The sequence below is a fragment of the Oreochromis aureus genome, linkage group 19, assembly GCF_013358895.1.
Source record: "Oreochromis aureus strain Israel breed Guangdong linkage group 19, ZZ_aureus, whole genome shotgun sequence".
Classification (NCBI taxonomy): domain Eukaryota; kingdom Metazoa; phylum Chordata; class Actinopteri; order Cichliformes; family Cichlidae; genus Oreochromis; species Oreochromis aureus.
The window spans coordinates 3,896,143-4,040,321 of record NC_052960.1 but is presented as its reverse complement, the minus strand read 5'-3'; the positions used below and the strand labels follow the sequence as shown (position 1 = coordinate 4,040,321).

General features: G+C 41.0%; 4 protein-coding genes across 21 annotated transcripts; 1 reads left to right on the top strand and 3 right to left on the bottom strand.

The window, feature by feature from the left end:
* Positions 1-17,618: 17,618 nt before the first annotated feature.
* LOC116311056 (plasma membrane calcium-transporting ATPase 1-like) lies at positions 17,619-32,288 on the bottom strand. Of its 8 annotated transcripts, none has more exons than XM_039602987.1 (20): positions 32,200-32,288; positions 31,080-31,322; positions 29,591-29,788; positions 29,100-29,357; positions 28,294-28,419; positions 27,745-27,900; positions 26,702-26,845; positions 25,202-25,416; positions 24,605-24,847; positions 23,124-23,365; positions 22,489-22,726; positions 21,991-22,170; positions 21,343-21,430; positions 20,950-21,071; positions 20,633-20,824; positions 19,521-19,734; positions 19,180-19,391; positions 18,988-19,095; positions 18,572-18,668; positions 17,619-17,987 (listed from the first exon to the last, which is right to left on the bottom strand). In XM_039602987.1, exons 2-20 carry the CDS (start codon positions 31,261-31,263, stop codon positions 17,944-17,946), a joined length of 3,261 nt encoding a protein of 1,086 aa, XP_039458921.1. In that variant the 5' UTR covers positions 31,264-31,322; positions 32,200-32,288; the 3' UTR covers positions 17,619-17,943. The 8 variants fall into 8 exon arrangements, 6 of the variants coding, with proteins under 6 accessions (XP_039458921.1, XP_031583925.1, XP_039458922.1 ...); XM_031728065.2 differs by having other exon boundaries at positions 20,965-21,071; XM_039602988.1 differs by having other exon boundaries at positions 20,633-20,695; positions 20,965-21,071.
* Positions 32,289-73,480: 41,192 nt separating this feature from the next.
* Positions 73,481-114,608, top strand: fndc5a (fibronectin type III domain containing 5a). 3 transcript variants are annotated; one of them, XM_039603806.1, is made up of 6 exons: positions 73,481-73,568; positions 94,503-94,618; positions 99,365-99,563; positions 108,175-108,264; positions 108,431-108,564; positions 109,019-114,608. In XM_039603806.1, the coding sequence occupies exons 1-6, from the start codon at positions 73,511-73,513 to the stop codon at positions 109,076-109,078; spliced, it is 657 nt and encodes a 218-aa protein (XP_039459740.1). In that variant the 5' UTR covers positions 73,481-73,510; the 3' UTR covers positions 109,079-114,608. The 3 variants fall into 3 exon arrangements, with proteins under 3 accessions (XP_039459740.1, XP_039459742.1, XP_039459741.1); XM_039603807.1 differs by lacking the exon at positions 73,481-73,568 and adding an exon at positions 78,814-78,882; XM_039603808.1 differs by lacking the exon at positions 109,019-114,608 and having other exon boundaries at positions 73,488-73,568; positions 108,431-108,570.
* A 2,801-nt stretch (positions 114,609-117,409) lies between these two features.
* LOC116311054 lies at positions 117,410-124,530 on the bottom strand. 4 transcript variants are annotated; one of them, XM_039603804.1, is made up of 7 exons: positions 124,335-124,530; positions 123,924-123,948; positions 122,426-123,557; positions 120,136-120,227; positions 119,884-119,984; positions 117,810-117,909; positions 117,410-117,566 (listed from the first exon to the last, which is right to left on the bottom strand). In XM_039603804.1, the coding sequence occupies exons 3-7, from the start codon at positions 123,461-123,463 to the stop codon at positions 117,434-117,436; spliced, it is 1,464 nt and encodes a 487-aa protein (XP_039459738.1). In that variant the 5' UTR covers positions 123,464-123,557; positions 123,924-123,948; positions 124,335-124,530; the 3' UTR covers positions 117,410-117,433. The 4 variants fall into 4 exon arrangements, with proteins under 4 accessions (XP_039459738.1, XP_031583922.1, XP_031583920.1 ...); XM_031728062.2 differs by lacking the exon at positions 123,924-123,948 and having other exon boundaries at positions 122,426-122,991; positions 123,112-123,557; XM_031728060.2 differs by lacking the exon at positions 123,924-123,948.
* A 3,986-nt stretch (positions 124,531-128,516) lies between these two features.
* LOC116311091 (S100P-binding protein-like) lies at positions 128,517-135,342 on the bottom strand. Of its 6 annotated transcripts, none has more exons than XM_031728111.2 (7): positions 135,230-135,342; positions 133,329-133,425; positions 131,956-133,142; positions 131,696-131,817; positions 131,343-131,443; positions 130,934-131,024; positions 128,517-129,591 (listed from the first exon to the last, which is right to left on the bottom strand). In XM_031728111.2, the coding sequence occupies exons 2-7, from the start codon at positions 133,345-133,347 to the stop codon at positions 129,462-129,464; spliced, it is 1,650 nt and encodes a 549-aa protein (XP_031583971.1). In that variant the 5' UTR covers positions 133,348-133,425; positions 135,230-135,342; the 3' UTR covers positions 128,517-129,461. The 6 variants fall into 6 exon arrangements, with proteins under 6 accessions (XP_031583971.1, XP_031583975.1, XP_031583977.1 ...); XM_031728115.2 differs by having other exon boundaries at positions 133,329-133,391; XM_031728117.2 differs by having other exon boundaries at positions 131,956-133,055; positions 133,329-133,391; positions 135,230-135,337.
* Positions 135,343-144,179: the final 8,837 nt, after the last annotated feature.

The window sequence follows — 144,179 nt, the reverse complement described above, 5'->3', positions numbered from 1 at the left end:
AAACACACTGCTCCTTTGAAATATCTCCCCTGTATTATCCACAGTTACTGCCAGGGGGAGCTGTGGCTCTCCAATCCAACACAGTATGAGCAGTATGTTGTACTGTGAGCAGATCAAGCATCAGCATCAACCCTACAGAGTTACATCATTTTCTGTGTACTTTACATTCAAGCAACAATCAAGTATTTGATTACAGCATGGATAATTCTCATTTCTTACTGCGTTAATTGGTAGGATGACAGAGAAGTGCATGGAGAGCAAGAGAGAGGAAGCTTCCAAATCAAGTATGTCTCTGTGGGAGAGTTTAATGCCTGAAAAACACCCAATGGTGCAGGAAAGCCACGGGGCGTCCCTAGAGACCGTTTAACCTGCAATGTGTGTAGAAGGAAGTTGTCAACATACCTATGAGAACAAAATAAAGTGTTTCACAAATTCATCACATCACCTGTCATAAAGGTGTTTAAAACTAATATATATTTATATGTTTGTTTATTTGTAAGGCAAATAACAAGCCAGCGATTCGTGTTTTTATACCCATATTTGGGCCGACACGCTAGACTTCTCTGAGTAGTCAGAAATTAATCAGGCATAACATTCAACCACGTCTTTATCAAGAAAAAAACACGATGTGCTTAAATTTTTTCTGTTTTTCTATAAAGCAGTACATTTGAAAATTTATGGACAACAAAATGGTATTTTAGCATTAAAAATATAATTTTAATTTTAAAAAAACATGCACATGCAACAATTACAGAAATAGAAAAAATCATCTTGGAAATTGATTTAGAGCAGCTGTGGCATAAACCTTACACGAGATCGCATGGGTCGCACTGTAAAACCTTTGTAGTTTTACAAAATGATTATGAAAGAAAAAAGAAATGGGAAAATGTTACAAGGTATAATTAATTCCTTGGGGAAATTAAATTTGGGGAAAATTACCAAATAAAAGAGACAACAGATTTTGCTTTTTTTTTATTTATTTTTCTCTTTTTTCTTTCTTTTCTTTCTTTTTTTTTTTTACTACAGTATTTTCTGCACACTAACACAGGGTTGGATATGTTACCATAAAGAGTCTTTCCAAAGCATCTACATCACTCACTCACTCACTAATTAACATATGTTTTTTAGACATCTGAATGTGTAAAGGAGATAAGTCCAGCTTTGATTGACAGTGATGTCATCTGCATGGTGGAGGCTCTTATAGCCAGATGTCTTCTGTATGGACAGCTTGTGCACAGCAAAAGACGCCAGGGCCGGCTAAAGAAATGCTCCAAAGACTCGGTCAACGCCGGCTTCGACTGGTGCATTATCCATCCAAAGCAGCTAGAGAAGTATCCCAGGGATAGACCATGCTGGGGAGCTGCAGTTCAACAAGCTACCACCCACTGTGAGGAGAATCTGTGCCAAACACGCCACAGTGTAGCACAGGCAGCAACACGATCACAACCACTGACTTCCAATGGTCTTACTCTTTCAGACTACGTGCTGCGAGACTGGTGCTGCAGAGCCACGTCACAGCTCACAGACAAACCATAGCAATGACCGAAAGGAGAACTGCATCTATATGAATGAATAATATTGCATGGTTTTATAGGAGTCAGCAGTTTTTCTACACACCAAGTGGATTTCATCAATAATGAATGATGATATATTTTGCTCCCTTTCTATAATTTCTTCTACTTCCTGGTTGTTATTTCAGATCCTCCAATTCCTGCCCTTTTTGTTTCCTATCACTGTGGTTTCTTGCCTAAGGTGCCTCACCATGAAAAGATTTATACTGGATCCAACAGCTTAGCAAGTCATCAAAGATGGCCAGTACCAGAGCTAGCCATGAGTGTCCCTTTGCCCCTGGGGAATGAGTTTGCCACTTGTAATAAGTTTGCCGGAGTTACTGTAATCTAAGGTCGGTCTCAGAGAGATCATGTGTAAGATGAAGCTGCCTTAATTCTTTTTCTTCTTCTTTTATACCAGCAGACCAAAAATGCATAAAAACACAATGAACCAGAAACACGTGATCCTGTGCAGCTAAGAAATCGTCCTGCTACTGTGTGTATTTAGTGCCAGAGCATCTTTGTACCACAAATCGAATGCTCCAGCATTTTTCCCTTCCTGTGCACATGACCCTGGCCTTTGACTCTGCTGCCTGATGAGCAGTTCACTGAAACCTTTTGATGCAAACACACTTTGGATTTCTGAATTTGTACCTTGGCTCTGAAATCGTGCATTTGAGTTCTCTGGTTTCTGGGTGCAGGTTGATGCCCCTCTGCCGTATGGTTTACCAGACATCAGCACATGTAGTCCGTGACCACAGGTGGTTGTTACAAAGGGCAGCTGTTCATACAGTTTTTTTCAGGACTAAGAACATCCAACATGTTGAAATATGAGTCTGGGAGTACTGTTTGGGATATTAGCTCAGTTACCCATTTACCCCAGATTCCTGTCTTTGTGTAATGAGTCTGTTTTCGACAGTTTGGGGTTACAGGCTTAAAAAGATTTGCAGTCACCAAAGTAGAAACAATTCATATGAATGAGCGTAGATAAAATTATTTATAACTGTATGACACTAAAAGAAGAGTCTTATAGTTATGGGAAGAAGATAAATAAGGCCCCCTGTACACAACTTTTCCACTTTTATACAAGTCTAATGTGTCACATGGTGAGCTTTACAGGAGCTGGCAGGCAGATCAGATCTGTGGGTTTATATTTAGACAGCAACAGAGTGAATAAGCTTATTTCCCAAAATGTAAAATGAGTTTAAAACTGTACTCTCATACAGCAGAAGGTCAGATGTATTGCACAGCTGTTGTGTTAGATCACATTACTTGTAGGCAGTAGTAGATTTTCTAGCCCGCACAGCTCTTGGTCAAAGCAGTGTATACGTTTATTAAAGTTTCTGTGGCTCTGAAGCGCAGCACAGATATCTCTTTGAGGATTAAACAGATTCAGCTCCCTTGGCGTGAGCTGCTTTCAGTGCCTGCAGTGGCTCTTGGCATTGTTCTGTATGTTCCCCAGCTTTACACGGGGCCGCTCACGCCTCATAAAAATCCTCCTCACGCTCTCGTAATGTAACGAGCCCAGTACGCTGTAGCTCTGTTTTTATGAGCCTGTTAAAGAGAGGGTTTTTACGCCTTCCCTGCACCAGCACTTCACATTCACAGAAAGACAACACAGAGCACATTTTGGAGGGTAAATTGAATCACAGTTTAATGAAAATATTTTTATTTAAGGTTGAAAACAGCGGGGCAGGAGCTGAGGGACTCAAGAGAGGGTTTGTAGATTGTCCAAAGATTAATGTATTCAAAGCCTGTTTAACATTTCATGTATCACATTTGTAAAAGCATTCTTCCGACAACAAGCATGATTACAGATGTCCACAGTTCAGTTGGAGATATCGGCAATGTGAGTTGTGCTTTGTTTCAATTCCACTTCCAGATATCTACAATTATTTCCTCACTGCTCCAAATTCCAATTCACAGTGTCTTTATTCACCCCAGTTCAAGATTGCATTGCCTATCTGAGACATGAACTTTAAATAGTCTGAATGTTTTAGATAGCAGCTTATGGCAATTTGTTTTTGCATTTTCACCCGTTGGAACATTTCTGTTACATCTGTGTGTTAATATTCAACGTTACATCATATTCACAAAGCAAAGCAAACTCAGTTGTAACATCTTCGCAGGTTCTCAAACCCATGCGGAGAAGACGTCAAAATCTAAGCTCTCCTTCACCCCAAGTTCCTTGATGATGAGCTTTTTTTCAATATTTTGAGGTGAAATTGGGCTATGGAGCCATCTGCACACAGAGCAGGTGATCCTGTCAATAACTGGATTACTCATATGTGTTCCTCTTGGTATCAGCTCTATAGTGCAGTGTGAGCAGTGGTTTTAGCAAAGACAGAAGTATACTGGACGTCTGATCTTACCAGAATCCTTTCTTTTTGGCACCCCTTCAGGAGGCGGTGATCTACAGCTCCAAAAACTTACCAACGATGCCAGAACTTCTACCAGATGTCAGGGTGACTGCGGCTCAGGATGTAGAGCAGGTCAACTATTAATCCTCGGCATGCAGAATGGGTTTCAATTCAATTCATTTTTATTTATATAGCGCCAAATCACAACAAAAGTCGCCTCAAGGCGCTTTATATTGTACAGTATACTCTATAATAACAGATACAGAGAAAAACCCAACAATCATATGACCCCTATGAGCAAGCACTTTGGCGACAGTGGGAAGGAAAAACTCCCTTTAACAGGAAGAAACCTCCGGCAGAACCAGGCTCAGGGAGGGGCGGGGCCATCTGCTGCGACCGGTTGGGGTGAGAGAAGGAAGACAGGATAAAGACATGCTGTGGAAGAGAGACAGAGATTAATAACAGATATGATTCGATGCAGAGAGGTCTATTAACACATAGTGAGTGAGAAAGGTGACTGGAAAGGAAAAACTCAATGCATCATGGGAATCCCCGGCAGCCTACGTCTATTGCAGCATAACTAAGGGAGGATTCAGGGTCACCTGGTCCAGCCTTAACTATATGCTTTAGCAAAAAGGAAAGTTTTAAGCCTAATCTTAAAAGTAGAGATAGTGTCTGTCTCCCGAATCCAAACTGGAAGCTGGTTCCACAGAAGAGGGGCCTGAAAACTGAAGGCTCTGCCTCCCATTCTACTTTTAAATACTCTAGGAACAACAAGTAAGCCTGCAGTGCGAGAGCGAAGTGCTCTAATGGGGTGATATGGTACTACAAGGTCATTAAGATATGATGGGGCCTGATTATTTAAGACCTTGTATTTGAGGAGCAGGATTTTGAATCCTGGATTTAACAGGAAGCCAATGAAGGGAAGCCAAAACAGGAGAAATCTGCTCTCTCTTTCTAGTCCCTGTCAGGACTCTTGCTGCAGCATTTTGGATTAGCTGAAGGCTTTTCAGTGAGTTTTTAGGACATCCTGATAATAAAGAATTACAGTAGTCCAGCCTGGAAGTAATAAATGCATGAACTAGTTTTTCAGCATCACTCTGAGACAGGATATTTCTAATTTTAGAGATGTTGCGCAAATGGAAGAAAGCAGTCTTACATATTTGTTTAATATGTGCATTGAAGGACATGTCCTGGTCAAAAATGACTCCAAGGTTCCTCACAGCATTACTGGAGGCCAAGGTAATGCCATCCAGAGTAAGAATCTGGTTAGATACCATATTTCTAAGATTTTCAGGGCCGAGTACAATAACCTCAGTTTTATCTGAATTAAGAAGCAGAAAGTTAGCGGCCATCCAGGTCTTTATGTCTTTAAGACATTGCTGCAGTTTAACTAATTGGTCTGTGATACCTGGCTTCATGGATAGATAGAGCTGCGTGTCATCAGCATAGCAGTGAAAATTTATGCTATGTCTTCTAATGATGCTGCCTAAGGGAAGCATGTATAATGTAAACAGAACTGGTCCTAGCACTGAACCCTGTGGAACTCCATAATTTGGGTTTGAGCGTGATACTGACATTTGAGTTGCTCCTGATGCGTTCAGTGGAGTGTGAATGTGTGAAATACAAAGCACTTTGACATAAAAAAGTGCTTCTATGAATGTGTGTATGAATGGGTGAATGATGTATAAAGCATGAGTGCTCAAGCAGAAAAGCACTATATAAGGACCAGTCCATTTACGTTATTACTGTGCTCAGTTGGCCAACCAACTCCTCCAACCTGAACCCCGCAGAGAATAAACATCCGCCCCAAAATACAGATGAGCTGAAGGCCTCTATCAGTAACACCTCTGTGCCGCATTGATGCTGTGATTCATGTCAAACGAGCCCCAACAAACTACTGAGTATATAAATAATCTGTTTTTAGAAGTGCATCTTTTTTTGACTGATCTTAAGAAATACTCTAATAATTTAATATACTGAATTTCTGGTTTTCATGAACTATCATAATCAAAATTAAAGCAAAACAAAGGCTTGAAAATTTTCACTTCACATACACTAAAAAACAAACCAACTGTTTGCCCTTAAAAAACAGGAAGCAATCATTTTGAAATTCAACTGAAATACATAAAATTAAAGGTTTATTTATTCAAATAATGAATTATTCAAGAAAATCCTGGAAAGAAACTGACAAAAGTTTTACATTGTACTTGTGTAATAAAATTACATGGAAAATTTACATGTTTTCAAATTACTTGAAATCATCATATTAGATATAAATGAATGTTTCCCTTTTGAATTGCATTAAAAAAAAATTACAAAAAGAATTTCTTCATCATATTTTATGTTTTTGAGATGCACTAACAGATGCACCAGAACTTTATGGATTTTAGGACTCATTCCTTCAGCTGTCACATGCCGTGCTAAGCTAGTATCAATTATGATATGCATGAGAAATAATTGAAAACGAATCAAGATGTTGTTTATCTGATTTTATCTGATCATACATACAGTTTTGACTGGTCACAACTAGATTACAGATATATATAGATATTTAAACAGTCAGTTTAAATAGTCAAAATGATGTTATTATAAATATCGTGAATACAATCTGTGACTGGGCAGAACGTAATTACAGCTGGTGAAAAGGACATTGTTGATATCTGTAATGTAAATTACAGATTGACTCATAAACGACTTGCATAAGACAGAGGAGCTGAGCCATTGTAATATTGGGTGGCGAGTTAGTGCAGCCGTGTGTGTCTTACAGTGGCCTCGTGCCAGCCGGCCAGAAAAAGAAACAGTGTGTTCTGCTCTCATCTTCTGTTGTTATGGTTCAGTAATTCTCTGTCATGCTCCATATGTGCTCGCAGAAGCCTTAAACTATAAATCATGGATGTCTGCACTGCAACCGTTAAAAGGAAAGTGTCTTATGCAATGCATTACATTACAGAAAAACATTTCTCTGCATTAATGTTTTCATGATAAACAGGCATGTGCTCAGATCAGACACCAGCAAATGGGCAGGCTTTGAAACACTTCAGCTGCTGCGGCTCATATCACAGTCACACTTTGGGCACCTGGGTGGAGTGTAATGTATGAGCTCAAGTGTCATTTATATCAGAGTGCATGGAAAGCAGACATTAACAGCAAGATTTCTGACTTTGTTTGTCCAAAGTAGATACAGAGGGATTACTTGTGTGTCATTATTAGGAAATTAGTGATTTGATGAAGTGGGAAATATGATATTCCCTTTGCCACCCCAAAGATAGGATAAAATGATTTCCGGCATATTTTTGTCCTCAACATGGTTACATCTATAGAAAAATACAATATGTAGATGGGATGCAGTGTAACTGTTTCAATGTGAACTGAATGAACGGTACCCAAACTGGTGTGAAATCATCAAATGAAAAATGCAGTCCTCCCCCAAGGTTAATGCCGAGTCTTTGAATTTTTAAGCTAGTGACCCATGACAATTTCAAGGGGTTCTGCCTTTTCCCATGCTTCATCTCTCCACCATGTTTCATGAAATTCATGAAACTAGGCATGGCAGACTGACTGCACTGAACACAAACTTGAAGGGAAGGATTTTTCCTCTGCGATTATTAATTGGAGCTATAAAACATCAGAATCCACTTTAAAACCATTTCATTTATATAGCATAGTAGCGATCTCTGATGTTTAAGGGGACCTAATCCACACGAGCCACAAGCTCAGGCTTCAAAGTATTTCTCTTGGATATTTGTACAGTTATAGAGAATATAGCCTTAATGTGGTCATTGAAGCCCCACCCACATGCTGTTCAAACAGTCTGTTTATAAGAGACAGCCAATCAGAAAAAAGCTAAAACATTTAAAAGTAGAATCCACGATTAAAAACTTGCAGCAGGAACTTCACAGCTTCCCTTTAATATGACATTATATGATTTTGTATTTGCTGCAAGTACAAAGATTAAGGTAAAAAGTGAATTAACTGTGAAAGGTGAGTGGTAACAAGTATTGGCAAATAAAGTAATTTTATTGGACAGTTCCTCAATTACATGGATAGATTTACATGTTATTATTGTTTAAAGCAAAAACAAAAGGAAAAAACACTCCAGGCTCAACCGTGCTGTGTAAGAGTACCAAGTGCACAAAATATGTAGACACTGCACACATACTGCAATATGAAACATGTTATTCAATGGGCCACAATGTGGTGAAATAAAACCATTCACAGAACCAGTTAAGTGCGCAGGATTTAATTTCATAGTAACCCCATCATTTACCTCATGCCATATTGAATTGTGATTAATTCAGAATTTTTCTGTTATGGTTTAGCAATCAGTACCCAGACACCAGACTACCAAGGGATGTGCCTTGGACCACCACCCAATCCACTGGACTCCTACAGCTGTAGGAGCCACTTACCTGAGACCAGTTTTCCTTTAGAGACCCTATTAGGGGCATTTACCCCAGACAACATACCTCCTGGGGTCACGAGAGCACACAAACACCCACAACAATAAGGTGGCGATTCATGGCAATTCTAAAGTGAGGGGCTTCATGCATGACCAACTGGGAGCAGACCTCAGGGCAGACATGCTGGTGAGATTATGTCTCTCTACTTGCTTGGGAACACCTCAGTGTCCCACCAGAAGAGCTTGAGGACGTGGACAGGGAGAGCAAGGTCTGGACACTTCAGCATACACTGTTGCTCTCACAACCCAGACGCCGGGATGGATGGATGAAAGCCATTCATTTCCTCAATACCACACAAAATAAGCAAAATCAAGCTCTCCCAAAGTGGCAATAAAACACTAGGAATGCTGAACATGCAATGCTCAATAAAAAGTAATGCTAACATCAATCATCAGCCCTCAAATGCTTCAAAATCATTCATGTCAGGCACATTAAAGAATTACAGAAACTAAAAAGTTGTACACACAGGCAGCTCCAGTGCAGAGAACTGTGGCATCTTCAGCTCTGTTTGTGTTAGAGTGAGAGAATCGTATAGTAGTATAAGTTTAAGAAGGACAGCAGCACTTGGGGGAAGAGCTCTCGAGCTTATGAGCAAAGTGTCCCAGGAGAAAATTGCTTGTATGTGCTGGCATGAGTAGCCCATACAAAATGTTGAAGTTTTGCGGGGTTAAATATTCCTCAGTTGAAGATTACTCAGGCTTACGGAGAAATACAAGGATTTTGTAGTACAACCGTGACCTTGTGTCTTTGCTAAATGAACTGTTAAAACAGGACTTAATCATTTCAGGGTTTATTTAGAGCAGCTAACATGCAGGAAAACCCACTTTTTATTTGTGCATTACATATGTTTCCTATAAATATGAAGCCCACGGTGATGCTACAGATTTATAAGGCTGTAGTGGGTGGAAGTGAGAAAACCAATGGAGAATCACACACAACAGAATGTCCCACAGGTGAGTAGGTTAATTGAATAAATCTTTTTCACGCAGCACTGCCTACCAGGATAAGAAAGAAACCTTGAAGTTCTGTTTCAGCAAAGGAGGCAACAAATCCCAGCAAGCCTCAGAGAAAGGTGGAAATATCCCCTTTTGGTTTTCTTCCTTTTTCTTGTAACATTGAACAGTTTGGTTGCTGCGAATATAACAGAAACAAGTGTCAAAGCTGAATATATGATCAAACAATACAACCTGCCTCTTTTAAGTTACCAGTAATAGTGGGGAGATTTCAAATGGGATGCTAATTAGGAGGTCGGTAACACTGCAAATCCATGCTCAATAATGATATAAGGCACTAATAAGGTGTGACTAAAAACACTGAACCTGGGAGCCATTCAAGGCTTTTGTCAGTGCAGGGACATATTAGGCGTTCAAAGGAATGTGAAGCAGCTAAATTACTCTATTAGGCAAAGTGATAACACAGTGTTGTTGGTGGATTCGCTCACTGGACCAATGCCTGCTGGGAGTGAACGCCTTGCTGGGTCTCCACGGTGATGAGAGGAAGAGTTGAGGTATCCATGGGAGACGGTGGGTGTGAAGGGATCCCCGGGGAGTGCGGAGGAGGAGGAGGTGAAGGAGACCTTAATATCTTTACTGCTACATTTTCAAAAACCCAAAGGAGAAAACAAAACCATGGGAAGAAAAAAAAACATCACACCATTTCTGTTTCACATTTTAATGGAAAGAATACAAATGAGAAATGAAAGCTTTGGAGTTCTTTGCAATCACTGAAAGTCATTAAAACTGCTGGACTTCGTTCTAATACATCGTGTAAGGTGGCCGTGTCGACGCCTCTGTTGCTTCCCTGAAGCTAAACTTACACATTTGTCTTTTCTGTCAAGCTGAGAGCAACAAATTCAGCGCAAACATTGGAATTTAATTTGATCCACCTGTAAGAGGTTCGATGAATTGTTAGATCACTCCAATAGTTTAGATCATATTATGAAGTTGATATGACTGGAGATGCTCAATTCCTTTTATTCCACGGGGTGCTCATGCTCATGCTTCTGCCACTAACCTCCTGTGATCAGTGAGATGACTTTGAATGTCCCTCGCAACCGATGTTTCTAAATATTTAATCTGGAAACAAAAAAGGGAAATGCCTTGCATGCTCAGAAGTTGGCAACTTGTCAGTCACCCTAAAGCTTAACACCATTTTAACTCTAATCAGGACCACAGTTTACAAAATGAACTTCATGTTCATGATGTATGTAATCCATTTTCTTCCGCTTATCCAATTCAGGATTACCGCAGGATCACAGAACTGTCACAGGTTGAGAGGTGAGGTACTTCCTGGGCAGGTCACCAGCCTGTTACAGGGCTAATGCTGAGAGACAGACAACCATTCAACACTCATTTCACCTATGGCTAATTTAGAATCACCAATTAACTTAACATGCATGGATTTGGACAGTTTTAACCCCATTTACCTGGAGATGACCCACAGAGCCACAGGGAGAAAATGCAAACTCCACAAGGCTCCAGCCAGCTGATGGACTCAAACCCAGGGCCTTCTTGATGTGAGGTGGCAGTGCTCGTCACCACATGTCTATGCTGCCCAACCTCATGCTGTACTCAATTAAAATTGAAACTACCAATTTAGACCATGAACTCATGGTCATAACTCAAAAGAGCCAAGGGCAATTTCCCCTTACATTATGGTTCTTTTACAAACAAAGCACTTCTATCAAACCTGCAGTTCCTTGAGTGGCCACCTGAGGCTAGTTCCACAAGCAGATCAGTTCCCATAGACTCCCATGTTAACTGGCCACATTTACAGCATTAAAAAGCATACAGGTTGGTACAAAAGTTGTTTTAGCGTCTGTGGATTGATTACATGTTCGTAAAAACTTTGAGGGGGGTGAATTTTTTAATAACTCATCTACATCCACAGTATCACCAATGATAAATGAGTTAGGGGTGTGGCTCAACGATCAACAGGCATCTGGACACAGGAAGCTGGAACTTGAAGGTGTGCTCATCCACACCTTCAAGTCATTAAGCAGTCTCAGCTGTCCCATGTCACGCTGGTTATGCCCATGTTCCCAGTCTATGTTTGAAAACAGGGGAATTGCCCCCTGCTGGCCATTAGAAAGAATCACTTCACTTTTCAGACCAGGATGTAACATCAGTGTTTTATACAGAATCTGTAGCATTATTAAATTGTTAAAGAATTGTCAACATTTTTTGTAATTTCTCAAATTGGATTTAATTATTTAACCTCATTTTTTCATATCTGCTGTTTAGCACAGGATATGCATTGTGCAGTTTAACAAAGAGTTAAAAATCGCTGTCTACAACCTCCTGATGGGAGCAAAGAGAGTAAACGGCAAGGTTTTAGTTAGCTTAATAGACTGAGAGCACTGCAGAGCTTTAAATACTGTCTGTGTTTATTTACATGTTCACATTGAGCTTTATTTATCCTCTGACTCATCACAATACCATCCCTTCTTATAGCACAGTCATCAGCGGTTTTCTCCCACTCTCCCTTGTAGTCTGGTGTGTGTGTCTTTCCCAGAGTTATTATAGCGTTGTGTTTTTCTTCCACTTTAGTTTTTATTTTGTTGCATTATTTTTATTTGTTTTTTTTTTATTTAGTAGTTTTGCTTTCAATTGAGTTTGGTTTCATTTAAATATGTTGCCAGAAGTGGGGCTTACTTCAGCTTAGAAGTAATTAACCTTTGAATTCAATCCAGCTCTGGATCCGGGAAGCTTTGTAAGGATTCTTTATCGCTGAAAGATACTATAGCACAAAATTCAATTTGAGTCATATCTTCACAAATACAATGCTGCGCAAAAAGCCTTGAGCCAACTCTCAATTCTGTATATTTTCTAGGAAAATGGGAAATAGGTGGAGCTATTTAGTAAAATGTGCATATACATGGAAAAACAGTAAATAAGGCAACAACGGAGGTTTTGCAATTGTAACAAGCTTGAAAGTCAATATTTGATATGACCTTTATTATTCAACAGAGCCTCAACTCTGATGGGTACTTTCTTGTAATTTCTTTAAGTTGTCTTTAGGAATAATTCTCCAGACTCCCTGAAAGATATTCAAAGATCTTCTTGGGATGTTTCTGTTTTTTGCTTTGTTCTCTGTCAAAATGATCCCACATGAGCAAATCCATGACTGATTGTGTTATATTGTGTGCTTTTCTATCCAGGTTTGCTTTTAATGTATTAACAGTGTGTTTGGATCATCAACATGCAATTTGCCAAATCACATTTCCCTTTCTTATTTCCTTTTTTATGACAGCTTATTGACAGTCATCCTTCCATTGAGAACATTTCAAATGAGTCTTCAGCGAACAGTAGATGGCTCAACTGAGTTTCCTCACACTGCACATCATGCTGAAGTATGCCAGGTTTCAGCTAATAGCTCTTTGGGAATCGTCTTGTTGGTACAAACATACAGTTTTAGGTCTGTCTAACCATGAAGTGGAACAAATGACATGTTTGGTCATGTTTTCTTTCCTTTGCTGATGGTATAAAACGATTAGGTTCAACTGACAATGAAGTGTCCAAAGAAGAGGTGTCCAAGAGGTGTGGATCGAGACTTGCTTACAGTACTGTAGATTACACACATTCACATCCAACTGTTTGTGTCCACATTACTTTGACTGGATTCTAAAAAACAGTTTCAGTTGGATGTGTGGATCCTGACCTTTTATTAAACCACTTCTGATCCGTTAAACACATCACATCTTGCTCCAGCAGGGCCAAATCAGGGCCATCGCAATTTTTTTTCCCCAGCCTACTAAAAGCAGTAAATACTGCTTTCTGTGGTAATGCCCACCTATGTCCTATTACTACTTCCTCATTTTCAGAGATGAGGATGAGATGGAGAGAGTCCCAGAGGCTCCGCTCTCTTCCCACCACCTCTCTGTGATGTGCTCCAGGTGATGGATGAAGTGAGCCCCATCCAAAAGTAGAGAAAATGAAGCTTTCATTAGACAACATAACCAAGCAGTTGTGAGCCATCTCCTGAGTCCTTCTCTCCCAGCCAGCACTCAGACACATTACCTGCACCCAGACAACACAGCCTTTTAGATGGAATCAATGTGTTGTTCTCTCGCAGCCACCTCTGCACTTTCACACACTGAACCTCGACTCAATTTCCAGGACTGTCTGCAAGTGGGAAGGAAGTGACTGTTAAAGTAGCTGCTCACTGGTTTCTCCTGTGAGAGGGGCTTTTATGTCCTTCCACTGCCTATTTTAGGAAAGAAAAAGATGTAGAGCAGAAAAGACACTAGAGAAATGAATCCTAACTGCATATATGGTCAATGATTATTGATTTATCTCTTGAGAACACTTCAATCAAGAGGAGAATGGGTTGGAGTTTACATAGAAAACAGACACAGCTGGCTGTAAATCTGAAGAGCATAAAAGGCTCAGCCTCTGTGGCTAGAATCTTCTGTCCATGCAGCAATTATGTAACCTGATTTGGAGCATTGACACAGAAATTTTGGGGAAATCCATCCCCCTGGCCATTTCTGTAACTCAGTTTTAGGCAAGGACCGTTCCTCCCTTTGTGTCTGAGCAGTTTGGGGTCATGTTGTATCGCCTCCTAACACATTATAAATGAAATTTTAATGTAATTTTCTTTTGACAGACAGCCCCATCGAGCCCTAGTCCCTACACGCCTGCAATCCGTAAGAGCACGGCGAGTTCAAGGTGAATGAAGGGTTGGACTGCATTCCCTAAGAAGTGGGAGGAAAGACCTACCTCTAAATATTGAGTTTACCTCTTTGATGAAGAGAAGAGAAGAGAAGAGCAGAAGAACATATCTGTTATTAATCTCTGTCTCTCTTCCACAGCATGTCTTTCATCCTGTTTTCCTTCTTTCACCCCAACCGGTCGCAGCAGATGGCCGCCCCTCCCTGAGCCTGGTTCTGCCGGAGGTTTCTTCCTGTTAAAAGGGAGTTTTTCCTTCCCACTGTCGCCAAAGTGCTTGCTCATAGGGGGTCATATGATTGTTGGGTTTTTCTCTGTATTTATTATTGTGCTATCTACTGTACAATATAAAGCGCCTTGAGGCGACTTTTGTTGTGATTTGGCGCTATATAAATAAAATTGAATTGAATTGAATTGAATAGAAGAGAAGAGAAGAGAAGAGAAGAGAAGAGAAGAGAAGAGAAGAGAAGAGAAGAGAAGAGAAGAGGACCCTGAATTGCAGCAGAAGGAAAATTATAGCAGTTTAATTGCTACAGCTGTGATAAAATATTCAACATATTATAAAAAGGTTGAAACTACATTTAGAGAATCTCGTTACTATTCTGTCTCGCTCGCTCCTCACTCTATCTTCTCACTGCCAGACAGCCAATAAGCCGTGCTTAAATATTGATGGAAATTTTCAGTGATTTTTACCAGTTTATAAACACCTTTGATCTTCATTCATCCGCCCTTTCTTGTGTTTTTCTCTAATTTATTTTTCCTCTAGAGCCCGGCATTTCCCAAGCACTCCATCGAAGATGAAGGGTATATCTCTCTCATGCATGAAAAGCAAAGCATCTGTAGGTCATGATGACATTTTTCACACTTTCCTGTGGGCTGTTCTTGTAAAATACTGCCTTGTGTACAGTAGATGTCTGCATGTGTGCGTGTGTGTGTGTGTGTGTGTTGTGTTACGTGTCAAATTACGGTGGCTGTTGCAGAAACAATGAGGCAGTGTGACCCTGCTGGTTCTTTATGGGTCAAGCCCATTTCAGTCAGCCATTTAATTAGTGCAAACTCGCAAGCAAAAACAAACGGAGGAAAGATATCTCACGGCACACTCACTCCACACACAACCGTGGTTTACAACAGCAGGCATGCACATCTGACTCCACAGCACAGTGATGGTGGAAGTGGTGTAAAACACACTCCTGGAGGAGCAATGCATGCTCCAGTGTAAGGCATCGCACTTAGCAGTAATGAAATTAAAAAAACAGCCGTGATCCGTGTTTCCGTAATAACGTGTATTTTATGTTGAATTTAGGTCACCTTGTACATGTGCATATAAATGCACCCATTTCCTTAATTGCCTGAGAGAAGATGAAAAACTGGAGGCTGTAAGAAAACAAGCATAAGGACACAGACACAGGTGCACTGTTCAAAAAGTGGGTTTGACTGTACCAACATTTATATCAAAAAAGGAATGAAAACAAGATATTTTAAGAGGTAAGTAGGACAATAAAACAGGCCAAGAAATATTAAGAAATACTGCTCAACAGATGGGAGATGGAAAACTTAATAAAATGAACCACACAACAAGGATAACGCAGAGCAAACCATTATAAACACAAAGGCAGGAAAACCACAATACAGAAAACATTCCCCCTCCTGCTGTCAGTAGATGGTTTGGTCCACCTGTTTAGTCAGGAGTATTTTACCCAGCTCCACCCTCTGCGTCCTCTTCAGTTCAACCAGGAAGGAGCGTAGCAGCAGACAGGTAAGGAAAAACGCCCTGCAGCATCACTTAGAATACAACACAAACAACAACAACAACAAAAAACACTTTCAAAATACATGAAAAGCACAGTAATTTAGTAATCATTAAAATGTGTTTAAAATGTGCAAATGAATGAGGAGTCATCTCAGAAATCATGACACACTGCTCTCCCTAAGATAAGCTGCGTTTATGAGATAGAAGTGTCGGTATCAGGGTGATAACGCTGCAATAACAATGCAGAAGTGTTGCACAGGCTAATTCTGGCCAGTCACCAAAGTCCATTTCACAATGATCAGTACCATTTTACATGTGAGCAAACGCATGGTTCAGAGGTTGCTCATGGGAAGATGAAGAAACTTTCCTTAACTTTATTTGCAACATACTGCTGTGGATGTCATATGTTGTGACACGGGGATGATGATGTCATTCAGTCCAAGTCTGAGGTTTTGATTATAGTGGACACGTGTGCCTTTCTCCTGCTGTTCATGAAATCTTTACACCATTAGTGTCAGTATAAGAAAAAAGAGGTAGACAACCTCATTTATCGTGAGAATTGTTAACAAATGGGTCCCCTGTAATTAACAGATGTTTTTTTCTTGCATTTCTATTTAGGCTTTTAACAGGTTAGTGTGAGGATGAAGTCACTTAATGCAGTGAACAGCATTTTCTGTTGAAAGCAGAAAAAAGCGAATAGATGGGAGTCAGAGCTGCCTGGTTTATTTTTCTCTTTGAAAGCACACAGTTTGTCCTGACATAATTTAATTAATCTAAAGCACCGTGCCTCTCGCTCTGCTGGTATGAGTCAGTGGAGCTCACCCCACAGTCTTTCTTTCTCTTTCTTTCTCTCATGTCTATAATAGTGTTTGAATAAAATGGTATTTATTTAATTAAACTTTGGATCTTTGTGTTAAATCAGATGGACAGCCTACACTGGTTTTCATAATCCACAGCAAAATAATACTGAGACACTGGGTTTATGTTTTATACAAAGCCTGTTTTTGTTAGTAACAAATAACAAATGATGGTATCAAAAACATGAATCCAAAAATAAACGTTCCACTGGTCCAGCCAAACTGGAAATGCTGGCTCTTCGCCTGCTAAGAAGCAGCAGGTAAGCCACTGCTTGCACTTGGGGTGAAGTGTAGCAAAACCTCACTGGTCATGTGATGTGGGTGTTTTAAAGCACACATAAATGCCTTCCTATAAGCGTAGACTTTAAAAGGTGGCGAAAGTTGCTATGAGATCACCCACTGGTTTCTAAAATCTCATCTTGAAGCCTTGAGATGACAATTTCTATTGTTAAATGAAGTTTTTCTATAGACTTCTCTCTTTCTTAGAAGTATTCGTAGAAGTCTTTTTATAACCACAGCTATGTCCATGATGTATACTGTCTCTTGGGGCTGTAGTTGGCTATTGTCTCTGGAGGCAGGATTGATTCTGCTTGACAACGGGCCTCTGGAAATGTGCATTGTTCTTGCTGACATGTCTGTGTCCAAAACCAACTGTGTTGTTTGGTTTTTGGTTTTTTATTAGTATTTCGAGTACCCCAGTAGATATTGGCAGTTTACCATGTCACACAGTGCTCAAGTCTTTTAAATCAGCTGTGAACTGAACTCCCATAAGATTTAAAAAAAAACTAAACCTGGCAAAAAAGTTTTTAATTAACAAATAAAGTTTTATTATTGATTTTGTTAAGAACCTCCAAGGATGAAAAATGATACCACAGAGGACCACAATAGGAACAACAGTTTCAGTAATGGTTACTTGAGGGTGACCATTAGAGGAGCTGAGTTTGAACACAGAATCCTGTGATATTAGTAAGAGAGCACTTTAATCACACTTCAGATCTGGATGAACAAAATGAAAATCTTTATTGACATGCATGTAACGTGTTCAGAGCAAAATGGCGCAACACTGTTCATCAACAAATTCAAAACTGGATTTTCTTAGGCTGATCCATTTTTGTATGGCTCAGTAGTATGTATGGCCACCTTATTGCCTGCATGCACACCCAACGAATTTCATTTTGTGGAGGGGCTGCTCCTGCGCCGGTTTTCATCGCTGACAGGGATCTGGTATATCAAGTTTTTGGGACAGTCCATCAAGTTTTGGATGGAGCTCTGAGTTTTGAATGTCTTCCTACCTTCATAGACTGACAGGCTGTCGCCGAAGGCCTTCATCACATGTATCTGAGTGAGAGAGAGAGAGGGAGAGAGAGAGAGAGAGAGAGACTGTTAACTCAGGTAGACCATCATGCCCCTAGGTCTTACTTTCAACGGTGTAGATTCAGACATTCAGTAGAGTCACTGCAGTCAATTGTACCATATCAAGTTTTTGTGTTGGTTTTTTTTTAATGAGTTTGAATATTTTCCATAATGATCAATGATAATCCTGTAGATCTTCAATGTAGGCATGCACGATCTTTGATATAAGAAAAGAAAATTGCCCCGTGAGGACATAAACGTCACCTTTTCAGTTCTGACTGTGGACCAAAAAAAGCCCAAACTTAAAGGCCCCCATCACTCACCTAAAATCTGAGGCTAAGGTTTGAACCATATATAATATTTAAGACATCATCATTCTGGATAATAACCCCTGACCAAAAGGCAACTTGCACCAGTGATGTAGAAACTTAAAGCTTTGTGAAGTATTCTTAACAAGGTTGTTGAGGAAATTATATTTGAAAAACACGATCGCACACAGATTCATCTTGAAGTCTGAAACTAAACCTGCACCCTGACATGTCTAATGCCGTGGTACCAGAGCACCTGACCTGTCTTTGGATCGAGGTCTCCGGGGTCGAGCACACTGTCACTGTCGTCACCCTTGTAAGCAAACTTCAGCCATTTCGTGGGGACAGTTGAAACCACCTGACAAAAGGACAAAATTACAGATATCAGACAACAGCAACACATCGTGTACCTCCACACATCCTCAACATGAAGGTGTGCTGCGACCACCTGAAGGTTTGTTGTCTTTTGATGATCAGCTGTAAAGAGACCCAGGTCATCATTCTTATTTTTCTCATTAATCAAGTATTTTGGTAGGAAGCATTTTCTGATCTGCTCTTGATGCATTTACTTGTCTGTTTACGGTGTTCTTTATGACTTGCCTGGTTGACTAATAAACCACCTTCTGGCGGAAAGTGCAACAAAAGCTATATTTTACTTTCATAATTTCATATCTGACCTGTGCCCACAGGAGGGTCCCGAAGCCCAAGAGGGTGCACCACAGCCACTGGTAGACATTTAGTGCCACACAGCTAAATGGTCTTCCTCCAAAATGTACAATTAGAATCTACAGGAGGACAAAGTGACAACAAATTATTATTTTTCAATAGCTTATTACACCTGATCACTCTATCTGGCCATCGAGTGCTACCTGTGCGACGTAGGTTCCTAAGATGATTGAGCAGAAGATGGGGTTCCTGAAGACACCCTCAAAAACGTTTCTCTCTCCGTTGATCTTGCGGGCATTGAATTCGTTAAAGATCTGCATGAGAACAAATGTATTGAACACCATTGTGTAGTGTTCAGACGGGGGAGCCTCAATGGGGGCGTTCCTGCCACTCTCAATGTTAAATAGCTTGTCACCTATAAGAAGGATGATTAAAATAATGACTAATTAGTGCACTTCAGTAAATGTAGATAATCATTTTCAGCACCTAGTGACAACCCAAACACAGCAGGCTAGAACTGGCCCTGTGTGATGCGTTCACTGACCAGCAAAGAGTAGGGTGAAGGTAACAGTGAGCTGGTAGATGGCCTGTCCCAGAATGTTTCTCATCATAGTGCGGGAGATGAGCGGCCGTGTGCGGCCGTATGGCTTCCTGAGCAGCAGCGCCTCAGTCGGTGGTTCTGTGGCGAGAGCCAGCGAAGCAAAGGTATCCATAATGAGGTTGACCCATAACATCTGGACAGCTTTTAGAGGCGCATCCTGGAAACATTTTGTTTGTTTATTTGTTTGTTTGTTTTTGCATGTTAGATCAATAAGTTCATCAATTTAAAAACGAGAACAAATATTTACAACCAGAATTTGCAATTCTGAGTTTGATGTTGCTGAGGAAGAATTTTGGTTGTGGTTTTCTCTTCAACATTTAAGAGGTTACACTGATCATAAGTCATCTGTCATCTTGCCTGTCTTGAAAAAGATAGACTGGAGTCATTTGGCCACTGTTTTGCACTTTACATTAATGATATTGCTTATATTGATATATTTTTTAACTCCATTAATGTATTTTAACATTAGATCAATATCAGTGTAAATTGAGAAATTGGGTAATTTATGATCATGTAATTTGCTTTGTTTGTTGGCAAATCCTTTGAATCTACTATCGAACTCATTGCCAGACAGCAGTAATGGCAGAAACAGTTTCAGTCTTGGAAAAAGCTACGGATCTTGCGTTCTACTGCTTGGAAACTGTTAACAATCCACACAGCCATAGCGCAGTACAAGACAGCCAATAGGCATAAAGTATTTGTATTAATTTGTCATGCAGAATAAAGCAATCCGTACAAAATTCAGAGTGAGTAATGACCTTTACTCTGTTAAAATCCACCGCCATCTTTTGTATTTTATTAAATCCACAAGGAGAGAACTTGACAAATACAAGCAGTAACACTTGTTTGTGTAATGCGTTACATATGGCAGTGTTTCCCAACCGGTGTGCTGTGGAAGATTATCTGGTTCCACCTAATTAGTACTCTTAGCCAGCGGTCTCCAAGCCTTTTTTGCGCCATTCTTTTTACATGAAAACTGCACTTTAGTATTTAGCTGGTTAAATGTACAGCAGCTGTGATTTAAATCTCATACAGACAGTAGAGGCAGCTTTCACCTGGGTGATGCAGGCTCCGGTGAAGGCCACAATGACAGCGACCACGTTGACGGTGAGCTGGAACTGCAAAAATTTAGAGATGCTATCGTAGACGTTTCTGCCCCACATAACAGCCTTGACTATGCTGCTGAAATTGTCATCTGTTAGGATGATGTCAGATGCCTCTTTGGCTACATCTGTGCCTGCGATGCCCTGTACACCATCACATGTAGGTTAGCTTATGAACCTGCCATTATTCTCAGTGTTTTGCAAAACAGAACTTCTGATGTGCTTAAAATGTTTTAACAAAGTATAAATAATTCCTAGAATGCATTTACATCTACTGCAGTTACCATAGCAAAGCCAACATCTGCTTTTTTGAGGGCAGGACCATCGTTTGTACCGTCGCCTGTTACCGCGACAACCTGCCTCCGCTCAAAAACTGTGCTGTCAATGATTCCTGGAAAGACACGCGATACGTGAGGACCACTAGAAGCTCTAAAATGTCTCCTAAAAGGTACAATTTTAACGCCTGAATTTCCCATTTATCTTACATTCCTTTTTTTTAAATTTCCCTTTGACGTTCATGTAATTTACAATGTAACTTCCTTTGTATAAACTGCCCTGTTTTTAAAAAAAAAATTAATTAATTAACCTTGTGTCAGTACTCCTGTGACCCTTCTGTCTGACACCCCACGCATTGTCTCTCACATAGTCCAGTTGTGTCTAACCTTTGACCAAAGTGTATTTGTCTGTTGGAGACGATCTGGCAAGGACTCTCAGCTTGGGCCAAATTTTATCAAGACGCTCCTGTTCAATCTGCAAAAATTACAGGACACCAGAAAATACATTTTAGTTGCTAAATATTCATTTAAACCACTTTGTCAGTCTGATAAATGAATGTACTTCCCCCTTTGTTTGTAGACTATGGCTACACCTCCCTAAGCCTGGGTCTGCAGGAGGATTCTTCCTGTTAAAAGAAAGTTCTTCTTCCCCACCTCTGTCAAGTACTTGTTGATATGGGATTCCAAGATCATTCAGTTTTGATCATACTATAAGGGCCTTTACATTATTATTCAGCTAACTGTTGCTGTGAACTTGCACAATATAAATAAAACTGAGCCACGCTGTGACCTGCGGCTGATTTGGGCAGTGTTCGTTTGCTTTTGATCCACAAAGATGTCACTTAGGACAATCACTGATCAGTAATTCTGGTCACATCAGTGATCACACTCCACCCAGCCTATTGCAACAAGTATAAATGCCCACATAAATATCACACAGCATTATCATATTTGTTTTTTCACTTTTTCACACTACTTGTTCTCACATTCACCTGCACATTCACATTCAAGTGTTGGTCTTTTTGTTTCTCCTACCTGTCCAAGTGGGTTGCAGATCAGTTGGTTGAACTCTTTGCCTTCCAAACACAAGAAGTTGTCTTCAGTATCCAGGATGCCACATTTACTGGCGACTGCCCGGGCAGTACTGATGTTGTCTCCGGTCACCATGCGAACAGTAATTCCAGCCTGCTGGCACTTTTTGATAGCTTCTGGTACCTACGGGGAAAACGAAAGGAAAAACTATGCATAGTGTAGCATATGGTGGTTCATGGGATACCGTGGACTGATGACAGACCACTGATTTGTAGCTGTTCAAAAAGAAATGCTGAAGACAAAATAGCTCCATGGTGTCTATAGCATTTGTAGAATAATGTTACCAGAGATGCAGTCCTTCATGCATCTGTACATGAGATTAATCATTCCACACAGTCACACCGAAATACATATTTTGCTCTAAATTGCTCATAATCAGTAGCTTATTGGTTATCTTATTCTGAAGGCTGTGATTGGTCCGCTGGCTCAGTGCTGGCGTACCTCAGGTCGAACTGGGTCCTCGATGCCAACCACAGCAATGCATGTCAGACCAGTTAGGATGAGGGCCTCATTCTCCCAGTCAGGCTCTCCATCAGACACAGGGAAGTCTTTGTAGGCGAGGCAGATGGTCCTCAGTCCTTTTGATGCCATTTGCTCAACCACAACCTTCAACACTTTAAGTCTGTTCTCATCTTTGAAGCCTCTCGCCCTACCACTGTTTACCAGGATCTTACTGCACCTGGAACCAGATAACATGACATGCATTTAATCATTAGTTATTATTAATCTCTGGCTCTTTCACTGCGTGTCTTTTGTCCCATCTTCCTCTCCTTAGCCCGACTGGTCACAGCAGATGACTGCCCTCCCTGAGGGAGGTTCTGCTGGAGGTTTCCTGTTAAAGGGGAGTTTTCCTTCCCATTGCCACCAAGTGGCTGCTCAAAGTGAGTCATTTGATTGTTGGGGTTTCTCATTATTGTTGTAAAGTCTTTCCCTTCAAATATAAAATGCATTGAGGGGACTGTGTGTGTGTGTCCGTGCATGTTTTCTTTTTCTAAATAATACTGAAGTGAACTGATAGGAATACAATCATCATCTGACAGTGCACAGACCTGTGTAAGCAGAACCAGGAAACTTACTTCTCTAGCAGGATCTCAGAGGCACCCTTGGTGAACATTCGGTAGCTGCCGTCAGGATTCTTTAGCACGGTGCTCATGGATTTTCTCATGGAGTTAAATGTGTAGACTTTAAATAGTTGCTCCTCTGGGAATTCATTGCGAATGGCCTGGTAATCTTGAAGCAGGTCAAGGGTGAATCCCAATAAGGCGCATTCAGTCTTGTTTCCCACCTGGCGAGGAAGCCCACCAACCCTCTCAGGAGGCTGGAAGAAGTAGCACCAGAAACATGTTTATGAATTTGCATTTATTTGTTACATAAAAGCAAATTGAAAAAATGAGAAAAAATTCAAAATAATTATTGTCAAGCATCCCAGTCGTGCTATGTGACCGAGGCAAAGGTTTAGAGCAGGGGTGTCAAATTCATTTTACTTCTTGGGCCACAACGAAATAAATCTGTGAGCATTTCTCTTTAGATCTAAATTTAAAGACATAAATGTGTAAAATTACAGAACAGTTCTGGGAGCTCATTGCTGAACAGTTTGGTTGTTTGTTTGTTTTTTAACAGTAGCTGTAAAAAATAAATTGGGGAAAAACAGAGGTATTGAAGTGTTATTAGAGACATAGCTAAGCTTTTTGCAATTTGGCATAATTTGTGAAAGTTGTTTTGTTTTGTTTTTCAGTACTGAATAGCAGAAATAAGACTTTCTTGTCAGAGGTCATTTTGGGGGGGGGAACGGTATCAGAGAAGACTGTACACAACTATACTTCCTGTCTTCGGAACATCTGCCCCCCCTCCCTTATTTCATATAATGGTATGATCCCAGTCTGTCATTTCGTGTGATTGGCCGCATGGTGTGCCCACCCCTGCCTGCATGGATTCTTAGCAGGGCTGAAGATACAGCTCCCACATAACAACAGGCCATTAATAACTGACATATGAAATTGTCTCACAGGCTGAATGTGGTCCACGGGCCATAGGTTTGACACCCCTGGCTTAGAGCTAAAGGTCTGTTTGTGAGCTCCACACAGTGGCCACCGGTGGACCTAATGTTTGGGATGCGTTCAATGGAGAGAGAACTTCCATACAAGAAGGAAGGATGAGTTCAACTTTTGATGAGTTCAAAGACCTTTTATAGAACACGTCTTACTCATCCAACGATACCTTGACATCAGACCAGAACAGCAAGAGATTAAAACACCAAACTACTGATTAGTAGATATCCTGCTAATCCTGTTTCCACTCATGTCAGACAAATTAGTCACCGATATATTTGATTTGCCTTGTTGCCTTACAGCAAGAAAGTCCTAAGCAGAGAGAAAAATGCCGAAAAGTATTTACTGGTGCTTTTTAGCTCTTATATCTGAACCTGTCTGTGCTCTACTTTACCAGTGGATCCAGGAGGCAGTGATCAGATAAGTTCTGATCTGCTCTGGCACTTCTCCAAACTAACCTACAAATGTTCACCGAGATCTTTGAATGAATGGCTATTTTTACAGCTCACCATAATCTTAGAGGTGTAGGCACAGTTGACCCCGATGCCCCGGACCAGCAGGTCCAGGATGTTGGCAGGGATACGGTCTGGCTCTGGCACCGCTTTGTAGTGTCTGTTTGCAATGAAGGCTTGCACCACTGTCATGCGGTTCATAGTTAGTGTGCCCGTCTTATCGGAGCAGATGGTGGTGGCGCTGCCCATCGTCTCACAGGCGTCCAGATGGCGGACCAAGTTGTTGTCCTTCATCATTTTCTGATCAAAGTGAGAGCGGTGTTACCCAAGTCTTAGGATTTTATTTCATTAACCAAAAACATCAGAGCAGAAATTACAGTTGATCTTATTTTGTTTAACAAGCATCAAAATAGTCTTAGTAGTACTGTTTTAGTGGGGGTCATAGCTCCAGCCTAGCAGGAAGACAATAAATAAAACAGTAAAATCCACACCCACACACACTCATGCAGTTTTAAAAATACTAAATAGTGAAAACATTAATCTGGGAGCTTTCAAACTTTACACTACCATGTAAGTTTCATGTGAAATAATACATTTCGTCTAACAGACTGAAGAGTTCCTGTTGTCAGACTGTAATGCCACATACAAATACACCTTAACTGAATACGCTAGGGAGATGGTGACTGCCAGAGGGAGACCTTCAGGTACAGCCACTACGAGCATCGTCACACCGATGATGAAGAAGTTGACCAGGAACTGCACGTAGATGGGCACACAAGCATAGGACCAGACAACACCCTGGATCCAGAAGGTATCAATCAGGAAGCGAATGATGAGGATGAAGACGGTGAGAGCCGACATGATCAGACCTGAAGGCAGAGACAGAGTAGGAAGGTCATCTGTGAACCTGACTGAGGGTACAACAGGGTGTCGTGGGTCTGCTGTGATCTGCACTGGACAAGGTTTAAAACAAACTTGTACAGAAGCAATAATAGCTTCAGAAGCTATAAATCCTTCTTACTCAGTCCTATGCAGTCATATCTTTTCTACTGCAGATACAGTAGGCAAGTCAAATCAGTGTGTTTGGTCAGTTGGTTGGTTAGTGGCTAGTCTTTTTGACCAGTGACTGTGTTTTCCCGCCGACAGTGAGGAGTTCACCTCCTAACTGTTGGGAAACTGTTTACCAGGTGAATTTTACTAATAAACTTTATATTTTTGCTTTTTTTCCATGTGACTTTTAAAGTGAAGGGCAAAACATTTTGTCATCTTAAATAACAGGTTTATGAAACAAAAAGGATGAGTTGTTTAGAGAGTCCTCATCCTGCTGTGGTTTGTATATCCCAACTGTGCATCCTTGATTACAGCTCCTCCTGGAGCCTCTTTACTCTCCTGTCCTCCACATGAATTCCAGGAATTAAGGCAGACTTCAGCATAGCGTATTAGTCTTGATGCATTCTCAGTCATCCAGGAAAGTAAATCTCCAAAAGTTGAATCTGTTCATCTGGACGTAGCGTTTTGTGGGAGAAACGTTTCGTCACTCATCCAAGTGACTTCTTCAGTCTCAGCTGACTGCAGGTTTCCCCAAACCTTATAAACGCTACGTCCAGATGAACAGATTCAACTTTTGGAGACATAGCGTATTAGGTTTGAGTTTTGTCATAGGTAGGAGACAAATCAGACAAAATTACTTGTCTTGTTGTCATCACAGTCATGGTTCGACAGTTCTCTTGTTAGTGTTGCTTATGACTCTCCTGTTCCTAATTTTCTTCTTGGCCATATTAGTCTTTTTTGTGTGCAACCTTTTTTTGTCTTACCTTGTTTGTCTGGTTGAATAATTATTTGGATTTATTCTGTCCACTGCGTCTGTGTTGTCTCCTGAGTTGTTAGAGTAAGAAGCAATGACAAGAACAAGGGAAGACTGGACCGCGCTCACTCTCCGAATTTGTCACTCGTGTGTATCAGATGTTGACTTTGTGGCTGTTTCAGTTCTATAAAATTTTTAGTTTTGGGTTATTTTGGGGTGTTTTAAATATTCACAAGCATGATGATGTATAGATGTGTGGTCTATTTCTTAGCAGAGAGGTGGGCCCACGCTCTCATATGCTGTTGACATGTCTGACTTTCAGTCTCCATCATTTATCAAACTGTTTGTACCTGCTTGGCCGATCTGCACAGCCAGCCTGGCGAGCTTCCCTTGCAGGATAGATTTCTCTTTTCTCTGTACGGGTTTTTTCTTCTCTGGTTCAGTCTCAGTTTCGAGTGGTTGCATCTCCACAGCGGGGCCGTCCTTGTTTTCTGCTACAGTCGACAAAAGAAATGTCAATAAAACATTCAGCTTGTTTGTTTTGTGTTTTGGTTTTTCTATGTTTCCTCTTATAAAGGCTCTACCTTAAGTTTTTTTTATCCTTCTGTGCCTAAATATACACTGGGGGATTGCTGACTTTAAAACCCTACCAGGAAGAGAGATAGGTTGTTACTCTGAGTTTAAGGCCCAGAAGTGTTCACTATGATGTGTGTTGACTGACTGCAATCTAAAGATTTTTTTAATCACTGTTAAAGTTTAAATAACTGGTGAGTGAGAACAGCTTGGATGTTAAAGTACTGCTCAGGCATTTTAAGCAAACGAGAATCAAATGACTCATGCTGTGCTTAAAAAAAAAAAAAAAAAAAAGTGTACATATATTTCATCATAAAAAACACTAAGCTGTTTGTTGGAGGGTGCTGAATTTTTTTGATGTTGTGTTTTTTCCTAAAGTTTCAAACATGCGTCTGTTTATCTGAACCAATCATGCTTACATGTGCAATCTGAGTTATGTTAAGCTGAGCGGCTACATAAATGTTATTAACTGCTGCATTTTCTGCATTTCCATGAAATGCCTTGTCAGCATTGCTCAAATGAGACCCACAAGTATGGACACACATGATTATTATTATTATTAAGTAAAAAACGAGCAAAAAGTCAAATATAAAATGAATGTCAGTCACTTTTTCACTGGATTGGTGGATTGTCATGAGTTGGAATGATTCTGCAGATATACCAGCTAATACAATTATTATGTACCAGTTTATTGCAAAAACAACACATGTGTGGGTTCTAAGTCAGAGAGGACTGGTATGAATAAAATGCACACGGTCAGTGCCGCTCTTGCACACTTCCTTTCTGGAGTGAAATTTGATCTCTCTGCTGTTGAACTTACCTTCTGGGAACCTTGAGTCTTCTTTCCCCCAGTTGTTCTGGTCCACATTGCCATCTTCTTCACCTGCACCAACCAGTGTGAAGATGATTCCACTCTGAGAGTTCACACCTACAGCAGTGACCACCATCTTGCCTGAGCCTTCCATTACATGGGTACCTGAGAGAGGAATTCCATTAAAAAAAATAAATAAAACAACACACCCTGCGCTCATCCTGTCATTCTGTATATGGTATACATGGTGTTTGTGCTCACTGTTTGTATGTGACCTCTGTCAAAGAACTTATTGGGTCACTAGTACCATAAAGTGTGGACCAGTGATCAAAAACTAGACCCTGTAATTGGCTACAGACTGCAACGTTTCAAATGTTAAGGTCCCCCAACCATTGGACGGTGGAGGCATGAAACGTCTGGTCCAACTGCTTTCTTCTAAATCTTATTTTATTGATCACAGATGTACTATTACTGTATCGACAGACCGAGATGATGATCAGTGCCAGGTCTCAGTGATCTTGGCTGTATTTTGGTGTGACCAAGAGCAGAGTGACTCACCTGACAGCAACATGACGTCTTTGTCAAGTTTCTTCTTGACATGATCCGACTCTCCAGTTATGGAACTCTCATCGACCTTAAGATCATTGCCCTGAATCAGGACACCGTCAGCAGGGAGGAGGTCACCTGGAATGCCAACACCTAGAGGTTATAACTGTTTGGCCACGTAATTAACTTGTTTTTTGGGGGTTTTTTTCATTGGCGTCTTTGGCTTGTTTTTTTGCCTAAAAGGTGAAAGGTCACCAGTTGGAAGCTGGAAGGAGATATAAATCCCTTCAGGGTTGCGTCAGGCATTCGCGGTAAATCAAACATGAGTTACCCAGGTGAAAACCTCTTGTGAATAAGAAAGCAGCCGAAAGTAGTTTTCTTTGCTGTCTGGGACTTTCTTACATGACATTCTGCACCAACCTAGTCTTTATGATAATATGTAACTTTGTGGCTGTTATTAATTCAGGCATGAGCAGAATCGCTCAGATTGGAAAAATTTAATATAAAGAGATAATTAAATTGCTAAACTAGCTAAAAATCAATCTTTGACTAGAGATGGATATTAAAACTATCTTGCTGGTACTGACTGACATGTGTTCATGTAAATAACTTGTAAAAGAGAATTTTGTTCTTTCGTGTCATATTTTCTGATTGGTTTTGGGGAAATCAAAGTTAATATATATTTTTTTTAAAGTTAAGCATTAAATAAATAACATCTCTGGTATCATTACTGATGGTCTGATAAGAGCGTGTTGGAGTGAGTGACTCATAGAAATCATGCTTTGACAGCATCAGCTGTGTAAAACCAAATTTCTTACCATATTTGACTTGTGCAATATCACCAACCACGATCTCGGACACTTTGATCTGGATCATCTCCCCCCCCCGGATCACTGTGAACTTCTGCTCCTGTTCAATGCGCTTCTGGAGGCCACGGAACTGTTTTTCCTTACTCCACTCATTGAAGGCCGTCACTAGTGCCACAACCACTACAGACAGGAGAATGGCAGCGCCTTCGATCCATTCAGCTTCTGCTTCACCTTCATTCTCCACAACTGTAGCTGCACTGCTGCAGTCTGCAGGGATATACACAGGCTGAAAGTTTACTTTGATGAACAGGCACTTCTGAACACTACACACACACACACACACACACACACACACACACACACACACACACCATGAGTGCAGTGTCACACGCCTCTTGCTAAGCCTGCTGGGAAAAACTGCTTTGTGCTTTTCTGTTCGAGACTCTGGCTTACAAAAATCTAAACTTCTTCTTTATTTTGAGTAAATTAAATATACTCACTGTGTCTTTCAGCACTGGGTGGATGGTAAAAAGAAAGGCCAAGAGAAATGATGGCTGCTACAACCAGGATAATGAGAGTGATGTCCTGCAGGGCTGCCCACACTAACTCCAAAAAGTTTTTTGGCTTCTTAGGGGGGATAACATTTGCTCCAAACTTCTCCATCCTCCTTTGTAAGTCTTCTGGCTTTCCATCCAAACCTACAGCAGGAGTTACAAAAACATTACAACTTCTATTCACTTCTATTCTATTTTCTATCCAGGTATGCTTTTACTGCATTGGCAGGGTGTTTGTGATCAAACATGCAGCCTGTTTTATTCTTATCGCCATGGGGTATGTTAGTATATCTGAATCAAACTTGTGCAATCTGCATACTATCTGCCCCCATTTCTCTATTGAAGGAAACCCATTTACTTCTTGGTGAAGCAGTGAAAGTGGTGTTGCAAGAGGGAAGCCTGAACCTTTAAGGCAAGAGAACAGAACAAAGTCTAAATGAAGAAACTGAAACGACTGTCTACAAAGAGGAAGCCTGCGAAAGAGCATGTGATCTGTCAGCTGGCTGCCAGTGTTACTCCTTAGCTTCCTAGTAGATGCACCTATGGTATAAATTTGAAAATCCTAGGTGATTTTTGGAAGAAAATCACCTTGAGGTCGGCGTCACTGACATTCATACTCGTCAGAGACTTGTAGATGCATCTATGGCATCAGTTTCACAATCCTAGATGACTGCCTTCTTCAGTTATCGCATTCACAAACCACACTGCCCACTCGCTCAGCACGGAATAACAATACTGGTGAGGGATTAAAAAGGTTAAAGCCTACTCCTTTCTATTCTCATTTAGTATTTTGTTTTAGAATTTTAGTATTCATCTATTTTTTGTTTTATTGTAATTCTAAGCATTCTGTTGTTCGTATTTATTGTTGTTGTTATACTACTCACATGCCCTGATGTGTAAGTTATTAACCCAATGCTCCTGCAAGGAGCAAAGTACCACATATTTCAGCAGCATTTAAAATATGATTGGACTGTTGAAGAATGTAACTCATGGTTTCAAACAGCCTTTCAACACACACAGTATTTGTAATGACCTAGTCTCTTAGACTGAGACTGTTTTAAGACAGTGGATTCACTTTTTTTTTTTTTTAATCCCCATTAAACAATGATTAAATTAGTCATCAGGAACATCCTGAGAAGTAGACTATTATTTGAAATAAAAATATTTTACTTTCACTAGATTTAAAGAAGTGATCAGACAGATCTGTTGCTTTGTGGTGCTGAGAAATACTTTCTGTTGGTACAAAATATCAGATTACAATATTAATTCAAATTCACCCAAATGCAGTAACTTCTGGTGTCATAAAAAGATAAAAATAAAAACTAGCAGCAACATGGCAGCAGCTAAAAACTATGGTTTCATCTGAAAACAAGTGAGTGATGGATCAGAGGCTATGCTCATCTTTTGTATACAGCCCATAGTGGAAGTAACATACCTCTGTTAGGTGACGTCTTCAGCCTGGCACACAGTCCGTTAACGTCTCCATAACATTCACAGATCTTTGCAACTGCCTCCTCCCCTCGAAGCTCCATGAGCAAGCACAGTTCCTCCTTTGAGCAGCCAAACTCTGATTCATGGCCACATAGCCCATGCCCGGACTCCAAAAAGTTGCTGGCCATGTCTCCCCCTTCAGGGTCACAGTAGAGACTTCGTGATACGACTGAGGTGTAGATTTAGTCTATGAGGGAAGCAAATCCAGTTATTAAAAGAAAAAACACACGTAGCGCTACGGCAAACTGGCTACTATACCCAAACTTAGTATTTTCTAGGAAAATGTAGATTGGAGCACCTTACCGGAACACTTTAAGATATTCTCCTATAATATATAGTCTCCATCTGACATTGTTAAAGACTCATGAACTTATCTTATTTACTGTATGGTACTGGGGGAAAAAATGACTACTTATACAGACTTGAGCGCTTTGTAGATTAATCTATGGCAAGTGTAAACCTTCACATAATATATTTTTTAAACTAAAATATCAGTATTTTACATATCTATCATTCAAGGAACTTTTCTCCATCTAGAAAGACAAATATTTTTCATGCAGTTGCACTCCTGTGTAGTAAAGTCAGCACTTATGTTGTGCTGACTTTACAATACAAAGACTCAGCTGAGTGAAAATACAGCCAATGCCAGAAAAAAAACTTTTAAAGCGCTTCAGAAAGTCTGGAGAACTGTGGCTCAAAACCACTTTAAAAGAGTTAGGGGGAAAAAAACAAGGTGGCTCCTTACCAAAATATTTTTTAATTAATGAGTGACTCATTTATTTTCAACCAAATCACGGTCTTTTTCCAAGCCTTTGCTAATATAGCCTTTATACTTATGTATTAAAGTACATCACCAAAGACGAAACTCAGAAATTAAATGTTATGAGTTCGTTTACATTTTATGACTAATTTGGTTAACAACAGTCGCCAGTGGTGGTTTGTTTAGCTAGCTAGACAGCCTTCAAAAGTCGCCATTGGGTTGTTTTAACTGCACATTTACACTGATTAATTAAGTCATTTATATTAAACCTATACTTCTATGTGACAGCTATGTTCTCACTCACCTTAAAATGAATATAACTACTGAAAACTGAAATAATATGATTATTCCTCTGCCTCTAAAAACAAAAAACAAAAAAAACGGTGCATTTACAAACTATGGCAGTAACTGATAAAAGTGAAATGAGAAGCCGTTAGGGTCAACAGATGTGTTTCGGACACAAATTGTCCTTTTTTCATTTGTTAAAGAAAGGCATTTTTATTTTTTTTAAAAGAAGTCTTAATAAAGTCAGCGAACGTGTAAACGTAAAATCCCTAATGACACCTTTTTACGCCTGGGAGCGTTAAGGGTCTCGAAAACCGCCATAAAACTTGAACGCCTCCCTACATGCTGTGAAAAATACTACACTCTCTGTGGTCATTGAACGCTGCTTTTCCCGCAATCATGGGTAAAAACTGTGATTTTATTAAATTTATTTGGTTTATATGATGTAATTTTTGTAAAATGCTCTTCAGAATCTTCCCTAATTTGACTGGATCGAGCTCCTCTGCAGTTATTGAGCAACTAAAGATCTCTAGACTAGAACTAATTTGTGTTGAATGACCCTTTTTTATTTAGTGATGTATACCCAGGTGATATAGGTGAGTGTTTCACTCTCCTATGGTGTGGACATCATTTAACTGCAACATAAAGTATTTATTTGCAGTTGTATAGTTTGCAGTTGCATAGTGCAATATGTTGCACAGCTCTTTCCTTCTTTCTCTCTGTGAACTTTTGTGTCTGTTAGACGTGCAGCAGCTGGTACAGTGTTAGACTGATGAAAGAAGGGTGACAGCAGGATGGAGGGATGGGAGATGTTACTGGAGTGGAGCGCAAGAGGGTGGGGGGGAGGTTGTATCAAACACTAGTCTAATGAGCCATCTGTAGTGGCAGCACTGTGGAGGTTACACCTGACCTGCTAACGTCAAACAATGTCGCACAAGAAGACACCCATAGGCAGTGTACCATGTTGGATGAGTACATTAAAAACAGCAGAATCAGTTAATGTGAACTCGAATACAGCTCACACATTTGTTTCTAAACGACTATTCCAAGCACTTTTACAGTACATTCATACAGCACACACCCCAATGGAAGCTTGAGGCAGTTTAAGATTCTTTATTGTTATCTTTGATATTCAGCAAAGCAATAGTCTGATAAAATGTCCGCGTGTACGCCAACTTTAGCCCTTTGGCAGCTGGGAGAAGCTTCAGCACCCCGCTGCAGAAGAGGATAAATGAATGATCAGGTGTACAGATGGGTGTATGTTACTTAAAATAATGAGGTTTATCTAAACTAACTGAGGACATTCCTCTCTTGATTATGTTTTTCCAAAAAGAAAATTATGTTCTGCATCTTTAAAACACAAGCAATTATAAATAAATAAATAAATACATAAGCTGGCAGTAATGCCTAAAACAAACCTGTCACCTGTAGATAAAATGACCTCCTATCACTGAGTAATCGTTGTCTGTTATCATTATCACTGAGTGCTCGTTTGGGGAGTGTAACCAATGTTATTTTTAGTACCTATAACTTACAAATGTCCCCTGAACACATCACATACAGGCAAAGTTACTGTTACATAACGCAGACAGCTGTACAGCACAGCAGGGATGACATTTTTTCTAAGCATCCCCTTGCCCCCAAGGAATGGAGAAGTAAAACGCCTCAGGCTAAAAACAAAATACACCACATACTACAGAAGTGTTTTTGAGGCATTTAATGGCTTTAAAATTCACAGGAGAGGTATTGCGTATTTAAAGCTGGAAAATAAAACTTTAACAACAAACTGAAATGAGCAAAACCAGCCAGGAAACTAATTGAAGCTTTGATTTGTTTTAAGTATTTTTTTTTAAATCTGCAAAACAACAAATATGACCATGACATTAAGCAGTTTGTGTTTGTGACCTATTAGGTGATCACTGTGTGCAAGTTTCACTAGATTGTTACCTTACTGCAGGAGCATTCTTCTGCAGCACTTTATAGGGAAGCACTCCTTGAATATCTGTGTTGCACACAGTCTTTGTGTCTGTTTAAAATGTAGCTGTGCAGATTGTGCAGAGATCTTCTCATCCAAACAACATGACTGAGCAACATTTGGCTCAGCAAACCAAAAACAACTAATAACTTGAAAATAAGACGATAAAGATTAGGCTAAAGGTTTGGTGATTAGTTGTGATAATAACATTTAGGGTTAAGCATGGGAATGCATTAGTGTGGATGAAGACTCCCAAGAAAACATGCTTGCATATATGTTTGATTTTCCCCACACACGCAGTGAAGCAGCCAGCAGTCCCTCTTGAGGAAATGGTGGTAATGGAGGCCAAAAACACAAGAACCGCTCATCCACATAACTCCAAATTTGGCACTGCACTTATTTGGGTCCTGAGGAATGCACGTGCCAAGTCTGAAATAGATTGAAGAGCTGGTTGTGGAGATGGGCAGAGAACAGACGGAGGGAAATTCAGAGATTTGTTGAACTGCTAGTTGGATTAATTAGGATAATGCACTGATTTCTGTGAGTGTGAACGCGACTGTTACATTTCTTTTGTTTCTTTGTCAAAAGCAAAGCGATACATTGCTCTTTTACATTGATCATCTCTTCTCCATCTTCTCACTTGGGTCTGCGTACATTATATCCATCAGTGTAAAGGAAGCTGGGCTGTAAATCACAGCCAAACAATCACCCCTCCATTAAGGTCCTGCTCATAATCACGCTCCAGAGCATAAACGAACAGAACATGATATAGACGAGTAAGCAATTGATTCCCAATACACTTCAGGGACTCTGAGAGGTTTCTGATCACCCATAGCAGCATGATCTGCATGATGTGCATCTACATCATTAGTCCATGTGGATGAGGAGAATGGGTTAACTCTAAATGGTCCATTTTGGGCATGAATGATAGAAATACTCTAATGAATGTCCAGAGAATTGGGGAAAGGGAGAAAACCACATAACTGCATTATTTTAGCACTTAACCTAGCATTTTTCCAACAAACTGATAAGAGGAATCACTGGTGCATCTCCTCAAGCATCCTCTCTGTCGGCTCCACTTTCATGGAAGCATGGTTATCATCCATCCCTGCTGTGCATGTCCACACAGGCAGAAATAAGCATCTTCTCACAGGGAGATGCAATGAATACTAGCAAACTGACGCTGAGGAAGCAAACACCAGCCTCTGTGCTGATGTGGAGCTGAACACTTAATGGAATTATTGTGCTCGATCTCCTCAAAGAGCAGCCAACTGCCACATTATCAATGCCTAGGTTGAACAATCCGGTGCTATTTTCTATCCAAAGGCTGAATGCCCCAAAGCCATGGAAATGGGGGCATAATGCGGCACCAAAGGCAGCAGAGTGTTTTCAGCTTTCATGTCGGGCCAGTAACAGAAAGAGAGGGAGGAATGGGTGAGCTACAGGCTAAGGAGTCGATTTGTGAACTGGAGCACTGAATGGACGCCTCATCGATTGAAGAATTGTGATGATTACAGGGTTCGCTGCTGTGTAGTAATGCAATAGGCAAAGCCATCACAGCCTGTACTGTTATCTGGCCAAATGATTTAGACCCTGCCTCGTTAATAGCGGCCATCCATTCTGGTCAAATGGCTGTGGATTTATCTAACGTGGCCCTGCGACGCATGAATAAACAGGAAGATGCGCACGTACGCACATCTGTAGGGAAAATACACATGACGGGGGGGGCTGTACTCTTTTCCTGAACATCCACTGCGAGCAGTCCAGCCTCTGGGAACATATGAGGGTGAGGACAGAGATAAACAAACCTCTCACACTGTAACTCCATGATTAAGCACACATCCATTTTTAACAGCCCGTCTACAAATGAATTACGCTGGTCGTCAAACACAGTAAGTGCTCCCTGAGGAAAGATGAAGGAGAGAAAAGAGTGGAGGGTGCTCAAAAAATGCCATATTTGCCACATTACTATTCATGTTCTTTTTTGTCCCCCACCCATTAATTATCCTCGAGAGCGGGCCTCAAAAAATGAGCTTGTGTGAAGAGCTTCTTCATGTTTGACAAAAAGAAAAAAAAAGTCCTTCTCAGGATAAAAGCATCGACTTACCATGGTCCACAAAGTAATTAAGAGTCAGACGGTAATAACTCTGGTGAGAGGGAGGAATTAATAGAAACACAGAGGATTTCTTTCCCAACTTTTAGAGTGATTATTTAAATTGTTTCATCCCAACTTCTACTTTCAATTCCTCTCCCTTTCTTTGTTACTCACTTCCTCCATCATTCTGTAGAACCTTTGAGGAAAGGCCCCAGAACATGCCTGATCAATAATGTGCCAGCAGAAAAAAATAATTTATTCTTTTTTTTTTTCTGTTTTTCGCTTTCAGTCGCGGTTCCTTTGCTCAGATCGATGGATTTCAATTCCAGCAGCAAGGCGTCCTCGTCTGGGCCTGTAACACTCTCGTGACGTGGGAAGCAACACAAGCACAGTAATATTCATCCGGATAAATGGGTGGAAACATGGTGCATGGCTTCAAACGCACTGTACTGTTCAGCATTACTGTAGAATAAAAGATTAGCTTATAGTTTTGACGTGAGGGTTGATGACCTAAACTCATCAACACAAATGCCCCCTCATCATTACTAAAGCACATTTATTGCTGCTGCTGTGATGAGTTTATATCTGCAATAATGCCGGTGGCAGCGCTCTGTTGTTGCTCCCAGAGAACGTGGGAGTCGGTTATTATTTTGGGGAGCAGTCAGCTCAGAGTCATCCCATAACAGGTGCCATTAGCATTCCTGTGCTGATGTTGGCAGTGATTAGAGGCAGGGCGAGAGGGTGGCCGGGGAAAGTGGAAGGGTGGTTCAAAGAGGTAATGGGTGCTGACTTACAGCCAGTGATGAAGGAACGACAACATTAGCTGACAGAAGGTCCGGGACAGAGGCCAGCTCGATCGGATCGGGTACACACATCCCGGTTTTTGCACCAAACACATTTCTGGTTCAGATGAATCAGGCTACGTTTTAAAGAGAGAACTAATTCAACATTATTCTCATTTTAGAATAATAAAATAATAAAACTACATCCCTCAGGAGTTGGAAATGCAAAACAGCCCTATGAGAAAGTCGATTATGATCATTTCACTCATTAGGTCACCAGAAACATATTTCATATTTAATGATAACATTGTTCTGTGTATGCGGTGCAAATAGCCTGCTTTAAAAAGGACATCATTTGTAAGATCATTGTTTGTTTCCCATGAGTGTGAGTCACTAAAAGAATCTGTTAGTGCATTAATCAGTACATTTTCAGCTCCCCTACTCTTTCGAATTGGATTCATCTTCCTGTTTCAAGATGATTTACAGTAAGTTCATCCCTGTGTTAAGAGCATAATTCAGTGAGTGGGATGACTTGCTAATAATCCCCAGCCTCTTTCCCAGGAAATCTTGCTGTGTGGGTAAACAGCAGTTCAGCTGGAAAATTGTTTTAAAATCCATCTTTTTGACTTGTGAGAAACGAGATTCCTGGTAGCAAAAACAGCAAACAAACAGCAAAAAATAGCATGAACGCTTGAGCTGAGCAACATTCATGGTTCAGTGTAAGAAAGCCTTCACAGTTCAGTCAGCCCACATGTGTTAAGCTGCTTTTATTCTAGACATTAAATTCTCTCAAACAAAATTAAAGCAAACATTATCTAAGAAGGTGGTGTTCAACTGTATGCCCTCAAAGAACGTCCTGAGTTTGAATCCACCAGCCAGCTGGGACCTTTCTGTGTAGAATTTGCATATTCTCCCCATGCATGTACGGATTCACTCCATGCAATGGATTTTCTAGAGCGTGGTATCTACAACTGTCTAAATGTAGTGAGACCGTAACACTTTAAACCTTTGATAAAACTGGCCAAGCAGTCCTAAAGTGCAGCCTCGTTTACATTCCAGCAACCGTCACACAGGCATGGAGATCGATTGACAACTGCCTGGCACCCACCAGTAATTAGTAAAAAAATGAGTATTCCCCACCTGGTTGTGAGTGGTTGTTCCAGTCATGCAGGCCTGGAAACCATGACCCCATGGTAATGACCAGCTGCTGAGGGGAAAAGTGTGTAACTGCGTGGTGGTGGGAGGTTGGTGAAATTAGTTGCAAAGCGGTGTATGGTGCTGCACTGAAAACCTTGTGATTGTTTTAGTTGCTAGACTATTGCTGTGTAGTTTGCAGAGAAAGCACCAACTCATCTACAAACACTCACCTACTAAGCAGCTGTGAAACTGTGAAGAGTGCAACACAAACCAGAAAAGTTTGACTTTGAAAGAGAGAAGTCGCCTGGTTTGGTTTACATTGCTCTTTTTCAACTTTCATTACCGCTTTGTGGTTAATTATCGAGTGTTTGCAGACAAATCTGCATCTTCCATGCAAGCTGCAGGACACCATAGTGAACAGTAATTAAGAGATTACAAGCAGGTTTTTGATGCAGCATCCTTTTTGCAACCAACTTTACCCAGCAAACCCACACAACCAGGTCAAAGAATACTCTTTTTTTTTGCAGGCTCAGCCCTTTTCCTCAGAGGTTGAAATAACGAGATACCAAAAAGACATGTCCGTGACCTAAAAGCTCAGGCTTTTCAATGCTCTAAACTCTGTTTTGACAGCTTTTTTTTGTCTTGGATCTGTATGATGTCAGCAAGAGCTAATTAAAAACAGTACCCCGCCCACCAGCTCTCCGAAACTTAAATTTGTGAAGGATAGCTGATCAATAAAAAGTGGCTTTAAGCCCTAATAGCTTAAAGCTTCACTAAGTCCCATTATAAGAATTACTTATAGCTTTGTGTGATACTGTAAATCAAACAAAGCTACTCTGGTAAAGTCTGAGAAAGAATATCTGGAGGTTGAAATGATCCATGGCTGAGTTCTAACAAAAAGGACATGCCTTTGCATTTTTTTAAACAGACATGGTTCATTACATCCAATTTGTCCGGTGCTTCACTGGTTCACAAAATTGCACCGATGATCAATTACTGTTGATTAAATCATGTAAAAATCCCCGGAGACACCAAGAATACAGAAGAGTTTAAAGAATAACAGAAACATTTTAGGCATATTAAACACTTTCCTTGAAAACAGAAGCAGTAGAGTGTTTGGTTACTGGTGAGTAAAGAGGCTTTTTTTCTTCCTGTTTCAACTGAAATCTCACATCAACCCATCACCTAAATGTGTACCGAGAATGACAGCATTGCTATTTTCCCTCAGTCCCCAAAATAACGTACCCTGCAGTATATTATGGACGTTAAAGTGCGAAAGGCTTCTGGTGACTCCATTATATATGAAAGTAGAGATTAGGTGGTATTGAGTACTAAAGGAGGAGGTTGGGTGGATGGCATAGTGTGTATTGTAGTTACTTTAGGAGGCAGCTCTTAAAATCATAACTTGATTAAACACACAGTGATGAAGATGGAAGGCTGTCAAAATAATAGAAATCATAAACAACCAAACTTCACATGTTGTATAAGATGACTCATACCAGGTTATACCAAGAACTCAGCCCACAAATAAACACCATCAAAACCCAAACTTTTTTTGAACACATTTACATATTGTAAAAGAAATTGGAAATTATAATATCTCATCGTTAAAAATGTGGCACCCACTGCAATCTTAATGCTAAGTCAAGTGAACTAGAGCACAGTAGCTGTGGTATAAATAATCTGACACAACGGAAATGATGCAAAATGTCAACTTTTTATTTTTGATTCAAAGTTTTCATTACTGTTGTTTCAAACTGTAAATATAAAAAGCTAAAAATTTCTCAAAACTGTCTGCTAAAACAGAACAATGTAAAAAGGGGAAAGCTATAAACGAATAGGCCAGTGGAAAAATTAAATTACTTAAAAAAAATATAGGCATAGTGCAAAATACAGCATTTTATATTAAAACGTTCTCTTGGGGAGCTAAAGCCACACTGAAAAGTCAGCTACACTCGGCTGCTCTGCTCGCTAATTTAACTAATGTTAAACGTCACAGTAAAAAAAAGAAATGGTGTGATAATAGCTGAAGTTATTCAAGTGTCTCTCTCACACACACACATAGTTAAGGCTACACTAACAGCATTTACCTCTTTAGCATTATATTTAATCATTATTTTCTGCCCGGTTCACCACAGTCTTGCTTTGTTTCCCTCCTCTTCCTCTTTTTTCTTCCTTCCTTTTTCACTCCTCATGTTCACTGACTTGCCTTCGTTGTTGTCATTTGGTTTGTTTAAACAGAGGCATGAACACCACGAGGAGGCGTGAGTGGAGTCAGACGGGAAGTCGGGTCTCTCACTGCAAACTTTGCTCATTACCGCTGCTGTAGATTCAGATTTGTCAGGCCCTGGGGGGGTCTCACACTGGCCTGGGGCCCAAAGCAGTTGCCTGTCTTTCCTATAATATGCCCAAATGTTGAACTTGTGCTTTAAAATGAGAAAAAACTATATCATTGTTTCGCATTCAAAAATTAACAGCGGCAGAGACGATACAATAGCTCCACGGACAAGTTTATTACAGTGCCATTGTTCACTGTAATTAATGTCAGTTTCAGACTTATTCCGAGTTTCTGAAGTAGAGGAGAAGGAGAAAATTTTACAGTCATTATCTCTTTACAACAGAAGCGAAATAAGGTGCACCTGGATTCAGAATAATGGGATTATAAAGTGCCAGCACTTGTTTGGTTACTCATCGATTGTCACTGAACAAATGCAGTTGAATTATTTCTCACAGTAACACCTTTGTTTATGACTTCCATCAGCAGCAGCATTGTTTTTCCTTCAGGCAGTGGCGTATTGGCATTGTGTCACCACACCACAGCTTTACTCTGGACTGCAATGAAGTAAAGCTGGGCATGCTGTAGGCCTGATGACATCATCGGACCTGCTCTTCTCTAATTGCTAATGCGTCATTAGCCTCTGCCAGTTAAATGCAGCGGGCACTTCAGCTGGGGCCGGAAAGACAGTAATGGTTAAAGCTTTGAGTACATGCAAAGTGCAAAGTTAGAATTTGCTCATTCATTCACTCATGGCAGCTGATATTTATTCAGATAATGTACATAATAGCCAGCCCTGTGGGTGCCATTTGATTTGTGAAGCCGTACTTTTTCCTCGGCATCGATCCATGAGCCTGATGTGTGGAACCCATCAATAAGAAACCACCCATCAGGACTCCATCTGGCCCAGTGGCCTTCTGACTGGATGAGGAGGAGGCTCGTCTATCAGTGACAAATGTCAGGGAAAAAATGGCACATGTCACTCTTGAGCTTGGGAAACAGGTGGGCTGATACCGCGGGATTAACAAAGCTTCTCTTCTTTTACCTTGCCTGTCCTCATGTGTCAAAGAGCACGAGCAGGGGGATGGGTTGCACCTCAGGTGGACAGCTCACTTGAGCAAACGCCACTGGAGGCAGCTTTCAGGAGGAATCTGAAGCCTTCATCTTGCTATAGTTTTATCCGTGCTCAAGCTGAATTTTCACCTACATCATTTTTATCTTATGATTAAAGCCTGACATCCTTTAAAGCAGAAAAGACGGAGATATCTTTAACCAGGGCGACACTGCAACAAAAAAATAAGACCTGGCGTTTTGGCCTGGACTCAGACACTACAATCAACTACACACCTTCCATCATCTCACTTCTATAAATATGTAGACCATCAACTAAAAACACCAAAGCTGTGAAATGAGGAAGAGAGAGACAGAGTCAGGGAGTAAATATGCAAAATTCCTTCAAAAGCATAAAACACAAATAGCTGCTTATTAAATACATAAATGTAAATTTAATTTCTGTGTATTGTCCATCAATAGGCACAAAAAAACTGAGTCACCAGCTTTTTGTTCAGGCCCCGAAAGAGCTGAACGAAACGGCAAACGCAGCCTGATGACTCACTGTTAATGGTGATGAATGGTGGTTAACAAAATAATGACGTTCTTCCAATAAGACAACAAATCAGAGCCATATTAAAAGATATTTTTAGCTCACCAGGGAAAGCTGCAACTTTGTTCATAAATTTTGCAAACGCCAGCTCGTTTGTTCACCAGTGCCTCTTTCTAAGGGGATATTACTGAGTTCCCCGACTTCAGAGTATAACCAAATGCTAATCATCATCATCTCTCATAACAAATTGTTGAGTCTGGCAGCAAAGCCCCTTGTTAACTTCTGCCTACGCCCAATCCTACTCTCCCTGCACACCCTCTCTGTCCTTCTCCTCATCATCCTCACTGCTGCCAGCTACTGTCACAGATGTGATGGCCCCAAAAGGCACATCAGCTCATTTGGAAAATACCCAAAATATGTCAGTATGGCCGCTCCAGCCAAGCCTAGAACAAAACTACTGCTCATTTCTTCTCCTTTACTTTAGCAGTCACCACTCTGGCACAGACTTTCAGTCAGTATTTCAGGATCTCAACTATCCAATGAAATATCATCACATTTCTTCTCCTTCCAACATATGTGGTGAAATGTAGTGAAATGTCTCACCCGGTTTAAATGTTCTCTTCCTCTCAGGATGATTTGTAATGGTGTTAGTGATCCCAAAGATCTTTTCCATTACTACGGCAGTAGGCAATCTTCACCATCGAAAAAAAAAAGAATTTTTGAGCAATTTTTCACCAAAAAACAGGAGAAAAATCCACAAAATACTCATCTGTAACTCCTGCAGCACCCCTCACCACTGTCTCGCTGTCCTCACACATGTCCTGCCCCTGAATTGGTATAAATTAGCTTTCAACATTAGTACGTATAAATGCTTAAATGCATAAGAACGAATGTCTTTTCGTCACAGGGCTAGTTACAGTATAATCATTTAGAGCTATACTTTACATTTCAACAGTTTTACTACTTAGCTTTTTACTTTTTTATGGAATAACTGTGAAGTGGAATAACAATATCTATTAGCATGAGTATTACTTTGAAACGGAGAAGCTATAAAGTTATACAGGCCGCTTTGAATAAGCAGAAATCAGCTTCCTCCATCAGGGCTCTGCCTTAGAGGCAGGGTGAGGAACTCCATCATTTGGGAGGGGCTCAGAACTTTTGTCTTAAAGGCTGGGCAACTATCAGAGGTCCATGAACATCTAGATGATTGAATATTATTAATTATTCTCTTTATGAGCTGAATTATATAGCTGACCTCTCATGCTTATACCTGCAGCTGAACCGTACGAGTTCATCCATTCTACGCTTTAGGAACTTCTCTCCATAGATCCTTCACCTACTCGTCACTCAGTCCAACCTCATTTCCAACTTCTTTCTCATTACCCAGACACTCTCCCACACACCTTCTCCTCTGACTCTCTCACTACATATTCCAGCCTTTTTCTTCCCATAAATCACTTTAAGAATGTGAGAAAGTCTCATCTGCACCACCGACTGATATAGTTCGTGCCGCCTCCTCCATGTAATCCCTCCGGTGAATAGGAACTCGCTAATCCGGCCATTGTGCCGCGAAATGCACGGAGAATCTTCCACATCGTCACATGGGCAGCCCTGTGCTTCTTGCCCTGCTTTTGCTTTCGGCGAAACTGCACCGTGCCTCTTATTTCCAAAAAGTGCTTTGAGATCTGACACTGCTCGTGGCTTCAGGGCAACTAAGCTGATGTACACTGATTAGCCACAACATTAAAACCACTGATAGGTGAAGTAATTAACATTATCTCATTACAGTGCAATGTTCTGCTAAAAAATCTTTGGTGCTGGAATTCATTTCACATTTAAGCAATGTTAGCATGAGTGTCTTCCGGCGTCTGTACAAGCTGGATCCATAAGACAATTCACAGGCCTAAAAGGACCCCTGCCAACCTCCCAGTGCCAGACATCCTACATGATGTTGGGCAAATGTTTTTAGTGATGTGGATTGATTCGACTGTATTTTGTATTTTGGAAAAAATGTGGCATTCACATGGATGAGTCAATTCTTCTGGAAATGCCACAGTTATTGGAGGAGAAGGATAGGACTGACAGATCCAAATAATTGTTTGTAGGATATCTGGTTTGTCCTTTTCATAGGCTTTTCATTTGAGGCAGGTTGCAGTGACGCTGTCACTGATCTGCACATCTCCTTCTCTTCAGCATTCCTGGCTACAGTGGATCATATTTCCCATATTCCCCCTAAAATGGTTCATTTGCAAGTGAAAAACACTTTAGGAAGCAACTTTTTGTCATTAGCTCTTTGGGGGTGGGTGGCTCACCTCTCACTGGGAGCAATTGTGCTGAAAATGCATGCTTTAAAGGTTGCGTGGTGCCATATTACAATCAAACTAAAACTCTCTCTTCTCTGGGAAAACAGAAGCTTGAACGGCAGCTACAAAAAAAATGGAAGTTGCTCACGTTGCATTTGCACTAATGTGTCGACACAGACACCCAAATGCAGCTGCTTTTGAGTGAAGAGTCTTGCATTAAAAAATAAGACTGTGGTTGTTGTTCATTTACAAGCGTTACCGTCTTCCTGACAAGATTTCACATTTTTTGACAGGCACGCCCTAAAAAGAAGAGTTGAAGTTTTGAAATAAGCAAAATTTTATGCACTAACAAGTGATTTTTAGAAAACACAAAATTAAGGCTTATTAGAGAGTGTGCACCGAAATCATGTGGTCACCTGGAGAACTGCATTTCCCAAATATGGTCAAGGCTTTTTAGCATTTCTAGCAGTAGTGAGATATTTAAAGATTTGCTTTGTAATGTCCAAGAACCTGAACAAGGCTGTTGCTGTTGTATGCATGTAAATGAGGGCAAATCAGCCAAAACAGTGATCAGCAAATAAGCTAAGGTTTGCCAACTTAGCTTGTGATGGCAAGTATCTTAAAATGATGTTGAACTACAAGCAACATTACCACTTAAACTAAGTCCATTATTTTTGTTTAAATTAACAATCCATTATTCAAAAGAGTGTAAGGAGTGGATGAAGTCTGAGTGTATAATAGATAAAGTGCTTAGGCTTAGATAAAAGCACTGTTTAAGTGTGTCTGTGTGTGAGGATTCAGGGTCACCTGGTCCATCCCTATCTAAAAAACCAGGAGCTAGTTCCATCGAAGAGAGTTCTGGAAGCTGAAGGCTCTACCTTCTGTTCTGCTTTCAGAATATCTGAGGAACCACCAGACGTAATCCAGCAGTCTGAGAGTGAAGCGCTCTACTGGGGGGGATACCTACCCACCCACTGTGCATGTTTGCCAGTCAGAGGCTGTGTGAGCTGCATATCCATATATAACTGAATATCCAGGTGTGGCTTATTTCCCATTAACATGGATACACTGCGTGCATATCAAGTTGCACGTTCTGCACAGTAGTGGTATTCAGCTTGAGCTTTGTGTTGTTCTGAATCTGGTACAGTGTGTGCTGCTTGGGACTACCAGATGGAGAAAGCCCTGCACCAGTCTGCCTGCTAATGAGAGCAGAGTAGCCAGAAGACCCTGGCAGATGCTAGATGAAGGGGGGCACTTCTAAAAAGGCAGTTTTGGGCTGGACAACATTTTAACCTCCTCTCACAGCAGAATAACACTCTGGAAGAAGGTATTTAAAGGGAAGAACAGTTACATAAAAATACAGCTGGTAAAATGATGAGACATTCACTGAGCTGGTGTAGATTCTGATCTGTAATGCATCACACTGTCATGGTAAAGTGTTAATATTCAGCAGACAAAGTCTGTATCTCTTTACATCAGATACTGTTCGCATCTCATTGCTCTATCTGCAATTTGCCAAACTGGCCTCTTACCTCCTGGAATGGAATTGGTGGGTTCCCCCTCCCCGTGCGGGATTAGATTTAGCCTGGCATGTCGCCCCCGCTCATAAATCATTTGCTTTATCATTTCTCCAGCCCAGTAAAACTCCTCTAAATGGAAATGCACCACCATTGTCGCTGGGGCTTACTTTACGAGAATAACCATATAAATCAAGTTTGTTTAAAAATGGAGCATCATAAAGTTCTGCAGCCCTCAGATGATCAGACGCACACTCACGGAGGGAGACAGCTAGTTATCCTGCTCTAACCTGACTGGCTTCCCTCTGGCATGTGTCCATACAAAAGTGAATTATCTTCTGGGAGCTCAATCAGAGACACAACATATGGCTTCAGGGAAAGTCTTACAAGTCTGAGAACATTACTGGATGTGGACAGTGTGTGTGTGTGTGTGTGTGTGTGTGTGTGTGTGTGTGTGTGTGTGTGTGTGTGTGTGTGTGTGTGTGTGTGTGTGTGTGTGTGTGTGTGTGTGTGTGTGTGTGTGTGTGTGTGTGTGTGTGTGTGTGTGTGGGCAGGAGAAAGGAAGAACAGGAGGGACTATATTTAGACCCACAGTCTGGCATGAGGTGGAGCAGGGTGTGTGTCGGATGGGGTTTATATAAATGATTAATGTAGTCGATTATAACATTGAAACTATGCTGTAAGTAATATTCTTCAAGGCCACGTCTCAGTGATTTTTTTTCCTCTTATTTAAAGGGAGATACATCCTGTCTGACCACAGCTTCAGAGTAACTTGTTAGTTAAGTGTCTCTTTGTTTTAGGAATCCATATTTATCTGAATCTATGTTTTAAATTGACCATTACTTCTGTCACTTCTCTTGTGCTAAATAAAAGTGACTTTCTCAGGTGACGCAGAGGAGAAAGAGCTGTGCCGGCAAAAATATATATATATATAATATACATACTGCATACATGAAATGAGAGATTGCAAGTGCACCACATGGGCCTCCGAGCACAAAGGAACCAATCAGTTAAAATGAGAGCTTAATACAGTTCTGGCATGTGAGAAGAAAGACCTCCCAAAAGGGAGAAATAATTTACCACTTGACCATTTATCACAGAACTGAATGTTAAAGTGGTCAGGTTGCCTTGACCGTTAAGTCTCGTCCTCTGAGTGTGCCCAATATGGAACAAAAGAGCCACTTTCATCAGGGAAAGACTTCTTTATTAGTACAAAGAGCCTATGCGCTTGTAGTTTTCTCTCATTTCCCTGTTCCCTCGCTGCCCTCCATCGTCTAGTTCATTAGGTGCTGGGTGTTGATGAAATGACCGATCTGGGCTGAGCCGAGGTTTGGCCTGAACCAGCTGCCGCCAGAGAGGCTGAGGCTTTCAGGGGTTGATTAGGCCAGTGTGGAGGTGGCATCTCCCAGGACCTCAGAGAAGGACATGCTTCATTAGGGCGATGGAAGCAGATGGCGGAACGGTGATGGGCAGGAAGGACTCAAACGAATCCAAAGCTCCACTTTGTTAGAGGACATCGCTGATTTGTCAAAATCAAGAGCAGCATTTTGTTTGCTGTTGCATTTTGCATTTTGTAATGTGTTGGTGAGTCTGTTGTCCTCACAGTGGCTTGATTTAAAAACACTAACTGATCACATTTGGAGCTTTTACGAGTGAACAACGGTATTCCGTGTTTTTATCATTCAAACACTGTGTCTAGATCTAAAAATACATTTGACCTGGAAAAGCAGGGAATTTTGAAACTGATGACTTCACTTCCCGTGGACCAAACTGGACGCCCTGGTGGGTTTGTTCTGTCCCCCGGGCCACATGTTTGACAGCCCTGCTTTAGATCAAATAAGACAATCAAACCTCTACATAACAGTCGCTTTGATGAGGTTGTAAGAAAACAATGTAACCAGACATCAAAAGAAATCCTTTGTTTTGACAGATATGCTCGTTAAACTCAGTGAGGCACTCAGCCACACGATGCCACAGATCTATTGAAGTTTGGCTTTCTGGTGCTTTAAAGACAACAAAGTCTTTAAAGTCGACACTGGCAAGACAACGCTCTGATGTCACAAAGGCGATCATTCCTTGTTTATGATCAGCAGTCCTCAAGAACTCCTTTCAAATGTGTCCTGCACTTGGTTCAATTACAGGAGTGGTCTTTACAGTCGCCAACAGCGCTCTCTTTCAGGTTCCAGAGCCAAAAAAAGGAGGTTACACGGGGCTAACCTCATTTGGCTGCCAAGTTCCACTTTGCAATTGGGTTCCTCATCATTCACACAGTAGTCAGAGTGCACCACAGTAAATTTTTACCAGTGACGTTGACAAGCTGACAGCCCGGCACAGTATTTCACCGACGTGCCTTTTAGTCCTCCTCAGTGGTTTGGAATGAATGAAAGATTGATCGCCTGCCTGATGGGTGTCATATCTGTGCTGTACGTTGTTTATGGCTCATAATGGACTAATGTGGTGAGGAACAGCCTTTGTTATCCATCACCAGCTAATGAGCACTTTATTGAGCCTGGATACATTAAATAAGATGTACCTCATATTTGCTCTGACGAATCTGATCAAACTCAGATACTTCACTATCTTCGATGCTTCAGCACTTTTTCTATTTATTTGCATATTTCTGAAGGAAATGTCTCCAAGTAATGGAGAGGGTGGGCATGCAGAGATGTTTATGGCTCTTCTCAACAGGGTTTAAATATATTGGTGCTGTATTTAGATTAAAGGCTGGCTGCCAAAGAGAAAGTTCAATAAGTGAAATAAATTTTAGGGTGAACTGTGCTCCGTGACACCATTTAAAAGTTAAAATGTCTCCAGATATTACTTTTTTCTTCTTCCTCTTATCTCAAGTTGGGCTCCATGTGTTGCTTGTCTGTGGAGAGCAAAAGGGTACACGAGCTGAAAGCAGAAAGAAACACATTGAGATCGTATCTGCATGTGCTTATTTATATAAACACCCAAATGCATTCGCTGCACATGCACGTACTCATTCCAAACATAAGAAAGTGAATTTCTGTGTTCCAGTTTATTAAAATATTTCAATTCAAGTTTGAGTATAAATACTGTGTATGTCTTGGTCTAGTTTAGTACCTACAACCACAGTCATGGGGAAGAATGCAGACTTTTGCCAGATGACACCTTCATCTGCACTCTGCACAAGAAAGTAGGCCGCAGAAGGAAAAGCTGGATGCTTGTGGAGTGCTGTGCAAAAGCACATTAACGGAAAATTAACTAAAAAAGGAAAAGTGTGGTAGGAAAAGGTCCAGAGGCAACCACTATCAAGCAATTCCTGAACCATCGAAATTATATTTCGTGGAATAAGTAGAAGAGGAACTGGACTGCATGTGTTAAACTCTAGAGTATGAGTGGAAACACAACAGAGCCATGATTTGGGGCACAATGTCACCTGCTGGTGTTGGTGGAGGGTGGCCCGCTATATCAAGTCCACACAGCAACCTACCAGGAGATTTTAGAGCACCTCATGCTTCCATCTGTTCACCAGCTTTATTCAGATGCTGATTTCTTTTTGCAGCGGCACCAAAACTGCTACCAAATGGTCATTTTACTGTGCTTGACCTGAACCCTACAGAGAGAAATGTTTCAGGACGAAGATGAGAACGTCTCAAAATACAGACAAGACGAAGGACACCGTGGAATCACTAACAGCTTTTCAGAAGTTGGTGTGTAACTCTGATTTTCATGAGCTACGCACCACAATCACTTAAACGAAAACCAAAAAGGCTTGAAATATTTCACTTTACATGTAATGAGTATAGAAAAAAGTTCACCTTTTAGAATAAAAGGTGAACTTTCTCAGGGGGAAAAAGCATTTGATATTCAAATTTCTTTTTTGAGATTCACTAGTATGCAGATGCACTTTCCACCATGTGCACAGAATTCATGGTTCCATAATGGGGCACATAAAAGTGATCTATTTTAATTTAAAAGGAAACACTAACAGTAAAAGCGAAACTCTCTTCCTCTCAGTAAATGCACCCAGTGACGTGATCTGCTCATCCTGGACATTTTCTTGAAGATTTCTATTTATCTGTGAGCCAGGAGGAACATCTCTCACATTCGAGTTAGAAATTAATTGAAGCCTTTCAGCGCTCTCTCTTTTTAGCTTTCGTTTCCCTCTTATTAGTCCTTTCAGGGTTGTTCGAGTCGTTGTGTGTTCGCACCTCATACGCAAACAGCCGAGACGCACAATGTAAAACTCACTTCCACTCACCTGACATCTCCGGCTCGTCTTACACATTCCTCTCAGTCCTCCTTTTTGTTCGATGCTAGCTCTCATCATCCGTATGTGTCACCTCGAGAACAATTGCCATCCTCTCATTTTTCACTGTCAGCCACCGTCTGTGTGCATCTATCACTGTCTGCGGCCCCTCGTCTGCCGCTGAATGCACGGCTCTCTCCTCCTTTTGGAGAATCAAAATCTGTGTTTGTACCATTGTCAACTTTCAATCCTTTGTTCTCCGGCCGAGCAAAGAAAATTATTTAGTTGCAATGCTTCCATTATTTCTGTTTTTATTCTTCTGCACACTCACACACACACACATCATGCTGCTCTAAATATAAAGAGAATTTATTTTGCAAATGTGCGTGTGTGTGCATGGCATAAGATCAGAGAGGAGAGGCTGGAGCAGAGCTCTGTGGCTCTATCAGCACAGAGCAGACAGGTTTTTGTCAGCCACATGCTGAATAATGTCTAATAGGAATAACCTGGGGGGCACAAAGACAATGAGAGAAAAAGAAAAGGATAGAAAGGGATAGACAAAGAGAAAGAGAGATACAAAGAGAGGATAGTTTGGCCTCACAGTGAACCGGGATGGCATAATTGCATGGCTTAGTTGGGTTTTTTTTTACAAATTCGTGTTTATTATGCAATCTGAAAAAATAGTCCAAGATTACTGCCATTAAAAAGTAATCTGTTACACCGAAGTGTTCCTGCAGAGAAATGTAACGCATTAAGAGTACTTCTGTACATCTGCATTTAGCCTGCTGGTTATATATCCAGACACTCTGAGTGTTTTGACTTTAACTCGTTTCATACCAGGATGACATTAACAGTAACCCCTTCACCACATAACCATCAAAAAGCTTTGTACTTTCGCTCAGTGCCAGCTTTACTAATAGTTGGCTGCGTTGGTTTCAAAGTGGTAGCTCTGTAATATTCTCCTGCCACAGATGGTATACAAGACAAGAAGGACGTCTATTAAACTGAAGGGTCGTGGTTCAATGCCTGGCTGCTCCAGTCTGCATCCCAAAATATCCTTGAGCAACATACTGTACCCTGCGATGTTCCTAATCTGTTCATCATTGGTTAAATGGAAGACAAATTGGAAGAGAATGGACGGATGAAAGTTACCAAGTTTGGTTGAGTGTTAATTTATCAGCTAATACTAAGCTTTGTTGCCAAACCGTATCTATCCATTCCCTCAAAAGGTTGATTTTGTTCATCTGGACGTAACGTTTTCAGTGGGAGAAACATTTCGTCACTCATCCAAGTGACTTCTTCAGTCTCAGCTGACTGCAGGTTTCCCCAGCCTTATAAACAGTACATTTGCACAATGACTGAAACTAACACATTGAATGAATAATGGGATGTGAGGTCAGTTCCTGGACAGGGACGATCGCTGGTTTAAGGGCGGAGTCAAGGAGGCCATTTATGTGAAATGGGAAAGACCATCTCTGAATCGAGGAGGGGGCCTAAGGGTACATCTTTCACCATCTTACAATGCTGTGATTGCAGCCATTCCCCAACTCTGTGTGAATGGTTCTCATGACCACTGATCAATGATCAGTGGTCTTTGATCAGTGGTTGTTGGTCAAAGGTCATGACATTTTGTATGTTAATGATCAAGAAACTGAAACTGAAACCACCAGTTACTGGGCAAAAATGTCAATTCCAATGCATTTGGTGAGTGACTGTAGCAGGTTGCTGTTGCTAGGTGAAAGTGGGTGCAAAAAAGATATGACACTGCACCTGTTTTTAATGTAGCACCGTCTTTGTGACTGCCAGCAACCTCCAGCAACCACTCACCAACCAGTCAGGGGTTATGCAGTATTTTTCCAGTGACTATGGCGTGCCAGTTGTAGGGCTGGAGAAGGAAGCATGAAAATATTCCCTGTTCCTTTAGTTGCTCACAGTAAGGATTTCATTATCTAAGAAAGTAACAGAGAATTACTCAAACTGCAAAGCTAACACACTACATTACTTGAGACACCCGAAACTGATTTTAAACAATTTTCTGATGGCAAAGGTACAAAGAACAACAATGATTTTAGGAAAATTAGGATTGGCTGAAACGGGAAACTCTGATAATGGCAGAATGAAAGATTTGACACCATGACTAATGATTTTCTGATTGCTTTTGAGTGAGTAGTCCTGAAAGTGTTTCCTGTTAATTAATATTAAAAGTAGGGCTTTATATTAGCCATTATGATAGATGGCAGCATGTTCTTGTCGACTAAAGAAGTTTGTGACAGACTTTTTGGGCAGATACTCATTTTACATTTGCAGAAAAAGAAAGACTGAACATCCTCAAAATCCTGGAATCAGCAAGATCTTACTGGTCTTTATTCAGAGATAATCAGTGATAATCTGTATGATTAGTAACCATGAGAGTGTGCTGTGGCTCAGACTGAAATTCGTCAGCAACTGTTAGCTGGGTTGGTAGGATGAATCCTGCTGATTTCTCTCACTTCTCAGCTAGAGTCACAGTGAGATTTATACCTGTGGTTAAATTTTAAATCCCTGAACAGCTACACTGCAAACATTTCAAACTGGTTCATCTTACGAGTTCCAACAATATTAAGCGTCACATTCATTATATTCTTTATCTGGGGAGAAACAACAATAAGATAGCTCTTTTTTTTATATATGGGGAGTCTGCTGATATGCTAATGATGATCTATAGAAATTTGATTTTGTTCATTGAGAGTTAAGTAAAGTTTCCGTTCATCACATTCATGAGACAGAAAAAAGTTAAATGTTTAAGTGGTTTTTAAAATTGGTTAATTTGAAAGAGATGAATTTGATATCGCACATGACAGTGATGGATCTGAATGACAAACTACATACACAAGATAGCGACATCCTAAAGCATAGCCCAATTTGTCTTATGTTTCACTTCAAATGGGACAACGTTTTACAAAATAAACATCATGCATGTACTAAATAAGATATAAAAAGTGTGTTTGAGACCATAAACTCAATAAAAATGTCACTGAGTGAGGTATTAGTTCTTTTCTCATAGATTTCCATATAATCCGACACCTTTAAGAAGCACAGCATTCGCCCCTTATGGCCATAAGATGCAGGCTTAAGGCACTTCCATATTTGCTGACCCATAGGATATGCCTAGATCTCTAGCTCCGCCTCCAAGTCTGAAGCCATGATTTTCAAGTGGAAATAGGTGGAGTTCCCACCTTTTGCTACACCAAGAGTTTAAGTTTCAGTTTACTGGAGTGTTGTTGTGAAGAGAGCTGAACATGAAAGCGAAGCTGTCGATTTATAGGTCAATCTACGTTACTACCCTCACCTATAGACTCGAGCTCTGAGTAACAACTGAAGGGTGCCTGGACTCGCCCTCAGAGATGAGGTGAGGAGCTCAGTCATTCAGGAGGGATTCAGAGTAGAGCCACCACTCCTCCATGATGGATGGATGGAGATCCTGTCACCTTGATCTGGGTCCCAACAAGGAGAGGCTACACTGGTGCGGCTCATTTGTGCACAAGCTTCCCCACCACTGTGAAGAGACGCTTTTTAAAACGTCTCTAAAACAGGGCCGTAAACTCAGTTTTTTTTCTAAAGCAGAGATGTGTTCAATGAAGTTTACAGTATTTACTGTAAGAAAAGTACATTAAGAAACATTTTACTCTTATATGTCTTAATTAAGGACTCCGTGGCACCTATGTCTACTACTACACTTGGTACGAATCAAAGCTATAAAATCAAAGATATCTTCCCAAGTTGAGTTCAGTCGGATAAACAAGGTACATTTTTCTTATATATTCTCGTCTTCGATTCTGACTTGTACATGAATAGCTCATAGTACTACTACTACTGTGCAGTTGTGACCAATTCCAGTTCAATGAAGGATGAACAACAGGCTGTAAAAGAGAGTAGGTGTGTGAAAGTGACCTGTTACATCAGAGGATGGGCTGAGGGGGCGTTCGGAGGCAGAGAGCCTTTCGATTAGAGGCCAGCGTTCAACTCACACTTTGAAGAGAGCACTGGTGCTTTGCCCACTTTAGCTCCCCAGTGGGCTGGCTTCCTTCAATATCCAAATGCTTCTCTCTCTGAACACAAACGCACAAAGACAAACAAATGCATGCTGGAGAAGGAAGCTGAGAAAGAATGACTAAAATAGATGAGCAGGGTGAGGAAGGGAGAATAAAAGACAGAGGTGCTAATATTAAGAGACAAATTATGCTCAGTCGCTGTGAGGAAGCCATCCAAGATGTGTCATCGGACATGATTTTCATTTCAGCTTCAGCTCAGCTGTTCGGTTGATTTCACACAGCTTTAAAGTCCTACTGTTGAAGCCATTGTCACAAATCTGAGTTTTCACCACGTCCGCCTAAACTGCTCAGTGTTTACACAAGATTGGCATTTTCCCTGCTTAGACAGCCGAGAAGAGATCAGCACCGCAAAGGCTTGTAAGTCAGATTTGCTGTTCCAATGTGACTTTTGTAGAAAAAAGACAAAAACAAACAATCCAGCCGGCACATATATGTGCATTTGGCATGTGGCTCGGCCCTCCAAGTGTACAGCCTCTTTCCTTAAAGAAAATCTCTCCCTGGAAACGAACGTTGGTGTTTAGTGGTCCATTTAATTGAGAGAGGTACTGAGTGACAGGTGAAAAGGATGATGGGGATGCTGCTGCCAGAGTACGGTAGGTTTTGTGGCTTTTCAGCACTGCGTAGATGCACTCAATTTACAGAGCGGGCACAGCTGAAACACAGAGAGGAACGGCAAATGGATATTTAACGGCTGCTTTTCCAGATGCTTTTCTTTGTGGAGTGTTTTTTTTTTTTTTCATCTGTGAGGATGTTAGCTTTCAGGGTTTTGAATCTCTGAAATATCAACATGTAAAAAACGCCACTTAAATTGCACACTGCAAGTCTGATGAGTGATGTTAAATCTATGTTGTGCATGAAAGTTTGTGTGGAGAACAGAAGCCAGGTAATGTCAGCGTTAGACATTTGTGTATAGTGTGTGTGTGTGTGTGTGTGTGTGTGTGTGTGTGTGTGTGTGTGTGTGTGTGTGTGTGTGTGTGTGTGTGTGTGTGTGTGTGTGTGTGTGTGTGTGTGTGTGTGCGTGTGTGGAGGTCAAATAATGCCACCAGTGAGTGTATTAATGCCCCCCATGGGAAAGAGGATGAGGTGAAGTGAAAAGGCCGTCAGAGTGAAAAGGGCGACCGGCAGAACACAGCTGCAGCAGCATCCTCACGGTGTCTTACAACAACAGGGCACAGAGAGCAGGACACAAACACACACACACAAAGGGCGTTGCTTTAAGTTCCCAGCCAGCAGAGCAGCTCAGCAGGAAGACCAAGCATGATTTGGAAAGAGGCACTACATAATATAGCAGCCAATGTGCTGTTTCAGGAGGCAAATGAGTGCTGTGGTGTGTCAGTAATTGTGCTCCTCAAACCAGTGAGTCCGCCCCCACAAGCTCAGAGCGACCGCTTACGGTGCAGCGCGGGGAGTGTGTTTCTATTCTCCTGTTGCTATCATTTGTGTTTATTCCTCCCATGTGAGCCCCTCGGCACCTCTCTGCTAATCCTCGGCTTGTAATATGTGCACATGTGAAGGTGTGGGTGTTCACACACATGTAGCGCTGGAGGGAGCTTTAAAGGAAAATGTTCTTTCATTATAACTCAGCTCTTATGTTTGTAGTTTAAAGAATTAGCTATTTGTCTACATTTTATAAAATCCAAAGCTATTGCTGTGCTGAGAGCCTGTTTTAGATGGACTCCACCACTTCATCTTTGTCTTTTGTTCAGGGATTTTATAACAGGGATTCTATTATGTTCATTTCCAACCCCATATTTTCATTCTTGGACTTGAGTAGAGCAGCTTTGCATGAGTAACAGTTAATAAATCATCCTTGTTTATCTTTTACTTAGCCTCAATGCAGCCCATGAGCTCATCCTCTGTTTAATAAACATTTTTATCTCTGTTTAGTTTTCATTGGTTATGTTTTTGAAGTTTGGACTCTTGTTTCATCCTCTACTTTTAGCTAATAAACAGACTTAAGAACTTATTTGGGATTACTCGTGTTGTTTTAAAATGGTTCATGTCATATCTATTTGAGAGATTGTTTATAGTTTGTATGAATCAATTGTTGTATGAAAGAATAGTTCTGCCTTGTGGGGTACCTCAGGGATCTGTCTTCGGTCCGATTCTCTTTTTTTGCTTTACATACTCCCTGTAGGCCAAATTATTAAACAGTACAATAATATTTCTTGTCATCTCTATGCTGATGAAATTCTGCTATTATGTTCTTTCAAAGCCTCTGAGTTATAAATTGTCTTCTCTAAGTAATCGCCTCCTAGAAAAAAAGCAAATAAAGCAACTTCCTCCAGTTAAATACTGATAAAACAGAAACTTTTATTATTGTTCCCAACCATAACATCTCAGATTCTTAGGCTCTTCTGTTCAATCAAGTCTCAGAAATTTGGGCATAATATTTGACAGTTCAATGTCACTTGAGCATCAACTGTTGTTGCCGTTTTTATCATCGAAGAAACATTTCTAAGCTCAGAGTACTGAGGTCAAAGGCTGAGCCTGAGATGATGCTTACTCATCGCTTCCTGTTAGGATAAATGTAATTGTCTTTTTCCCTCGTTTAAACAAATCATCTTTGGGTCACCATCAGACCGTACAGCAAGATTTTTAACTGGCACCGACAGAAAATCACATGTCATTCCTGTTTGGGCTTTTCTTCACTGATTTCCAGTAAATTTTAGGTTCTACTTTAGAGATTTAGCTTTAAATTCTCTTCCACTGTCTTTATGCTGCACAGACTCAAACTCATCAATTCTTTATCCGTTCAACAGATAAAATTGTTGCCCTACTATTATATATAAGTTCAGCTGTTAGCCATATTTATAGATAACTATTTCATCTACAAGCATCCCTTTTCTGTCATCTTTTGTTTATGTAATGTAATGGTGTCAGACTTTGTTAAGGTTTTTGACTTTTATTTTGAAAGTACAGTATTTTAAAAATCCTCTCTCTGGTGTTTTCATCTTTGTAAGCAGGTTAGTTGTTGTTGTTGGGTTAGGACATCATTGTTGCACTGCAGTGCACCTTGCAACAATTAAAAACTACACTATAGCTATTAGCAGTGGCTCATGGTCAAAGCAGCCATTCATTTTATGTGAATCCTTGAATCTCTCTCTTATTGTCTCCCACCATCTATGTTAATTGCACCTTCCTCCAGCTCTTCTCCATGGCTACTGTGGAGCTATTTCTAGTTTCCCTTTCATTTTCTCTCTTAGTTTTTCAGCTTCATATCATTGCTTTTGTTCGCTCCTTTTTATCAACAACTTCTTCACACTAATCTCTGCTCTCAAGTTGCACGAGTCCACAGGGCAAGTGGGTGAGGGGCAGGTTGCATTAAGAACGACTGGGCAATCTGGTGTTAGTGTTGAAAATGAACGAATGGGCTGCTCTCAGTGCTTGTGGGGTCGGTGCGCAGCTTGCACCCTGTGTAATTATTTCAACAAAGAAAAATGTATTATATATCCTCCTAAGAACTGAGGGGAAAAAAACTTTCCTTTTTGTGATTTCCTGTGTCTTTGGAGCTACCCAGACACATGAGATATCAATGAAAAGCCCAGGATGTCCTCCATTTAGTACATCAGCATTTAGTAGAGTAGTTTAAATAACTAAAAGATATAGAACAGGCGTCAGCTCACCAGGCAAATGCCCAGTATGTCAGATTTCCAGTCAAGTCCTGACACCTAACATGTGTTGTCCCTTTTCTAATGCCTATCCAATGGCTTTAGTCAGCTGTTAGCTACTCGAATGTGTTCTCCACACAGTTCTGAAATTTATTTTTGTTTTTGTTTTTTGTTTGTTTGTTTTTTAAATTAGTTGAGCTAATCTTTCCATGTATCCCCTGTCTGTTCCAAAGGTACCGCCTGAGGTGCTTTTACACCTTGTTGGGAATCACTGATGTAAGGAATACTGCAACATTGCACTGGTAAACTCTGTGCAAGCCCAACAGGCCTGGATCTCAGCAAATCAAGTCAAACAAAGCAGAACTAATGTTACTGATCCCAGAGTTGGAGTCACAGCAATGACACAAGTGAATAAACCATTTAAATAAACTGACAACATCAGTGAAGACACAAAGCAACCCCACCACACATTTTTTTTCATTATTCACGAGCTGTAAAAAAAATAAATAAATAATAATAATAATAATAATAATAATAATAATAATAATAATAATAATAATAATAATAATTCTGTTTTAATTACAATTTCTTCTACAAAAATCAGTCATTCAGTCTGCTTCATTTCATATTTTCCCTCCACACCCAACCTGCTGTGACTCTTTATCCCACAGTTTAACACTAGTGTAGGAGCAACTACGGCAGTGCTGCTTGTCTCTAATTTGTCCTCATAATTAATTTAAAAAAACACCATTACCATCATCTATTTAAGGAGGATAGCACCACTTTATGATTTTAACTTTTCTATATGGGTTTGGCCAATTTAATTTAATTAACACTCAATTTAAGCTTCTACCACACTAACATATATTTAATTGAATGCACACCACATGGTTTACCATCTTAGCCTAAACTGCACTGATAAATTGCTCTTTTAATTAATCGTTTCTGTGTATGAAGTGCTTAAAAGCTTCAACAGTTTCCTTTTAGAGCTGTTGGTTTATCTGTGCGCCAGTTTAGCCTGCTGATTTTATCTCATTTAGAATTTCAGTTACGCTAACAAACATGTCTTTGGACTCTGGGAGGAAGACTTGAAGAGAACCCTCCCAGGTACAAGGCTGCACATGCAGACACACAGAAAGGCCACAGCCGGACAGCAGGTGTAAAGCCAGTACCTTCACGTCTCCCAACTTGTGCACAATCTTTTCTTTTTCTCAGAAAGAAGGAAAAAATTCTTCCATTTTGTTCATGCAAGGATTTTTTATAAAAGACAGTAAAACGACTTTCTTTGTGTCTTCGTGCTGGTGGGTGTGCGTGAGCATGTCAGGCGAGAGTCTGTGACGTCAGGAGATGTGACAGCATCAGTGCCGTGGAGGACGCGGTGACCTCCCTCCTGTCACAAACCACCGAGACACTTTCATCACATCTTCCTCTTTTTTGTATACACTCACAGTCTTGCTCACACACGCACACATCTTTTGATAAAAGACAGCCATGTCCGCCCAATTCTTCGTGACATGTCTGCAGTGTCTAACAACCACTACCTTCATCACTCCTCCTGCTTTATTAATATTCATTAAACGGAGGAAGATGATGTCAGCCTCCCCCCCCCCCTGTTATTCTGCAGCCACAGTCGTTTTCCTGAGTGCTTTCTTGGAGCGGTGGAACTTCAATGACATTGCACATCAAGAGTCAGAGTGGCACAAACCAGATGCAGAAACAGCTTAGTGGATTTCTCTCAATCAATCTCTCCCGTTTCATCTCAGATGATCTGCTCTCTCTCTGAGCTTTTAGAAGTGGTGGATTTTGATGCAGCTTTGATGAACACTTTTGGGGTGATTGAATTTGCAAATGCCAATTTGTGTTTGAATGTTGGACCACAAGCAGGAGTGCTGGGTGTAAGCAGAACATGGTCTGGCTGACCAAGAAGCCCAGAAAATTAAAGGTTTTGTTCACTGAGGTAGGAACCAGCTTCCCACAGAGAATTACCTAAGCTGCCCTAATTTCCTCTGCTCAACTGATCATTAAGGCCAGCATCTATAACTTTAATTTGAGTACACGACAAAGTTTTACTTCTAAGAGTTATAAAAATCAAAAGGTGCATTTAAAAAAAAAAAGGGGGAATCAAGCCACCTGACTGTGTTAAAGACAGTACTTTAACTCATCTGGACTTATGGTGCAGTTAAAATCAATAAAAAGTTGAACACACACCAACGCACAAAGAGGAATGGCTTACTATTCTTGTTTTTCATTCTAATGCACAACAGGCAAGTCATTTCCTTGACTTCACAAAGTAAACATTAACTCTTCCTCATTAAAGATTGCAGTCTTGATGAATAGGTACAGCACTGGAGTCGGAAAGCTTTATTCCAATGAGGCCCGTAACAGCCTCTCATAAAAAAAAATAAAATAAAAAAAACCCCAGCTCGGCAGTTGTGCTCTGTGATGCAAAACGTGGCCAATTAAATTGACTTTTCCACCAAGGGAAGAAATGCTCTCTCTGCACTGTAACTATCCCACCAAACCAAATCACTCAGCCCGGGCTAAACTAAGAGCAGGCACCTGTGACACTCATTTCAACACAAATGGCTTCCACTACACTTTTAACGTCCACTCACAGGGTTAGTTAAAGGCAGAAGTGCTGACCGCAGTATTGAATGCAATGGCTGCTTCGTTCGCCGGTTGATTCATTGCAGTCGTTATTTGAGGAGAGCGCATGATCGCCACCATGAACAGCCCTGACCCACAGACCTGCTCTAAATCTCACTGTCTCGAATAGGCAAACACTTAAAGCCTGGGAGATGGTATCAGACAGCTGTTTAAAAAAAGATTACAAAACAAAAAATGTAGATAGACTGGAGGGGAAAAGCAGAAGCAGTGCAAAAAACCATTAAACATGACGAAAGGGAATAAAGGAGAGAGCTGAGCCGCAGCAAAAGCCAGGGAGATAAGACATCGTTGAGGTCATGTGGAGAGACTGAATGTCTTTAACGAGCCTGTAATTCCTCAGTCAAACACACAGAAAGTAAAGGTAGAGACAGGAAGGAGACAGACAGGAAGGGAGGTTGTAATTGGATCCCTTACTCGACTTCTTTTATCTGCTCCACAGAGAGCTGGATATGCTCTCTGCTCTCCTTAAGAGATGACTGAGGTCTGCCTCCTACCTTCAGTCATTTTCAGGCTTTCACCTTGTTCAGCCGGCATCTCCCAGAGGAGCGAAGCACACAGCAAGTGTATTTACACTTTCTGTATGAAATCTATGCGATGGGGATTCTTCTTTCAACTATAGAATATTGCAAAAAAGGTGATACATGAACCAATGCTTTTCTTTGATTTGGTATTTTCAGTGTCAGCCTCGCAGAAAGCATCTTCTGGTTTCAGACCTGCTGCTCAGCATTTCCTCCCTGTACCAGTCTGTGTTTCTATTCCCCAGTTCGTTAACCCACCGATGGGTAGTCAGTAGTCAGTAGTCTTAATTCAAATGTAAAAGAACTCAAATGCCCAAATTTGACATCTAACAAATCTAAAGCCAGTTCAGTCTGTAAAACAACTTTACATACATTTGTTGCACACTTCTGAATGCATCTGCACATGGTTGTTTTTTTTCTATCATCTTTAGTATGATTTGATTTGAGTGACTAAACAGACTCACCTGTACCCTGTCCTCTGGTATTGCTCCTCTGATACTTTTTTTCTAATTTATTAATAATTAGTTGAGTTTGGAGCTACTCCCAGTCATTTCTGTACGACTGCATGCTGCTTTGCAACCCATGTCCCCTTTCACGCTGTATTGTCAGCTCTGGGGATCTTGTTGCAGCTCTGCTAAACAAAGTCATTTGTACAACAGTCTTCTTTTGACTCTATGGTCCTGACTGAACCATCTGTGAAACTGATTAACACTGTGGTTCCTAAAGCAGTGATTACCAATTATAACAGCAGTTTAAAAATCAGTTGAAGGGGTGCTGGGGCTCATCTCAGTGTGTTAAAGGATAATTCAGGTTTGTTTGAATTATCCTTTATTATAGCCTCATGCACACATGTGGCACAAACCACAGCTGGACAGGCCTGTTTGCACTAGAATATGCTATGATGAGCTACACAATTGCAGATTAGTTAAAACAGATGCTAAAATGAATAGCATGCACACAGCGGGAATGCCACAGGTCATTATACTCGTGAATAATAAATTCAGCCACAGGACTTGATGACACAACCGGAAACAGAAGACAGACTGCACTGCAAACTAACTCAGCCGGCTTCTACTTTTCTGTAAATACGAAGCCAATGTGCATTCCCACAGCTCAACAAAGCATGTTGACAGATAAATTGGCCTTCATTTAATAGACTCACTAAGCCAACAAACAAGTAATTTGCTTCAGGAGAGACTTTATTTCTTTGGCCGTCAGATGTGGCTTTTCTCTCCTCAACCGTTGAAATTAATTTGACTAAATTAATTAAATTAAGTTAAATTTTCGGTCACTTTAAAAGCTTCATCGGCTGCGTTCTGCCATAAGAAGCTTTGAGTTGACAGTGAGCCGCTGCCAGTTCAGATTTACCCCGTTTTTAGACGGGAGCATGTCTTCACACAAAGCTCCCGATGAACTGTGAATCTGCAGCAGCGTAATGGGATTATGAGCAGGAAGTCAATCAGCTACAGCTGCAGCCGCTCCACGTGGCAGCAGAACCGATGCATTTGCCTCCCCAGACAGCGCGTGCCAATCACCACTTTTCAAACTAAGACAAAAGAGGGGTCAGGAAAGGTAGAAGCTTTTTTTTTTTAAGCTTATTCCATGTTGGAATTATTTCCCTCTTGGAGTTAAATCGTACCTTCCCCTGCTGTCACAGCTCAGTGTTTGTATCTCCTCTCCTTGGGCTAAAGTCCCAATCCTATCAGGCTGAAACAGGAACAAAGACTGCAGTCCCTCACTTCCTGCCCCCTCTTTCCCTGCTCCCACCCCACGCCAATCTCTAAAAAATCCCCTCCTGGTCCTGGTCTGCACCTCTGAGCGACCTGCCAGAGCTCATAATCCAAAATCATATTGAAAGGCAGGAAAGTCGCGGTAAGCTCCAGTGTCGTGTCAGAAAATATTGGTGCGTGTAAAATATTCATGGCGCGGCATCCTGCAGTTGCTGTTTTATTCTGTGTTTAAGAAAAGAAATGCTAAATCAGGGTGTGGATTTTAGCAACTGTTTTGCCTTTTTTAATAATCCTCCATGGCCGTAATGCTGGGTCAGATGGAGTTCTTACTTCATGACTTCCAGTGATAATCACTGAGTTTCATGCCTCAGCAGTTTCAAATGTATGAATTGTCTCAAACATCCATTGACTAATGCTCCTGGTGTGCAGAATACTCAGGATTACACATTTAATATTAACTGAAAACTTAATGAATGGACAATTATAGAAGTTCTGGATTAAAATAACTTGCTGACACCAAGACATCCAAGATTTTCTCAATCTCAGCCATTCACTCCAGCTCTTCTTTCGTGGTCTTGTTGTTTCGAGGGTCGGATATCTGAAGCTGTAAAATTTCTTTCCAATCAAAAGAGACGTAAAACTCAAATCATTCAAATGTTACATCATTGCATTTATTTTTATCTCTTTGTGTTGAAACTTTATCATTTTCTGTAAATAACATTTTAAATTGATAAATGATTATATTCTTTCTATATGTGTTAAATTGTAAGAATCCTGGGAGACATTACATTGATGTTTACTGAGGCGTGGAAAGCTTATAAAGCTAATGATGATGCTAAATTGTAGCAGAAATGATTATGCTTATTACTAATGATATAATGGTATTATTTATTCTGGTCATTTATAGTTTTGCAAAACAACAAAATCCAAAAAAAAGTAAATAAATGTCAGCTGAAGATGACAATGGCAATTTTTTAGTTTTATAGTTTTTACCAACAGTCTTATCTCCATATATTTTCTGCAGTCCCCGTGTCAAGTTCATGTGTATCAGCCTGGGTCTCACTGTGCATATTAGTTACTTCCTGTTTTATTTTGATAGTCCCTTGTCTTAATTAGATTCTGTTCAGCTGTGATCCCAGGTGTGTCCACTCTGCTCTAATTTCCTTTCACTCTTTGTTATGTCCTCTGTCATGCTCTGTGTGTTTTTCTGCTAGGTTACTAGTTTAGCATTTCTGGCTCCACCCTTGGTTTGTTTTTCTCTTTTGGAAAGACTCTAACATTAACGTTGTTTTTGAGTAATTTCTCATCTCATGAGTCCTGGATTTGGGTCCACAATCTGTCTGCAATACAGTGTTTTACGACAGAATCACATATTCATAATTCCTCATGAAAAGTTTACCCCGAACATACATAGCCAGGTGGAAGGAACTGGAGTCCAGCCTGTTGGACCAATTCCCCGTCCAGGCCGTAATGGCAGATAAGGGAACCCTTGGTTAACCCACACTCTTCAAGTTTGGCAGAAGGTGTAGGATACACAAAATTTTAAAAGTTTGCTTTTGACTCAGGTTTTATTCCAAACAGACATGACTCTAACTTTAAATCATGGATAACTTATGGCCTTAAAACATTCCTCTCTCTTACTCATAGAAAGGCAGTGAGACAAACACAACCTGATAGAATATGACTTTCACAAATACCTACAGCTGAGATCATATATTGATCACGAGTGCAAATTGACTATCTTTATAGAGGCTGAGTCACATTTTTTCCACATCCTGAAAAATGCTCCAACCATGACTCCCACTAAATCCATTTCCAAACTATACAAAGCTCTCTCTAGTGCCAGTGAGGATAACACTTTATACGTTAAAGATAAATGGGAAAGGGAATCGGGGATTGATATTTCTGTGGGGGAGTGGGAAAATATTTGGTCCACAACCAGCTCCATGAGCTGGAGAGAACATGACTGGAAGAGTATTATTAGGTACTTCAAGACACCATATCAGGAGAGATATAAAGGTGCTCATATGCCATGCTGGAGACAATGCGGCTCGACTCTTGCTAATCATTTCCATGTCTTTTGGGACTGTCTCAGGTTAAAAGATTTCTGGACGGGTGTCCGGGCCTCCTTAAGCACAGTCTTTAACACTCACACTAATACCTCTGGATTTTAAGGTTCTCTACATGGGTCTGGTCCCTTTTCTGGAACGTAGGAGTGAGATTAAGTTGGTGCAATTACTCTTGGTGGCAAGTAAGAAAACAATTACAAGAAGATGGTTAAGCCCAGTTCAGCCTACCCTGGATGACTGGTTTGGGATTGCTTTAGAGATATTTAGGATGGAAAAACTGACATATCAGTTAAGAAATCAAAAGGCTGAATTCTACCAAATTTGGGACAAATGGATCCTAATCATTACCCCCACAAGAGCTGACTTTACTTGATCTCACTGGTACTTGTACTTTTGTAACCTACTTATCTAATTTCTGACCATTGTTAATTCATTTATTTTATTTACTTATTTTTCTACTTTGTTTTTCTCCATGACAGCAGCACGGGCAACCCCCCAGTTCATGTTTATAGTTCCATATAATGTGTTCTACCTTTATCTAATGTGAGTTCCCTTCTGGAGAACATGTAAACCTTGTAGAACTTTATTTATCAGGCAATTCTCCCAGTAATATCCATTAGAGGATAATATGCACCTGCCGATCACTGTGTTTGTCATTTGCTCTCCTGGACTCTAAAAGCCTGGAAGGACTCTGTTTTCGTGTCATTCATATATTGCTATGTTGATGGATTTTTCCTGTCCATTCCAAATAAAGATTTATTTTTTTTTAAAGTTTACCCTGTCACAGATATATGTCTTTATGGAAATAACATTTTCCCCTGACATGCATAAGTATAATTTCAAAGAATATCTGAATAGAGTAGATTTTATACTTTATATATTGTCACTACAGTGATAATATCAACTAAACAAAAGGTTGTGCTGTTTAGTTTTATAAATTTTTTGTTGGTTCATACTAATCCAACTTTTTTCTCATTCTCATAACTTGCTTCTGTAGCATGTGAACTACTCTGTCCTTTTTGTTGATGTATTACATTGCTGCATTTTCTCAGATATTTCCTGGTTTCCTGCTCACCTGCACAGATCATCTGTTTTTACAACTGTTTATTTTTTGCACATTTTTCTTTGTTGTAGCTGTTTTAGTTTCTGTATATCTTCCTGTTATGACTTTTCTCTCTCAGAGTTACTCTCTCCTGGATCATTGTTGCCGTAACTGTATGTTTTGTTCCAAGTACTACAGCTCAAACGTTTACCCGGCCTCACTGGGTTAAACTATAGGCTCAAAAATATGCAACAACTCAACTCAGCATTTTTAAGCAACATGGAGACCTGTCTGTATCGATCTGTGCCTGCTACTCTCATCACAGAACAGCGCTGGATGGTTAACTAAAATAAAATTTGGAAGCCCTGGTGCTTTATTCTCTGGTGTCACCCTACCACACACCTAGTATCCTCCTCTGTCACACCCACTGTCTGCATATCCTCCATCCCTGCATCCATGAAACTTGTTCTCCACCCTGCTCTCATTACAGATCCCAGTGTCATCTGCAGACATCATCGTCCACAGAGACTCCAGCCTGACCTCATCTGTCAGCCTGTCCATCAGGTGTTCAGAAATATCCCTGAAATAATCCCACCCTCACCCTGCCTCCATTGCTGCTTTTGGAAAATCTCACAAGTAAGGCTGCAGTCTGAGAGCAAAGTCCATTACTGGGATATTATGGCACTGAACAGAGTCTCTAGATTACAAAAACTGCCACCTCACAGGTCCTCAGCTGACACCTTCATTAAATTGTCCCCATAAAACACCAGCCTGAAGAGTAAAGAGGCCCCTGCAGGGTAGTGGCCTTCAGGGCGGAGTTAGGGTGATGAACCTGCATGCTTGTTGGGTCACTGGTACTGATTTTGAAGTAAATAATGTTCCTCGAGCTTTGAGTGGTCGATAAAACAGGGAAAGTGCCATGTTGCAGTCCTTCGGCCCAATCATTACCCGCTGCATAATTAATGTGTCCATTGGGACGAATGCATCACTAAACCTCCTCACACGCTTTGCAGTTACCTTTGCTGTCACATAGTTCTCACAAACTTCAGGAAAAACACTGCTTTTAGTCCCAAGACCCCAACTGCCAGGAACCTTTGATAACTCTTGGTGAGTTTCATTTATGACTTCTATTCTATTCTTAATTATATATGTAGGTACAAAGTTTTGCTCTAATCTCTTTATCGCTTGAATCTTTGGGTCATTTGAAATATTTTATATCACTGTCAGTAAAGTCTAGCCCCCAATAAGCTAACTTGTTGGAGACCATTATTTTATTCTTATATAAGCAAGAGACATGCGTTAGGCACTGACTAAGAGCGTCCTAAAATCAGCGTTGGGGGATGGGACACATCAAAGAGCTGGATAAGCTGTGCATAACCTCTATAACTTCATACCAATGTTCCACTTCATGCCCCCTGCTCCCCATTTTGAAAAATGATTACAGAGACCAAGCAAATCCTTTCCCCCTGACCAAACACAAACACGCACACACACAGAAAAACAACGTCTCCCTCCACTGGGCTGAAGCTCACGGTAGCAAAGATGAACTAGAATGTCCATAAAGACGTCAGATTTATTGCTGATTTTCTGCTTGATCTGCGTTTAATGTTGAAGACTGTAAGGTATCAGCGAGGCCAATTTCCAGGAGCAAATTACCCACCTGGGCTGAGTCCTTTGTGTGTTTGCTCAGTGCTGAATATAAAGACTATTAATGGTTTGTTGGGCCAAGACTTTCAGAGATCCCTGGGAGTTCCCGGTGTTGTGGAAACTGTTGACAGTACAGTCAACGTGCTGCCTGGCCTTCAGATTCATTAAGTCAGTTTGCCTTAGCTGTGTGTGCGCGCCTCCATTAAGCAGCACATTTTCTGTCATCAGCCAGAAAGTCGTGTTCGTGTGCATTTCACATGCTTGCAGGCTTATATAACCATCCAGTATTATTACACAAGGAAGTGCATCAAAGACATGACTCTGGACACCTGAGGCCTGTGCTACTACTGAGGTGTCCTGTCATTATCGTATAAACAGGTGACCTGTTTTATAGTCTTGGCCCTTAAAGTCTGAACCACCAAACAATTAGCAGAAAATTTACATTATTTGAAAATGTCATTTTTATTGAACCTTCTGACACCTTCTGTATCATTTTTGCTACAGTTGACTTTTTTTTTTTCATTGTATTGTATTTATTTTGAAATTTATTGCTTTAAATCGTATTGTGCAATTATTTGGGGGTTTTCAGGGAGAAAAAGCAACAGTGATCATGTAGAAAAACATGCATCAAAGATGATGTTATGGATATATTAATGCTTACTGAACAATAAAACTGTTTTGAAAAAAAAAAATTTTGCAGCCAACGTGAGGGGGAAAAACTGATCGAATAAAGTTGTGGCTCATTTGGGAAAAAAACAAAGACTTCACATGCTTCCAAGAATGGCTGGTTGATCCATCAACAGGTGATGATTTTAAACCCATTTGTCCCCATTCTGGAACATTCACGGTCATCTACCCCAGTAAGAAGTGATCCACCTCTGTAGTACTGAAAACCCAGGATTAAACCTGGAGTTACCTGGATAAGATAAAACCCTGCCTCACAGTTCAGGCGTCAAGTGAAAGCTGGCAAACTTTACTCAAACTTCAGATAAAGCAGAGTCCAGTCCAGTTTTGCAAGTAGTAGCAAAAACCAAGATGCTTAACAGAGAGAGGCTCCGCCCAGCAATTAGACACAGGTGGAGCAGATTAGGACAGAGCAGGTAATCAGACAGGTGGGCTGGACCTGAGAGAGGACATGGGGTGAGTAAACACACAGAACAAACACTACACACAAAAAACAACTTAAATTGGGTTAGAAATCACTTTTAAACATAAACATCCCAGAAAACATTTCAGCACCAACTAGCCGTCAGCTGAGCCTTTGTTTGTTTGAAAATGGTTTCAAAATAAAACTCCTTCTTTGGCATCACTTGGATGACCTTGTTAGACTTGATGGTTTTGTACATCCATCCATAAGCGGTTCAGTTTTTGCCTTCATAAAGCAGGAGGTAACATTTTTGCTTTAGCTATGTTTGCTGGGATATAATAGTTTATAAATAGGACTGTGTCCAGGTGGAAAAATTCACCTGTCACCCAATTTGTGCTTCTGGGTCATAGTGTGTCTTTCTTTCTCCGTGTCCTCTTTCAGTCAGGACATGTCTGTGCCCTGAGGGATCCTTTCACACTTCAGTTTCACCCTAATTCAGTGGCCTGAGCGTGTCTCTGTAAACCCCAAACTTACAGCCAGTGGCCTTTTTGAATGCTACCAACTTTTTCACCATTAGAAAAACTGAACACATGTAACTGTGGTGATATTCTATCTTCTAGAAATGAGAAGAACAAACACAAAACCACCTGTTCTCTCTGCTTTGTTTCCCCACAGCTGCTGCGTGCCAAATAATCCATTTCAGGGCATGTGACATATTTGCCACAACAGTGTCTTAATCTGAGTGAGTCTGATGAAAAACTGTTGGAGCCAAATGTTGCTCTGTTAATTTTGATCGATCAGAAGCTGTCAGTGCAGAGTGGTTAATTTTCTGACCTCCAAATGGGAGGACTGGAGCATGTCCAAAACTGGTTCCGGAGGTTGTGAAAAGCTGAAGCCCATTTCTGTTTGCTGCCACCTTATATCTCTGCATTAGAGGAGAAATGACAGCTTTCATTACTGCTTACTTTAGCAATATGAATGAATGGTATGGGAGCATCCAGATATTGATGGCAACCATAATATATGAAAAAATAAAGTGTAATTAATTTGCAAGCAAAGAGGAAAAAGTTAAAGATTAATTTTCTTTGCATGCATAATGGGTAGGTTATTATTTTTAGCCCTGATAATGAATGGAAATGTGATATTGTGACAGCCGTGAAACAATTAGTTCCCATGTGATGTACCTTGGCCAGAAGATGGGAACATTCATTATGACCCACAGCCACAGACAGCAATAAAAGCTGCACATAGCCTCCAGAGAACCTCATCTGATCATTTTGACTCTTAGAATAACCAAAAATGTAATCAATGTTTATTCAGTATAGACTAAAGACCTCGCCTCTGTCAGTGCGCCCCAGGGTGGCTGTGGCTACAACGTAGCTTGCCATCACCAGTGTGTGAATGTGTGCGTGAATGGGTGGATGACTGGATGTGTAAAGCGTTTTGGGGTCCTTAGGGACTAGTAAAGCGCTATACAAAATACAGGCCATTTAAAATGAGTGATTGAGTCATTAAAATCATCAGGGAAGTGTTTCCAGAGGTCAGGGTCAGCGGCTTTTTCCCCCATCATCTTCTACTGGGCCACAAGTTTTTTTGCAGACGCAGGTATCGCCCCCTTGGGGCCATCAAAAAGAAAGCAGGTTTAAGGCACTTCGGAAGATAGAACCATCTATTCTACGTCTTTTCAAGCATTTATGGTTGTCTGGCCACCTGATTATTTTTCACCCAATTTCAGCAATAATATTGAGGAAAGGAATAATTAAAAATGATAAAATGAGCAGACACAATGGGGCCTTTGCACCCTCAGTGCTCAGCCCTAAAAATAAAATCTGTTATCCCCCATAAGACGGTTTGCAGACCTCCACCGTGAAACGTTTCCGGAGCAGCCTGAGGACAGGAACTGTTACCCATATAAAATGCACGAGAAGAAGCAGTGCTGTGAAGGCAAATGCATGTTAGCTATGACTAAAATTACATAAAAGCCTATGTGAAGTGACCAACTGCTCCAATATGGCAATATATCCAGTATTTATTCAGTCTTCTTTTTTCAGTGCAGTCCCATTATTTAAATGTAGCCTGGCATTATTGATTTACTCCCTTCTTTATTTAAGAGAAAAAAATTACACTGCTTGGTACAACTGTTAATTTGCGAATTTATATTCTAAAGTATAAGTCAGCTAATAAATTATGCTTTATTATAGAGGTTTGCAATAGTAAATTAGCTCCAACTGCAGCATTAAAGTGATGGGCACATTAATTATCAGTAATTAGAATAATATAATACCTTTGTGCACATAAAAGATGGCTGTACCCACAGTGGCATCACCCACTGGTTTATGCTATCCTGTTCTGAAGCATTGAGATAAATGTTTTCACTGTCGCCATCACTTTGGTGCACTGTGAAATGGTGGGGCAGTCAAGGTCAAAGGTCGTCGCAGTCCAGCCCACAGCTTCCCAAACTGGCTGCAGGAACATGGAACAGGACGGAGCCCGAGCCAGTGATTTATGTTGCAAGATTATTGCTACAGACAGACACAGCTCAGGTTCAGACTGATTAAGAAGAACCAAATGAGGTGGTTAAGGAGTGTGTCTAGAATACCTCCTGGGCACATAGGTGAAGTGCTTCAGGCTCATTCAGTTGGAGGAGGTCCCAGGTCAGACGCAGCTGGTTTGGGAATGTCACAGTGTCCCCCCAGAAGAACTGAAGGAGGTGCTCAGGAGGAGGTGGTCAGAAATAAGTGACTAAGACCATAAACTAATTAGTAAAGTGTTTACAGAGGTCAGGGCTGAGGGCCATTTTCACTAAGATTTTTAGAGGACCAGAAGTCTTTTTGCTGTCACAGGTGTCCTTTAAAAGAACGCAGCTTTAAAGCGCTGGCTTCACTTTTAGCCCCAGAAGCTACATCTGTCTTTTACACCATCTATGGTTCTGCATAATTAATATTTTTACTCTGAATATTGTCACCAGGAACAATACTGAGGGAAAGACTCCACCAGCTTCTGATGAAAAAAAAAATCTGACTTCTAAACCGCTAAATGAGAACATGCTGTGTTCACGAGCTGTTATCTGCATCTGTCTGCAGTTAAAGTAGATTTATACCATATTTTTTCCTTAAAATGCCACCTCTACATGAAAGCAATGCAAATGCAGCACATTCAGACTCAAGAGGAAAAACATCAGGGAGTCAGGGGTGGTGCTCTGCATGGACCCACCACCGAGCTCTACGTGGCACGATTAATACCACTTCTAATACTTATGCTGTTAGCAGAGTGGCATTGTTTTCTTTGGTTCCAAACATGACAGATGCATCTGTCATAAGGCTGTATTTTTTTTTTTTTCTTGACCTAAGGATAATTTCTTAATGTGCATGGTCAAATCTGAAAGCTCGAAGGCGATGAGAGTTAACCAAAACCAAAAGCAGAGTCGCAGCCAAACAGGAGGAATGACCTGATTGATACTTGTGAGCTTTCATATCATAAAAGAGCAGTTTTAGTAGCCATTTAACGCAGTACTTCTACTTGCTCTGGAGTGTTTTCGGTGTATGTGAGAAATGTGAATACCTCTTCCACCACATGCTGTGCAGATACATTATGCTGGTGAGGATGGAGCCTATATTTCCCCTGTCTCCTTACAAACTCTCCTCCTCTCCCTCACTCACATATTAGATGGAGGGGGAGAGCAGTAGCCTACAGGAGTGAAGCATGCATAAAAAACAGCACAATAACCCCTCCACCTCCACCACCACCAGCAGTGTTGCTCTGAAGCACGTCAGAGGAAGCGGGCTATGAATCGAGGTGCACAGCGGGGTAAAGAAAACATTTCTTGGGGACACAGCTAGGGGACAGTGCCGGTCTCCTGACTCGGGACTGACACTCCCCTCCCCTCCACGCACACAAACTAACATCCCGGAAAGCTTCAAGTCCACATCGCGCTGCAGGGGAAAACATCTGAGGTAATTATGCAGAGTTTTTTGCACTTCTCTGCTCGCTTTGAAACAATGTGAGCCGAATAAGGGAGGGAGTGGAGGCGGTGGCGGAGGTAATGGTGGTGAGGATGTCAACTCAGTGGTAAAGTCAAGAGGCACGTGTTTGTTTTTGAAGTGGGGGGGAAAGGATTCAAAGCGGCTCCACTGAGACTGTCTTTGCATCTGTTTGCGTGGGCCAGTGGATGCATATTTAATCGATGAGTGGGCAGCAGTAATTCAGAGTACAGGAGTGGGCAACTGAAGCTGCAGGATGAGAGAGAAAAGGAGAGGCTGTTGGTGACAAGTCGATCAGCTGTGCTCGCTTTCGGAGGCCTGGGAGAAGTCGGTCTTTAAAGCGTGGTGTTGCTGGCTGGGCTCTGTGGCGTGGAGGGTGGGTTACTAGGGGTGGAAGAAGGCGGGTGTTTATTATTTTTAATAAGGTCATAAGGAGGAGAAGCGGTGGAGTGAGTGTTACAGGAAAAACATCAAAGTTGGACGGTAGTTTTTGGACATTTCTTGACTTTTTCGCTGTTATTGTCGCAGCCGGGGGGTCCTTGGGGGGGGTTGCAGCCTCGCTCTCTCTCGCTGGAGTCAGTGTGGCGGGCAGGGACAGTCCAGGCGCTCATATACAAAGCCAGCACGTTTCACTGTGTCTGCAGCAGCTGAGCGGTGCTGAGCACCACCTCCAGCAGCAGCAGAGGCAGTAGCAGATCTGGGAGGGTTTGGGCGCACAGTTGGAGGATCGACGACGCATCGATGATGAAGCTCACCTGCTGGTTGCAGGTTGCTGGTCTGAGGTTGGAGGGTGCCGAGTGAGCGGAGGTGTTGCCGAAGCGCTGTCCGAGGTGCTGAAAAGCCCGCGGACAGAGCGCCGTTGTCGCCTTTCCAGTCGAGATGACACGCGCGAACTGACGTGAATGCCAAGTAGCACAACGCGGCGGTTAACACGGCTCCCCCGGCCAGAGTGCATGGGACCGCGCGTCCTCTTGGCGTTAGAAACATGGAGAGAATTTTCCTGCTCGTCCTCAGCTGTGTCGGCGTCTCTCTGGTCACAGCGGGTAAGTTTACGATTGTGTGCAATTACAAAGATGTTCCGCGAATTTCAGCGCAGCAGCACCTTCCAGAGTGGCTTTTATCTCTATTTTCTTCCAACTAAACGAACCGTGGAAGAATTCCTCTATCGGCATCTGTGTGAGAAAAATGCTGCTGGTGCTGGGCTCCAGATTTAAAGCAGTGTTGTTGGTGGTGTTGCTATTGTGAGACGCTGCGTAGTCTGGTGTGTTTGTGGGGAAAGGCTGTGTTTGTAAGACAATACATGCATTTCTGTGCTGTAGTCTAATTAAACATGCTACAGTTAGTGGTGGTGAGGGATTCACATCACCAGACACAATGGGGCTAAACTATGCTACTGTCTGTCTGTGTGTGTCGGTGACTGTGTGTGCGTAGGGGTGTGTGTTTGATGTGATCCAAGCTGACCTTTGAATCTCATTTCAGGTCGGTACTATAAACCGCTGCATGTCGACACACAGGCAAACTATCCCAGTGTGAAAATTAGACGTATGTAGGGACGTTTGTTGACTCGACAGCTCATTACAGACACTTCCCTCTGAGTCTGACTGTAATCGACTGCCACTGGTCACTAGAAATACATGATTGGACTGCCAGGGAGCGACAGGGGCCCTCTGATGCTTGCTGTGGAAGTATCCAGCACACCCTGTGTGTGTGCACATCTCTAAAACAGGCTTTTTAGATCTCAAACTACACACACTTGACCGCTCTCTGTGATGAAGTGCCACACTACACTCCTGCCATCAAAGTGCACCTTTAGTTCGCTCGGCACACTCCCACTCCACAGCCTTTCCACTCACGATACATCACTAGCCTGCTCCTGTCTCTTGCACGCACGCGCGCACACACACACACACACACACCCTCAGTCTTTCTTGTGCGTTTTCGTCTCCTACACTTCCAGAAATAGATGTACAGTAAAAGGCACAGACTACACAAATGTGCCCCTTAGACCTCTGTAGTGTCAACAATGTACACATTTGTAGAGTTTCTTGTTGATTTCTTGGTAACTAAAACAAACCATTTCGTGCTTGCAAATTTAAACCCTCCCAAGTCTTTGGTCTCCGTGTGCCTGGTGGGTTTTACAGGTGGGTTCCCTCCTGCAGTCCAAAGACAAGTATGTCAGATTAGTTTGCTTGCTTAAACTGACCACAGGGGGGAATGCATGATGGATAAAGCTGTGTGAGGCAAGCAGGACGAGAAAACCACTATATGAATGCCTGTTTCAAATTACATGAATAAATAAATGGATACCTTGTAAACAATATTACGCTTGAAAAACAAAAAGTGAATTTTTCTATAGTTGCATTAAAGTAGAAAATGCCACCAGTGGTTTAAAACTGGTGTAGAAGGATGGAGAATAACAGCAGCACCTTTAAAGGTACAATAAGGAACTTTATTTCCCGTCAGTGTGCAGAAATGATGCTGATTGCAGCTTTAACAGCTTCATTTTATGAGTTTGTTTCTTTGAATTTATATTGGCTGAACGTCTGTATTGGCTGATATCAGTTTGAAAATGTACTGATGTCAGCGGCCAGTGTTGATCTGTTAGGTTGCATACGTTTTGTGCTAGATGCTAAACGATGATGTGATAAAGAGCCTAAACCCTTCAAATGGTTCAGTGATTAAAATAATAATAATAATGTAGACTTTTATTATTTCTTTGGCAGAAATAGTTGATGAAAGGAAAATAAAATCTAAATATCAGCCAGAATCGCTCCATCCCTGTTTGTTGTTTCTCTTACGAAACAGCAACTGATGGATACAATTATTAGTCGAACATGTGCTGGGCAGCCGTTTGATCATAGGTGTGTTTCTCTCTGTGTTAGTCCTGGAATAGACTGAGGCTCTGTTGTCTCTCATCCTGTGACATGTGAAATAGGCTCCAGTCCCTCCGTCACAACTTCACAATGGATGAGCAGTAAAGAAAATGGATGGAAGGACTTCAGCAGAACCTTACTATGTTATAAAGCCTTTATTAACCCTATAAATGCCTCATTCAAAGAGAAGCTATTATGCAATTCCAAATGTTATCAAGTGTTTGTTTATGCTTACAACTGTTGTGGGTGCTTCATCACAGCAGTTGAGAGCAGATCTGAGATTTTCATCAGCAATTTTAAACGCATCATTTATCCAACCGGGCTTGCAGTGAGGTGGAGGATAGCTGACGCTGGGCAGAGGCATCCACCACCGAGCTAACAAAGCTGAAATCACCTTCAGAATTCAGCCACTAAGATTCTGCTGGATGTTCTTGACATGCTCTAGAGACACGTTGCCTTGTTCCTCTCATTAACTGACACATACCTGAAACTAGAGATGTCAAACTTATTTTACATGATGGGCCACACACAGCTCACTGTGATCTCTGTCACTGTAACAAAGTATAACTACACATTTAACCTTTCTGTTATTTCTCAGAAAAAAAGACATTTCTATAGTAGATTGTAAAAAAAAAAAAAAAAAAAAAAAAAAAAAAAGCAACTTGTCTGTTATTTAATTGTTTATCTCTTACTTGATTACTGTGGTGTAGTATGAGGAGTTCTTTATAAAGCTGTAAAACTGAAATACAAGTAAAAGACCAAAATTCATGCCTTCCTAATAATTTTCCAAAGTGGTCCAGTGGGCTGGACTGGGGTCTTTGCCGAGCCGATTCTGACCCGCGGGTCTTATGTTTGACTCCTTTGCCTCAGACTTTAAATGCACAGTTATCATAGTGAGTCACAAAGAGATGAAAAATACATAAACTGTCCAGTTTAGGTGGTTAAAAATGGCCAGCTGCAGCAGGGAGTGATTGGCCGTATGCACGTTCTTCCTCTCTGGATTTAATCTAATGGTTTATGCAAGATCAACATCACCCACCGGTTTTAGACTCCACATTTTGAAGCTACTAATAAAAGAGCAGACTTTGACTCACCAAAAGCACAAATTACCTGAATGGTCCGCTCCACACAGCGGGCCATGATATTAGTCAGATAATCCATTAAAATGCTTTCAAACGCAGCACCGCAGTTGAGAGCAGACACCAATAGGTGACGGGGAGCTGGAGCCTGTCAGGGACACCTGTCTATCAATGTGGCCGTGCCCCTGACTCCAGCATCCAGATGGACGTAAACAAATTAAACCCGCTCAGAGTTACCATGAAGGGGCAAACTGTCCATCGAGCCCAACACTGAGTTTAATTTCAGGCTGTAAATAAAGATTTGAACACTTTGATGTTGGGTAGTTTAACACGGGGAGACTGACTCTGTTTTGCAGCCGGCCTCAAGTGGCCACTGAAGGAACGTCAGTTGTTGCCACCTCCCGTAGGTTTCTGCTTGTTTTTAACATCTGTCAGCGCCCTCTCCTCTGATCTTTATAAAGTTGAGTTCATTTAAAATCCTGTTTCCTTTTCAAGACTTCTCTGATGATGAAAAAAATCTTGTTTTCACTTCTGTGTCTCAAAATGTGAGGCACAAAAGCCAATTTTCTATGCAAATGCTAAAAAAAGGAGGATTTTTGCATCCTTTCATGGATGAAGACAGAGGTACAAATCCAGCTTGTGCACATGCACAAGACGGCATATAAAACTTACATTCTTTTTATGGCCAGCAGGGGGCAACATAACGACTGTCAGTAGTTTCGAGGCCAACCCTCAGCTCCCTCGCTCTGTAATCTCTCTCAACACTTTTATATTAAAAGTAATGATAAAGCCCAACAAATAAGTAAAGTCTTATTAAAAAGAACATGAAGTTAAATTTGTAAATTATTTTTAATTACAAAAGGGGAATAAATCAGATTCACTTCAGATGATGCTGTTGTTGAAAATGTTTGGCTCAAATCTTCACAATGGCAGGTCTTTCCATCTTTTATATACAGTTAATGGATTGTGATTATTAAAGAGGACCTACAGCTTTATGAATGTGACTCACTGTTTTACTACAGAGTTTTATGCCTCTGGTCCCTGGACTCAGGCCAGAGGACCACTGTTGAATCTCTCCGTGTCCTTTAAATCCTTTCATCTCCTAAATGTATCTAAATAATAATAATTTAAAAATCCAACAGATCAGGATCATTCAAAATTATCACATCATCACACTCTATTTTTACTTTTTCATATTTGTTTGGCTTACTGTTATAAACCTCAGTGAGTCAAAATGCTTGGTGACACTTTTGGATTCCCTCTCCAGCATGATTCAAGCTTTTGTCTCCCACTTAGTTTAAACATAGTTAGACACCTGCAGCAGGAAAAGCAGGCCAAACCAGTGCCAAGGCAGAGAGGTGGGCCGGCAGGAGTAAAACTGACACCGTGGTGACGTCTTTAAGGTTGTCTGTGTTTACAGGGACTCATAAACAATCGGTTGGTCCCATGAAAGGAAAGGTAATGTTTCCATTTAAAATGTGAATTGACTTTCTTAACACATTCATCTAAATGAGGCCATAAATCCTTGCAGGCAATTTTGCTCGCTCCCTAACGGTTCTGTGTTTGGGGAACAAAAGGAAAAGTCAATGAATCAATCAAGAAAGTGAACAGAGATGGAAAAGCTGCAGGCGCTTTTCTTTGTTTGAGGGATGTTTATAATAATGAAAAAGGAAAATCTTTCAAGAGATAACAGGATTCTGATTTTTTTTTTTTTTTTTTGAGCTGTAAACCAAAAAAATCCAAGAAAATTATGGCACCCACCTGCCAGGTGATGCATTCTGTCTTAGTACAGTAGATTATGTGTCAGGTGCTAAGCCATTTAGCATCCACAGAGAGGCCAAAGTTTGTAAAAGCTACCCATCTCCCGCTCTCTCTCACACTGTCAAACTCACACTCTGAATATTTATGAGACTTCCGATCCGTCTCAGAAAAGCATAAATACTGCAAAATCAAAACAGATGTGACTTTGGAAGAGCCTCTCTGTGCCATTTATCACACGTAGCAGTTTCTCAAATTACAAATACTTGTTTATGCTTTAAGGGCTGCTCAGCAGACACCAGGCTGCATTATTCATTTAAAAAATAAAAAATAACCTGCAGCGCTCCGATGTTATTGTTTCAAGACAGCACTTTTTGTCACATGCATGAAATTAGATGAGTGATTGTAAGTGAACAGAGAAAAGGTGTCAGGCTCTCACGTTCAACAGCACGTTTGTAGAAATTAAAATCAGAAGCTGTTTTCTGTAGCTTGAGTCCTGTGGATTCAACCCCTCTCCCCCGATTTTACTCAAATCTGTGTCCTGTAGACATGCCGGGTATCTGGGGCAGCAGGATCCTGATTGGATGGTTGAATCATCACTGTTCCTTCTGAATAGGCTCATTACGGGGCCTCGGAAAGGATGGCAGGTGTGTGTTTGTGTGTGAGATCCACAGGGGATGTGGATTTTGTCTGTGATTATCTGTTTGTTCGTTAGTCCATTTTACAAGCACGATTAGCTGTTTGCAATTATTCGCTGTTTGCAGCCTTGTTTACAGTTGGAACGTTTTCTCTTAAAGCTGCGTTGTTGTTGTTTTTCCATACAGTCGCTGCACTTTCTTCTTACAAACATCTTGCATCAGATTTGGGGGCTTGACAGGGATATCTCTTATTATGCTGCAAGTGCATGTAACAGTGGTGTGAATACACAGTGCCAAGCCACCCCTGCTCAACATAAACCTGCATGTGTGGAGAGCACACCCTGCATCTCACAAAGTTCCAGCTAAATTAAATCCACGTTTTATTTCAATGGGGAAACCCAGTGATCACAGCTTCTTTGGAATAAATGAGTTTTTTCTCAACATGACCCGTGAGAAATGCCAGCTCAGTCCGACTGAACATGAACCCAACTTTAACCTGACAGAAGTTCAGGGGTTTCTACCACAAGCGATCGCGCATCATGTAACCAGATATATTTCCTGTCGTGCAAACACGTCTGAAGAGGAATACTTGGGTGACTGATTTTCCCAAACATGTCTTAGGTTTTTAGATGTTAGTTTGCACCAATACAACTTTAAAAGCTTGAGTAATGTGTGAGATATCAGTGCCTGTGAAAGATAGATATAGCCATGCTGACATCAGCAGCTGCTTTAGGATTATATATTTATACCACAAACTGATTACACTGCTGAGGTCATGCTGTAGTTTGAATTATACACATCCCTTTTTTTATATTATCTTCTTTTTTTACAATTTCCATGGAAACCATCTTTATGTATGATGTATGCTGCAATATTAGCACTTCATATAATTTCTTATTGGCAAATAATTCCATTCTTTTGTTTCTGGAGTGTGAGTTTGTGTGAAACAGAATAAAAAAGATGAAACGGAACTAATTTATAAGCCTGGTTTGACAGAACTGGTGTATCACTCCAGCACAGAAGTGAGATAACAGATAATACAATATTTATTTATTTATTAAAGTCCATCCTCCCCTGTTGTGTTACATTTTGTAACTGTCAATAGTCCCCTGATAATCCTTCTTAATCCTTCCTGCACCCCGTCACATGTTGTCATCTGACAAGGCGAATGAGAGGACGCGTGATGAGAAACCAGTTTCAGAGTGGCAGCACGGCGGAGCGTTTGCATCGACTTCACAATGCTGCTGCTCTTTTCTGCAGCACCGTGTAACCTCCTTAACCCTCTTCTTCCCTTCAAAAAAGCCTGTTTGAGTTCGTCTTTGAGAGCTCGCCAGCTGCTTTGCAAGATGCAGATGAATAGAGCGATGGCCTTGTAGTTAACAGCATACGGACTGAAGCTTTTAGAGGTGGCAGCATTCGGAGTGAGACCAAAGAGCAGGAGCTGGAAAACAAATGTCATTTTACTTGGAGGTTTTTCTCAGAGCACATTTGTATTTGTTCAGTGGCGTCGCTTTGATCTAATTTCTTGAATTACCAGCTTGTGTTTGCGTGCCTTTCAAGTCCACTCATGTCTGTCTGGACTTGTACATATTGTGAAGACTCCCAAGGAAATTTAGTACATTAGGCCGGGAGCAAATTCAGAAATATGGTGACAATCTCTCCTTCTGCTCCTGAAACATGGCGTTGAATAATGACCATAAAAGTGTTGTCGCAGTATTTCTTAGTTTGTTTTTGTGATAATTGAGATCTGCACATGCGAAACCTTGACCCACTAAAATCAGAGCGGGTCTTCAAGTCAATTCTTGTGCCAAATCTGAAGGCTTTGAAGAAAGCTCTTGTTCATGAGAATAGGGTGGACAGTGCCTCCGGCTGTGGCTGCTGCTGGTTCTGAAGTGTAAAACTGAAATGAAACGGGCATCAGAGGACAGATTGGCGCAATCATATGGACCCTGGGCCCGTGGGAGAACAAAGCAGCCGTGCCAAAAAACTGACGCGGCAGTGATAGCTCTCTGACGCAGTCAGTCATCTGCCCGGCATCACGTCTGAATGTGTGCAGGTGGAGGAGTGGGAGGAGGAGGGCTGAAGCTGCCATCTGGAGGGAGTTGGTGGCATGAATGTAAAGCTGTGTTACTAACATGTTCACTCGGTGAGCAAAGAAGAGATTCATCAGACGTGCAGGCTCATTCACATACACCAAATACCTGCAGAGCTCCATAGATGTTCAACCTTAGATGTTTTCAGTGGTCTGGAAACAAAGTATAAAAAAACCATCACATGCAGTATGATTCAGAAACCCTGGGAACCATCTCCAGGTTTTATTGTTCTCATTGCCAGTAGATGCTCTCTGGTGGACCTTGAACCCCAGCTTTGATTGGGATGGTGATTGGGACACGGTTAAACAGTCCTCCAACACTCCTGAAGATCAGCAAATACACTTACATTTCATACACAGGATATATGTACGACACCACGCAAGCTTTAGTATGAAATTTAAGGCTGACCCGAGTGTACAACATGCCCTTCAAGCACAACTGGCACCTTTAACACATGCTTAAAGAAAATCTGTCTGTGATATTTCATATTTCAGTTCCACAACAGTCCACAAACAGGTGTTTTTAGCTGGTGTGACGGCTGCTGAGAGTTTGGTCACCACCAGATGGAAAGACTCGCCTGCTTGGCAAAAATGGATTCCCAGTTTAATTAATATTGGCCATCTTTAGCTTTCCACTGCACGTATCCTAAACAGAGTAAAAACTTCCATGTCGTCTTTCCTCTTTCTTAATCTCTTACTCCATTCTGCTCTTTCTCCGGCTGGTCGCTGTAGTTTTTTCCCCTGTAAGTTAAGTTAAGACTCAAAAGCAGAAGAAAATACAGAAAGGACTTAAAGGGCCAGTTCACCCAAATTCAAACATTAATATTTTTCTGGTCTGTAATGCTGCTGCTGTAGTGACTGAATGAATAAATTAATAGAAAAAAGTAAAGAGAAATGTCAGTTTCAGAAATCATGTCCTGGTTTTAATCTCGGAACTATGTTCTTTCTACCATCCTACAACCTCCATCATAAACAAAGCGTATAGCTATTTAATATAAGATGTGCTTTATCTGTCCAAAATATGGGAATATTTCTTGCAACTATTAAAAATTACAATATGCACAAGTATGTAAGAAATATCTTAAATAAGCAGAATGGTGCATGGGTTAATAAAATAGAATATGATTAAATATCTTTATCACTAGTGTTAGGTTTAAATAAGTTCATATTCCTTCCTATTATCTTTTGAGCATGTACACTGTGCGCACTGTGTTACACAGTTAAACCATTTATCTTGTTAATATTTTGAAACCATATCAAAATCTAAAACTTCGTCATCACATTGAGTTGATTTTTAAAATAGTTATTTACTTGTTCCGAATGAAGACAGACATGCATCCCTTCAGTGATTGCGATGCATAATTTATGCCTACATCCCTGCCAGCACACTTAGTTTTAAGGTCTGTAATCAGTCGCTTAGTACTGTGGTTCCAAATTTCCAATTCAGAACCACGGCGGCCTCGAGCAGCAGAAATCGATCCGCCTGCTTCTGTTTAAATGATGATTTAAGCACAAAACTGCGCGTAGGCCACTTGATTTCTCCTTCTCATCCAGCTCTCCTCAGCAGAGCATAAAAATACTATTTTTATTTGCTGCTGTGTTTTGGGGGGGGGGGGGTCTTTTTTATGTGTGGTGGGCCAGATGGTGTATTTTTTACATTTGAATAATCTGAGGCACAGGTGGAACCCACACGAAGGTACCTGCCCTGCCGTTACCCACACACTTTTGCTCGTTTGTCTGCTGTCCCCAGTGTGTCTGACATAAATAAGTCAGGGGATATTTTTGTTCTTCTGTCAGAGTGGCCACAAAGTCTAAGATGCTGTAAATTTCTCAAACCCGAGCAGCGAGTCTGGTTCAGGCAGAGGGGGGCCTCGATCCTCCATCAGGCGCCTCAGGGCATGTGCTACTCTTAGGGGAATATTTGCGAGAGAGAGACGCACGCACACACGGAGAGAGTGATGGATTGAAGGAAAGAAAAGGAGTGGATGCAAGAGGGAGATGGCGCTCGAGAGAGAGAAACTCAAAGAGGAACATGGAGAGCGCCAGTGGCAAAGGGAGAAGAACACGGAGGTGCATATTATTCACGTTGTCTCCACGCCCCCCCCTGCACCTGTCTGTTATATGAATCCTCGCAGGCACATACTGTAGGCATTACTTTCCAGTTGCTTAAAAGGCTGGAAGAAAATCCACAGGGAGAGAGGGAGAGCTACAGTAACTGAAGTGAAATACAGAGAAAAGCGTTAAGTATATTATGAAGCGCTAATATCATATTCATAACGTCGCATCAAGCTGTAAGCCCAGCGTCAGCCCCGTCCCACAGCACGGTTGTTTCACTGCCGGGGGGGTGGCTTGCTCCTGATTTGAGAGTAGATTTCATTAACAGTGGGCTTGTCAAATAATCAGCCTCACGGCACTCCTTTGCCTTTTTGAATCAGCTGCCTGGCTTTCTCTCTGAACACAATGCTGCATTGATTTTCATACGCTGCCTTTTGACATTTAATTAGAGAAATGTGCGTGTGTGCGCACTTAAAGGAAGGAGAGAGATGCAGTTTTACAGCCCACCCTCCCCACCTCCCTGTTCTCGTGGTCCGCTCGGTTGGAAAATTCATTTCCTTGGAGTAAATAACTCATTTCTCTGCAAAGGGACAGAAGGACCCTTAGGTGTGATAATTTGACAGAGCCGCTGTGTACAAATGCAGACTGGACCACGGAGAACAGACAGGCACACGTGCAGAAAACCCACACGGACTCCCGTATTGACTGTATATAAAAGACGGACATGGTTGAAGCCAGTGCAGAAGTGTCTTAACGGCAAGCAAAAAAAAAAAATTAGTCTGCCAGGGAAGAGGAAAACGACCCTCAGCTCCACTTCGGCCATGATCTCAGTAAACAATAACAAGTTTATGAGCTCAGTCCCCAGTTTAAAGTCTTATTAAATACAACACGATGTTCATTTGCTAAATTGTGGTACCCATCAGTATCCAGTGGGACAACAGAGGAGAATACGCTTTGACAGGTTGGTAGCCTGTAATGTGTATTGTTCCTGTTACATCTGGTTTAAAAAGGAAATATGGTGACAGCAAAAACAGCTCTCAGCCTCACAACGAGGCTCATCACGGTGCTCAGAATAGGCAGAAACCCTCAGGTTAAAATGAAGCCACTGCAGCAGTGCCAAAACACCGCAGTCCCTCAAATGATCACATGGGGCCATCCCCATAGACTCTCATATTAAAATAAATAAAAAGCATATTAACAGCAGGTTTATGACCTGGTACAGGAAAAGGTTTGTCTCTGTAGTTAACTTGTAAAGCTCTAATCTGTGCATTTTATGAGCACGGAATACTGAAACTGCAGATTGTCCCTGCTATTCAAAACTTCACAGTTGTGTTTTGGAGGGTTTTTAAAGCTCTTTAATTATATTAATATGCCATTCAAGATGACTTTGCTTCAGTTTTTTTAGATTAGCAAGTCTGGTCGCTTGGGAAAAATCTGCATTTCCTGACCTGTCGGCAAGTGGTTGCTGGAGGTGAAAGCGGCGACTGCAGCAACCTGCTGGCGACCAAAGCAATCACATGTTGTTTTTCTTTGTAGTGCTGTATGCCTCTTTACAACCAATTTCACGCTAGCAAGCCTCCTAGAGCACTTTCCTGAGGAACAGGTGTCTACCAGATGGTGACCAATTAGTGTCTAGGCCTGTGTGGTGGGGTCTTGGCACTAATTAGCAGGTATTAAGTCACCCTGCATTGTCTCCCTAACCTCATTTTGGCTCTTAACAGCCAAGATGGTAACGGCTAACATGCTCAGTGTGAGCCACACAAAGCGATGGGTTACATCTTACAAACGGGGACGTTTTCCCGTGAAGGAAAAACTATACGAGGATTATATTTCATGCTGAAAGCTGCTCTTCATTTATAAGCAGCTCATCTGCCTGCACAGTAAACCAGCTGATCAGCAGGCAGCGCGTGAGCAGCGTGAGGCTAATCAATAGTAGAACAGTGCATGAATGAGTCACAGCCAGATTACCGTCTCCCCTTTTCACCCACCATCTCCTCTCTGCACCCAGATTCCCATTGAAGTGTCAGTTACAGGCAGAGAGCTGTACACCGCAGACTATGGAGGAGCTGCCAAAAAGTCCCAGTGTAGTAGCTGTAGAGAAATATGGAGAGGAGCGTTGGAGAGGCAGACAAAAGATAAAAAGAGACAAAAAACACATCGACGATGCGGGTGTGTGTGAGGGGGAGGCTTAGCGCCAAGTGTCCGTTACTGTCAGAAAAATAGGTGTTGAAAGCAAAAGTGAATAAAAGAAGAAATAGAGGAAATGTTTGTGGTGGATTTCCTCTGACACGGAGGTGGTGGATACAGATCCAACAGCGCTGGCAGCTGTTTGAAACAAACGATGGGACAAAGAAACAGCAGAAAAGAGGAAATCCATAGGGGGAGCTCCTGTTTGTGGTTTACGTAACATTTGAAGCAGACTTGTGGATGAGAGGTGGATCAGCTGGGAAGCAGCTGTCAGTTATGGAAAAGGAATTATGGTAATCAATTATGAAACAAGAGAGAGCGTAAAACATGCGTTAGAAAGCACTTCTAAATTATTTATCAGCTTCTTCAGCTTCTAAAGGAGACACAGAAACACCTCATGTTCACGTCCCTCCCCGCTCAGTCGCTCTGTTATCCTTGTATAGATGTGTGCGTCTGCAAGGACAAGGCCACACGCCATGGTCTCCTCTGACACATGCAAGGGCAAATTCAAGATCAGCACAAAATCCTGATGGCTCTATCATGGCACATTAACTATGAATGAGGGCATCGCTGCCAGCTGACCTCTGCGAGCACAGCGCGCCTGAAGCGCACGCAGCTCCGAGGCCTAATAACACGTTAGCATGGAGGGGCATGCAGCAAGCCACTGCGGCTCCTCCGGTACTGCTGTCAGCTTCACCCCTGGATAATAAACATATGCTAATTTAAAACTGTATTATTCTCCCCGGCAAAGTGTTCCTACTGCTTGTTGCACGTTCCATACAAAGTCACTGTTTACTTACTATTAGCTGGGAATGAACTAAAGTGTTTTAACTTGCTAAATATGAATTAGTAGCAGCGCAGCGAAGCACAAAGTGATTCAAAGAGGAGAACAGGAAGTAAGCAGCACCTGAGGCCTGTACTTGCCTCTTAAGTGCGAGATAGCAGTGAAATATGATGTAGCTAACAGGCAGTTTTCATGTTAGTTCAAAAGCATGCAGACTGACTCATTAGCATCCCAAGGAGCAGAACCAGCCCAGAGGCCTCACTCGGAGAGAGGCATTTCTGAGGATTGCGGAGCTGTAATAAGGTGGTACGAATCAATAATATCACACCACAGGGGTGGATGGAAGCTGGAGCACCACCCAGCTTTATGATCTCCCACTCGAAAAAGCCCCTGCTGTCGGCCCAGGTATCACACTGACGGTGTAGTGCAGAAAGACGGGTTTTACTCATAGACTTCATTTTCAAAGCATGTGTACAGTACAGGCAGGTCTCACATCTCATGGTACAGAGGTGCTGTATAACACTAACGATAGGCCTGCGTAGTGTAATCCCAAAGTCAGCAGATTTTAACCAGTTCAGAGATATAATAATAAAACAGACGGCAATGAAACGACTATAAAAAAACAAACATTTGTTACAACTTCTGCACAGATGCTCTGAATTTTTCTAGAAATTACACAACAGAGGTGCGAATGAGAACACGTTAGCTCCCTAATGCAAAGTAGAAAACAGCTCAACTAACTGTTCAGCACAAACTTCAGCATCGTCAACAAAAGACGAGATTCTATTAAAAACATTTTCTTTGAAGCAAATGTTACGACCCCCTCCGCTAGGCGACAGGAGGGGAGAAACATACACAAGCCCTCTCACGAAATCTGAGTTAATAAAGGGTTTTATTACAAACATTAAACCGAAAACCAACGGGGCTGTTCAACAGACCACCGGGGAAACAATTAATACACAATGAAAAGAACAGGCAAGAATAAAAACTAAGGGTTAACTAAGGTGAGCCAGCAAACACAAGACTCTTATAAAACTAAGGTCTGGTGAATATCAGAGGTTACAAACACAGTTCAACTCAAACACAAGACAGTAAAACTAAGGTCAGCTGTATATCAGGTTTAACACAGCGAACAGGGCTAACAAACAACGTTCACATGCAAAGTAGACGAGGAGGACACTGCATGTTCCCTTCAGAGCAGCAGTTCCCCATAGTGTGACAGATCTTCAGCCTTTTATACTCCCAGGTGCAGACAATCAGCCAGTCAATTGATCTTGGAGTGGTCATGGGATCTCCAGGCAGCCAATCGTCCGTGAGGTCTGGCACACTGTGATCTGCATAAAAAAAGGCTGGCACAAGACTCCCAGCAGCCAATCACCCACAAGTCGTGGCACACTTGGATTTGCATGAACACAAAAAGGCAGTCTCACTGCCTCCAATGCCCAGGGCCGTAACACAAACGAAAGTATGCAACATTACATAATCTCTACCAGGAGGAGGAGGAGGGAGGATTTTCTTTCTGAGGTCAACGGAGAGACGAGAGTGTTCATTAAGCGATGATGGACTTTATGCATGGAGACTGTGTGTGTGTGTGTTTACACAAGTCTGTGTTGTGAAACAGCAAATTAGCCTCCTCTCTTGACTGTGCGCTCACACATGCACACACAATCTGTCCTGGTGAGTTTTCTAATGAAGGGGGACATTAAGGAGCTGTCACCCTTTACACTGCACAGTGTGAGGTAGACAACTAGCTGTCACTCTGATCATCATCGGGCTAACAATGACACACACACACACACATCCGTCATTGCTCAAAGTCACCCCCATCTCTCGGGGAGATGCAGACTGTGAGCCGCAGAGAGTTTATGAAGACATCTGTCTGGTGTTTCATTAGAGCAGACTCGCATGTCATGTGGATATTTAAGACCTGCAGTCACGGCCAGCATCCCCTCTCTTTGTCCCCAAAGTGAAAAGCAGTCATATGAGGAAGTGGAGCCAAAGACGGGCACAAAGTGACCAGAAGTTGTGGGACGTGAGGACACTCAAAGAGAGAGTTGAACTTTATTTAGCAGAAATCAGAGGAGAAATAACAAGGACATGTTTTTACCCTTTAATCTTTGAGACTCAAGAACAAAGAAGACAAAGTCTGTTTTCCAGACTTAAAACACAATAATTCAAAAATGCAAAGCAACAGCCAGTCATCACTGTATCCAATAAAAGAGAAAGAAACTAAGTAAGTCAAGGACATCAATGAAAATGTGAGTTTCATTATTTAAGCTCATCCAGCAGGAAAGACATTCGTGATTTCAAAGGGCTTTGCAGCAGACGGCTTCATTTTAAGGAGCAAAGAGAAAGTGGCTTCACCAAGATCCAAAGTTTCGAGGTTTTATTAAAAACTAATAAGCTCTGTGCGAAATTATAGGATTTAAAAGACATGAGACGTGAGGTACAAAGCTTCAGTTATAGCTTTACAGATCAGACTTTAGTCCGTGATCACTGAGAGGAGACGCAGAGCCACACCAGCCTGATGCTCTTATCACATCTGCAATATTAAATTCTATTCTCTCTGCATGATGTTTATTTCACTCCTTTATTTTCTTTCTTTTCAGTTATAGTTTTTGCTTTTTAGTAGTCTCTGTCAGCTGATGATTGGTCAGGACTGGCTTCCTCTAAGAAAACAGGAACTGAGACGTGGCTGAATATAAATCATGAACTTTCACCCATAACACAGGAGTTTGCATCCTGTGTAGCGCCATTTTTAACTTTTGTGTCTGAATACGTTCTTTTTGATTGATCTTTGGTCAGGTTTAAGAAAAAAACATGACTTCAAGCGGTTTTTAAAAAACAGCAATATTTAACCACGTTAGAACGTACGGTTCTCCTCCATTTTTATAACCTCCACAACAGCGATGATAGCCACAGAGGAAATTTCCACCCTGCTCTTTGAAAAATCCCACGTTAAAGTGTGAAGATGGGGGTCCTAAGCACGTATGTGATGAGCAGCTGCTGTGCTTCTGTCATGTTTAATACTTTCCTCACAGAAGAGTGATTCACTGATGTCCTCGTTCTGATCCTGAGGCGTCATGTAACTGCGTTTTATCGCATGCACACGTGACCTTGCAGGCATTTTGAGGGATCTTTTAAAGATATTTGCCTTGATGAGCCGGCCTCACCTGTATTGATCAACAAGAGATAAATGAGTTTCTTTTAGCTCTGATGGCAGAGCTGTGTGATGTCATTCCCAGCTCTTCCAGTGGTTCCAGTATTAGTGAAAGAAAAGCAAGAAAAACAGGCTTTGTTTTGTTGGGGCCATTCATTCACCCAGTGTAATACCTGTTTTTTGTTTTTGTGTGAGGCGTTGCTGCTTAAACACTAATGCATCTTATTTAGGGAGTCACAAATTTAAGGAGAGATGGGAGAAACACCCTTCAACCATGTGACGAGTGAGTTGCATAGTTTGTCCACCAGAGGGCACTCTGCAAAGGTCCCAAACAATGAGCTGGTCCGAGCAGAGTCGAGTAGAGCGTAGATGAGAAAAACAGTTTCTACACATAACAAATGTTTGGGGGAAAAAAACCCCTTTCAGTTGATACATTAGATATCAAATTTAAATCACTAATTAACATATCAGAAATGATGTTGATCAGGCTCTTTATTTGTTAAACCAGCAATGAGACATGAAAACAGTTTGTGATCATAAAAAAATAATTTGGTACATGTTTATCCTTCAAGTGACCTCAGCGATGTACTCACCTGTGCCACTGTAATGTGTTTTATCATCCATCTCAAGTATATGTATGTTTTAATAACCGCTGATTTTATTGCATTTTTCCACTTTAATCACTAAACTGTGATGATTTGCCGTGAGCCGCGAGTAACAGACATACAGTACAGATTTACTGCTGCAGAAGCCTTTGACGCTGATATTTACTGAAGCCCAAAGCGAAGATGAAACCTGCAGACGGGTCGGTTTGTGACTTGGTGCCATTTTGCAAAAAAAAATGAATGAAAGTAACCAAAACTAATCAACATCAGAACATTTTAAATAAAGGAAGCAGTGCAGCAATGACAAACACAAACCTTCAAAGTGTTTCTGTGTAACATAAATGAACCCACTCGGTTATTTTCATTATAGAACTTGATATTATCTGATTTTATCTTTTTATATATGATTCTAGATACTTTTGAGCATGTGCAAACAAAGCGGCGGTGCACATCACTGAATGAAAGAGGTGTTTTTCACTCCATTAGGAGCTAAACATTAGTTCACAAGCAGGAGGAGGAGAATATGCGGAAAGACAATGACTATGATTTGTGATTTCTTCTGTTCCATCAGCCCTCTCAGCCCGTGGCGACTGTCCCTTAGGCAAACAGCAGACAGTAAACAAAAGCAAATCCACTTCAAACATCCAGGCCCCCCACTCGGATGAAGAGATGCAGTGGGTCTCCTTCCTGTCATCTGCTGTTAGTCGGGCTATTTATCAAAACATCGGCTGCAGGCTGAGTGGAAGCAAGTAACCTAGAGGCCTGCTTTGGCTCCGCTTCGCTCTTTCTAAACGTACAGTGTGTCAAGGTGTAAACAAGTGCCGCAGCAGCTCATCATCCTGTGAGGTTTCCCCGTCGAAGGGCAAGCGAGCGTTAACCTATTCAATAACAGGCTGACTGTGTTATTACCTGAATTAGATTTATGTCCCATTAGCCTCACTGACAGGGACCACTTCTCCTCATCCTTATTCACCGGTCCTTCTTACAAATATCAATAAACACCAAAAAGACCAAGAAACAGAGGGAGAAGTGACACACTGCATTAGTTTCACCTTAATATTCAGCAGCTTATTCTCTTTTATTTGCATAAACAAGAACGTAAACATACCAAACATGTCACAAATGTAAAAATGGTCCCTAATGGGACGCACGGTCGAAAATGCCCTGGTTTTCAGTTTCTGACATTTCTAATAGTTTCCACTTCATCCATTTCAGACAGCTTGGACCAGATATATCAGAACTGATGCATCATTTAATTGGAGAATTTGTGATTTAATCTACATTCACTGGAAAATGTACAAACTCCTTGCTTTTACCGAATTAGACTTCTGTTTAAGTTCTTCCTGGCAGAGATTCAAGGTGCTGGAAACGTTCCTCACAGATTTTGGTCCGTGTTGACATGATGGCATCACACTGTTGCTGCAGACTAGAGGGATGCACATCCATGATGACATCTCCTGTTCCACCACATCCCATATATGCTCTACTGGACTGCGATCTGGTGACTGTGGAGGGCATGTTCAAGTAACCGATTTGCTGGATTCTTGAACATCGTCATACCGCTGGAAGCCACCATAAGATGATGGTATCCTGTGGTCATAAAGGGATTGACATGGCGGCATGTTTTAACAATGTTCGTTTGCTACAAGAGGCTCAAAGTATGCCACAAGCAGCAGCCTGAACAGTTAATACACGGCAGGATGGATCCATGCTGCCATATTGTTTATGCCAAATTTTGAACCTACCATCTAAATGTCACAGCAGAAGTCGAGACTCATCAGACCAGACAACATTTTTCCAATCTTCTACTGTCCAATTTTGATGAGCCTCAGTCTCTTGTACTCAGATGACAGTACTCTGCTGCTTCAGGAAGACGCTCTTCTGCCTGTGGGAATAATCCCAGACCGTCTGGAATCACCACAGCACGTTCAAAGTAACTTAAATCACTTTTCTTCCACAATCTCGTCCTTGATTTGAACTGATTTGCTGCCATGTGATTGGGCGATTAAATTCACAATCAGTTGAACATACAGATATAGACAGATTATGGTCCTGATGTTGACAAAAATAAAGAGTAAATGGTAAAACTTGGTTGTATAAAGCCTGTTTTCAGACCAACTAAAAATCTGCAGGAATATTAGATGCAGCAGTTCAAACCAGTTCATAAAGCCAACAATCTAGAATAAGAGCCAGGCATTAGATGCAGGTGTAATTATAAATCACAGAGTCATAACTGATTGTACTGACATGAATTCCAGTCAGTTTATGGATCTGTGGTGCATACTGTCTCATGACTTTAGGCCACAGTTGAACTATGACGGTACGAATGTGCGGCGTCTCTGTTTGAGGGGAAAAGAAGAATCGAAGGAGACGTGATCATAAAACAAGAAAGTGAAGAAAAATCAATTTCAGGACAAATAGAATGATGATGTTATTTAATCTCTCGCCTCGATCTTCTGATCTGCACAAACGTTCATGTAATACGGCCACCATTAGGTACGTGCTTGTTCAGAACTCATACAGTAATTACAGTCTCATTCAGCGGCAGGCGGTGGACGCACACACACACACACACACACAAACGTACAGCTCACACTTAATTATATAACAAGACAAATTATTATTCTCAAATCTTGTAGCCTGTGAGCCCAATTAAACTAGAAGTGTGTTCAGAGCATGAAGTATGACACTTAGATGAAAACAAGACTAATACACACACACACACACACACACACACACACACACACACACACACACACACACACACACACACATTAGCTGCAGTCACAGTTTGCTGATGGGTCCAACAAAAGATGACGCCATAAACAAATCCCTCCAAAACCCAGTCTTCCCACTTAGCAGCCATATTGGTAACAACACCTGACTGTAATTTTGAAGTGCCTATTTAAAGAAATACAACGTGAAAAAGTTTCCAGGTTGATCTACGTTCCCACCCTCACTATGACCATCACCTTTGTTAACTGAATGTGACTGTAAAGAATGAAACTGCGAGTCTAAGCAGCAGAAATGAAAGCTGAAAACAAGTCGCTTGTTGCGCATTGCTTTGAAGCTGACAGCATTTGTAGTCGAGGTTCCAGCTGCCTAGTTAACCTATTGCTAATCTCCTCAGGTCACATCATCAGTATTGACTTCTCTCATTGGTCACGCCCACTTTGTTGCAGAATGTCATTCACGTTGTATCGTCTTGGTCACGACGTCGTTCCCAGTGTGGATGCAGCTTTAGGCCTCAATCCTGCAGACCAGCTGGTTTGTGAGTGGAAAAATCCCAGTCAGTGGGCGAGTAGTTGCTAGATGTTGCTGGGTGTTGCTCGATGTAATTGGTCACAAAGAGTCTGCTGCACTACAAAAACTCCATGTAACTGCTTTGGTCACTAGCATGTACTTGGAATTGTGACCAATTTCATGCAAACAACTTGCCAACAACCTCCAGCAACCAGTTGCCACCCAACTCGCCCAGCAACACCCTCTAAGTCAGCAGCCTTTATGACTGCTGACTTAGAGGGTGAGGAGCTTTTGGCTGATGGGAGGTGCTAAGAGCCTCTACTCCTTCACACCTGCATCCGACCTCCTGGACTGTCATAGGTGAGGTGTTACCAGCCAAACTGGGAATGAACTCCAGGGCAAACACAGTTTTTCTCTTTCGTTAATGAACTTTGACCTGCTCGTCAGAGGATTAAGGTCTTAGCAGGTGAGGTTTACTGATGTGAGAAAATTAAATTAAGTAGAATTCATCTGGCATTAAAGTGTATATAATGGAGATTTTTGCAGGTGAGGTTACTAATGTCAGAAGAATGTCTGTGAAGTTTGGGAGAGATTGGCCTAGATTTCTTTGAGGTATAGCAGTTTCGTGCTTCATGGCGAAACATCAAAATTCACCAAGCTGCCGAAGTCACGCCCTCTTATGAAAACTCACTGTGTTGAATGTGACCTAAGACCAACTCCTTCAGGCTTCCCTGAACAAATTTGAGGTTGCTGGCATCAAGCGTCTTGAAACTGTAGCCCAAAGTGTAAAACATGACATTTCCTGTTCCCACTAGGTGGCGCTGTGACCACTGTCAAATGTTTTCGGGGATGTAGCTTCATCAAGCGTGAGAAGTTTGGTACAGATCGGTCAATGTATGTGGGAATAAGAGCCAATTAAAATTTCAAAGCGAATGATCGAAACTCGCTGTGGCACCACAGAAACGCCCTTAGGTGAAAACTCTAAAGTTCCACAATTTAATATGGCTCAGCTCTGTAGTCTAGACTGACGAAATATGGAGCTGATCCGATAAAAGTCCAATAGACTTTTTGGTATGTCTTGGGATGTTACACGTGTACAAAATTTCATACATTTACGTAAAAGCCCCAGCAGGGGGTCAATTTTTTCCACTTTGTAGGGGGTGCTATTGAGCCATTTTGCTGTGCCCAGGTCTCAAACCAGTAAAACCAGTAAATTTTCACCAGGCTTGACACGTGTAAATTTTCATGAGTTTTCGAGTATGTTAAAGCCCTCAAAAACCCAATTCATGTGCCTGGATTATAACAAAAAGAAAGGGAGCAATTACAATACGGCCTTCGCACTTTTAGTGCTCAGGCCTAATAATGGATTCAACTGAGCCATTTATTCACACCACTGAATAAACTTGTGCCATTCTGGTGGTCATTTCACAGAGCTGCTCCTTCGTACTATAAAACATACAATAACCTTTTCTTCTCTCTCTCTCTCTGTCTCTATCTCTGCAGATAGCTTGTCGCCTCCCGTCAATGTGACCATCAGAGAGGTGAAAGCAAACTCTGCTGTGGTGTCATGGGACATCCCCGAGGGAGACCCAGTCATTGGCTTTGCCATCACACAGCAGGTCGGTAACACTCTCTGTCCCTGCAGGGCAATCTATACCACTGTAACCATTAATGCTAATATTTTGCTTATAAGCAGTAAAAAGTACATATGTGCACAATTTATTGTAGACTTTGAAGGTGTGATAATCAGGAAACGGTAAAAAAAAAAAACAGCAAAGTTTTACTGTTAAATGAAAAGCATTTAGCAGATTCAGGCAAGTTTTGGAGGGAATAAAATTGTCCAAACCTTTTATTTATCGCAACTCATATTACAGTTTTACAGCTAAAGGTACAACTTTACTAGATACGCCTGTTCAACTCCTCATTAATGAAAATATCTAAAGTTCAAACTAGAGATGGACCGATCCGATATTACGTATCGGTATCGGTCTGATACTGACCTAAATTACTGGATCGGATATCGGCGAGAAATAAAAAATGTAATCCGATCCATTAAATATCAAAAAAGCACCTCACAAAACTTGCGACATGGCGTAACTCGGCTCATAACCGTAGCACGTCGGAGCAGTATGCATCACATGATAGAGCGGCTGTGTGGAGCCTCTAACAAACCAGCATTTCATCTCCGAGGAAGTTATCCCAGAGAGAAGTAAAGCAAGTGTTTAAGTTCATCTCTGAATGTTTGTAAAGCATTCCAGCGTTAAGCTTAACAACCGATATATGGAGCGACTGCCTCTTCTCTCTCTCTCCCTCCCCTACCTGCTGCTACTTCAATCATGAAACTGATCAATGATCAGCTGATCGGCTTTTCTGTCGCGAGTCCGTCTCTCTTCTTTGTTTTTGGCCCACTTTGCACCAGAAAGAGGAAACCAGCGGCTGAACAACAGCAGCGCGTTTAAGCTTGATAAGCTGTTGTTAGAATTTATTTAATATTACTTTGTAGACCAGGATCCTTTTCTACGTAGCTGACGGCTGGTAACTGTGCAGGGGCGGATCTAGCAAAGTTTAGCCAGGGGGGCCGATAGGGCATTAACAGGGAAAAGGGGGCACAAAGACATACTTTTCTTTCTTATTCTCATTTAAAATCTCGAGGTTTTAATAAATAATTATCTGAATCTTACACCCAAAGTTTTAATCTGATGTAAAATGTATGTATGTAAGTCCATTACTGTATATAGTAACTGTTAAGTCTAATAAGATAAGATAAGATAAGATGGCCTTTATTAGTCCCACAGGTGGGAAATTTGTTTTGTTACAGCAAAAGTGCAAAGTTATGTAGCAGAAATTAGAAAACACTGGAATGCAATAAAATAAAATAAAATAAAATACTATGTACAATAGAATAAAATAGAATAGAATAATATATACAATAGAATAAAATAGAAATACAAATACTATATACAACTGAGTAGGAAAATACAAAAACGCAACTTCGTCAGAAGAAGATATACCCTAGTAAGCTACTTTTTCCTTTGGGAAGGTACCATCTGTGCAGTCTGCAATTCTGTTGAAGAAAGATGTTGAATCTATTTAATTATTCTTGAAAAATAATTTATTTCTGTGCATTTTTTTTCACACTGCATCAAATTAAAGTTGATTACATCGATTAAGCATCATGAGGTGGAGGGTGGGGGGTGGTTCCCTATTTTCTTTTGCTGGGAGTTTGCAACCCTATTAGTTAGGTTGCTTAATATTTCTGCTAAGTACTCTTTAAAATACCAGAATAGGGAGGATGGAGTAGGTTTAAGTTTATTAGATTGATCAGTGTTGCTGAACTATGAAATATTTTGGGTGCAGTGTATTTTTTACACACAGGTATAACATAATAGCTTTAGTGTTGTTGTTTATTTAAACTGGAGTATGAACTTATACAAAATGCAGCAAGATATTAAAAAAACAGTTTTACTGATTAAAAAACACACTATATCGGATTCATATCGGTATGGGCAGATATCCAAATTTATGATATCGGTATCGGTATCGGACATAAAAAAAGTGGTATCGTGCCATCTCTAGTTCAAACTGAGCAGCAGATGGAGTAAAGCAGCAGAAGACCACACCGTCTGCCACTCCTGTCAGCCAAGTTCAGGATACTGAGGCTACATTTTACACCAAATCACCAAAACTGGACAATAGAAGATTTGAAAAATGTTGCCTGGTCTGATGAGTTTCCATTTCTGCTGTGACATCTGGGTGAAAGGGCCTGAATTTGGAGTAAAACAACATGAAAGTATGGCTCCATCCTAGTTCGTATCAATGGTTCAGGCTCCTGGTGGTGTACCTAATGAAGTGTCCCCTGAGTGTACATGTAAATGTACCAACAATGTGGGTACATTTATTAATGCATGTAGAAGATTGCTTGAAGCAACTCCCAAACTAATTCAATTAAGCTGTGGTTTGTCACAGGTTATTGTCTCCCACGTCCACTTTCCTTTCCTGTGTTGCTCCCTCACTCCGAGTCAGAATGCATTATGGGAATCATCAGAGGATTCGGCATCCTGTCGGACAGCCTGTCCCCTCGCTGACAGACTATGACAGCTGTGTGACAGGAGAAAAGTCAACATGCAAGCTTAGACACACATCTCTCGCACAACCACGCATTTACGTGGGACAAGTTGCCATCTCGTGGTTGTACAAACACACACATGCACCCGTCCACAGGAGACTGAAGTGACATGTTTGATGGCAGCACTGGAAGCTGTGAAATGTGTGGTTTAAAGCTATAAATAAAAGTTAATAATAAGAAACAATAGCAGAGGACATTCAGCTGCTCTGCAACGGTTATTGTTCAGGCTGTTCTCATTCACTGGTCATCAAATCCCGCTGTTTTGTCAAAGCCGCTGCAGTCACAGAGATGTATACAATATCAGATGCTGTATTATTTTAAAGTTTGACAAGTTTGAAGCATTCAAAAAGGGTGGCGGTGGCTTTAATCAGTACTGTACAACGTCATCCTCTATCGTATAGCAAACTCATCATCCAGGTCTTGGCAAGAAAGGTAAAAGCATATTCACTCTTTATTTTGTACAACACTAACATGAAATACACCTGACAATTAAAACTTCAATTCAGAAGTCAAGCACAACTCAAGTGCTCCCAAATGTCCTTATGGTTTTCCAACGTCTCCTTCCACAGTTTTGTGTGGTTTTTCCAATGCTAACTGTGCTAACTGTGGTCCTTGTGACTATGATTCTGAGACTGTTCCAGGCATCTCTTAACCAGAAACCAAAACAGTTTGCATCCCATTTTAAATCAGCGTTTAACAATAAATTTAACCATGATGAAGTCACAGATGTTTAAATCCGGAGGTCAAACATAATGAGTAACAGGCAAAAACAAAGGATATCACTTCAGGCTGAAGACAGAACTGAGAAACAACACAATTTGACAACTTAGAAATGTATTTACATTTATTTTGTCTGTGTCCACAGCTAATCAATGATCCGCTGTCACATTTGAATTGTGGTGTCCCTCAAGGCTCTCTCCTTGGCCCTCTTGTTTTATAAGCACACTTCCTCTCAGCCACTGTTTCGCCAACACTATTCAGTTGGCACAGTTGTGTGCATCTCTACTATCTAACAACACCAGCAGCGTTGGTAATCTACTGACCCACGTAAGGGTGAAAACTAAACTCACCATAGATAAATCTGGTGTATAAGTCATTGGTCCGAAAAATGTACTACCTTGGCCCAGAATGAGCTTGTTTCATTCAGTCTGCTCTCAACCTGGAAGCTGTTTTTGAAACTGATCTCTGTTTCAGCCCCTCCGGTTCAGCGCAACAAGAATATTTCCAGAATTAGATCATTCTTGTCAGCTGCTGAGTTGCATTTATTTCACCCGCCTTGATTAAGGCTAAATGGACAGATACTTTACTTGGCTTTTATTGGAGCACCGAATGCGCTTTCTTACAACAAGCCTCGTTCAAGTGGTTTTTTTTGGGCCTAGCTTTCAGACATACTCTCATGGATGCATTTGGATGTGCAGATGCTCAGAAGCAGACTACAGAAGCCGGGGATTGAACCACCAACCTCGAGATTAGTAGACGATCCACTCTACCTACTGAGCCACACCAGTCATCATAACTAAAGCATTTCCTCTGGGATTAATAAAGTTGTCTGATACTGATCCTGATTGTGATATAAGAAGATAATACTTTTTATAACAGCATCAGTCAGAGCTCACATCACCGACTCAAGCTGATCCAGAACTCTGCTGCCTGGATTTTAACTGACACCATGAACACATCACTCCAGTTCTGGCAAATTTACACTGGCTGCCTGTTAAATGCCAAATTGATTTTAAAATCTTACTAATCATTTTTAAAGCACTAAGTGGCCTTGCTCCAGAGTACATTAAAGATTTATTTACCTCTTATGTGCCTGGGTGTTAAATTGGTGAATGGTTATTCCAGCATCTTGGCTAGTAATCAAAGAGCTCCCGAGCGGTGGGACCACTGAGATCAGAGTGGCCACGTCTTGATTGTTTTTTAAAAGTATTCTCGGGAGGGGGGGGTTGATGTGCATATGTTTAATTTGTTTGAAACACTTTGTAATTTTGAGAAAAGTGCTATAGGAATAAGGTTTTTTAATTGTAATTACTAAGAAGGCAGGAAAGACTGATACAGAGGATGGAAAAGTAACAAAGACGAGAGGTCAAAGGAGGTGACCAGGAATGATAAAACTCTACAGGGAAATAAAAAATTAACAGGACAACCCAGAGCCACGGCCATTAAAACTTTAATTTTAGTGAAATAAAGTGCGAGTGTGAACGCCGGTTCTATGTGTCTCTCTGTCACCCTCCAACAGAAGAAAGACGTGCGCATGCTGCGATTCATCCAGGAAGTCAACACCACCACCCGATCCTGTGCATTATGGGACTTGGAGGAAGAGACAGACTACATCGTGCATGTCCAGTCCATCTCCATGTCTGGGACGAGCCCACTGAGCGAACCGCTGCGCTTCCGGACACCGAAGGAGGCCGAGACTCAGGCCTCTAAGAGTGAAGGTGAAGCGTGACAGCGCCACGCATGCATACGCATCCACACAAATACACTCAGTCACCCAACACGTCCACACTTAAAAGAAAAAAACCCTGGATCTGTCTGTTTTCCAGACATGACTGCAGCAGGGACTTGGCCTTTTGACAGCATTGTGACTGATTTTGTCCAAAGACCAATAAAAATCAATAGAAACACAAACCATGAAATGAAATTTCACAAGAAAGTGCTCTTGAAGCTTGCCCCCCTCTAACCACAACTCGGGAGTAGAAGAGCTGAGAGGGATGCATACTTCACTGTGTATCGACTTGCCTTCGTGGGCCTCACCCTGCACGCACTCTGCACAACTGCACTGTAAACCAAAATGAGGAAAGGCATTTATCAGACGCAGGGAGGAGGCTGTGTGAGCTGTGAGGGGTGGGGAATCGATGTGCTTTTGGCTGAGGCGCTTCTCCAACTATTCTTCCTCTCATTTACACTCATGTCTCATGTGAGCTGCAGCTACACTCCGATACTTCGCAGAGTGTTGAGCCAGAAAGAGTCTGAACTTCTGTTCTGGTGGCGAGCGGGCTGGCAGAGGCATGTAGAACACAAAAGCAATCATTGCAGAGCGGTGAGGCAATGCTCTCGCCACCGCCGAGGCCTAATTAGCACCGGATGTGTTGTCTGTGTGTTATTTGTGTAGCTGAGAAGAATTTACAGAAATCAATAACAGCACAGATAAACTTGTGCACTTTCATAGCAGCCTGCTTCTGTTCCTGTTTGTGCACGTGCTCGTTTCTTTGAGATTTCAGGACAGATCTTCTCTCCTGCTGTTTTCAAAACCCTCAAAGGCAGAACAATGACTTCAAAATAAACACAAGTGCTTCGTATCCACAATCGCACACTCTGAGTTTTACCAGGGGCAGAAAAACAGAAAAATCTATTAAATTATAACTAAAAATAAAACTTGTCCAATTCTGTGTCAGTCCATAGCTTTTGTTAATGAACCAACTGTTGACACAGCTGTTCCTGCACCAGGGGACGCTGCTTTTAATCCATAAACCACAAAAGCTGTTGAATCACCAGTATAAATTAATATATAAATTTAGGTCATTTAGATTTTTTTTTATAGAAGCTCAATGATCAAAATTATTTAGAATAGGGAAGAAACGTGACGTAACGTGCAGGTTGGTGTCAGACGGGCTGGTCTGAGTGTTTCAGAAACTGCTGCTGTCAACCATCTCTAAGGTTACAGAGAATTGTCCAACAAAGGTAAAATATCCAGTGAACAGCAGTTCTCTGGACAACAGAAAACTGGAAACCGTTGCCTGGTTTGATATGTCATGATATCCAGATCAAAGGTTAGCATAAACAACATGAAAGCAAGGATTCATCCTGCCTTGTAGCAACAGTCCAGGCTCTGGCACACTTTGGCCCTCTTAGTACCAACCGAGCATTGTCTAAAACACCACAGCCTACCAGAGTGTTGTTGCTAACCATGTTTATTCCAATCACAGCCAACAAACTGGTTGGTTAAATATGGCCTCCACAGTCACCAGATCTCAGTCCAACAGCAGACCTTTGTGATGTGCTAGAATGTGAGATTTGCATCATGGTGCAGCTGACAAATCTCCAACAAGTATTTGAGGCTGTCGGTGAGGAATGTTTTCCGTACCTTTTGAAACTGTGCCATGAAGAATTACGGCAGTTCTGAAAGCAAAAGGAGGTCAAACCTCCTGATCTGGATGAATCATTGACCTCTAACCTCAGCATTAACTTGAAAACAGGTGATAACAGGTGGACCATTGCTTTGCAATGGTTTTCCTACATGCAGCTGAAAAGCTTGCAAGAAGCATTTTAATTTTAAATGAGGACAAAAAGTGGCCCAACTTAACCTCAGGATAAAGAAAGAGCTCCTGTCTTTATGCCGAGCGAACTTTCTCCTGGTATTTCCTTCATATTAACTTTTGTTGTTGCTCAGACTAGTCAGACTGGTGTGATGTAATTAGTAAGCTTTGGAGATGCAGGTAGGTGGATGTGGTTACATTTTTACACAGAACACAGATAGATGCCGTACAGACAAGAGAATATTAGCAGTCTTCCCGTGTAACTCTCAGTAAGAGAGCAAATTATTTCCCAAAAGGTCGAGAAGCACGGGTCATGTGTGTGTTCCAGAGTGCGACCTCCCGCTTTCTTAAATGAGTCGGGTGCAGGAAGTCTGCCTGATCCAAAAATCAGCAGGATTTGCACAGACACACACACAGAGCCCCTAATTTGCTGAAAAATGCTGCTTCACACATTTGAAACTATCACAAAGCAAATATCCACAGAGAGCACGTCTGTGATTCATCATCCTTCACTTGTACTCAACAACAGCTTCACGGTTTAGCGCGACGACACACATCCGTCTCGGTCTCATTTGTGCTGCTTGCTCAAGGATGTCTGTTTAATTAGTGTAGCTGTGTTGAAACAATAAAAGCTTTGATGGAAGATGAGAAGGTGTTCTTCACTCAACATTTTGTAATTTATTAGAAAATCGCTGTGGGTAGGATTTGGGATCTGGTATCTAGTATAAAGGGTAATTTTAGTTTAGAGCAATCTTCTTAAATCCACCCAGATATGTTTGGCTTTTATGATGAAACACTTTGTCTTTCTCTAACAAGACAAATGGTCGTCATTTACCACTACATCATTTTTCGCTCATAATCCTGCCAATTTCCCATCAGAAAAAACGGCTGAGCTGTGAGTCCAGACAGTGGGACCAGAGCTGTTCACTTATTGAGAATGACGCGAAGAGAGAGAAGGAGTTTGTCTTTCACTGCGGATAATTGCACAGGGTACAGAGTGTGGAGGGAGAGTGTCTCAGAGCTTCTCTTAGTCCTTTGTCTCTGTATGACAGGCGAACGTCCCGAGAAGCAGAGAGAGGCTTTCACCGTCCCCGCTCAGCTGCTCAGCCCTTCTGTTCTGCAGTATCACGCTGATCTCAGTGGAAAGAGCAAAGGATGAGCCTGAAATGGTGGATTATTCCGCATTTCTTCTCGTTTCCTCTTTCACAATGGGTTTAAGCTTCAGGAGATCAAAGGAAGTAAGAGAGAGATGAAGGGAGAGGGGAAAACAGAACAACCTGTTCACAAAACAGCAGGAAGAGAGGAGGGGAAACGGAGAGTGACTGACAGAAGCAGCCACGGCAAAACAGGACAGAGAAATCCTGAAAATTAAATTCTGCTGTCAGAAACACAGTGTGTGTGTGTGTGTACCTGTTTAGATATCTTTGTGAGGACCAAAAATTAGAATGTTACTATACTTGTGGGGACCAGCAGTCACTCGTGAGGACAAAAGAGCCTGTCCCCCCGTGTTTGAAGGCATTTTTGAGGGTTAGGGTAAGCGGCTAGGGAAAGCATTATGTCAATTAGATGTCCTCACTAAGACATGAAAACGAGAATGTGTGTGTGGGGCACAGACGTACCTATACAACCTCTCAAGGAAATTTACAGACTCGCAAACATGGAGAATACAAAGTTCTGGTGAAAAGGTTCGTCTCCTCAGATCTAATAAAGGTAGAAACTTCTCTCTGAAAGCCTAGAATTTGAGAGAGAGAATTTTGATCTGTACGTGAAAACTGGGCTGCAGTAAAATACTGGAAGATATTTCCCCTAACAGCAACCGTCAGCTCAGCTGGAAGCCTGGAAAAACACTCCCGGGGTATATTTTAAACTGAGTCACATAAAGCAGAAGAAGGATCCTGTGGCTTTGCTGCTTTATAGAAATAAGTTGACTTTGTTTTGGCAAAAATCAATCAGTTGCTTTGCTTCTCCCACAAAACGCTACGTCCAGATGAACAGATTCAACTTTTGGAGAATCAGTTGCTTCCTCCCAATAATGAAATAAGAAAAATCAATTGCAAGCTAATTTTTATGCGTTAAGGAGGAAAGCCGGGATGTTTTTAGCCGACCTTGGGTTAAAAACTTGAAACAGAAAGAATCAACATATGCACAGCATGTTACATAAATATGAAGTGGCACATGTGTTTGAACGAGACTGTGTATAAAAGTCCGCCTTGTTCTTTTATGAGGATCCATCTTGAGTGAAACCTTTTCTTTATCTCCATCTCATGTTTGAATACTGCACAGGGGGAACCTGACTGAGAAACAGAGTATCGTGTCATGAGTACGACCCTGGACCTGGAAACCAGAAAGGGGGGAAAAAATGATTTTTTTCTTTTAAGCCAAAGCTGAGAAATCTGACTCGTTCTTCATCAACATGACATCAGAGACAAAATGAGACAAGCAATTTTTTTTAAATTAAATTAATTTAAAAAAGACCACTTTTCCTGTTTTCTGTTTTGTTCGTTTTCCCTGTTTGGAAGTGAAGAGTGAAGAAAGGCAAACAGATGAGCAGGAAGTGAAAGTAAATATAAAAAAGCTGCTCATACGTTGTTTCTTAAAGGCTGTGTTTATCTTTCATCAGTAAGTTTGAGATGTTATTCAGTTACATAATCTGAATTGATAATCGAAGTCTGCATGCTTCCTAAGTTGTGCCAAAAAAGAGCAGCAGCAGTCCGGACATATCAACAAATAATTAATTAATTGTTTGACAAAATAAGGCCAGATGATGGAGGAAGTAATTACATCCTTTAGGCTACATACATTTTATTATTTATTAAAGCCACACGTTAAAAATGTAGTTTAAGCTGCAGTCACACACAGCAAAAGAGTTGTTGGAGACGCTGGCACAAACAAAATTATATCAAGCGTGTTCCCAAAACATAGTTGGTTAAATCATACAAAAAAATCTAAACCTTGGACCAACAAAAGAGGTAAAAATAACAGAACTCTACTCAAAGTTAACAACAAACAATACTGATAACGCAAACTGACCTAAGAAGGCAAAGGGGAAACTTAAATAGTGGCTGATCAGCCCACGAAAACACAAAAAAGGGGTAAAACACACAAAACCTAACTGAAACTAACATAACGAACTCCAATTCCCCCCCCCATGATCCCAAGTTATGGAATGAGCCAATTTGCAGTTTTCCATCTAGGCTTGCTCCGCCCCTTTTCCACCTCTTGGCTCCTCAATCAAGGGACTGGAGCAGCTGCAACTGAGGTAACTCAAAAAACAAAGAGATTCAATCATAAATAACAGTGTAAACTAAAATGTGTGCACTTCTTTTAGAATACAGTGTTATGTGAATTAATTCTAAGCCAAAACCAGTTATTTCCTGTAAATTAAATCCTATATCCTATATCAAAAGAAAGAAAATGTGAATGCAGTGGTGTGTATTCGGTGGATATTACCACTGTGTGGCTTTAACTGCAGCCATCAGTGTGTCACAATGGCAATAAAACAGTCAATAAGTCATTCTGCTATTAGCCTTTAAATAGGGTCAAGTTGGCACTTACATGTAATCTGCATGTGCTAGTATAACAATCAACTATGATAAGTCAGGGAAATTTGCAAACCTGTTGTGATCAGCATAAACACAAATTCACATTAACTTTTTAGCTTCAGAGTCCAGCCAGAACCTCGAAGATGTGGAACAGAAATTTAGAAATTGCTCCTCAAATACTGACGCAGTTGCTGCATGACAGCAATTTAACTGCAAAATTACACAGCGGCTTGGCAACTTTGCTTTGATATGGGAACATAACAACAATGCAACCAACTGGTAAGAAGCTGAGTTGAGTCCCAAGTGCAATTTTATGACAGTCTCCCTGCATTTATAAATTTGACAACAATTATATGGAAAACTCCCACAAAAACAAAAACTGGGAAACCAATTAAAAGCAGTGAGCTGAAACAACTTCTATAATCAGTTGCTGGACAAATTCAGAGCTACTGCCAGGTAATCACGGATATTCCATAGTTACACGGAGCTCGCTGTCCTATTTTTACTAATAAACTGTCTTTAACTCTTAAGCTCCCTACTGCAGAATTCGTGACAACCATTTGCATTGGTGTGGTAACAATAAAATGTATTTGCAGCGTGGTCGTCCTGCTTTCTGCCTCTGTCAACAAGCCTCATCAGACATTAAGCACCCATCCTTGACTCTTCTACTCACTTGTTAGTCCCTCTCACCTCACAGAGATGTAAGTGGAGAAGAGTAGATGCAACAGCCGCTGAACAGAATGAGACATGCTGGCCTCAGAGCCTCAATGATGTGAATAAAATGTTTGACGTATCTGCATCATAAACAGTTTTGTTACGGCTGGATTTTATGATCTCAGGTGGAACAGTGTTTATACTTCATGCCGCTTTTAATTAAATTCACGGCATGGTAAGATGTGACAGGATATAATATTTTTTAATCACGCAGAGACAGTGAAAAGGAGAAAGTCTGATCATCTTAAATAACTAAGAAACAAAAAGCTTTGAGCTTTTAAACCATGATTGATCTGTCCCAGCTGTGCACTGCACCTCTTTTATACACTGAAGGTAAAAACACTTCTGCAAAGGATGCACCTGTGTGTCCTCAATTACATCTCCTCCTACAGACTCCCCTCTCATCTGTCCTCCAGATGCATTTAAGGAACCGAGAGATCCTTCATCACAGCGTAATGAGACCGATTTCTGGGTTACAGACATGAGGATGGACATTTAGACCTCAATAGAATAAAAAATAAATCAGTCTCCTTTTAAATGAATGCTATTCATTAGTTTCCAAAATGCTCTTTCCATGGGAGACGACTTTTAAAAGGCCAACAAGGCTAAAATATTAACACTAAATGGAACTTATTGATGGCTGTAACAGATAAAACCCGCCTGGTGTCTGGATCTTGGTCAGAAAGCATCAGAGGTGTTTTAGAGCAATGCAGTGAGCCCCAGTGAGGCCAGCTTGCAACAGTGTCAGGTGCCCAGGGCTGCTGTACTTTGATTATTTAATACAAGGCAACAGAGGCCGATTGATCAGCAGAAATGCTTGATGCTAAAAGCTACCGGAGCGTGGGTTTCCTGCCACACCGGGCCCTCCAAATGTCACACACTGCATCTAATAAGAGTGCTCTCCACGCTGCAGTGAACTTTATATCAAGCCTGTGACTTCCTCAGCACTCAGCATTGAGGAAGAGTTGTTTGTGCTGTTGTTTTGCTCAGTGGAGGTCTGCAGGCACCCACAGGCAGACTTTTCTCTTGATGGTCATGACTTCAAAGATGGAATTTTATTAAGGCTGGTGTAATTAAAGAAGACCTATTGTGTTCATTTCCAGCTCCATATTTCTATTCTTGGATTAGAGAAGCCTTTAATGTTTCACAGTCCAGTGGGAGTATGTTGAGCCTCTCAGATTATCCTCTGTGTAAAAGGGGCCATTTTAGTTCCTTTCCCCATCTCTTTTAGCTAACTTTCTAAAGCCAAGAGCAGAGTAAAACTGTCTGAAACAGTGCTTGGTGAGAGCAGGGTGCAGTCTGACCTCACTTGTACATACTCATATGTAGCTGCAACTGCAGAAGCAGTTCAGAAGCAGCTGGATAGCGTAGTGGTAAGACTACACGCCTTTGGAGCAGGAGTCACAAGTTCGATTCCTGCTTGGGTGAGTCTGTATCCAGTAAGGGTTACATTCCATTCCTATGCAATCTTCCACAACACACATCACATGCTACGGCAAGGGGGAGCCAGGACGCCAGGTCAGGGGGGAGGTTGCGCTGCCTCCCAAGCTAGGAGAGGGACCAGCTGTGTATATTTTTATTTGTGGATAGAACAAGATAGTATAATCTTTATTTAGTATCTATTAGTACTATCTTTATCATCTTTAATCATTCTTCATTAGTATCTTTTGTTTATCATTCAGTCATTCATCTTGAATAAAAGATTCTTGAACTTATTTTTTCTTTCCAAACATGTATTCTTCAAATAGTGTTTTTGTTTTGTTTTCTTTGTTCTTGTTTATTACATGTCCACTTGGGTGTACATCACCACGTTTGGAGTATGGAGTGACACATCAGTGTCTAGTTCTGTGGTTTATGTGCAAGTATACCAACACTGACACAAATACTTTGCATTAGCTGTCCTCTGCAGTGACCACTATGCATGAAGGGGATATATACAGTGGTCCCTCACTATAACGCGGTTCACCTTTTGCGGTCTCGCTGTTTCCTGTTTTTTTTTTTTTTGTTTTTTGTTTTTTACAGCGCATTGTGTTCTGCGTCCTGATTGAGTCACAAAGGTCTACAGCCAATCTCCTCCGTGCCATGTGTCTCCTGTACAGTACAGAATGCGTTCAGCTTTTCAAATTTACATAAATCTTCGATGCAAGCTGTACTGTATGTTTGCAAGTTTTCTCCCCAACAACAACAACGTCGATGAAACATTTTGCATCGTCAAAGGGACCTGCAGGTGCCTTGGGTTTCATTCTATAATACTGGACTTATTTTTCTTGAAGGTTTGAACTTTAAGTGTTTAAACAAGAGAGAAAAGTGTGAAAATGTTCGTGCCTGTCTGAGAAAAGCGTATACAGTGTGTAGTGAGGGGTTTTACAGCCTTAAAACATATATAATAATTGTAAAAAATAAAGTTGGCTACTTGGTGGATTTCACCTATTGCGGATAAACGAGGGACCACTGTAATATATATTGTCTGTAGTGTTAGTTAGATTAGCCTATATTAAAAAACTATTTCCTGTTTCCTCTAAAATCTTTTTTAGACGAAGTAACAATGGAAGAAGTGGGACAGACGACCCAGCTGAGGGCTGGGGAGCTCATCATCATCGTGGTGGTACTCATCATGTGGGCAGGTGAGGACAAACCTGTTCAGTAAACCAGGATCAGATGGCCTTTGTGTGGATTACACTCGATTTTCCCAATTTTCTCTAAATACAACACAAAATCCAGCTTTTAATGTTCAGACGATAACAATACCCGGATTTGTCCGATCATGAATGCAAACCGTCTCTCCCCCAGGTGTGATCGCCCTCTTCTGTCGCCAGTATGACATAATCAAAGACAACGAGCCCAACAACAACAAGGACAAAGCCAAAAACTCCTCAGAGTGCAGCACTCCCGAGCATCCGACGGGGGGGCTGTTGCGCAGTAAGGTATAACCCACCCCCCTCCCCTCCTCCTCTCCCTGGGTGTCTCCCCCTCAGCGGCACCGGGCAGGTGAATGGTCCCGGCCACTTCTAGACTTTTCTTCCACTGACACTTCATATGCTCCCATGGTGTCATCTGAGCGTCAGGCTAAAGCTGAACATTGCTCCAACATGGCGCCATTACGTGCATGACTACGCAGCATCAGCTCACAGCAGCCCTCGAGTCATGGCTTCCGATAAGTTCTAATTGATCAATGCACAGAACCCATTTCATAACCATGTATCGTGTGCCGACAGCACAAGTCCAGAACTAATCTTTATTCCTTTCACCCTCCTACAAACATCAATAAAGCATCCAAGTAACAGCAGAGGCATCCTCATACTCATCGAATTTTATTGTGCGACTCCTGTGAGTCCTGCGGTCGTCTCATACCTGTCATCTTCTTCTCTCCTCCCACAGTTTCCCAAGAACAACAACAACAACAACAGGATGCCATCTGTCAACATCATTGAGGTGTGACTGCCAGGACGTCTTCTCTTTACCTAAAAGACTGTGTTCTCACAAACAAGCGGGCCCCTTTTAAGCCCATCTGCTTGTCAGGATGACGCTGGGACTCCGGGCCCCTCGGCAGCGCCTTCTCTCCTTTGGGCCTGGCGCCGGAGCGAGGCCGCAGGACTCCGGGCGTCGAGCACGCTCCCTCCGCCTGCGCCGGTGTGAAGAGGCAGCGGCTGCTCCGTGGTCCAGGACTACTGCACTGTGGGGCAGCAGCGATTAGAGCCGAATGGCTCCGGTGTTGGAGAGACTGCAGATAAACAGGCCCCAGGGACCAAAGCTGATAAACAGAGCCAGAGACCTTTTCATTCTCTCCGTCACCTTCTTCTCAGCGTCTTTCAGTGTGTTATCAGTGACCACCAAACCTGGGCATTTCCCTTTTCTGGGTTGAAATTGTCTCTTCTGCTTTAATCTTTTATATCCACACAACTTCATCATTACTTGTTGCATTCTGTACTCTTAAGTGGGCTGTTAGGGTGTAGTTCTTTAAACTTTTACAAGGTGCCACCAGTACAGTTTTGTTGTTCTGGTATATTTGTTTCATTGATCCCCTCTCGGGCAGAAGCTCTTTCCCATCTTGTGGATTCACGTTTTTTTTCGCCCCCTCAGGGAATCCAGACTCTACCACCTGGCTAATTTATGAGATGTTTCTAAAATGTGTTGTGAAGATGCCATAGCAGCTTTTGAGAGGGCTGCTACCAAAGCTGAATCACCAGGACTCGAGCAACAAGATAGAAACACATAAAAGGCACCTCTGATCTGAACAAATATTCACAGTAAAGTTCATGAGAAGCCAGGTTTCATCCTACTTCTTGTCCCTCGTGCTTTTATTCTGAAATGTTACATTCCATGTCCAGAATGAGCCCTTTAGTATTCCCTCGTGTCTTTCTCTCTGAGGGGGATGAATCTCAAAGCATTCTGGAGACGAGCAGAACTGCCATAATGGAGTGCATTCATCTAATTAACGAACTCTAAACGGGGCTGGACTCTCGGAGGAAGCGGTCTTTCCTCTTCAGAGACACAGAGGAGATCTCTTACATCAGCAATAACAGCCCTCAGAGGAAGTGCAGAATCGAGGACTCAAACGCTGAAGCCTCTTTGAATAAAATCCCGACCTTTCAGCATGTTGTAATGTTCAGGCAGACAAATGAACTGCACGTCCAGTTTGGAGGGAATTAACTTCGAGCAGATGATCTCCAAACGTCCTTAAGCGCTGTTGTAAAAACTTTGGTTTCCAGTGGTTAGCATGGGATTTAAAAAAAAACTTTTTTTAAAATGGGGCCCAACTTGCAACCCTACGATTTCTTTGTCACCAGACAGAAGGGCTTTTATTCAGACTTTTTCACCAATTTAAAGTCAACATGTGTGCTGAAACGTAATGGTAAATGGCACATCTGGGAGCAAAATGATGCATTCGAGGGCTGATTCAAACTCAGTAGTACTGCCTTAAAAATAATCACACCATATGATTTATCTAATAAGATAGAAGCCCCTGTATCTCTCACACCATGATATTTATCTTCCACCCAGTATTTAAATGTGTGTGCAAAGAAAAAGGGAAACATTACAGATCGATGCCATGTTGTCTGAAAAGCTGGAAGAGGTGGCTGGCCTTTAATGTGTAAATACATTTAAAATTTCACTCGTGTTTGGTAGCGTCAGTCTGAAGAGCTTTTAATGAAATATGACAAGACTAAATGGAAGATATATAGTCTCGTATTGTAAGAGGGTACAGCTACTGCTAGTGAATTTTTTTTGTTTAGACACGGCTGTTAAAGTCCTGTTATTGAATACGTTTTTCATGGCACTCCTCTACCGTTATGTGCTTCTATTATGTCATTATGCTGTTTATGTGCATTAAAAAGAAGAGTGTTTTTGATGAGGGACAAAGCCCTGGATATTTCACATAATCACCCAGACGTGGGGTTCGAGGGCCATTCAAGCTGGGAACCCGTATCGACGGGCAGCTTCTCATTCTGTGATGCACCGACTCGTCTTCTACTGCGAACGCAACAGGTCCCGGCTCCTCAGCCTGGAGTGCAGTGGAAAAAGGAGGCAGTTAAGAGAAAAAGCAATGAACAGAATGAGTAGACTGATAACTAATGCAATGGCAGGTTTTTATCACTCACGAGCAGCGAGCCCTGCTATTTGCTGCACACCATTCCCCCGATTTCCTTCCCCAATTTCTTCCTCTTCACCGCAACTGTCACATAAGGGTTTAAAATGTGAGTCTGTCTAATGTAAAGGTCTCTCCTGACTAACACTTCTGTCTAGCCAGGACAAACTTTGGGAAATTTTCTGTGAAGTGATCACCACTTTTCTTAAAACTTGTCTAGCTGAAGGTTGAATCCGTTTTATCCCCCAGGAACATTTCCCCCAGTAGCAGACTCTCCGATCAATAGGCATCCGTCCACACAGTGAAGGATAATGACGAGCGTCGTCTCCAGATGATTTCTTTGAACATCCAACAACATATTTATCATCCGCATTCCCCGAAACAGTTAAAGTCCTTTTCTCCCTTTTGGTACCGAGTCAGCTAGCGGCGTATGAAGTTCATTTGAAAAGTTCGATGATGGTACGCTCTGTGTTGACACTGTAAATACTGTATTTGTTATTAAAGATTTAAATGTAGGGCTATTTTGGCAGGTTGTCAAACTTTACCAATAAATAGTTTGACATTTTGGGAATTTGCAGTTACACGAGAAGATCGACACTTCTCTTAGCAGCTGGTTAAATTACAGCCAACACATTCTCAAAGTAAGGCATCGAATGCCAGCACGTTGATATCCTGGGGTAGAAAATAATGCTGTTTTGTCAGATGCTACAACATGTCCCATGGTGCTGTTACCTTAACGCACCAGCCACAGCCACCATAACACAACAGTTTTAAAGACCCACAAAGTCAACATTAGGAAGTTGGAGGTTTGAGTCGTCTGCTGTTCCCATTGGGAGCTTTCCGCTTAATTCTTCAGTCACTCTTCAGCCGTTTACTGAAGGCTGGAGTCCTGCCTCTAGCGTCCTGGGTCAAAGTTCGCGCTGGGTCATTCCGCTTCACTTTCCTGTCTAACGTTTGATCCGTAAGTTAAAAAAAGAAATGCGCAGCTGTCCCAACGCGTTTGAATGCAAAACCAAGGAGCTCTATGCTAGTGTCCAAATTTAATGATTACAATGAATTTCTGTCTCACTATCCTCATAAGTCCCAAAGAACAACTGTGTGCATCTGTGAGAAACCAGCAGTTTTAACAAAACAGCAGTATTTGCCCCCCGGGAATGAGAATGGGCTGCTGGCTCAAGCAACAGTACAAACATGGGAGCGCAGTCAGTCTCTTCAACTAACTAATGGCTGAGAAAGCCATCAAGTGGATGTCTGAAAGCGCCAACCTTTTCCTTTAAGGGTTGCAGCTTCAGCAGCTGTGCGCTGGGCGAGCTCTCAAACTTATCCAACAATTTATTCATTTATTTTTACACGCAAGTGTTCGACCATGTTTAACAGCTACACAGTGGCATAACATGTCAAATTAATTAAGTGGAAGGCATCTGGGTATCTAATTAAAGTCCACTCATTACACACAGTGGGCAGTGCAGTTCGCTCAGCCCGTTCCTGCTGCTACTGAAAAACTGATTACTGGGATTTAAGTTGGCTGAAGGCGGCACCCAGCTGCTACCACTCTGACTGGAACAGGTTAAGCAAACGGTGGCCAGATGAAAAATCTTTTTCCTTAATCGCACTCGACAACCGGTGACAACAGCACGAACTCAACATTCCACAGGAGCCCTGTGGCGTCAAACCACTCATTAAAAAAGCCTGAAACCTTTTTCCCTGCTACCGTTTGTGCAAAATCAATGCCTGAGGAAAAAACAAAAACAAAAAACGATGCTCGGTTGCAGTGATGGGCCGTTTCGCAACAATTGCTGGATTTTAACAACTTACACAACATGTGTTTTGTTTTGCCTGGAAATACATGAAGTTTGACCATTTCATTATGGGATTCTTGAAATTTAGGAATGAGGATGACAAAGAAGCATGGTTTAGTAAAAATTAACTGCTTTACTAGCTATCACGTTTATATTCATTGTATGGAGTGTACAGCAGTCATTGCTTAATGAGGGCTAGCATGGTTTAACTATTATGCACAAGGTTACACAACTTCAATTATGAAGAATATGGTGTATGCTTACTTGTGTATGCTTAAATAAAATATCTAATATTTTCAAAATAAAGGTGTGTGTTTGCTCCTTGTTGGAAACCGTGAGGACAGCTGGTAAAGCACCGGAGACAAGATGCGACTGGTGATTTCTAAGCTTTAAGAAAAGAAATAAAAATTATTTCAGCAAGAAAAAAGCTTAAATTCAGCAGACTGCAACTGACAGACTTCTCCTACCTTTAAATAAAAATGCAGTTTAGTTTCACGGTTGCTGTGGAGGAATCACTTTGACAAACAGCGTCCTGCTGAAAAATTCTGCCGTCAGCGTGGTTTTGGGCGAATGCATTTCCCGTTCAGTCAGCAGCTAAGAAAACGTGCATGAATTCGTAATGGCTCAGAAATCAATTAGGCTTTAGCAGCGAAACGACAAATCACTCGAAGCCTACTCGAGTCCAACATTAGACTGCATTTGCTTTCGCATGTATCAATACGAGAGCGACCGCCGGCTCGACTGTTTGGCTGAGCAGGCGAAACGAGGCGGTGGGATTTTAGAGCTGACTCGTTATTTGTAGTCTGTTTTGACAATTCCCAACACAGCTGCAGGAAAACTGTGAGGCATGTCAGGTAAACACAAAGCTTTGTTACTGCCTCCGAAGGAAAGAGGAGGGAGAAAAAGTATAACACACAAAATAAAACACAGCTGGAAGGTGTAGATCAGCACGCCAAGTGTGCACGTGCCCTGCAGTCTGCAGTTTCACGAGGCCTTCACTGACACACACCTACCTACCTTCTGCCTTCTGGCTGACCAGGCAGGGAAAGGCTGCCCTACTATCTGCACAGACAGGATTACTTTAGCCGCATGCATTATTCAGTGGAAAAGACCCCTGCTCCGTGTTTCTGGGCCGCCTGTGTTCACCTGGGCTGTCAGAATAAAACTGACAAAAGATGCAGCATTATTCACCAAACATTAACACAGGAAGACAACTGTAGTGGGAGCTGAGCATTATTATGACGACTCTCTGACTCTAGGAAGCGAGTTCTCTGCTAAGAGCCGGTGGCACTTACACTTTTCATGCCAAGGTTTAATGAGAGCACGGTGCATTGAATCCACCGAGCACCAGAGTACAAAGATGCTGCTGCTGCTTTACAATAAAAAAACAGAGGAATTTAAACTAATATTTATGATTTAAACAACTTCGTGTTTAACCCCAAGTTGTAGTGTGTGGCCAAAGAGGTAATTTGATAAGCAGTTCAAAAGAAAAGGTATGAAATCACCGCCTTCAGGAAGATCCCTCAAACCTGAGGAGAGGTAAACGCTGCTCTATATGAATTAATGCCACACTGCGCAAAAGTCTTGAGCCACCATCACTTCTTTGTTTTGATTCCATTGAGTCAGACTTCCTAACAGGTTTTTGTTTTTTTAAGGTGGCCTTGAGGAATAGTTCTCCAGCTTTCTTTAAGGTCTTTCAAAGTGTTTCTTTGGACACTGGCTGCTTTTTCGCCCATTTTCAGTCCAGACCCTGTACCTGACCATTTTCAAAGGATTCTTTTTATTTGTTAAGCTGCTTAAAACTAAACTATGACTCACTCAAGAAAAAAAAAAAAAAAAAAAAAAAGAGAGATAACGTAAGCGACCATTTTTAATTGTATCTTTAGGCACCTTGTTAGTAGCAGTCTGTTGCAGAAACTCGTCATTTGTTCCCATTTCTTTACATGAATCTATGAAAAATGCCAAATATAACACAGGAAGTCAGGAGAGGGGGAAAACAGTGAAGCTTCTATCATGGCTACGTGCTGCATTTCAGCCAGCGGTGGTGGGATCCAGTCTAAACTGATCGAAGTTTGGTACAGTCAGATTTTGTATAAAATCATCTGGAAAGCATTTGATTGGCAAAGCTTCATTTTTCCAACATGATAATGATCCCAAACACTTCCAGTCCAGTAAAAGCAGACCTGGACAGACAAATACACAATGAAACACTACCAGTCAACAACTGGCCTCCCCAGAGTCCGAACCTCAACATCACTGAAGCAGTGTGGGATCCTCTAAGCACAGCCAACATCCAAAAAAGAGCTTTGAATGTCCTTCGAGAAGCCTGGAGAACCATTCCTGAAGACTACTCAATGAAATTATAAAAAAGCTGCCGAGAAGACTTCAGACTGTGTTGAAAAATAAAAAGGTGGTGATACCAAATAGTGACTTTCAAGACTTGCTTTACATGCTGCATTTCTATGTTTGCATCATCTTTCAATACATTGCGGTACCTCTTTCCCATTTTCATAGCAAATATAAAAATAGAAATACACAAATATTTTTTGTTTTTTTAAATGAGGGGTGGCTCAAGACTTTTGCACAGTAGTGCATCTGATCATAAACAATCAATGACACATTTTTGTCCTTTTTGACTTTATATTAAATTTGTTCAGTAGAATAAGCTTACGTTTGAATTCTATTTTTACATTTATTATTTTTTTACTCTCACACTGTTGAACACTGCCGGTGCTGCAGCTGAAGGATTGAAAATTAAAATCGTCTTACGCACATCTAAACATTAATTTGATGAAACCCAACTCAGACATGCTGTGATACTGAGAGGTCCGTTACCTTAAACACTGCAGGCTTTTCTCCACAGCTTCAAACTTCATAAAATTACAACTTTATCAATTAAGATGTCCTTTTCCAGTCGTCCTGCTAACGCACTTTTAGGTGAATATGCTTGGAGTTGGATTAACAAATCCCAGGTTGAGCTTAAAAGCTTACCCTGATTGCTGATGTTTAAGTAAGTGAAGCCAGACAGGGAAGAGATAAGTTGGATATCCTGAGCTTGTGTCACATTGCAGGAAAAAACCCCAAACACTGAGACTTCAGCTGATGCCTTTAAAAGAAAGCACAAAGGACATTTGTTTAGGCCACGATCTTAATAAACAGGCACGATTATGAAAAAATAAATTGCACTGAGCACTGTTTTATGCCCAGGGAGACCATTATAAGTCATGACACAAATCAGACACATTTAAACCACCGGTAATGTTGGACGAAGATGAAACAGCTGGTATGTGGGTGAACTGACCTGGCAGGTATGACATAACAGCCTGCCTCCATATCAAACTCAAATGTGCGTCAGTAAGTGTGCTGCAAACAGCTGCTCACAAATCCTGATGATACTGAGCACGTTTCAACTATTTAAAAAGACATTTCACGTGCCTGAAAAGCTTTTCTGCTTCTTCCCCATATCAAAATATGACAAATCCCTGATAACCTGTGATTTACCGATGCAACTTTCTCAGTCCTGCAACACCTCAGATACCTTGGCTTTGAGTATCTGTTACCTGTCAGCATTTCTCACCGTGACGATGAGGCTTGAACATCGTTTTCTAAATTGTAGATGACCGGGGAATTGCCATTAGCCACGCTTTTCAGACGTCAAAACACATCAACACTAAATGAAAAATAAGGAACAAACTAGAAAAAAGAACTTGTTAGCGTATCAAGCAGGAAATGATGTGACAGCTCGTGGGATGGTGAAGAATTTAGCAGGACAGATGGGCCTGATGTCACTTGGAAGGATGCAAGTACTGGATCAGCACACACATTAAAACATGCACCAATTTTTAAATAAAAGACAAAAGTAGAATCAAAAGAAAGAAAGAAAGAAAAAGCAAAAGTGCAACAATCAAACAGACAAACCAGGAAACCAAACACAAATTCACCCAAGAAACAGAAAAAGTGCAAATATTTGGCACGAGGCAAAACGAGCCCCATCCAGACACACACCCTCCTCCTCAGTAACCCCACTGCCTGATCCACACAGCTGCACCATACCAGAGGCCCTGCACGTATGAATACACCAATTAGCAATAACATGTACACATACTCTTTTCAGTTATTAAAACATTACTTTTATCGAGAGGAGGGGTCTCTCTGTGTGTGAGGGGCGGTGTACAGCTCTCTCAGCAGCACCCTGCACTGCACGCACCTTCTTATCGACATCAGTGGAGAGAGCTAAATATTTAAAGCGTGGCTACACTTCACTACAGCTACAGCGCTTGTGCGTGCTGTGCCTCTCTCCATGACATCTGAATGTTGCCAGCAGCGAGGCTATGCATGTCTGAAAAGGGCCCTATTACACTATAACAGTCAAGGGTTTTTTCACACAGTGTTTATTGCTCAGACATTTTAGACTCGAGGACAGTGGCATCTTTCAAACTGTTTAGGAACTTTTGAAAAGCGTTCGTGTGAGCCATAGTTCTTGCGTTGCCATTCTCGGAGCGTCATCTCTGGCTTTGTACCAAAGCGACTCTGGTAATTTCTGAAATTAAGCAGATTCAGATGGAGATTATTAAAACTTTAAATAAAGCTAAACTAAAACTTGATGTAAAACATAACATTATGTGCTTCTAAAACTAAATTTAGAAGATATTTTTATTTAATCTCTGACAAATCTGACAAAACAGTCAGGAAGCATTTGGTGAACCTTTTTTTTAAAGACAAAATAAACTCAGACTCGTGTATTCTGAATCCACAGAAATATTTCCAACAAAAGGTTGCGTACCGGCGGGTGAAGTCGGAGGGATGCTGCCACCTTTTCCCATCCTTGCCCGCTCTCTCACCAGCAACACGGTTCATCACGCTCAGCAGCTCAGACATGACACCTGATGGAGGCACAGATGTTAGAACATCAAAACTGAAGGTCACATGTGACTGAAGGGAAGAGTCATGATGAGACACAGAGGGGGGAAAAAAAACCCCACAACACAAGCTTCCAAGTGAGAGACGTTTACACGTTAACTTACATCTATAAAATAATTACTTTTAATGGAATTAGTTACAGTAAAAGTAACTGTATTACTGAGTTATTACTTTCTGTACTTCTAACTGCTCATTTAATCAATTAAAAGTCGCCAAAGCTCTCCGGACTCAGTAGCTGTGGAGCTCTAAAACTCCTCTGGCATTGACATCAGCACTAACTGTGCACCGCAAGCTTCATGGCATGGGTTTCCATGGCCGAGCAGCTCCTGTAGGTGTAATGTGTAGGTGGCCCAGTACTTAGTAATAATTTGACAGATTTATTTATTCTACCTAAAGCTTTGAAATAAATGATACAGGTAACACTACATGCTGCTTTAAGACAGACCCCTGCATGCTGTAGCTGACAATCGACCTGCAGCAAAGTTTACAAGAAAAAAAAAAAATCCACCAAGCTTAAAGGTCAAGACAGTTTTTTTATTTCTGTGTGGAGGGGAACAGAATCACTTTCCTTCACCTTTACGTTTGTTTATCGTGTGATCTGATAAAGGACTCTTACTGGCATTTTACCTGCAAGGGTTTGGATAGAGATTACAGAAACAACCGTGGCTGCTGTCAACTGTAGAAAAATGTTTTCCTTCTCTTCAGCCTGCTGCGTGTGGAGTCACAGAGGCTCCGCCATAAACAACTACAGCGCCATCCTTGCTGCTGCTGCGTCATCAACTTTCATGTCGGCTAAAAGTGAAAATGCTCAGGCTGAATCTCAGAATCACGTTTTACAGCCGACACACGTCTACATTTTAGTCGCAAACTCAAGGTAAATGTTAAATGCTTCCTTTACTGTGAAATTCTGGTACTGACAACAAGGAAAAAATAATCCTTGGCGAGGCTTACTTCAGCTAGTTTCTTCACGTGTGACTCAGTAATGGTAGAAACTTCGTCTCTGGCTCAAAAGGGCCGACCACTGACCAATCAGCTTGCCTGACATACGTCTTCGTTGTGTTTTTATTACTAGCCATCAGTGCAACATCCTGCAATTACACATATTGCATACTGCAATCACACAACACATATTCTTGGCCTATCAATCAAATTCCTTTCACTTTGCTTTGTGGCAAACTGAAACTATTTCATGAGAGTAGCTAATGTACAGCCATCAGCTGAGGAAAACAACAGCACTGAGAGCGCACTCAACAATAAAATAATTAACTAGAATTTAAAAAATGATCATTTCCTGCTCTGCGCATCACATCACCACATTAACGATTTGCTGCAGCATTCATCTCCAGTGCTTTTTACAAGAATGTTGCATTTTACTTTTGAAGCCTTTGTAGTAGGTGGCACTCATAGGGATCGTTATTTTGTAGAATATGACATGATCTGTGAAACAACAAAGATGCGCCATTCATGTGAACGCACAGGGCAAACCCCGGGTTAACTTAGTGAGTTCCTAATCAACTTTGTGTGACCACTTATCTTGATCGAGTAAGCTAATCCAGATAACAGCAAGATACCCTGGGTATGTAGATGGAGATTCATAATTCAGGGCCCAGGCCACAGGTAAAGTCCGATCCAGGTTAAAGGTTACTTTGTCAGAAAGCGAAACAATGTTTTCAATTTGTACCTTCTCCTAGAATTCATGAGCACATACTCACAGCACAGCACATGTAAAGGATCAGCTACAATCAGGCTCGGAGGACTACTGAAAAATCATTTCAGGGAGTCATTGCCATGATGTCTGCGACCATTTCACACGTTTCCTTACATGTCATAATAAAAAAAATTAACTTTCAGTTTCCTCTGAGGTAAAACATCAAAATAAATGTTTAAATAGGAAAAGAGGAAAAAAATATGGAGAGAAAAGAACAACAGGTTCCTACCATTATGTGCTCCTTGTTTCTCTTGCATGTGTCTCATTACTGAATGGACATAGAGCCTCTTTTTCTTCTCCCAGTCTGACCTCCTGCTGAAGATCACAGGCCTGAAAAGATACAAGCACATGGCCCCACAAATCTGTAAATATGAGGCTTCTAGAGAACAGGCCTCGCTCTGGTTTTTAGAGGCACTCGGTGCCTCTAAAAACCAGAGCGAGGCTAGTGTGGTCCCACTGCTCCCCCTAGAGGTACCAGTACCTTTGAGTCCCGGAGCACTTGGCAGTCCGAGCACGCGACTCTTCCTCGGGTTTTGTGGTTTGCTGGCATGGAACAACAACTTTTGATTTCACCTTGAGGAAGCACAGAATATTTGTGTATGATTGCTGGGTTATTACAGTTTTTTTTTAGCATTACAAATATCATTTATTTTAGAAAACTTTTAGAGCATTTTATTTGAACTCTTAATATGAAACAAAACCCAAACAAATATATTTTTAGTTAATCAAAATTCAGGTGGAGCTGCTGGGATACACAGAGGCACAGGAATTATGCTGACATAAGGGAGTAGTCCTGCCTTGCAATGTTATTCTCACAACCACAGGAAGGTGGGTAACAAACCCTGACACCAAACCAGGGAGAGACCCTCAGTGAGACAAAAGAGAGCTCGCCAATGTCAATCAGCTTAGAACATATCTGTGTCGATCCACTGCAGCTCAACGTTCACCTCTCCAGAAATGCCCTCGGCCACGACTGTTTGGTAGCAATATGCTGTGTAAAGAGCTCAGTCATGGCAAACACAGTGTATGGATTTATGCAGGGATATTCCTCCAAGTGCACCACAATCTGCTCCGTTCACCTAACATACCCCTGGATTAGTGAGGGTCATTCCAAGTATTACAAATGACTAGTGGTGCAACGGATCACGGTTGATCCGTAATCCGAACCGATCCCACTCCACGGTTCGGCACGCACGTGATCCAAAGATTAGACAAAGAAGGGAAAAAAACTATGTGTATGGTGCGCGTGGTCAGTCTGTCAAGCGATAGTTATGGCCAGTGCTAGCGGAGGAGCAGAGGAGTTTGCGGCATTTAAGCAGCCCTTTGCTGCCCAGTCCGACCGGGCTAAAGCTATTACAAAAGCTACTTGGGTGTTTAGCTGCAGACGGGAGGCCATATTCCCTTGTGCAAAACAAGGGGTTTAAACTATGATGAACGTGCTTGAGCCACGCTATGATATCCCGTTGCGCGTCCACTTCAGTGACAAGATTGTACCCAGGCATGTATGAGCAGGAAAAGTTTAAAGTTGTGGCTGAACTGTCCCAGGCATCTTCTGTTGCCCAACTACAAATGGGTGGACCTCCAGGTCAACGGAAAGCCACGTGACCGTGACCGCTCATTATATCACAGCGGAGTGGTAGATACAAAGCCCTGTACTGCCCTATACTGCACCTTAATTTGTTTTTATATAATTGCGTGGAATCAGTCTTGAGTTGAATGTTTTTAACAGGCAAAAAATACTTAAATAAGTTAATAAGTAAATGTTAAAATTTTGTCTTTTTTTCGCTGATCCGAAAATTGATCTGATCCGTGACTTAAAACTGTGATCCGATCTGAACCGTGAGATTTTTGATCCGTTGCACCACTACAAATGACAGACATTACTTTTGTCTTAAAATACACGTTTTCCCTTGTTTTTAAACCTCAAAAATGGACGTAGGTGCTTCGACATCACCCATCTATTTTCATCTTAGGTAACTTTATATTCTGAATCACGTTGTGATGAGTGAAGGGTGGATCTCAGTGTGAAACCACAGTTGATGAGCATACCCTCGATAACCGGCCTTTTCTGCCTCTCAAAATGATCAACATTTATAAAATGTACTTAATGTTTTATTCAACATGACCCAAAAGAATCAGCAAAGTGTTAACAGAGTTCACAGCTGAGGACTGATTTACAGTCTTTTTTCACAGCCGCAGCTATCGCCCCCTGGTGGCTGTTAAAAAGAAGGCAGGTTTAGAACACTAAGATTCGCCTTGCATACCCAGAAGATGCATCCATATTTTATAATTCCACATTGGCTTTTCAGACAAAGAGGTTACATGGGGTTAAGTCTGTTTAGGTTACGATGAAATTTCCCCTTGTGGGACTAATAAAGGTGTATCATATCATATCATATCATACCAACTTGATTGTTTATTAAGATTTCAATTAACATACATCTTCCAAATTGTCTGAGATGCACCACTGCACACGTCCCTACAAAAGCATGCTGCATTAGAATGGAGTTGAAGAGCACCACAAACTCACTGAAGTAATTTGCTTCCTGATAGAGAGATTTGGGCCAATCGGGGCCAATTCTCTGCACTTACAGCTCAGTTATGGCACTGGGCAATGTGAGGTGGACCTGTGGCTGAGATAGGAGCCATAATTGGGCCAAACATTCATTGCTATCTGGGTCAGGACAAAACTTTGATTTATTTTGATGTTCTTGTAAAAACATATATACAGAGCACTGCTGTAAAGAACAGGAGAGAGCAAAGTGACTTACCTGTACTTGAAGAGGTAAGGTATTTTCCCAGGTGTCCTCCAGATTGGTATCTTCTGTACTGCATCCAGATGACTCTGATGCCAGACTTCTGTCGCCAGCAGTGTTTGGCCTGACTGTGCCATACGGAGAGGATTCAAGCATGGGAGGACCGATATCCCACACCCCCTCAGTCTCACTTTCTAAACTCTCCACAGAGGTCACAGGCTCCATATAAGGCCCACTGACAGCAGGACTCAAGTCGTCCACTGCAACAGTAAAGCTTCCAGAGGTCACAGTTTGTTTCTTATGTTGTGGCTTGGGTGATCTTTGCGGATGACAGCCATTCTCAACCACCCTGAGACGGGGGTTTGAGTTACCAGTGAGCTGTTTAGAGTTCAATAACCCATCTCCTTTATGGTCATTTATGGAGGACAGAGATACATAGCCTCTATCATCACTGACTCTCAAACTCTCTCGTCCAACTCTTCTTTCCATCTCTTCTAAGTGTTGAACAGCAGGAAATTGTTTCTCTGGAAACGTGTTGCAATGTGGAGCTGTGCAGCTTTCTGCAGGATCCAAATTACCTGCTGCAGTACAGGTATTAATGGGACTGAGGTAACATACTGCATCTAAATCATAGTCAAACACAGGGGAAAAATTGAAAAGGATATTCTCAGATGTAATATGTTTTTGTACGATCTCTTCACCTCCTGGATCTGTGGAGGACCCACATTGCTTGATGTGCTCACAGTGTAGCCTAGAGTTCACAGGTTGTTTTACTGCACTCCCAACATTTTGCTTCTTAGGTAAAGGTTCAGGATAAGACGACGCTGATTGCTGCCCCACAAAAGGGCTGTAGTGGTCTGTAAAACACTCGAGGTCAGGGGACAAAGCCTTTGGACTAAGGGGCTTTTTTAATGGACTAACATAGCCTTCATCAGGACTGGAATAGTACAGTTTCCTTTTATTTATCCAGTTATTACGGACCTCAATTTTTAAATGATTAAATGTGGAAAACCTTCCCGACTGCTGCAGATCAGCCTTTCTGTTACAGGTCATCCTTGAATACTTGGAGAGAGGTTTCAAACATTCGAATATGGGTGGTTTCAGACAGCAGACATCACGTTGTTTCTTCTTGCTTTTTTATCCATACCTGTTGAGGGTGAAGAAATTATTTCAATATATTCAGTTATTTATGTCCTACTACACACAATTTCTGGGCTGACCACTCAAACTTTGCCGTTTATTTGTTCCTCCATTTGTGTTTAGAAAACCTAAACCTCCAATATAACAAAAGAGTTTTCCAACTTTAAACATTTAGCCAGCACAACACCAACACAAATATTAATCACAAACTCCATGAATCGCCTCCAAGTTGCTCAAACTAACCAATACACACTGTCGTATCCCAAAGCAAAACTTAAATAACACAAAGGTCACTTGTCTTGTTGTGTTGTTATGAGATCATGCAGTGCACACTCCCCAACAGATGTGAGTTTTAAAATCAATTTTTACTCACCCTGGATTTTATGAGCCATCTCCACCTGCTTTGTCAAACAAACAAAAACAAACAAAAAACCCCTATCACCAATAAAAGCACTTACCTGCATTTCCCTTTAATTTTTTAATACCTAAAGTTTCGGTTTATTAGCTTCGAGTTAGCCAAACAGTTAGCCAAATAGCCAAAATCAGTTTAGCTGAGCCCAAACGTTCCACACTTGGTTAAAGACTAACTTTTTGTTGGCCTCAGGCTAGCAGACGCTAACCCCGCGTTATTTTTTTTATATTACCTGACTTCGCACCTGCTCGGTCCTCAAAAACGTCTTTCGCATGCTCAGGGCTAACATTAGCTTTTAGCTTGTTACCTTCGTCGATATTTTGGATATGCTACAGCTGTAAGACCACATAGATAACATGAAATAAAACTCACCTCTTTCCTGGAAATTAATCTACTAGACACGCGCCCACGTGCTTTACGCACACGCTTTCCTCCCTCGGTAGCACGCACAGGTGGTTAAACACAAGGCGCACATACAGGTTAAATGAGCAGGCGACACTGCAAAGCTCAAACTTGAGTTGACGCAACAAACTGACATGAAAACGCGCACATGTTGTTTACATTAGATTCCCAAACTACAGTTCTGTGCTAACGGCTTCAGATTGGCCAGGGGCTAAAAGTACATTTAAAAAGATTAGTCTATATAGTTATTTATGTGTCTTCAGTTTAAGCCCACTCACTGGAGTAAGGTTATGATTTATATGTTAAGTGTCACTACCCTTTTATTTACTTTATTTTTAATACATGTTTATTTACATAAATATTTTAGCTGTGTTGTGTAGTTACAATGCACTGGCAGGGATATAAAGAGCTGGCCAATTAACTGTCTATTGGCATTGGTTTTATTTAGAAAGCAGTGTAAGAAAGCTGGAGATACCAATTCACTTCAGTATGGTAGAACCAGGCTCAGGGATGGGCAGCAATCTGCCATGGTTGGTTTGGGGTGAGGGGAGGAAAACAGGACAAAAGAGCCAGAGACTGTGTATAAATACAGAGGGTGAAAAGAGTTTAGTGAAGATTTAACACCTCAGTTTTATCTGAAGCAAAAAGCAGGAAAATAGAGGTCATCTTCATGTCTTTAACACATGCCTATAGTTTAATTGATGTGTCATCTGGCTTCATCGATAAATCCAGGGATCATCTGCAAATCATCTAATAATCATAAATAATGATAATAAAAATGTATTATCTCCAATTTAATACTTTTTTGGATAACCTTTTACTTTAATAAATGAAATAATTTACTTGTATTTACTTGGATTACCTAAACCTTTATGATCTGAAACAAATGACAAATATGCAAAACATTAAGTCATCAGAATGAGGGTGAATACTTCATATAATTCCTGTGTGCAACACGGTGCATTCATGCCCCAGGTTGACTTTGTTCAGGTTTTAGGTCTGTAAACTGAGGAAGCCTCACATCAGCCTCAAATTCATCTAGATGACAAATTCTTCCCAGGCCAGCTCCTCCTCCAGGGATGGATACAATATCACTTATTAGATGATTGTGCGTAATACCTTCATTGTAATCATCCTCAGTCAAGAACTATAAGAGCTATACTTTGCAATATGAAGCACCTTAAGGTAATTGTTGTTGCGAATTAGCAAATTCACCTAAGAAATTAACTGAATTTCTCGCTTTTATACACAATATCCTTTTTCTTAGTATGTCACTGTCACAGTCTCTAAAAATTAAAAATTAATGTGCAGTGGCAAAACCTGCAGACTGATTTATTCTATTCAATTACTGTTTTATGAATATTTTAAGCGAGAGTGCACCATTATGGATCGATAAATCTCAACCACCCAATACAAAGCTGCATGTGAAAAAGGACAAAGAAAAAGCAAAATTATAACCCCTAAAAAAATGATTTTAAATGATGAACCAGTGCAAACTTATCAAAAATGATGGAAGCAATTTTAACTACTACCATTATAATTTACATCTACAGGAACAAATCAACTTCTTTCTGCAGGGCGGGGGGGGGGGTGAGGAAAGCACCAACTGATGCTTAACTTTGTAATTTTAAGTGTAGATTCTGGATTTAAATACAATTACAGTCCATTTTATTTTAGCCAAATAAGCCTCCGACTGAATGCTCCTCTTATAGGGGAATTAGTCTTACGGGATATGATACAAAGATTTTGTGTAAAGCATTCTCTAGGAGACTAGATAAATGTGTGCTTAATTTGATAATAGATGATGAACAAGGTTTTGTTAAAATGAAACAAGGCTATCATATAAGACGTGTCCTCAATGTACTTTATGAGAAAATCAATAGTAAGGACACTGCGCTGTTATCACTGGATGCATGCAAAGCCTTCGATAGAATAGAATGGAACTCTCTCTCTTCCAGGTGCTCCCCAAACATGGACTGGGTGAAACATTTCTGAAATGGATCCGGTTATTGTATACAAACCCGAAAGGACAAGTTTTAACTAATAATAACATATCAAAGCCCTTTAACCTACAGCGGTCAACCAGGCAGGGCTGCCTCTGTCACCAATTCTTTTTGTGTGCGCAATAGAACCTCTGGCCATCGCTGTGAGAGCAAATACAAGAATATCAGGTATCAGAACTGGAGGAAGAGATCATCTAATTTCTTTATTTGCAGATAATATTAAAACAAATTTAGTCTAATCTGAAGGATAGCATCCCCGTCTTTCAGATTAAAAAAAAAATTGGAGAATTTTTCAGGATACAAAATTAAAATTTCTAAATCAGAATTAATGTTTCTTAATGAGGAAGAAAGGAGGAGGCCTGTTGTGGCCACCCCATTTAAAACAACTACAAGAGGCTTTAAATATTTAGGCATTAGGATCGCCCCAAGCCTCAAGGACATAACCTCAAATCATAATCCCCTTGTAGAAGAGGTCACGGAAACACTAAACTGTTGGTTAAACCTGCCTGTATCTATGATAGGCCGAATAAATATCCTAAAAATTACAATCTTACCAAAATTTTTAGATTACTTCAAAACACTTCCACCTTCATTTTTTGACAGTTTAAACAAACTATTTAAACAATGTATTTGAAATAATAGGAAGGCAAGGCTCTGCTGAAAATTACTTTACTTGCCCTATGAAAGAGGGGGTGTCCAAGTCCCCAACCTCAGATGGTATTATATGACTGCCCAACTAACATCAACCAACCATTATTTTTGCCCAACACCACCTCCAGCCTGGTTTGACATTGAGCAAGAATCTGTTCCAGATCTTCCCTTACACACTTTTCTATATTCTTCAGGCACTAAAACATTAAAAAAAAAAAAGAATACAAAGAAATATTTCTTGAAAAATACAATTATAGTTTGGCATGCAGTACATAAACATTTGGGCGATCCTCCATCGCTTTCACAAATTACCCCTATTTGGGGAAATGAAAAGTTTACTCCTGGTAAAAATGGAGGATTTAAAATATGGAAAACTAAAGGCATTCAAAAAGTTAAAGCCCTATATGCAGATGGCAAGTTGCTCACATTTGATCAGTTATGTAAAAAGTTTTTAATACCCCCAAAGCACTTTTTTGAATATTTACAATTGAAAAATTGTCATCAAAACTGCAAAAGATTGCTGAACTTCCACCATTAACAAAAATAAAAAAGGTATGTGTTAAGAATACAAAAGGGAAAGGTTTTCTCTCTATATATTATAATTTATTGACGCTTTCCTCCAAAGACTCAGCAGCAGATAAGCTGGATGCTTGGAGACGGGAGATCCAACAGAACATGGATGAAAATGACTGGAACCAGGCTTGCTTAAAAGCACAAAAACAAATAAACACACGCTTTAAACTGCTGCAATATAAATGGCTCATAGAAACCCTATATAACACCTGCCCAGCTCCATCATACGTCCAATGATATTCCAGACATCTGTACTAAATGTTTAGTTGAAAAAGGAACTCTTCTCAATTGTCTATGGGAAAGTCCTGAAATCCAGGAATTTTGGAAAGATGTCATCAAATGTCTGAAATGTTTAAGGTAAAAAATCCCTTTAAAAGGTAAACTGTGTACTTGGAATATACCCAAGGGAACTTAAGCAACCAGAAAAAAAACTAAATTACTGGACTACAGACTATTTCAAGCCAGAAGAGCCATTGCACTATGTTGGAGGAGTATGGATGCTCCCTCCATGAGACTCTGGAAGAAGGAAATTGCAGACTCTCTAGACCTGGAACGACTAATATATATTGCCAAGGGCAAACAATGGGACTTTGTGAATATGTGGAAGCCATATATGGATATTTTACAGAGTGGAGGTGTAGGATGTTTATGAGAAAGAAGGAAAAGAAGTAGGGAAGGAGGGGAGAATCTTGTTTATCCTAATTCCTTGTATTACTGTGAGAACTATGTTCATTTCTACATTTGAATATGATGTAGGCAGGTTTGATGTATGGATGGGGGTGTGAATGTGAGGGTGCAACAGAAAATTTCAATAAAAATATATGGAGAAAAAAAAACAAAACAATTAGAGATCCTGACACTGGATTGTATTTAAATTTGTCTGATGTTTTTGTTTTGTTTTTAAATAAATATCCAAAGACAACAGTAAGAATCAGCCATGGAAAAAGAACATTTAATGCAACAATATAACCATGTTCATAATTTTTAAAGTTACTGAGCAAAATCTTTAAATATTTACACCAACGCTGAGTAAATACTTCAAAGAAAACGGTACCTAGAAAGTGCAGATGCTTTGTTACTTTGTCAGTTTGACTTGCGAAGTAACAAATCATCGCTATCGTAAAGTAAAAATTCAGTGCAATAAAAGACGCACAAAAACAAAAGGTACAAAAACAAAGATAGAAATTGAGTCTCATTCTTATTGGATTGGAAGTCTGTTGGCTGCTGCGTTACAACCCCAAAGAGAAGACAGATAACAGGAACACATGAAAAACACTGGCAGCCGCCAGCGCTAACCCCAGCCTCCCAGTAGATCCACCAATGGTATGCATTTGATAATCTTAGCGGACTTTTTTCTCAATTTGAATATTCCTAAAGATTCAGAAACCTTCACCTCTGGCCCGGAGGTCACTGAGATTCAAAGTCACCTCAGAGTTTTAATAAATTAACATGTGGTATGATTTTGAAAAATCCTACATCACCTCGATCTTGAGTTTTCACATTCATACACTCGGGTGGTCCTGGCCGCACACCTGCAGGGTGCTCCCATCAAGCTTTTAGAGCTGAGGGATAAAAACTGTAACCACATGCAGAGTAAACAGACAAATATCAAGTAGTAAATACCTAAAATCCAAAACTCTAAGTCAGTAATTCAAGTTTAGGACATTCTTTAGTGATTCAGACTTTCACAAAACAAAACCACTGAAAACATGCATAAGTTTTTTAATTAGGAGGAACGTGCATGCATTTGAAAGAAAAGTAAATCAAAAAGCCAGAAAGGAAACCTAAATGCTCAAATATATACATATACACATAAATGTGTTTTGAAAGTGCAGTTTTTCTGATGCGTCTATAAACCACAAAGCTGAGTTTATGGGCACAGACTCCTTTCAAAGATCTTCGGTATCTTATCGAAGCGCTTGTGCATCAGACAGTTCTTTGCCTGCCATTCATCCAGGGTAATCAGTGGTGCTGCTGCCCCAAAGTGTCTCCAGTAATTTCTGAAAATAAGGGCAGAAAACGGCGTAACTATGAAGTTCAACATCAACAAAATGGGTGTCATGATTATCAGCATTCTGTTGACTGAGGCGTTCTGCTCCAGGCGCTCCACTACATGCTGGTCCTATAACCCTGCAGTCTTTAATAAGTTCTTATAACACAAAATAAAGACGATAAAAATCAAATGATCAACAGGCAAATACGGCACACATACATCTCATAAATAACAGTAATTATTAAAATGAGACAATAAATGTCTCCTACAGGCAACAACTGTTGCTATAAATAAGCTAAGCGTAATACTTCATGACTTAATAAAGTTAAGTTAATACAGCACTTAAAGTAAGTGCTGTTGTTTATTTCTAAAGTGGCTGGCAGAAATTTAACCTATGAAACTTTAAACTGAGTTAAACTGGGATGAAGTACAAAAACATTTATGAGTTTTCTGCATCACAAACTGAACACATGCAAATTCCTGTAACAGCAGCGCTGTGTGTTTAGGCAGAAAATAGCTCTAATTAAAAATATCAGAGTATATCACACAAGTTAAATATACAGGTTTGACACTGAGGTGCCCTCTTACTGTACTTTATTTCTATTCTCCACAGAGGATGTGCAGATAGTACAGTTGTGCAACTACTGCAGTGTGTACTTGCAGGAGGTTTCGTTCTGTTTAAAAAAAAAAAAAAAAAAAGGGGGGGGTTGTTCCTTCCTACTGTCACCAAAGTGCTTGCTCATAGGGGGTCATATGATTGTTTGGGTTCTCTCTGCTGTATGGGACTAGCTTACAATATAAAGCGCCTTGAGATGACTGTTCTTGTGATTTGGCACTGTAAAACTAAGTGAACTGAACTTGTGCTTTACGTGGAGGGGTTGTACCGTGAGGCAGCCACAGGCAGGAATGATTTCCTGTGTTGTTCAGTGGTGCATTTAGGTTTTCTCAGACTCTCACCAAACCTGCTCATGTGACTGGCCAGCACGTCATTGAGTGGGTTGGAGGAAGTGTCCAGCACTGTCCTCATCTTGGACTCAAGTCTAGCTCCATCCCCACAGTTTGCCTGGCCTTGCAGACCAGTCTATGGACCCTGTTGGAATCTGCTACCTTCAACCTGCTCCCCCAGCATGCAAGTAAACATAACCTACTCCTGACAAGTGGATCCATTCAGCATAATTTACTATGCTCATCCAACCAGGAAGAAAAGCCACCTTCATAACACTGAACCTGCATGACATATCTAGTTAACCCATTAATCTTGCTTTGCATCACTCCTCAGATCTGCCAAATGATTGCTTGAAAGTGAGACTTCAACATAGTTATAAAGAACTGCAGAGAGCGCGACGTACCTGCGGGTGAGGTCGGAGGGATGCTGCCACTCTCTGCTTTTCACGCCTGCTGATACACAGCTCATCAAACTCCGGAGCTCAGATGTGACACCTGGAGGAAACAAATGTCTTTACCCTATATAGTTTAAGTATTTTTAGTTTGTTTGTTTGCATTGTCTTTACTACACTCCTCCACAGTACTATAGACAGAGCTTAAAACGGAAAAAATAACCTGTATCATGCTGAAATTTAAAAACTGTTCTCTGGTGTTCGTTCTCAAAATCATGTTCTAATAAATCTATATAATGTGTAAATTAATGGACATTAAAAAAAGGAATGCATAACACAACAGTAAACAGGAGAAAGACCTGATTATTTAGATACCAGAGTGCTCCCATTCTCTTTGCGCAGACAGTAGGTCATGTCTTACCATTACTGACTCCTGGATTCTCATACATATGACTGACAACTGAATTCACATAGAGCTCCTTTTCCTGCTCCCACTGCAATTCACTGCTGAAGACCATGGATCTAAAGGAAAATAAAAATACCAAGTTTAATTCAACCATATCTAATCATGTCATGCTTCAGACATGAAATTATGAAAACTATAAACGCAAAGCCTGCTCAGCTAACAAAAGATACATTAAGCTGCAAGAAAAAAAATAAGGCAGATACAGACAACCTTGAAATCAAAAAAAAAAAAAAAAAAAAAAAAAACCTTGTCAGTTACAGTCACATAGCTCCCTCTAGTGGTGGTGGTGGTGGTGATTACTACAATACCTCTGAGAAGCACTCTTGGCAGGCTGAAGGGCTCTGATGGGCTTTGTCACCTCCATCTTTGGGACAGAAACAACACTGCTGTCCGGTGTGCTTCTGTTTGTGTTCTGTACTTTGGATTTAACCTGAGAAAAAAAGTTAGAAGGGCATTTTGTGTAACGTCCAAGATTTACATAAGCGATTCACAATATTACAGAATTGATATTTATATTTAAAAAGTAATCCAGACAAATAAGATAAAGGTAAAGGCTGAGGTAACATACCTGTACTTTGAGGGGAATCGTGGCTTCATAGCTGGTTTCCACAGCAGTGTCTTCTTTCTTCAGTGTGCTTTGGACAGGCTCAGTCACACTTTCCTGCACCTCCTCAGACACCTGACAGCTCTGCTCTGCTTTCAACTTGTCCGTTTCGCTGTGGCACATAGAGGATTCAAATATTGGAGGACCGATATCCCACACCCCCTCCAATTTACAACTTTCCAAACAATTATTGTTCACATGCTCCAAGGGAGGTTCACCACTACTTGGGATCAGGTTGTCCACTTTGACGGTAAGGCACCCAGAGGTTGCAGTTTGTTCATGTAACCGTGGTTTGGATGAAGTTTCAGGATGATAGTCACCCTTGGCTGAGTTAGTTGTAAGCTGTTTGGAGTTCACCAACCCAGCCCCTTTATTGTCATTGATAAACGAAAGCGATATATAGCCTTTATCCTCTTCCACGTCTTTTACACTGAGACACGTTTCCTTTTTCACCTCATCTTCTCGCCCATCTGCTGTTTCTTCCACCATATTGAGTCCAGCAACGGGAAACAGCCCATCTTGAAAGATTTGGCAACTGTGACTCATGTAGCCGTCTTCATCTTCCAAAAATCTTAAAGGGCTATCGGGATTGAGACACAAGATGTCATCCACATCGTAGTCAAACGTCGGTGAAGGATTTAAAACCCTCTCACGCATCACATCTTGTGTTTTGGTCTCTTTTTTGAGAGATCCTCCTCCTCGCTCTGTGGAAGGCCCATATTTTGCATCCTTTGAGAACAGCTGAGAGCTCACAGTTTCTTTTATTTCACTCCCAACATCTTGTGTCTTAGCTGTCAGTTCAGGATTCAATGTGGAAAAGGGGGATTCTGATTCCTGTTTCACAGGAGTGCTGCAACAGTCCACAAAACACCCGAGGTCAGGGGACAAAGCCTTTGGATCAAAGGGCTTTTTTAATGGGGTCACGTAACAGTCGTCAGGACTGGATTCATGCAGTTTTCTTTTATTTGTGCCATTGTTAATGATCTCAATCTTAAAATTAATAAATGGCTTAGAAAGCCTTCTTAACTGATGCACATCAGCTTTTTGGTCACAACTGATGATCCCTGGACAGACAGAAAAAGGTTTCAACTGGTCAAATATGGGTGGACCGAGTCTTCTGAATATATTTGTGGGATATTTGTCATCTAGGTCTATTGGAAAAAGAACGGAAAAAGCACCATTTTCTTTTTTTTAGTCATTAAATTATTGTTCAAACAGAAGTTTATATCAGTTTAACATGATTTTTTTTCTCCTTAATGCATTCATGGGCAACACTATACAACCCTTGGAAAAATATGAACTCCTGCATGTCAACAGCATTTCCCCCCAAGACTCACTGTGGATTCTTTGCGCCATGTCCTTCTCTGTGCTCGTGATGAATGTGTCCTGGATTCCAATTCCTTCAGTTTTAGGGAAGAGAAAAAATGTACGCCTCTGTGTTTACATCAAGTTGAAGGGCGCATGTTGGAAAAGCACAGAGAAAATAAAGATTAAACTGTTCCATGGAAATTTCTTTCATTTTTTCCTCTGTTTTTTTTTTTTTTTTTTTAAGTTTTAGGTTTTTAGAAATTCAGCAAGTTTATTCTGTTCATCTGGATGCAGCCTTTCCAGGGGGGAGAAACGTTTCATCACTCATCCAAATAACTTCCTCAGTCTCAGCTGACTGCAGGCAGGTCGGTATACAGCTGTACTGTTTATAAGCTTGAGGAAACCTGCAGTCACTGAGACTGAAGTCACCATTTGCATAAGTGATTAAAAGTTTTTCCCACTGAATCTGGATGATGATATTTCAGGATATCCCTACCCGAGTTACTGAGCATGCATTTAAAGTTACCAAAAAGATTTAAACTTAAGTTTTAGTTTATGAATTTGCATTTTTATTTTGTTTTCTTAAGATGGTTAAAAAAAAATTTTAAAAAAAGCTTTGGCTCTATGTGAATGCAGACATACTCGGCCCTGATTCATATTTATTCCATGCTTATTGAATACCGAGTAAGACACATGAAGCTCCAGTCATCCTTCAGAGAGCTTAACAACAAGTCCTAGCCACAAATGCCATTATTGAGCTCTTAGATGATTATTGAGATCATATTTTTTAAATTCACGTGCAACTAAAAAAAAAAAAAAAAAAAAAAAAAAAAAAAGGAAACACTATTGGTATAGAGCAGGGGTGGATGAACTCCAGACCTCAAGGTTTTCGATATCACCCTGGGTCAGCACACCTGAAGCCAATGATTAGTTTATTACCAGGCATGTGGAGAACTTCAATACATGTTAAGGAAGTAATTTAGCCATTTGAATCAGCTGTTTTGGATCAAGAACACATCTAAAACCTGCAGGACACCAGCCATTGAGGTCTGAAGTTCCCCACCCCTGGTGTAGAGGGAAAGGTTCTACCAAGGCCCACACTAAGAAATCAAAGTCACACCAAATCATCTCATTCAGTCTTTTCACATACAATTTGGTCAAACCACAACTATTGAGATATTTCACTCCCCATTTGAATTGTTTTAATAGCAATAAAAATTTTTTTAGCTCTATCTTCATAAATATAACAGTTACTAGTATTAATGCAATGAAATCAAAACGATAACCTACACCAAAAAAATGTGTGTGTACTCACTTGTGGCAAAGGACTAATTTTGACCTAATGTAATAAGCTCATTTACACTGAGTCAATCACCTTCAGTTTGAGGACCAAATACCGAAAACACTAAAATATTTCAACCTTAGAATATGATTGCATTACATAATAAAATTACACACAGTGAATACCACCAACCAAATTAAATAAAACTAAATTATGACTTCTGTAAGTCTGAATCAATGATGTTTGTAGCTATCGCGGATGGCAGGCAAACATTTCTGACACTTGATGATTACTAAAACCTCGGGTGTATTTAAGGTAGTAAAGAGAACATTTTTTTTAATATTACTTAAAAAATAGTTCCCATAAATAATCGCACATTAAACACCAGCGCTGGGTTACAAAAGCTTAGCTTACAAAAGCTTAGCTTTAAGCCATGTAATAAACTAACATTAGCTATTAGCACACTTAACTGCTAAGTCCGCTACCCGTTATTGCGCGCTGGAATCGGCTCGAGTACCACCGAGACCCCCGAGCGGATGAGAGCGGTACGCTGCCGGTCTGAGAAACTCAGTAACGGATTGTTTTTTTTTTTTGTTTTTTTAAAAAAACAAACTAAATTTAACGGCTTTAATATCAAACCAAACTCACCCGTTGCAGCTCCCGCCTCCCGCCCTACTTCCTTCCCTCACTCCCGCGTGCAGGTGGTTAACACGAGAACACGGAACAGTCGTCCCTACACGGTTGGCTGACTGTTCAGTTCAAACTTCCGGTTTCAAGAATTTAAACTTTCTTCAAATAACTTTAACTTTATCTCTTTTAAATGGTTTATTTACTTATATTTATTTTTGATTTAAAAACTTTAATAATTAATTAATTAATATTTTAATTTCAATTATAATAATAATTAGACCTTTATTCTGTGACATTGCCAGGAGACATATGGATGTCCTTGTTTAGGCTCTAGCTTACATTTATTTTGGGGATTGGGATTACAATGCTTATGATACTGGAATTAATTTAGATGTCCCGCTATATACATAGTGCCCATGTACATTATGTGTACATTTTCTTTCTAATATGACTGTTTTGCAGGTTCTGCAGCTGTGCTCCTGGTTGGACTATGTTTGACGTGTTTTCTATTACTGGTTAGTGAATGGCTGCCAGTCAATTAATGAAAAGGCAAAGAAGTATATGAGGTGAAGATGTGAAAAGTGTTATACAATTTGGAAACTTTCCCAGCCCCCACAGAAGGACCAGGATTTTCAAACCTCAGGACAAATTCTCAGAGTCCAGGGTGTGATTTCACAGAACAGTACTGGCTGCTCTTGGAGGGAATCGTGGGCAGAAAATATAAGCGAACACTATCATCAAAATAATACTAAAAAAAAAAAAGCTTTACTTCTATTATACTGCTGATTTACCTGCGGACAAGAAGAAAATCCATCTTTACCAATGTATAAACATTTTTCCTTTTGAAAAACTTCAAGCAGTTCAATCAGTGAATGCAGTGACATTGATCATGTCTTGTCCTCAAATCCAGCTTATTTGTGTTAACCTTTTTTAACAAAATGAAAAATCTTTTGTTTTCATGCTTGTCTGCTTACTATGAGAAACTTGATACTCCTCGTGATGTTCAAAGTTAAACAGCATGAATCATTTTGAGTCACTGGATTAACATCACATTACATTTTTACAGTTTGTTTTTCAGTCAGGTGTTGAGTCTGTGTTGGTGCGTGCCAGATTCAGATGTTTGATGAACAAACAGAGCATGACCAGCATGACCTGTGGCTGTATAGTATCCACACAACATAATTGTGTGGATATAAAATATCAGTGTGCATGAAAAATGTTTCAAACCTGGAAAGTACTGGTCTGCTCATGTGATACCACAGACCATTACTTCCAGTTTATGCCCCACTGGTTGAGACACATCACCCCCTCTTCACCTTACTCTACACACGTACAGAAAATGATTAGAAACAAAGCTGTGACATAACAATCATCATAAGCTTATAAACATTCATGACCCTGCGAATATCAAGTATTAGTATTAATAATGAGAAAAGAAAAGACAATATTAGAAAATAGAGTGCAGCCAAGCACCCATTCAGAAAATGTGAGGAGGAAATGGAGAAAGAAAAAAATTCAATTCAAGAGAAAACCAAAACAGAGAGGGCAGCAGAGGGCAGCAGAGGAAGGAGATTGTGAACAGAGGTTTATATGCCTGCTCTAACTTTTTGAAATGTAGCCATAATGTTGAGCTTTCTATTTAAAGTAGAATCCATTACTCAAAACATCATTTAAAAGAGTTGGCAGTTTATTTATTATTCCTTCTCCAACAACAGATTTTATGCAATAACCCAATCATCACTCAGACTGATGTCTGACATCGACACTGGGGTTACTATTGCTAAGTCATATTGTCTGACTCAACTCACTGTGCGAGTTAAACATGAATGAACGGAGTGCCAAACATAAGATCTGACTGCAAGAACTGGGATTAATTCGTTCACACATGACCTGAATACTGCACCAAAGAAATAAAACAAAAAACAAAACATTAAATGGCAGAATGAGTTTTTTAATTGTTAGTAACAGAAAACATTTTGTCACTATTTACTGTTTTAAAATTACAGGATCAAATTGCCAGTTAGTTTTCTGTAATCTATATGTTAAAGCTTAAGCCAAGAGAGTCATGCATGTGGTACAGTGCAAGTAGAAAGAGTTCTCCTTTGGCTTTTGTTTATGATTAGGGTGTAGGTGCTGTAAGAGGTGGCAGCAACATGTGAGCAAAAACTCACATGACTTCGATGTTAGTGGTGCCCCATCTGGGAAATCAGACCCTGTTTCATGTGATATCAGCTGCTACTGTGCAGCACACAACTGCTGTGCATATGATCCCTGACAGGATGTATGCTAATGCGCAGATCTATGGTGTGCCCTATAATGTACACAGAGAACTTCACCTCTGAGCTGCTGTGTTTAATTATGTGTGATGAGCAATGTGCTCGGAGCCATTGTTTACTATCAGGCTGAGAGTGCTGTAATGGAATGTGACTGCATCACCAGGGCTGCTTCTGTTTGCCATTACTTCCTCTTTGTTTTCTGGAAAACCAGTCACGCCACAAATGTTTAAGCACTCTTTCTGTTATTCATAGTATTAGTAACCTTTTGTGCAGCTTAACCTCATGACGTAAACTCCTCCTGACCTAGTGAAGACAGAAAATGATTGAAGAATTTCATAGCAGTGCAACTTTCTGCTGGGTGGATGTTATGGATGTTGTTTTAAGATGTTCATCAAGCCCTCAGCCCCTTGCTTTCAAAAGTCCAAATGATTTTTACACTGAAATAAAAGCAACTCAGGAGAGTTCAAAGAAAACAACAAAGAGCTGAAGGTGTGAAGAACGGTTCCCAGAAGCCTCACCTTTCAACCAGCTGGTGGCCTGAATGGTTTTGTGGTCTGACCTACAGTAAACTTACTGAATCTTACTGATCTTACTGGAAATGATACACATGCATTGTTTGCCATACATTGGCAAATCAGTGCACAATTCTGGTAGTTGCAGGCTCGACTTCTGAGAAATCCTTTGGTGGTAAATCACAAGAAAGGAGTTGCTGTGATGACTGAAGATGATGCAGATGAGCTTAATTGAACTTGGAAGGGTTAAATAGGGTTAAATACTAAGATTCAGAATCTCGTGTGTGAGAGAGAGCTAGTTGATGAGCTAACCTTTTCTTGTGGTGGCGAAGGAACCAGAGCTCTGGGAGAAAGAACAGGAAGAGCATGCAAAACCAGAGTTCATGTTGACACGTGGATATGGAAACAAACACAACAATAAAGTGACTGTCAGGTGAGATAGATCACATTCCTAAGCAAATAATCACACCATAATGTTCTTCTGAAAAATCTCAGCTCTTGTGTTCAGGTGGATGCTACACATCTAGACCCTCCTTCCATCCCTGAATTGCCACAGTGCAAACCAGTGACAGTGGACGCCCCATGCAGGACAGAAAGAGTCAGGAGCGCTCGAGAAGAAGCGCAGAGAGCCTAAAGTGCCGGCTCTCCAAAATCCCCCCACTGGCCCTATTCTTCCACAAACTACACCTAAAACATCCATCAATCTATCCACTCCACTTTCTTAACTGCTTGTCCAGTTCAGGCTTGCAGGGTAAGCTGCAGCTTATTCCAGCTAAAGGCCCTCAAACTGGGGTGTCAAACTTCATTTGCTTTTATATTCCCAACTGGGCCAGTAAAACCACTACATACGGTAATGACATACTGAAGAAAGATTATCCCCCTTTTTTAATGTATATAGAAGTAGAATTTAAAAAATCTTCCATTTAATAAACCTTTTATCAAACAGATAAAACAGACCTCTTAAGAAAATCCAGTCAGTGTCTCAGCAAACATGCATAAAATATGGATGAATGGTTTATAAAAACAATGGCTTTTGTCTTTCTGTAAGAAATAAACATTTAAGGACTCAGAAGAAAAGTCCTCCACCCTTTAGACTCATAACTTTTATCTTGTCTGGATGTCTGGAGGTAGTATATTGTATTGTCAGGTATGGCTTGTGCATGAACTCCGATAGGCTGAAAACAGGAAATAAAAGGAGTCTGAATAAAATGTATTAAACAACAAAATAACAAACAGCTTCTACAAAAAAGTTGAGGTTTTAATCCTAAATGGCCTTAAAAATGAAAAAAAAAAAAAAGTAGCAGAATCTGGGCTACATTGGCACATTTATTTCTACTTTTTTTCAATAAAATCCTGTCCTATCTGGCAGCTCTTCCTCTCAGAATTATGATCTGAATGCACTGTTGGGCCAAATACATTTTACTTTTCTAAGATGAGCTCTATAAATTCTCTGTAGGCTCCTCTTGCTCATGTGTTTCTTTTACCTGTTTATGTATTAATTTCTATTGGTATTTTTTCAGTTATTACATTATTTCTAATATGTTGTGGAGAAGGTGTGTGTGTGTGTGTGTGTGTGTGTGTGTGTGTGTGTGTGTGTGTGTGTGTGTGTGTGTGTGTGTGTGTGTGTGTGTGTGTGTGAGGCCAAACATCTCTGCAATAGCTGCATATTCATCCCAGAAGGATGGAGGCCCACTTCCCCCCAATGACAACGCCCCGTAGCACCACTGAGCCCGAGGCAGCGCCCACATTTCCCCTCACTAAAACACTTTTTTGTACAGTGATGCATGAAGAGCAGGAATTACACACAGCACAGACGCCATTTCCTAAACGCAGAAAAAGCTAAACAATACTGACCACAGTTGAACCACGTCAACTGTTGTCAGTAAGTGATATAACCAAGGTGAAACGGTGAGAGAGCAACATCAACAATGCTGGAAACAATGTGAAAGAAAAAGGAGGAAGTCCTGGAAGTTCAGAGGAAATTTCAGCTGCTATGTTTCTGTTTATAGAACAAATCCAGATGAAAAGACACAGGAAACCTCATACCACATATAAGTCTTACATACATAGAAAACATAAGGCTCTGTTTTTTCCTTCATTTTGATGGAGTTGATCTGAGGTGACTGAGCCTGGAGGTTGGAGACCCCTGTGTTAACCTAACAAGCACGGCTTTGGATGCTATGCAAAATAAACAAACACACCCAGCATGTGTTCGGCTGCTTATTAATGCAAATAAACATGCCAATGTGTGTAGACGTGGTCAACACAACCTGTATATATCTATACCTATTAAAGTGGCCAGTGAGTGTATATACACACTGTAAATGTATAAATATTAACTACCCAGTGATGTATCAGCAAAAAAGCAATGATGTGATGTCACAGGGTTTTACTTCCTGTATATGCCCCATTGGCTGAAACACATCACCTCACGTGGATGGTTTCAAACACGCTCTGCTCAGTTTACAAACATGTAGATGATTATCAGACAAGGATGCTATGACATAACAATCATCACAAGTTTATAAACATTCCTGGCAGTAAATGTAAACCATGACAACAAAAATGATAACAATAAGAGTATTATTTTTATTATTGGCATCATCATCGTCGATAATAATAATAACAACTAGAAAGGAAGCTTTCAAGTGCCTCACAAAAACAAGGTATTATCAGAAAACTGAATGTACTTGCTGGCGCATGTTTAGTTCAGATTCTTTTGTCAGAAATTGTGATTTGGACAGCCCCCTGCTGTCATTTCACAGTTACTGGGATCTTTCTATTTTTAGAAGCGTCACCAATTCCCGTAATAAGCTTTAAAAGGTTAAAAGCGTTCATTTACGATGCCCTGTGCAACAACTGCCGATACATAGTCACCCAATCACCACCTAGACTCAGCTCATGAAACCATATATGGCTTAAAATTGGCTCTGGCGTTTCTATTGTTCAGTCAGGAAAAAAAATGAGAGTCTGAGTAGCACATGAGAGCTGGCTGCGACACAAACACAAAAACACAACACTGTAAATCACCCTGGGTGAGAACGAGCCAGGCAGAGGGTCCAACGTGTAAAACCTCACAACAGGAGGGCATAACTTTAAGACTTCGTTTTAATACTCTGCTAAATAACTGCAATAAGAGGGAACAGAGAGTTTAAAGAGTCTGAAAGAATAGTCTTCTTACTGAAAAGCAACTTCGGTTTTCGAGTTGGCCGGGGTGTAGCTCTGCTGCCATTTATGGGAAATTCCCAGCTAATGTAATATCTGGCAAGAAGCCATAAAATTCGTATGACTTAGCAGGTGCACCATCTGAAAGTTTTGAGCCAATACTTTGACATTTGCAACCACCCAGACTGTTATTAAGAACAGGATCAATGCTGACATCTTTGCAGCATAGTTTATACTGTGCTGCAAAGCTCTGCAGTTACATCACCATATTACTCAGATTACTCAGATTGCGCTGGGCTATTTTCTTTTCATTGAGTGAAACCGATTACACCACGTGTTTCACTTATATTCTTAGATATGACCTGCTGGCTCAGATATAGAACAGCTACAATAACAACAGCAGGGCTTGTTGTGGGTAGTTGATACGCCTTAATTGTAGCAGTGTATCCTAATCACATCGACCTCTCTGTGCAGGCTCCATGTAAAGTGCTCAGAAAGGCCTCAAGGAACTCAAAGAGCCCAAGACACTAAGATAATTTCCCCAGAGGCCTCCACCTTTCAATCCACCACACCTCAAAGGTGCACTGTGACAACCCCCATGCCCAATCAGTCTGCACAGTATTAGCACTGCTCCCCAAACAGCCTTAAAAGATTAACAGTTTCACTTCTTGCAGATCACCAAATAATCATACGCCACATTACTTCAGAGGTGTCCTAGAGGAGCCTTAAGAGTGGAATTCAGTGGGGAAATTAATGAGGAGAAACTGTTGGTCAAAATACATAAAGGAGTCTGCAAACAAGTACATTTTCCAGTCTAGTTATCACAATAACATATCTCACTGGGATTTTCCCAAGTGCATTATTTGCTTTATCACACATGGACACAAGAAAGTGCACTTATTATGAAATCATAAACCTCAGACTGGACTTCTCAGAACTCATGTATATTCTGATAAATCACATGACCCTTGTTGTGATACCAACCATAGATACAGTTTCCAGGAAGAGCATACACACAGAATAGTCATGTCTGGTTTCAGAAACCATTTTCATGTTGTGATGAATATTAATATGTCATATGTTATTAAGCATCTTGACACTGACCTAGGGATGCATCTATAGATAACAAACATTTGAGCAAATAACACATTTTAAACTTGGACTGGTGGAAAATTACATTTTTGCACTAACAGGTTGATTCCCAAAGAAGTTAGCTGGAAAATGTGAAGGAAGTGGACACGTGGGGTACAAAAGAAGTGGCAGAAAAATAAAAACACTGTAAAAGTCATGATTTTTGAGCCTCTGGGAAGGATAAAAAGAAGCACAACCACTTTGATGTTTCACACAACGTGACTCTAGAGTTTATCCTTCAGTCTGTCAGTGCTGATGGCAGACTTCACGACACTTCCAGAGGTAATAATTTGTTAATAATTTGTAAATCTGTAAAGCATGCAGTATGGATTACCTAAGTAAAGTTTTTATTTTTTTCACCCAGTCAGTAACAAATAAACTCAGAGAACAACACTCAACTTTAATATTAGAATGTCTGCAGAGGCATGAGAGCAGTGTCGGGTTACAGTGGAGTTAGTGCCTGAGCTCCTCCAGACTGCTGTAACACAAAGGACTGGTTCGGCATATAATGACTCATCTCCTGCTGGCACAGCTCACGCCACCTCAGCTGCCCACCTCCGCCAGCCTTCACTGGATGCTAACGTGTCACCTGATATGATGTAAAAAAAAAACAAATCGACGCCCACTGCATGCAAAGAAACAAAACCAACTCAGGATTTTAATCGGAGGTTTTTAATCCATTTTCAGCATAATAGGGGAACATAAGGCAGAAAAACAGAGCAAGAAGGATAATCTGGGACAAAAACATTCAGTGACTGAGCATGCAGGTACAGAGTACATGTTACAGGAGGAATCATTTCAATTTATGACATTTACGTTATGTAATAAGAAAACAGTATAAATAAGTAAGCAAAAATAAAGAAAGATCCACATTATAAAAATATTTGCAGCATTTAGATAATAAGTTATTTATAGCGTTGTATGCTCTGCATATATACTATGTGCTGTAATGCTATAGGACACTGAAAGTGCACGCCCTGGTGCTGCAGTACGAGTCTCCGAGCTTCCACAGCTGGTTTACATCATTAACACTAACATGGGGGTCCTGGCTGGAAGTAGGGGGGTCATTATTATATTATATTATATTATATTATATTATATTATATTATATTATATTATATGATATTATATGATATTATATTATATTATATTATATTATATTATATTATATTATATTATATTATATTATACGAGCATTATTGCAGCAAAGAGTCTGTGAGCTTCCACAGCCCATAGCGCTTTGAGTACTCCAGGAGAGTAGAAAAGCGCTATATAAGAATCAGTCCATTAACAATTTACCAGAGAACTTTTCACCTGTGCACCAATTCCTCACATCTAACTGGCAAGTGGAATTAAAATCAACAATGGGATCAACACTGTAACAGGATACAGTTTCTAACACTGAGCTGAGGTTTGTCTGTGTGGGAAGAAATCAATGACCTTTTATCAGTCACAGCGTTTTTTAGCATTGATGAGGCCACAGAAGAGCCTTAAACTGTTGTCATTTGGTTTCATATAAATAAAATTGAATTGAATAGTGTGGAAGGAGGAACTCTTACATTAGAGTTTGGCACATCAAGTCTCTAATATCCTGTAACATGGATTTCATTTTGTAACTGTCCTGTCCCAAAACGCCGCCCGGCAAAATATAGAAAAGCAAACCCGCAGAGATGATATAATAATGCAAGCATACTGCTACTTAAGTAATGCAGCGGAAAGGATTGAGAAAGCATGGATATAGAATTATCGTGCACCGAGAAGCTCCTCTAATCTGCTCTATCCTCCTCCTGTCTCCACATCAGCTTTTGGTTGCGGAGCCTTCTTAAACATCACATGAGGGTAGATGCCTCCAGTCTGGCCACAGCATTTACTACCAAAGACAGA

What these genes read in the sequence shown, in the direction of transcription:
- LOC116311056 (XM_039602987.1), bottom strand. Translation starts at nt 31,263, where the DNA reads ATGGCCAGCAACTTTTTGGAGTCCGGGCATGGGCTATGTGGCCATGAA. An exon ending in CCCTAGCGTATTCAGTTAAG is followed by an intron (nt 24,848 to 25,201) that starts GTGTATTTGTAT and finishes CACTTTGATCAG; the next exon opens with AAAATGATGAAGGACAACAA. An exon ending in TCTGAGATCCTGCTAGAGAA is followed by an intron (nt 22,727 to 23,123) that starts GTAAGTTTCCTG and finishes ATCTGGTTCCAG; the next exon opens with GTGCAGTAAGATCCTGGTAA.
- fndc5a (XM_039603806.1), top strand. Translation starts at nt 73,511, where the DNA reads ATGGAGAGAATTTTCCTGCTCGTCCTCAGCTGTGTCGGCGTCTCTCTG. An exon ending in CGTCTCTCTGGTCACAGCGG is followed by an intron (nt 73,569 to 94,502) that starts GTAAGTTTACGA and finishes CTATCTCTGCAG; the next exon opens with ATAGCTTGTCGCCTCCCGTC. An exon ending in GGGGGCTGTTGCGCAGTAAG is followed by an intron (nt 108,565 to 109,018) that starts GTATAACCCACC and finishes CTCCTCCCACAG; the next exon opens with TTTCCCAAGAACAACAACAA.
- LOC116311054 (XM_039603804.1), bottom strand. Translation starts at nt 123,463, where the DNA reads ATGACCTGTAACAGAAAGGCTGATCTGCAGCAGTCGGGAAGGTTTTCC. An exon ending in AAGTGCTCCGGGACTCAAAG is followed by an intron (nt 119,985 to 120,135) that starts GTACTGGTACCT and finishes GTATCTTTTCAG; the next exon opens with GCCTGTGATCTTCAGCAGGA. An exon ending in CCCTCCGACTTCACCCGCCG is followed by an intron (nt 117,567 to 117,809) that starts GTACGCAACCTT and finishes GCTTAATTTCAG; the next exon opens with AAATTACCAGAGTCGCTTTG.
- LOC116311091 (XM_031728111.2), bottom strand. An exon ending in CGATTCCCCTCAAAGTACAG is followed by an intron (nt 131,818 to 131,955) that starts GTATGTTACCTC and finishes TTTTTTTCTCAG; the next exon opens with GTTAAATCCAAAGTACAGAA. An exon ending in GAATCCAGGAGTCAGTAATG is followed by an intron (nt 131,025 to 131,342) that starts GTAAGACATGAC and finishes TGTTTCCTCCAG; the next exon opens with GTGTCACATCTGAGCTCCGG.